Source organism: Lycium barbarum, chromosome 4 (genome assembly GCF_019175385.1).
Source record: "Lycium barbarum isolate Lr01 chromosome 4, ASM1917538v2, whole genome shotgun sequence".
Classification (NCBI taxonomy): Eukaryota; Viridiplantae; Streptophyta; class Magnoliopsida; order Solanales; family Solanaceae; genus Lycium; species Lycium barbarum.
In genome coordinates this window covers 130504794-130648972 of record NC_083340.1, presented here as the reverse complement: position 1 = coordinate 130648972, position 144179 = coordinate 130504794, and the positions used below count along the sequence as shown (strand labels likewise).

Sequence of the window (144179 nt, the reverse complement as noted above, 5' to 3'; positions counted from 1 at the left end):
CCCCCCGCCCCCCCTTTCTATATTATCATTCCCTATATATGGATATCTATGGATCTTGTGTATTCCTTAGGTATTAGTGGCTTGGAGAAAAAAAAGGAAATCCCAGGGAAGAAAAATGGATTGTATGCTGATGTCCCAAAACGTGAATGTACAGGTGTCGTTGTGTGTGTGCCCCTTTTCATTTTTTTTTTAATTGTGTGAGCCCCATCCCCAACAATAATATTCCCCCAATTCACGTGAACCTCCTCCCCTTTTGTGATAAGGTTTGTTACCAAACTTTGTCATTTTTTAGTGAGGTAGTATAATTCTATTTGCTCATTTTTTTAATATAAAAACAAAAAATATTTAATAACTATTTTTAGATAACTGAAAAAACAATAATCTTAAAATAAATTACTGGCTAAGCAAAATTAAAACCTATAAAGCATATTTTTGTAATTTTCTTTCTTTAAAACACAAAACTTGTACTCTAAAAATAGCAAATATTTTTGTTCTTTTTTTTCATTTTCGCAAATAAGCCTACTAAATAAAAAATAGAATAAAATCGACACGTCAAAAATTAAAATTAAAAGAAATATTTAAGCACTATACGGTGAAACACGCGGGGAGGGTCAAAATTACGTGTCTACAGCCTGTCCCTCTTTGGTTGGGGACGCGAAGCGTTCTCAGACAAAGACGTAGACAACGAGACAAATTTGGACCCGACCTTTATTTGAAAGAAGAGAAAAGAATGGAACAAAATGTGACAGAGCCCTGGTCTTGGGCATCCTACATATCTCGGGTTATAAGAGAATCAGGTCTCGTGTAGTTCAAGAGGTAAGATGGGTGATGAAACATACTGAGTTGGGGAGTCGATTGAGGTCCTGTCGAGGTTCCGGTCCGCGGCTTCTGTTATTACATTAAAATAAAAAATAAAAGTTAAAAAGAAAATACAAGTACAAGACCCTATCTATGCGGCTTCTCTTGAATCTTGACTTGAATCATCATGCTTGTTTCTAAACTTTAAAATTTAAAGTCATCTCTATTCTCCAGGCGGGGCTCCTGCCACTTCTGACTGAACTTGAAACCAACTCAAAGTACACCCCATTCTTCAGGCGGGTTCCTAAGCTTGAAATTGAAAAGCAGTTGAATGTTGACCCTATTATTCAGGCGGGCTCCTGCTACTTCTAACTGAAAGTACACCCTATTCTTCAGGCGGGCTCCTATACTTGAAATTGAAAGATGTCCCTATTATCCAGGCGGGTTCCTGAACTTAAAATTGAAAGGTGGCTCTATTCTCCAGGCGTGTTCCTGATCAGCCCATTCTTCAGGCGGGTCCTGACTTTCTTCCCATTCTTCAGGCGGGTCCTGACTTCTTCCCATTCTTCAGGAGGGTCTTGACTTGCTTCCCATTCTCTAGACGGGTCCTAACTTCTTCCCATTCTTCAGGCGGGTCCTGACTTCTTCCCATTCTTCAGGCGGGTCCTGACTTGCTGCCCATTCTTCAGACGGGTCCTGACTTGCTTCCCATTCTTCAGGTGGGTCCTGACTTTCTTCCCATTCTTCAGGCGGGTCCTGACTTGTTCCCATTCTTCAGGCGGGTCCTGACTTGCTTCCCATTCTTCAGGCCGGTCCTGACTTCTTCCCATTCTTCAGGCGGGTCCTGACTTGCTGTCCATTCTTCAGGCGGGTCCTGACTTGCTGCCCATTCTTCAGACGGGTCCTGACTTGCTTCCCATTCTTCAGGTGGGTCCTGACTTTCTTCCCATTCTTTAGTCGGGTCCTGACTTTCTTCCCATTCTTCAGTCGGGTCCTGACTTTCTTCCCATTCTTCAGGCGGGTCCTGACTTGTTTCTCATTCTTCAGGAGGGTCTTGACTTTCTTCTCATTCTTCAGGTGGGTCCTGACTTGTTTCCCATTCTTCAGGCGGGTCCTGACTTGTTTCCCATTCTTCAGGCGGGTCCTGACTTGCTTCCCAATCTTCAGGCGGGTCCTGACTTGCTTCCCATTCTTCAGGCGGGTCCTGACTTGCTTCCCATTCTTCAGGCGGGTCCTGACCTCATCCCATTCTTCAGGCGGGTCCTGACTTCTTCCCATTCTTCAGGCGGGTCTTGACTTGCTTCCCATTTTTCAGGCGGGTCCTGACTTGCTTCTCATTCTTCAGGCGGGTCCTGACTTTCTTCCCATTCTTCAGGCGGGTCCTGACTTGTTTCCCATTCTTCAGGCGGGTCCTGACTTTCTTCTCATTCTTCAGGTGGGTCCTGACTTTCTTCCCATTCTTCAGCGCGGGTCCTGCAAATCATTAAAGACAAACAACACGAACAAAATTTTCTGCCCCAGTTTTGCTCTAGGAAATTTTTTGTGAGTGTTAGCAAAATCATAAACTCTTTGTAAGATAATTCAATGATGTAAGTAAAATCAAACGCTCTAACTAGGAAGTGCGTCTCCTAGAGGTAAAACCAAAATTCTAACTAGGAAGTGCGTCTCCTAGGAGTAATGGTTCAATTTAGGAAGTGCATCTCCTAAAAGAAAAACCTGAAAGACCCAAACTAAGAAGTGCGTCTCTTAGGGGTTAAAAATTGAAAGACTCTGACTAGGAAGTGTGTCTCTTAGGAGTAAAGGTTCAAATTAGGAAGTGCGTCTCCTAACAGTAAAAATGTGAAAGACCCAGTCTAGGAAGTACGTCCCCTAGGGGTTACAATATAAATAATTAAAAAATTGATTAATTTTTGTTGCTTGCAAACCTATGTTGTGCCATTGCCTTTGGTGTTGGCAATTTGAGGAAATGCGCCCTTCGAATATTCGGGCTCTGAAGCCTCTGATTTGAAAATAACACCCATTCCTGTTTCAAACAAAGAAAATTTGTGAGTTTAAAAGCATGGTGGTTGGTTTGTGGCCTTGGCTTTGAAAGCAACTGCTTTTGCACTCATCTTGTTTGGCTCCGCTTTTAGACAGTTATCGCATCCTGTTGACCCACGGTATTACTGACTCAAACATGGTTGCCAAAATGTCTTAGAAGTAACTTCAACACCAGACCATACATCTCTTGTTTCATAATGTCTGTTAACTCAAAATTTATTAAACCTTGTATTTCACTGAATCCAGAACCTATTAATGGTCGACAGCTGGTTGAGTACCTTACGCCGACTGAATTATGTTGCCTTCATGTGCTAGCCAAGATGTTTTGCTTCGCAATTGGGAAAACTGGTAGCAAATTTTGTGATCCTTTCTTACTTATCTCGCAACATAATGACTCAAAAGAAAAAGCATGAAATCCAAATGACGAAAGAAAAATAAAAGATAAAGATGAAAATAGGTCAACAAAGGATGTCCCCTCCGAAAAAGAAAAGAACGGGGAAAACTTATCTGAATGTTGTAGCCAGCTCCAATGATATGACATGCATTTTGGCTTAATCAGTCTGATTTGTCCATCCTAATTATTCATAAACTCTTACTAACCTTTTGACTTTGAAACCGAATGTCTACACCCAACAACTGCGTCAAAACCAAGGCCTTCATGCAACTAGTGGCGCCCGAAGATTTTTTTTACCAACAAGTCTCACTCATTTTCAATTCTCTCAAATCACCATCGCCTTACGGTGCCCGTGAGGGTTTTCACCAATAAGACTCTCTCATTTTCAATTCTCTCACCTCACCATCACCTTACGGTGCCCATGAGGGTTTTCACCCATAAGACTCTCTCATTTTCATTTTTTCTTCCATTTCCCTTATGCTGATGCCAATGATGCAAACGCCTTATACTAATAGCTTGCTCAGCCTTGACATTCTTAATGATTGATCTGAAGGTCTTTTATTTGGTTGTAACGTGGCTTTTGGATAGGGTTGGAAATAAAGGATGGCATGGAGGCTCAAAGACAATACAAAAGTAATAAGGGATGAGACTTACAACGTTTGGAATCGACTCAAAAGAAAACAATAACTTCTGTCCCAGTTTCTTCGAAACGGAAAATTTTGGATTTTCTTTGGTTGGACCGAACCCAGAATAGGGCTACCTACGTATCCTGCCGAGACAAGAATCAGGTCAAACGTAGTTCAGGAAGCTCATTTCTTGTGTGTTTCTCTTCGTTTTTTTTTTCTTTCGTGTTTTTTTTTTTTTTGTGTTTTGTTTTTGCTTTTTTGCCTTTTTTTTCTTTCAACTCTTTTCTCTTCATTTTGATTTTCTCCTTACCTTTTCACTTTTTCTCTTCCGACTCTTTTTTTGTACTATACTTTGATTCCAAAAGAGGGATATGAAAGAAAATAAAACTAAGGCTCAAAAGGGCTAGCAAAGGGTGACACATTGTTCAGATAGCAGAATGAAATGCCTTCGTCATACCAATCATTTAAAATATCAAGTACAAAGCATGCGATTTGAGAATGAGAAGTGAAAATCATATGGTATCTCTTTATAATGGATGACTCAAGTTAATAGGAGTGAACTTGCTTTTTGACCTCTCTTGATATTGGCCCACTTCAAATAACTTGGGATCAACATTTTGTTATACACTAGTGTCATTCTCATGATTCCCAAAGTGATCGTATTAGTTTCATTCAAGCCAGACTTCAACTTACTCTCAAAATGTTTCGGCACTCTAATATTTGCTCACATGTTTTTCTTCACCATTTTCAATCTTTTGGGTGCATTTCTTTAGTAATTAAATTGGCCTTCAAGAACTGGCGAAAAATATCCGCATGCATGTCATGTCACTAGAATCAGCCTGAAAAGAACTGTACAAAAGAAAAACTAAAGAAGACATACTAGGAAATGACAAAACAAAAACTCTTTTTTTTTAATTATTAAACAAAATGATAGAAGGGTTTTGGCATTAAAACAAGCAAATAAACTTTGGATTACAACCTAAAATAACCTAGATAACAGAAAGACATCAAAACAAACTACCAAGACTCCTTCCTAGAGGGGAGGGGAGCGACTTCCCAATTGCAAAGCTGTCATCTTAGCCACTAAGTTTCACATAAGCATTACTTGAACCATTATCATTTTCAATCAAATTATTCTCAGCAAACCAGTTCTGGGTCCCTTTAACCAATTCATCCTTATCAACTTCTGGAACTGAGACTGATAGCCCAGGAAGTTTTCCAGAGGCCTCCCTTCTCTGTTGCCTCTCTTTCTTGTATTCCGGCCTAGGTCGAAAGTTGGAGCTGGTACGAGGTCGATATGCTTGTGGGGGGTAAGAACCCTGTGGAGCTGGTGCACACCATTGTTGGTAAGGATATGGTTGATCATATGGCTGTGCAGCACAGGCAAAATACTGGAGAGGTGACATGGAATATTGGGGATCGTATGGAGGAAAGTAATGTTGAGGCTGAGCGTATGGAGTTTGGGAATAGACTTAAGGTTCTGGCTGGGTATATGAGCGAGATGGACCGCTCACACCTCGTCGCGCTTCTGGTATAATCATGGCTACATCATCATTTTCCCTCATGTCGCTCAGGCTTCCTAAAATAATTTTGAGTTACTTTAGCATTTAATTTCATGTCAGCAAAACTCATGATACGTCCTGTTTTGATTCCATCTTCTATTATTTCCCCCATCTTAATAACCTCAATGAACGGTTTGCCCAGTGTTGGGAGCATGTGTTGATAGTATTCTTCAGTTTGGGCTTGGAGAAAAGTATCCACCACCTCACCTTCTGCCATTGGAGGCTTTACTCTAGCAGTCTGCTCTCTCCACCTAATGGAGAATTCCCTAAAACTTTCTGTAGATTTCTTCTGCACCTTGGTCATGAACATTTTATCTAGAGTAATGTCTATATTATACTAAAATTGTCGCACAAACTCTTGAGCCATGTCATCCCAAATATGCCACTTAATGACGTCCTGATCAGTGAACCAATCCGAGGCTATTCCTGTTAAGCTGTCACTAAAGTAGGCCATAAGCATTTCGTCCTTACCTCCAGCTCCTCTCAATTGATTACAATACCTCTTCAAATGGGCCACAGGATTACCATTCCCATCATACTTGTCAAACTTTGGAGTCTTAAAACCGGAGGGCAAGTGAACATTAGGAAACATGCACAAGTCTTTGTATGAAACACTCTTATGACCTTCATGACCTTGCAAGTATCTTATGGATTGCTCCAAGCTTTTCATCTTTCTAGTCATTTCCTCATCATCCACGGTCTTATCAAGTTTTTCACTGTTAACGGGAGGCTCAAGGTGAGGGTTATAACCATATGGGTTAGAGACATTTAAAGTCAGTTCTGGAGTATAGGGTTGAGCATCAGGGATTTTGAACAAGGGCCCACTGTTAGATAGATCACCAGGCACAGTGAGTGGAGCTCGGGTTGAGGTCGGCATATTAGGGGAAATGTCAAGGAAGCCCGGTGGCGGTGGAGGTGGTGCCTGACCAGTCATCCAAGCCCGATACATGTTTGCCATGTGTTGTTTTAACATTCTCACTTCTTCGGCTAACCTCGAGTTTTGGTCAACCAACGGAGTTTGAGCGTTAGAGTCAACCAACCCAGTGTCCTCGTTGGTCGCCATTGCCTTTTTGGTTTTCGACCTTGTGTTGTAAGGATGAGCCACCAATTTTAAAACCACAAACCAACCACCTTCTAAAATCAAACATTATGAATAAAAAACGATTGAGTTAGGGAACCGCGTGCAAGTCACATATCCACGATTATTAGTTCTAGAATGATTCTAAGGGTAACAATGTCATTTTGGCATCATCCCCATTTTCGCTCAATTTGGCCTTCCTCTCTTTCATTTTTTACTTTCCACACCTCTCGGTTCACTCATCTTTCTTTTTCCTTTCTTTCACTACTCTTTTTTCCTTTCTCTCCACTCTTTCACTACTCTTTTTGGATTTTTTTGAAAATAATTCGATCGAACCCGACTTGGGTTGCCTACGTATCATGCTGGGACATGAATCAAATCTTTGCGTAGATCGGGAAGTTTCGGCAAAAATTAATCAACAAAATTGTTTAGAATTTGCTCTTCTCTCTCTTTTTTTTTTTTTTTTTTTTTGAAATTTAGGAAGAGAAAAAAACTACATAAACTTGTTTTTTTTTTTTTTTGTATTTTGATTGTAAAAATTTCCTCCAAAGAAACCCCGCTAAAAGTATTACTCGAAGTAAAACCGTTTTGCGTTTTCCTTTTTCTTTTGGATAGGGCGTTAAAAAGAAATCTCCCCCCTTTTATTATTATCTTTTTTTTTATAAAACTATCTCCTTTGTTTTTCGGATTTTCTAATACAAAATAAAAATACTTTTTTTTTAATTAATTTTTTTTGTATAAGGATCACCGAACCCGATATGGGCTGCCTACGTATCGTCGCCCCGAGGGACGGGAATCAGGTGTGCGTAGTTCGTCCAGACTGGACTGTTGAGTTTTCTTTAAAAATAAATAAATAAATAAACTCGTCTCAAGTTGAACTCTTCTTTTCTTATTTTTAGCAAGAGCCAGACATATTAGAAGTTTAAGAAAAATAGGTGCGTAAACGTCAGACGAATGCTTCTCTCTCGTCTGTCTCACTAGTTAGCATAGCCAAGCCTTCCAAATAATATTACAAATAGCACATAAGATGCATATATTGGTCAGATAAAAGGGTCACCTGTCCTAGACAGCCCAACCCCTGTGCCGAGTCTAACTAAGCGGAGCCTACTAGGGATAATCATGTCTGCGTTTCAGTTCTGCTAGGTTTAAAACCTAATGGAAAAGGTGTCTAGACTGGCTCACTCGAGCGGACAACTCGAGCCAGGGAGAGGCAACACTATCGGTAGCAGTGCTATTCCGACTTCATTGCTTATCCAACCCTCCCTAACATTTGTGACTAAAATCCTTCACCGGGCACCAAAATGCTCCGGCTTTATCTTGACAGAAGTAGGATGCATAACTGCATTCCTGTGACTGTGTGTGAAGTGTTTTCAGAGATTCAGAGGGGGTGTGCGAGAAGACGGTTTATAATACAGTTCAACAATATTAAAGCGGTAAATGAGCGGCAATTAACACATTAGGCTCAACAACACATAATAAATCCAAATAATAATAATAATAAAAGTCAAATATAAGGCAATATCACAAAGCTCGAATTCTGGTTACTCCCCAGCAGAGTCGCCAGAGCTGTCACACCCCTTTTATTTTGCTCCCCACGCGTAGAACGCGCAAGTTTTTATTATTAAAGGGATTTTCCATTTGAAGTGACGATTTTGAAAAGGGATTATTTTATTTACAGAGTCGCCACTTGGAATTGAGCTTTGGTGTTCCAAGCCACCTTATGAATCCCTAATCAAAAGAAAATGACTCTTTTATTATGGGCCGCGAAAACAGAAGACCGGGTAAGGAATTCTGTTGACCGGGAAGAAGGTGTTAGGCATTCCCCGAGTCCCGTGGTTCTAGCACGGTCGCTTTATCGACTTATACTTAGCTTAAATTAATCATTGAATATATTATGTATTTGAGCCTTGATTTTCCCATACGTTTATTGTTGAACATTTATTGATCTTAAACCGGATGCGTAACCGCATTCCGAATCTTTTAAGCGTCTCAAAGTAAGATGCATAACTGCATTCTTATTCGAAACAAAATTCATTATTAAAACGAGCTAGGCCAAGGTGCGTGACCGCATCCTTGAGTTTAAAAAACAAAAACGTTTCGAAATAAGATGCGTAACCGCATTCTTAATCGAAACAAACGTCTTGAAATGTGCCTAAAGCTCATCTAGCGTTAAAGACAATTATTTGTCTCTAAAATCCGAGACTTATTATTATTTGGTTATTATTAATTTTCACTCTTTTGACAACGGGTTTTGAATAAATTCGCAACCCATCTCGCTCCCTTAAAACTTGGTTTTTCCGCTCTTTTCTTTTCCTTTGACAACCAGATTTGAAATAATTCGCATCTCGTCTCGCTCATCTCACAATTAATTAATAAGTATGGCCTTAACCGTTAGACTTGGCCTGATTCTTTTGTTTAAGAAATATATTGAGCAAATATACGACCGAATAATTAAATTAACAAGACCTCCATTAATTACAACAAAGCAGAATATCCAAACAGAGAAGAGTATAAAGAAAACGACATTACCCCTAATTTTATCACTGTAACCAAGACCTTCATTTTTTACATTTTTTGTTTTCTTCCGGGACATCCCACCCGGGAATGAATATACAATATTGAAAGCAAGTAAAAGAAAAATACACAAACAATTTAAACGAACCTAACGTTTGCCTACCCGATCCAATCTATATAATAAAAATACAAAATGACATAAGCACAAACTCTTTAAATTTTAGCCTAACCGTCCGTTAATTGTCAAAATGAATCAAAATCCACCCCATATTTCTTTAATTCTCATTAACTTTAATTAAACCCTCCTTAATCAATTTCGTTAAAATAATAAACAAACGTCGGCAATCATCCATCAATCAATAGGATTAAGCACGAGATTCATCAACACAAAATCATGTCACCATAAAATAGCATATTAACTAGAAAGAAATGAACGAACAAAGGAAGAATTGGACCTCACCTAGCTTTAATTCCACAAAATTATTCGTCAGGACCCGAACCGAAGCTTTGAACCGAACTCGAACGGAACCTCAAACCGAAACCCCGACTCCTCTGTTTAGATCTGTTATGCTATTGGGTTTATGGTTAATGGGTGTTTGATTGGGCACTGTTTTTGTCGCTGTTTTGAAGATGTTTCGATGTGTTTCAGTTGGGTTTTTTAAGTTGTTTTGATGGTGAAGAAATGGTGGGTTACCAGTGGTGTTCGACGGTTTAAAGGCCTGTTTGGTGACCGGTTCGTTTCGTTTTTCCGGTGGGGGTGGCGGCGAGATGGTGGAGATAGGTTGTTAGCAAGGTGGGTTTATGGTGTTGGGGTTTTCCGATGGTTTGGCGGTGTTGGTTGTTTCCGGTGAAGCCAGTGGTGAAGCTGATTTCCACGTGATGGATAAAGAGCTACAGCTGCTAGAATCTTGCGCGTGTAGCTACTGAGAAGTTTCTGCTAATAGGTCTCATTCTCCTCTAGCTCTAAGTTGGTGGTTCAATGGGTTTAGGAGGAGATGATAGTTTACTGTAAAAAGAATAAAAAACAGAGAAGATGAAGATTATGATGGCTACCTTTTTTTTATTCAATCCCCCCCCCCCCCCCCCCCCCCCTCTCTATATTATCATTCCCTATATATGGATATCTGTGGATCTTGTGTATTCCTTAGGTATTAGTGGCTTGGAGAAAAAAAAAGGAAATCCCAGGGAAGAAAAATGGATTGTATGCTGATGTCCCAAAACGTGAATGTGCAGGTGTCGTTGTGTGTGCGCCCCTTTTCCTTTTTTTTTTAAATGTGTGAGCCCCACCCCCAACAATAATATTCCCTCAATTCACGTGAACCTCCTCCCCTTTTGTGATAAGGTTTGTTACCAAACTTTGTTCTTTTTTATTTCGCAAATAAGCCTACTAAATAAAAAATAGAATAAAATCGACACGTCAAAAATTAAAATTAAAAGAAATATTTAAGCACTATACAGTGAAACGCGCGGGGAGGGTCAAAATTACGTGTCTACAATATCCACTGTAGGACTACCGCATCAAGACGATCATAGAGTTCAGGATCAGCTGCCCGTAAGACATCAATTTTGGCCTTAGCCGCGGCCTCTATAGGAGGGATAATGTGATGCATCAGGTTATGCACTCGGGCTTGCACCTTAAATAACGCCACCCATGAATGATATGGACCATTTTCAATGTGCAATGTGAAAGAATCGAGAGATTTGACATTGGTTATGGAGAGGGCAGAGTGAAACTTTGCGCCTGTGTCAGTCATGGTGGCTTTGAACACGAAATGAGGGAAAATAAGTGAGGAAGAAGAGGAACGAAGGGGAGAGAGGAGGTGCGGCCGGCTAGGGTTAGGGTGGCGGCTAGGTTGTGATGGAGAAGGAAAACCTAGTCTGATACCATGTAAAGAAATGGATCATGGGCCTAACTCAACCCCAAAAACTAGCTTATGAGGGGAGAATTGCCCAAGTCCATATAAGGAGACCACCCATCTCATTAACTACTGATGAGGGACTTTTTTTCATTCTTCAACACCCCACCTCACGCCCAGGGCTGGACATCTGGAGCGTGGGCAATTTAATTTGGGGCCTAACATCGGGTGAGATGAGTCCTGCTCTGATACCATGTAGGAAGTCAATTCCTTGATTAATTATGATGTTCTGTCATCAATATATACAAAAGACTTACCTTATTCTAGGAGATATTCTAGTTGTACATAATATTCTAGGAAATATTCTAGCTGTACATAATAATGACTAATATTCTAGCTGTACATAATAATGACAAAATACAACGGTTATCAAGAGCAGATTAGGTGAAGCACTTTTATTGCTTCCTTGTACCTTTTTGTCTTTGTCCGTTTGATGTTACAGCATAAGGTCTTATTTTGTCAATTTATTTTTCCCTTGTTTTCTCTCCGTGCGTCATTGTTTAACTTCATCATCTAAATGTCTTATTTCTCTCGATAGATTTTATTAGTGTGAATGAAGACAGGCGGAACCTAAACGAACACAAAGATAAACAAATTTTACAAATAGTAAAAAAGGAAAACATAATTGGTAGACCTGTCCTAATGTACATGCTACTGTTTTCGCTGAGTCAGATTTCGTTGTACTCAAGTTCATATTTCGCGGTATTCAAGTTCAGATTTCACTGTATTCAAGTCAGATGTATTCAACTGAGTTGTATTCAAGTCAGATGTATTCAACTCAAATGTATTCATTGTAGCTACTTTACACTGTATTCACTTTATTATGTTTAAAACGGTGGTATACAAAAAAAAAATCCTTCAAAATACACCCTCAAACACTGAAATTTGCACTTAAAGAATTAACGAACACACTCAAATACTGAATAAAAGAAAAAACATTCACTGTATTCATTTGTATGCACTTCAAATTCACCGTATTCATTTGTATACAGAAAGATCTTCTTCGAAATACGCAAAAAACATTGTATACACTGTATGTACGCCCAAATTTGGAAAAAACACTTCCGGTCAGATCTGAAAAAGTTCGATCAGATCTTTGTATAAATCAATCTGTTTCAAGCGTAACGTCGGTATTTTCCGATCAGATCTGAGAAGAAGAAGACGCCAGCCGGAAAACAACCAGATCTGAGCCGGAGAAGATGACCTGGGGCGGAGGAAACTAGCTAAGCTTCTTCGGCGGCGGAGGATGTTAGCTTCTGCGGCGGTGGTCGTGACAGAAACCAGAGAAGAAGACGCCGAGAAGAAAGGGAAAAGGGGAAGGGGATGGCAGTGGCGGTGGTGTGGTGGTGAAGGGGCACGGCTGCCCCAGGGTTCACCGGAGCTAGAGCTCCGCACCGGAGCAGTGGGGGGAAGAGGGGAGAGAGATAAATGGGAGGGCTGGGTTGGCAGTGAATAATATGATGATGAGTATTCTACTTTAATTAAATATATATGTAGCTATTAATTGTATTTAATATATTACTTTTAGCTATAAGATGTAATTAATCTAAACTATAGCTACTAAATCTAAATATGTACTAGAGTTAATTATGCCATGTAGTAATCCCATTATTATTTGGTTCATCTTCTCTATCCTTTGACAAGTCTCGTAGAACACTACAAAATATGCCTCTCTATGTCAAAAACTTTGTGGCAAGTTTCTCATCTAATAGATTTCAAAGATACTGATGGTTTTCATAGACTTGTCTGCTGAGCTACAATTCAAGCTAGTTCTCTGAGTATTGAAAAGGGGTTTATTTTTAGTCTCATGTAACAGAAACCGCTTATCAATTATTACCAACAGAATCTGACTAGATGATCCCGTTAGTATCCTGTGTTCAAAACATTAAATCAAAATATACGAAATAATCCGAAAAACAATTAAACCAGAAAATCAGAAACGTTAATTAAATATCCGAGCCCACAGAATTCACTGTGTGTCCTTAAGTAATTTAATCCCCTCAGTGTACTAGAGATTTTGGATTATTTCCTCTCAAGATAGAACAGATATACCTGAGTAGCAATACCTCAAACGCCAACTTTGTCGAACACAACAAACGGAGCAAATCACACGCAGTACGATATTTTTGTTCTTGGAAAAACAATGCAAAGAAGAGGGGAGAAATTTCAGTCTAAACAATCTGATGGAAATGGCTAAGTATTTGTAGCCAACAATGTCAAGGAGTAAAGAGGTGTGAAGCCTTTTCCATGAAAAGGTGCAATAGTCCATTTCCCATTCACACCCATTCATAAAACCTAGGGCTGGGCATAAATACCGAAAAATCGAACCGAACCGAACCGAAACTTCAACAAACCGAACTAGTTTGGTTCGGTGTTTGGTGTCCACCGTAAAAAAACCGAAACCAAAATAACTGAACCGAAGTTTGATAAAACCGAACCGAAAAAACGAACGCGCACCGAAATTTAATACATTACCCAAAAAAAATTAAAATAGTCCAGGCCCATTAAGTTTAAAGCAAAAAAAAACCAATTGTAATAAGTCCTCTTTTGCATTTGTATCCCTAATTTTCCACTTCAATTGAGAAAATCAAATATCCTTAACAAAGAAAGGTAACTAGGATGTGTCTTTAGGATTAATGTATGTCCTTTATGTATTTTCTTAATTATTCTTACGGTATGTATGTAACACCTAGTAATCCTATATCATGATTATAGTTTTCTGTTATTGTGTATCGTGTTTGTTTGATTTTGATTTCAATTTATCAATTTTATGTTTTATTGCTTTTGAGAATATGAATTAGTGTCAACGGAATCGCTTCTAATATTATATCAAAAATCCGAATTGAAAAAACCGAAACCGAACCGAACTTTAAAAAACCGAAACCAAAAGAACCGAACCGAACTAGTTTGGTTCGGTGTTCGGTGTCCACCTTCAAAAAACCGAACCCGAAATAGCCAAACCGAAGTTTGATAAAACCGAACACCCACCCCTAATAAAACCCCAATAGATCCATCCATATCAATAGCCTGTCTAACTGAGCTTTGTTTTGACAGAGAATGCAAGATCTCCCCTTTCTCCTCCGGAGATTACCGCGAGATACTCTCCGGTTGAAAAGCTTCGGGGCAACTGCCGGAATTGTTGTATAATGCTAGAGGTGGCAAAATTAACCCATGAAAGCATAACTCCCCAAACCGTTCAAGTTTGAATGGGTAATTGACCCTCCCATTTATTAGCTCAGTCCATTTCAGCCCAAGTCATTTCAACCTATCAAAAATTTGGTTGATATGTAGCCAAATTGATTCATGAGAAATTTTGTCAAAAGATTTTTTTTTTTTTTTTTATTTGATATGTTATATATAGCCTAATAAAAAAATTATAACGTACTAAAAATTATATAAGAGGAAACAAAGCAATTAAAACTGGGCAATTTGCAGGACTGCACTTCGCGGGGGTGGTCTTTAATTTTCGCCCCTCAAATCGGTGGTCTTTAATTTTGCCCTTCGCTACAAGCCTCTTGGTTCTAGGTTCGAATCCCCGCTCAGTCAAAAATTAAAAAAAAAAAAAAAAATCGCAAGGCAAAAGTTGGGATTCGCAGGACATAAGTTGGAGATTGTCTTAAAAGTTCTTAATTTTCAGGTACTTTTAAGTAGTAAATAGTAATGTCTATCGTGTTGTTCAGTCTATGACGGCTCTTCTTTCTCTTTTTGCAGGGTTTTTGGGTATTCTAGGTTTACTATATGATCTGATTATCATAATTCATATTCATCTCTTTCATGCATGTTGCTGCTCTGTATATATCGGTCCTTAAACGCTTGCATCACACGACAACTGCAAAAAGTGAAGAAGAGAGAAAGCATGCCAGATTCCGTTAGTAATAAACAGTTTCTGTTAGTGGGGCGGATCTAGGTGAGAGAAAGGGGGTTGGGGCCTGAATATTACCTGCATATATAAAGTCAAATTTGATTTTTATATCTCTTTGAAGCATAATTAAACAAATAAGAATATTATATCTCTAACAACTTAAATTTTTAGATGAAATAGTCACACGCTTCAACAGTTTACAGTTGTTGAACCATTTTCTAAGACTCCATCTTTATATGAATCAAACCTAGAGTCTTTGTGGAAATTGACTTACAGACTTAAGGTCATCGTCCACTAGTTACGTTAAAGCACTCCATTTTCTTTTCTCAGGTCTTTTTTTTTTTTTTTCGCTTAAGTTTATGGCAGATGGTCCTATGAAATTAATTCATATCATTGTCTTGGAAATTTGATTCATATAATTGTTTTGGAAATTTGTTCGAAGGAGGTGTGCACAGGGGCGTAGCCTGTAAGGGCCAAGGGGTTCATCCGAACCCTTTCGGCAAAAAATTACCTTGTATATACAAGGTGAAAATGATTTTGTATGTATATATAGTAGATGTTGATCCCCTTTGGCTTCTTCGTTTGTCTACTTCTTTATATTTTTGGACCTCCTTAATTAAAATCCTGACTCTTTCACTGGGAAAATCTGATCCTTCAAAGTCTAATAACTTTGGCCCCATGAAGTTTTTTAAATCTTTTTTCTACTGTAACTAGTTGGAATATTGATGGAATTCCCTCATTAATAGTGTGAAAAGTTTTGTAGAAAACAACAGAATGTACCTAACAACTTGGAAGATAGCAGAAAAGACCAGCTAATCACTATCTCGGAAATATATTAATGCTCAGAATTTTTCTGCATTTTGTCCTAAGCATGGTGCAATCTTCAACATTGATATTGACTAAGTCAGTCTCTCCGGTGAAATTATATACAATATTGACGTTTTGAAGTCTTGATACACGACTAATCATTGGTCAAAGTATGGAAAAAACACTAAGTTTTATCAAACAAAACTTACTTCGTGCACCTTTTCAACCCCTAAAATGACGATCCGAACGTCTACGTATCCTTGATGTATTGGGCCTACATTATTGTACGCAGAAAAAAATATCAGGTTCTATATAAAATATTGACGTTTCGGAGTCTTGACACACGACTAATCATTGATCAAAGTATGGAAAAAACACTAAGTTTTTTCAAACAAAACTTACTCCGGGCACCTTTTCAACCCCTAAAATGACGATCCGAACGTGTACGTATCCTTGATGTATTGGGCCTACATTATTGTACGCAGAAAAAAAATATCAGGTTCTATATCAAATATTGACGTTTCGGAGTCTTGACACACGACTAATCATTGGTCAAAGTATGGAAAGTTTTTTCAAACAAAACTTACTTCGGGCACCTTTTCAACCCCTAAAATGACGATCCGAACGTCTACGTATCCTTGATGTATTGGGCCTACATTATTGTACGCAGAAAACAAATATCAGGTTCTATATAAAATATTGACGTTTCGGAGTCTTGACACACGACTAATCATTGGTCAAAGTATGGAAAGTTTTTTCAAACAAAACTTACTTCGGGCACCTTTTCAACCCCTAAAATGACGATCCGAACGTCTACGTATCCTTGATGTATTGGGCCTACATTATTGTACGCAGAAACAAATATCAGGTTCTATATAAAATATTGACGTTTTGGAGTCTTGACACACGACTAATCATTAGTCAAATTATGGAAAAAACTGTTTTTTCAAACAAAACTTACTTCGGGCACCTTTTCAACCCCTATAATGACGATCCGAACGTCTACCTATCCTTGATGTATTGGGCCTACATTATTGTACGCAGAAAAAAATATCAGGTTCTATATAAAATATTGACGTTTCGGAGTCTTGACACACGACTAATCATTGGTCAAAGTATGGAAAAAACACTAAGTTTTTTCAAACAAAACTTACTTCGGGCACCTTTTCAACCCCTAAAATGACGATCCGAACGTCTACGTATCCTTGATGTATTTGGCCTACATTATTGTATGCAGAAAAAAAATATCAGGTTCTATCTAAAATATTGACGTTTCGGAGTCTTGACACACGACTAATCATTGGTCAAAGTATGGAAAAAACACTATGTTTTTTCAAACAAAACTTACTTCAGGCACCTTTTCAACCCCTAAAATGACGATCCGAACGTCTACGTATCCTTGATGTATTGGGCCTACATTATTGTACGCAGAAAAAAATATCAGGTTCTATATAAAATATTGACGTTTCGGAGTCTTGACACACGACTAATCATTGGTCAAAGTATGGAAAAAACACTAAGTTTTTTCAAACAAAATTTACTTCGGGCACCTTTTCAACCCCTAAAATGACGATCCGAACTTCTACGTATCATTGATATATTGGACCTACATTATTGTACGCAGAAAAAAATATTAGGTTTTATATAAAATATTGACGTTTCGGTGTCTTGACACACGACTAATCATTGGTCAAAGTATGGAAAAAACACTAAGTTTTTTCAAACAAAACTTACTTCGGGCACCTTTTCAACCCCTATAATGACGATCCGAACGTCTACCTATCCTTGATGTATTGGGCCTACATTATTGTACGTAGAAAAAAATATCAGGTTCTATATAAAATATTGACGTTTCGGAGTCTTGACACACGACTAATCATTGGTCAAAGTATGGAAAAAACACTAAGTTTTTTCAAACAAAACTTACTTCGGGCACCTTTTCAACCCCTAAAATGACGATCCGAACGTCTACGTATCCTTGATGTATTGGGCCTACATTATTGTACGCAGAAAAAAATATCAGGTTCTATATAAAATATTGACGTTTCGGAGTCTTGACACACGACTAATCATTGGTCAAAGTATGGAAAAAACACTAAGTTTTTTCAAACAAAACTTACTTCGGGCACCTTTTCAACCCCTAAAATGACGATCCGAACTGTCTACGTATCCTTGATGTATTCGGCCTACATTATTGTACGCAGAATAAATTATCAGGTTCTATATAAAATATTGACGTTTCGGAGTCTTGACACACGACTAATCATTGGTCAAAGTATGGAAAAAACACTAAGTTTTTTCAAACAAAACTTACTTCGGGCACCTTTTCAACCCCTAAAATGACGATCCGAACTTCTACGTATCATTGATATATTGGACCTACATTATTGTACGCAGAAAAAAATATCAGGTTCTATATAAAATATTGACGTTTCGGATGTCTTGACACACGACTAATCATTGGTCAAAGTATGGAAAAAACACTAAGTTTTTTCAAACAAAACTTACTTCGGGCACCTTTTCAACCCCTATAATGACGATCCGAACGTCTACCTATCCTTGATGTATTGGGCCTACATTATTGTACGCAGAAAAAAATATCAGGTTCTATATAAAATATTGACGTTTCGGAGTCTTGACACACGACTAATCATTGGTCAAAGTATGGAAAAAACACTAAGTTTTTTCAAACAAAACTTACTTCGGGCACCTTTTCAACCCCTAAAATGACGATCCGAACGTCTACGTATCCTTGATGTATTGGGCCTACATTATTGTACGCAGAAAAAAATATCAGGTTCTATATAAAATATTGACGTTTCGGAGTCTTGACACACGACTAATCATTGGTCAAAGTATGGAAAAAACACTAAGTTTTTTCAAACAAAACTTACTTCGGGCACCTTTTCAACCCCTAAAATGACGATCCGAACGTCTACGTATCCTTGATGTATTGGGCCTACATTATTGTACGCAGAAAAAAATATCAGGTTCTATATAAAATATTGACGTTTCGGAGTCTTGACACACGACTAATCATTGGTCAAAGTATGGAAAAAACACTAAGTTTTTTCAAACAAAACTTACTTCGGGCACCTTTTCAACCCCTAAAATGACGATCCGAACTGTCTACGTATCCTTGATGTATTGGCCTACATTATTGTACGCAGAAAAAAATATCAGGTTCTATATAAAATATTGACGTTTCGGAGTCTTGACACACGACTAATCATTGGTCAAAGTATGGAAAAAACACTAAGTTTTTTCAAACAAAACTTACTTCGGGCACCTTTTCAACCCCTAAAATGACGATCCGAACGTCTACGTATCCTTGATGTATTGGGCCTACATTATTGTACGCAGAAAAAAATATCAGGTTCTATATAAAATATTGACGTTTCGGAGTCTTGACACACGACTAATCATTGGTCAAAGTATGGAAAAAACACTAAGTTTTTTCAAACAAAACTTACTTCGGGCACCTTTTCAACCCCTAAAATGACGATCCGAACGTCTACGTATCCTTGATGTATTCGGCCTACATTATTGTACGCAGAAAAAAATATCAGGTTCTATATAAAATATTGACGTTTCGGAGTCTTGACACACGACTAATCATTGGTCAAAGTATGGAAAAAACACTAAGTTTTTTCAAACAAAACTTACTTCGGGCACCTTTTCAACCCCTAAAATGACGATCCGAACGTCTACGTATCCTTGATGTATTGGGCCTACATTATTGTACGCAGAAAAAAATATCAGGTTCTATATAAAATATTGACGTTTCGGAGTCTTGACACACGACTAATCATTGGTCAAAGTATGGAAAAAACACTAAGTTTTTTCAAACAAAACTTACTTCGGGCACCTTTTCAACCCCTAAAATGACGATCCGAACGTCTACGTATCCTTGATGTATTGGGCCTACATTATTGTACGCAGAAAAAAATATCAGGTTCTATATAAAATATTGACGTTTCGGAGTCTTGACACACGACTAATCATTGGTCAAAGTATGGAAAAAACACTAAGTTTTTTCAAACAAAACTTACTTCGGGCACCTTTTCAACCCCTAAAATGACGATCCGAACGTCTACGTATCCTTGATGTATTGGGCCTACATTATTGTACGCAGAAAAAAATATCAGGTTCTATATAAAATATTGACGTTTCGGAGTCTTGACACACGACTAATCATTGGTCAAAGTATGGAAAAAACACTAAGTTTTTTCAAACAAAACTTACTTCGGGCACCTTTTCAACCCCTAAAATGACGATCCGAACGTCTACGTATCCTTGATGTATTGGGCCTACATTATTGTACGCAGAAAAAAATATCAGGTTCTATATAAAATATTGACGTTTCGGAGTCTTGACACACGACTAATCATTGGTCAAAGTATGGAAAAAACACTAAGTTTTTTCAAACAAAACTTACTTCGGGCACCTTTTCAACCCCTAAAATGACGATCCGAACGTCTACGTATCCTTGATGTATTGGGCCTACATTATTGTACGCAGAAAAAAATATCAGGTTCTATATAAAATATTGACGTTTCGGAGTCTTGACACACGACTAATCATTGGTCAAAGTATGGAAAAAACACTAAGTTTTTTCAAACAAAACTTACTTCGGGCACCTTTTCAACCCCTAAAATGACGATCCGAACGTCTACGTATCCTTGATGTATTGGGCCTACATTATTGTACGCAGAAAAAAATATCAGGTTCTATATAAAATATTGACGTTTCGGAGTCTTGACACACGACTAATCATTGGTCAAAGTATGGAAAAAACACTAAGTTTTTTCAAACAAAACTTACTTCGGGCACCTTTTCAACCCCTAAAATGACGATCCGAACGTCTACGTATCCTTGATGTATTGGGCCTACATTATTGTACGCAGAAAAAAATATCAGGTTCTATATAAAATATTGACGTTTCGGAGTCTTGACACACGACTAATCATTGGTCAAAGTATGGAAAAAACACTAAGTTTTTTCAAACAAAACTTACTTCGGGCACCTTTTCAACCCCTAAAATGACGATCCGAACGTCTACGTATCCTTGATGTATTGGGCCTACATTATTGTACGCAGAAAAAAATATCAGGTTCTATATAAAATATTGACGTTTCGGAGTCTTGACACACGACTAATCATTGGTCAAAGTATGGAAAAAACACTAAGTTTTTTCAAACAAAACTTACTTCGGGCACCTTTTCAACCCCTAAAATGACGATCCGAACGTCTACGTATCCTTGATGTATTCGGGCCTACATTATTGTACGCAGAAAAAAATTATCAGGTTCTATATAAAATATTGACGTTTCGGAGTCTTGACACACGACTAATCATTGGTCAAAGTATGGAAAAAACACTAAGTTTTTTCAAACAAAACTTACTTCGGGCACCTTTTCAACCCCTAAAATGACGATCCGAACGTCTACGTATCCTTGATGTATTGGGCCTACATTATTGTACGCAGAAAAAAATATCAGGTTCTATATAAAATATTGACGTTTCGGAGTCTTGACACACGACTAATCATTGGTCAAAGTATGGAAAAAACACTAAGTTTTTTCAAACAAAACTTACTTCGGGCACCTTTTCAACCCCTAAAATGACGATCCGAACGTCTACGTATCCTTGATGTATTGGGCCTACATTATTGTACGCAGAAAAAAATATCAGGTTCTATATAAAATATTGACGTTTCGGAGTCTTGACACACGACTAATCATTGGTCAAAGTATGGAAAAAACACTAAGTTTTTTCAAACAAAACTTACTTCGGGCACCTTTTCAACCCCTAAAATGACGATCCGAACGTCTACGTATCCTTGATGTATTGGGCCTACATTATTGTACGCAGAAAAAAATATCAGGTTCTATATAAAATATTGACGTTTCGGAGTCTTGACACACGACTAATCATTGGTCAAAGTATGGAAAAAACACTAAGTTTTTTCAAACAAAACTTACTTCGGGCACCTTTTCAACCCCTAAAATGACGATCCGAACTGTCTACGTATCCTTGATGTATTGGCCTACATTATTGTACGCAGAAAAAAATATCAGGTTCTATATAAAATATTGACGTTTCGGAGTCTTGACACACGACTAATCATTGGTCAAAGTATGGAAAAAACACTAAGTTTTTTCAAACAAAACTTACTTCGGGCACCTTTTCAACCCCTAAAATGACGATCCGAACGTCTACGTATCCTTGATGTATTGGCCTACATTATTGTACGCAGAAAAAAATATCAGGTTCTATATAAAATATTGACGTTTCGGAGTCTTGACACACGACTAATCATTGGTCAAAGTATGGAAAAAACACTAAGTTTTTTCAAACAAAACTTACTTCGGGCACCTTTTCAACCCCTAAAATGACGATCCGAACGTCTACGTATCCTTGATGTATTGGGCCTACATTATTGTACGCAGAAAAAAAATATCAGGTTCTATATAAAATATTGGCGTTTCGGAGTCTTGACACATGACTAATCATTGGTCAAAGTATGGAAAAAACACTAAGTTTTTTCAAACAAAACTTACTTCGGGCACCTTTTCAACCCCTAAAATGACGATCCGAACGTCTACGTATCCTTGATGTATTCGGGCCTACATTATTGTACGCAGAAAAAAATATCAGGTTCTATATAAAATATTGACGTTTCGGAGTCTTGACACACGACTAATCATTGGTCAAAGTATGGAAAAAACACTAAGTTTTTTCAAACAAAACTTACTTCGGGCACCTTTTCAACCCCTAAAATGACGATCCGAACTTCTACGTATCCTTGATGTATTGGGCCTACATTATTGTACGCAGAAAAAAATATCAGGTTCTATATAAAATATTGACGTTTCGGAGTCTTGACACACGAATAATCATTGGTCAAAGTATGGAAAAAACACTAAGTTTTTTCAAACAAAACTTACTTCGGCCACCTTTTCAACCCCTAAAATGACGATCCGAACGTCTACGTATCCTTGATGTATTGGGCCTACATTATTGTACGCAGAAAAAAATATCAGGTTCTATATAAAATATTGACGTTTCGGAGTCTTGACACACGACTAATCATTGGTCAAAGTATGGAAAAAACACTAAGTTTTTTCAAACAAAACTTACTTCGGGCACCTTTTCAACCCCTAAAATGACGATCCGAACGTCTACGTATCCTTGATGTATTGGGCCTACATTATTGTACGCAGAAAAAAATATCAGGTTCTATATAAAATATTGACGTTTCGGAGTCTTGACACACGACTAATCATTGGTCAAAGTATGGAAAAAACACTAAGTTTTTTCAAACAAAACTTACTTCGGGCACCTTTTCAACCCCTAAAATGACGATCCGAACGTCTACGTATCCTTGATGTATTGGGCCTACATTATTGTACGCAGAAAAAAATATCAGGTTCTATATAAAATATTGACGTTTCGGAGTCTTGACACACGACTAATCATTGGTCAAAGTATGGAAAAAACACTAAGTTTTTTCAAACAAAACTTACTTCGGGCACCTTTTCAACCCCTAAAATGACGATCCGAACGTCTACGTATCCTTGATGTATTGGGCCTACATTATTGTACGCAGAAAAAAATATCAGGTTCTATATAAAATATTGACGTTTCGGAGTCTTGACACACGACTAATCATTGGTCAAAGTATGGAAAAAACACTAAGTTTTTTCAAACAAAACTTACTTCGGGCACCTTTTCAACCCCTAAAATGACGATCCGAACGTCTACGTATCCTTGATGTATTGGGCCTACATTATTGTACGCAGAAAAAAATATCAGGTTCTATATAAAATATTGACGTTTCGGAGTCTTGACACACGACTAATCATTGGTCAAAGTATGGAAAAAACACTAAGTTTTTTCAAACAAAACTTACTTCGGGCACCTTTTCAACCCCTAAAATGACGATCCGAACGTCTACGTATCCTTGATGTATTGGGCCTACATTATTGTACGCAGAAAAAAATATCAGGTTCTATATAAAATATTGACGTTTCGGAGTCTTGACACACGACTAATCATTGGTCAAAGTATGGAAAAAACACTAAGTTTTTTCAAACAAAACTTACTTCGGCCACCTTTTCAACCCCTAAAATGACGATCCGAACTTCTACGTATCCTTGATATATTGGACCTACATTATTGTACGCAGAAAAAAATATTAGGTTCTATATAAAATATTGACGTTTCGGAGTCTTGACACACGACTAATCATTGGTCAAAGTATGGAAAAAACACTAAGTTTTTTCAAACAAAACTTACTTCGGGCACCTTTTCAACCCCTATAATGACGATCCGAACGTCTACCTATCCTTGATGTATTGGGCCTACATTATTGTACGCAGAAAAAAATATCAGGTTCTATATAAAATATTGACGTTTCGGAGTCTTGACACACGACTAATCATTGGTCAAAGTATGGAAAAAACACTAAGTTTTTTCAAACAAAACTTACTTCGGGCACCTTTTCAACCCCTAAAATGACGATCCGAACGTCTACGTATCCTTGATGTATTGGGCCTACATTATTGTACGCAGAAAAAAATATCAGGTTCTATATAAAATATTGACGTTTCGGAGTCTTGACACACGACTAATCATTGGTCAAAGTATGGAAAAAACACTAAGTTTTTTCAAACAAAACTTACTTCGGGCACCTTTTCAACCCCTAAAATGACGATCCGAACGTCTACGTATCCTTGATGTATTGGGCCTACATTATTGTACGCAGAAAAAAATATCAGGTTCTATATAAAATATTGACGTTTCGGAGTCTTGACACACGACTAATCATTGGTCAAAGTATGGAAAAAACACTAAGTTTTTTCAAACAAAACTTACTTCGGGCACCTTTTCAACCCCTAAAATGACGATCCGAACGTCTACGTATCCTTGATGTATTGGGCCTACATTATTGTACGCAGAAAAAAATATCAGGTTCTATATAAAATATTGACGTTTCGGAGTCTTGACACACGACTAATCATTGGTCAAAGTATGGAAAAAACACTAAGTTTTTTCAAACAAAACTTACTTCGGGCACCTTTTCAACCCCTAAAATGACGATCCGAACGTCTACGTATCCTTGATGTATTGGCCTACATTATTGTACGCAGAAAAAAATATCAGGTTCTATATAAAATATTGACGTTTCGGAGTCTTGACACACGACTAATCATTGGTCAAAGTATGGAAAAAACACTAAGTTTTTTCAAACAAAACTTACTTCGGGCACCTTTTCAACCCCTAAAATGACGATCCGAACGTCTACGTATCCTTGATGTATTGGCCTACATTATTGTACGCAGAAAAAAATATCAGGTTCTATATAAAATATTGACGTTTCGGAGTCTTGACACACGACTAATCATTGGTCAAAGTATGGAAAAAACACTAAGTTTTTTCAAACAAAACTTACTTCGGGCACCTTTTCAACCCCTAAAATGACGATCCGAACGTCTACGTATCCTTGATGTATTGGGCCTACATTATTGTACGCAGAAAAAAATATCAGGTTCTATATAAAATATTGACGTTTCGGAGTCTTGACACACGACTAATCATTGGTCAAAGTATGGAAAAAACACTAAGTTTTTTCAAACAAAACTTACTTCGGGCACCTTTTCAACCCCTAAAATGACGATCCGAACGTCTACGTATCCTTGATGTATTGGGCCTACATTATTGTACGCAGAAAAAAATATCAGGTTCTATATAAAATATTGACGTTTCGGAGTCTTGACACACGACTAATCATTGGTCAAAGTATGGAAAAAACACTAAGTTTTTTCAAACAAAACTTACTTCGGGCACCTTTTCAACCCCTAAAATGACGATCCGAACGTCTACGTATCCTTGATGTATTGGGCCTACATTATTGTACGCAGAAAAAAATATCAGGTTCTATATAAAATATTGACGTTTCGGAGTCTTGACACACGACTAATCATTGGTCAAAGTATGGAAAAAACACTAAGTTTTTTCAAACAAAACTTACTTCGGGCACCTTTTCAACCCCTAAAATGACGATCCGAACGTCTACGTATCCTTGATGTATTGGGCCTACATTATTGTACGCAGAAAAAAATATCAGGTTCTATATAAAATATTGACGTTTCGGAGTCTTGACACACGACTAATCATTGGTCAAAGTATGGAAAAAACACTAAGTTTTTTCAAACAAAACTTACTTCGGGCACCTTTTCAACCCCTAAAATGACGATCCGAACTGTCTACGTATCCTTGATGTATTCGGTCCTACATTATTGTACGCAGAATAAAATATCAGGTTCTATATAAAATATTGACTGTTTCGGAGTCTTGACACACGAATAATCATTGGTCAAAGTATGGAAAAAACACTAAGTTTTTTCAAACAAAACTTACTTCGGGCACCTTTTCAACCCCTAAAATGACGATCCGAACTTCTACGTATCCTTGATATATTGGACCTACATTATTGTACGCAGAAACAAATATTAGGTTCTATATAAAATATTGACGTTTCGGAGTCTTGACACACGACTAATCATTGGTCAAAGTATGGAAAAAACACTAAGTTTTTTCAAACAAAACTTACTTCGGGCACCTTTTCAACCCCTAAAATGACGATCCGAACTGTCTACGTATCCTTGATGTATTGGGCCTACATTATTGTACGCAGAAAAAATATCAGGTTCTATATAAAATATTGACGTTTCGGAGTCTTGACACACGACTAATCATTGGTCAAAGTATGGAAAAAACACTAAGTTTTTTCAAACAAAACTTACTTCGGGCACCTTTTCAACCCCTAAAATGACGATCCGAACGTCTACGTATCCTTGATGTATTGGGCCTACATTATTGTACGCAGAAAAAAATATCAGGTTCTATATAAAATATTGACGTTTCGGAGTCTTGACACACGACTAATCATTGGTCAAAGTATGGAAAAAACACTAAGTTTTTTCAAACAAAACTTACTTCGGGCACCTTTTCAACCCCTAAAATGACGATCCGAACGTCTACGTATCCTTGATGTATTGGGCCTACATTATTGTACGCAGAAAAAAAATATCAGGTTCTATATAAAATATTGACGTTTCGGAGTCTTGACACACGACTAATCATTGGTCAAAGTATGGAAAAAACACTAAGTTTTTTCAAACAAAACTTACTTCGGCCACCTTTTCAACCCCTAAAATGACGATCCGAACTGTCTACGTATCCTTGATGTATTCGGCCTACATTATTGTACGCAGAATAAATTATCAGGTTCTATATAAAATATTGACTGTTTCGGAGTCTTGACACACGACTAATCATTGGTCAAAGTAAGGAAAAAACACTAAGTTTTTTCAAACAAAACTTACTTCGGGCACCTTTTCAACCCCTAAAATGACGATCCGAACGTCTACGTATCCTTGATGTATTGGGCCTACATTATTGTACGCAGAAAAAAATATCAGGTTCTATATAAAATATTGACGTTTCGGAGTCTTGACACACGACTAATCATTGGTCAAAGTATGGAAAAAACACTAAGTTTTTTCAAACAAAACTTACTTCGGGTACCTTTTCAACCCCTAAAATGACGATCCGAACTTCTACGTATCCTTGATGTATTGGGCCTACATTATTGTACGCAGAAAAAAATATCAGGTTCTATATAAAATATTGACGTTTCGGAGTCTTGACACACGACTAATCATTGGTCAAAGTATGGAAAAAACACTAAGTTTTTTCAAACAAAACTTACTTCGGGCACCTTTTCAACCCCTATAATGACGATCCGAACGTCTACGTATCCTTGATGTATTGGGCCTACATTATTGTACGCAGAAAAAAATATCAGGTTCTATATAAAATATTGACGTTTCGGAGTCTTGACACACGACTAATCATTGGTCAAAGTATGGAAAAAACACTAAGGTTTTTCAAACAAAACTTACTTCGGGCACCTTTTCAACCCCTAAAATGACGATCCGAACGTCTACGTATCCTTGATGTATTGGGCCTACATTAGTGTACGCAGAAAAAAATATCAGGTTCTATATAAAATATTGACGTTTCGGAGTCTTGACACATGACTAATCATTGGTCAAAGTATGGAAAAAACACTAAGTTTTTTCAAACAAAACTTACTTCGGGCACCTTTTCAACCCCTAAAATGACGATCCGAATGTCTACGTATCCTTGATGTATTCGGTCTACATTATTGTACGCAGAATAAAATATCAGGTTCTATATAAAATATTGATGTTTCGGAGTCTTGACACACGACTAATCATTGGTCAAAGTAAGGAAAAAACACTAAGTTTTTTCAAACAAAACTTACTTCGGGCACCTTTTCAACCCCTAAAATGACGATCCGAACGTCTACGTATCCTTGATGTATTGGGCCTACATTATTGTACGCAGAAAAAAAATATCAGGTTCTATATAAAATATTGACGTTTCGGAGTCTTGACACACGACTAATCATTGTTCAAAGTAGGGAAAAAACACTAAGTTTTTTCTGAAAAAACACTAAGTTTTTTCGGAAAAAACACTAAGTTTTTTCAAACAAAACTTACTTCGGGCATCTTTTCAACCCCTAAAATGACGATCCGAACGTCTACGTATCCTTGATGTATTGGGCCTACATTATTGTACGCAGAAAAAAATATCAGGTTCTATATAAAATATTGACGTTTCGGAGTCTTGACACACGACGAATCATTGGTCAAAGTATGGAAAAAAGTTTTTTCAAACAAAACTTACTTCGGGCACCTTTTCAACCCCTAAAATGACGATCCGAACTTCTACGTATCCTTGATATATTGGACCTACATTATTGTACGCAGAAACAAATATTAGGTTCTATATAAAATATTGACGTTTCGGAGTCTTGACACACGACTAATCATTGGTCAAAGTATGGAAAAAACACTAAGTTTTTTCAAACAAAACTTACTTCGGGCACCTTTTCAACCCCTAAAATGACGATCCGAACTTCTACGTATCCTTGATATATTGGACCTACATTATTGTACGCAGAAACAAATATTAGGTTCTATATAAAATATTGACGTTTCGGAGTCTTGACACATGACTAATCATTGGTCAAAGTATGGAAAAAACACTAAGTTTTTTCAAACAAAACTTACTTCGGGCACCTTTTCAACCCCTAAAATGACGATCCGAATGTCTACGTATCCTTGATGTATTCGGTCTACATTATTGTACGCAGAATAAAATATCAGGTTCTATATAAAATATTGATGTTTCGGAGTCTTGACACACGACTAATCATTGGTCAAAGTAAGGAAAAAATACTAAGTTTTTTCAAACAAAACTTACTTCGGGCACCTTTTCAACCCCTAAAATGACGATCCGAACGTCTACGTATCCTTGATGTATTGGGCCTACATTATTGTACGCAGAAAAAAATATCTGGTTCTATATAAAATATTGACGTTTCGGAGTCTTGACACACGACTAATCATTGGTCAAAGTAGGGAAAAAACACTAAGTTTTTCAAACAAAACTTATTTCGGGCACCTTTTCAACCCCTAAAATGACGATCTGAACTTCTACGTATCCTTGATGTATTGGGCCTACATTATTGTACGCAGAAAAAAAAAATCAGGTTCTATATAAAATATTGACGTTTCGTTGTCTAGACACACGACTAATCATTGGTCAAAGTATGGAAAAAACACAAGTTTTTACAAACAAAACTTACTTCGGGCATCTTTTCAACCCCTAAAATGACGATCCGAACGTCTACGTATCCTTGATGTATTGGGCCTACATTATTGTACGCAGAAAAAAATATCAGGTTCTATATAAAATATTGACGTTTCGGAGTCTTGACACACGACTAATCATTGGTCAAAGTATGGAAAAAACACTAAGTTTTTTCAAACAAAATTTACTTCGGGCACCTTTTCAACCCCTAAAATGACGATCCGAACTTCTACGTATCTTTGATATATTGGACCTACATTATTGTACGCAGAAACAAATATTAGGTTTATATAAAATATTGACATTTCGGAGTCTTGACACACGACTAATCATTGGTCAAAGTATGGAAAAAACACTAAGTTTTTTCAAACAAAACTTACTTCGGGCACCTTTTCAACCCCTATAATGACGATCCGAACGTTTACCTATCCTTGATGTATTGGTCCTACATTATTGTACGCAGAAAAAAATATCAGGTTCTATATAAAATATTGACGTTTCGGAGTCTTGACACACGACTAATCATTGGTCAAAGTATGGAAAAAACACTAAGGTTTTTCAAACAAAACTTACTTCGGGCACCTTTTCAACCCCTAAAATGACGATCCGAACGTCTACGTATCCTTGATGTATTGGGCCTACATTAGTGTACGCAGAAAAAAATATCAGGTTCTATATAAAATATTGACGTTTCGGAGTCTTGACACATGACTAATCATTGGTCAAAGTATGGAAAAAACACTAAGTTTTTTCAAACAAAACTTACTTCGGGCACCTTTTCAACCCCTAAAATGACGATCCGAATGTCTACGTATCCTTGATGTATTCGGTCTACATTATTGTACGCAGAATAAAATATCAGGTTCTATATAAAATATTGATGTTTCGGAGTCTTGACACACGACTAATCATTGGTCAAAGTAAGGAAAAAACACTAAGTTTTTTCAAACAAAACTTACTTCGGGCACCTTTTCAACCCCTAAAATGACGATCCGAACGTCTACGTATCCTTGATGTATTGGGCCTACATTATTGTACGCAGAAAAAAAATATCAGGTTCTATATAAAATATTGACGTTTCGGAGTCTTGACACACGACTAATCATTGTTCAAAGTAGGGAAAAAACACTAAGTTTTTTCTGAAAAAACAATTTCGGAAAAAACACTAAGTTTTTTCAAACAAAACTTACTTCGGGCATCTTTTCAACCCCTAAAATGACGATCCGAACGTCTACGTATCCTTGATGTATTGGGCCTACATTATTGTACGCAGAAAAAAATATCAGGTTCTATATAAAATATTGACGTTTCGGAGTCTTGACACACGACGAATCATTGGTCAAAGTATGGAAAAAAGTTTTTTCAAACAAAACTTACTTCGGGCACCTTTTCAACCCCTAAAATGACGATCCGAACTTCTACGTATCCTTGATATATTGGACCTACATTATTGTACGCAGAAACAAATATTAGGTTCTATATAAAATATTGACGTTTCGGAGTCTTGACACACGACTAATCATTGGTCAAAGTATGGAAAAAACACTAAGTTTTTTCAAACAAAACTTACTTCGGGCACCTTTTCAACCCCTAAAATGACGATCCGAACTTCTACGTATCCTTGATATATTGGACCTACATTATTGTACGCAGAAACAAATATTAGGTTCTATATAAAATATTGACGTTTCGGAGTCTTGACACACGACTAATCATTGGTCAAAGTATGGAAAAAACACTAAGTTTTTTCAAACAAAACTTACTTCGGGCACCTTTTCAACCCCTATAATGACGATCCGAACGTCTACCTATCCTTGATGTATTGGGCCTACATTATTGTACGCAGAAAAAAATATCAGGTTCTATATAAAATATTGACGTTTCGGAGTCTTGACACACGACTAATCATTGGTCAAAGTATGGAAAAAACACTAAGTTTTTTCAAACAAAACTTACTTCAGGCACCTTTTCAACCCCTAAAATGACGATCCGAACGTCTACGTATCCTTGATGTATTCGGCCTACATTATTGTACGCAGAAAAAAATATCTGGTTCTATATAAAATATTGACGTTTCGGAGTCTTGACACACGACTAATCATTGGTCAAAGTAGGGAAAAAACACTAAGTTTTTCAAACAAAACTTATTTCGGGCACCTTTTCAACCCCTAAAATGACGATCTGAACTTCTACGTATCCTTGATGTATTGGGCCTACATTATTGTACGCAGAAAAAAAAAATCAGGTTCTATATAAAATATTGACGTTTCGTTGTCTAGACACACGACTAATCATTGGTCAAAGTATGGAAAAAACACAAGTTTTTTCAAACAAAACTTACTTCGGGCACCTTTTCAACCCCTAAAATGACGATCCGAACTTCTACGTATCCTTGATGTATTGGGCCTACATTATTGTACGCAGAAAAAAATATCAGGTTCTATATAAAATATTGACGTTTCAGAGTCTTGACACACGACTAATCATTGATCAAAGTATGGAAAAAACACTAAGTTTTTTCAAACAAAACTTACTTCGGACACCTTTTCAACCCCTAAAATGACGATCCGAACGTCTACGTATCCTTGATGTATTGGGCCTACATTATTGTACGCAGAAAAAAAATATCAGGTTCTATATAAAATATTGACGTTTCGGAGTCTTGACGCACGACTAATCATTGGTCATAGTATGGAAAAAACACTAAGTTTTTTCAAACAAAACTTACTTCGGGCACCTTTTCAACCCCTAAAATGACGATCTGAACATCTACGTATCCTTAATGTATTGGGCCTACATTATTGTACGCAGAAAAAAATATCAGGTTCTATATAAAATATTGACGTTTCGGAATCTTGACACATTACTAATTATTTGTCAAAGTATGGAAAATAACACTAAGTGTTGCAAAAAATAAAGTTGGCCAATTTTTTTTTTGTACTGTTTATATAACGCAGTATTTTACTGCGTTATACAAAAAAATAAATTGGTACTTCTATAAGGCTGTATTTTACTGCATTATAGAAAGAAAAAAAAAATTTGATTCTTCTATAACGCAGTATTTTACTGCGTTATAGAAGTACCAAAAAAAATAATTTTTTTCTATAACGCAGTAAAATACTGCGCTATAGCACTTAACGGCTCCGTCTCCGTTAGTGCTATTGCGCAGTATCTTACTGCGCTATGGGTACTTTGGTAACTTTTTTTTTCTTGGGTATTTTGGTTCAAAATGTTTTTTTAGGGGACAGGACATCTCTTTTTCTTTTATTCGTTTCTCTGTTTTGTGTTGCTAAGCCAAAGCTTTTCTACTTCCCTTGTGCATCATCTTTGCTCTCCCAGTGAAGCGTTTTATTTGCTTCAGTTCAAGCAATCCTTTGAAATACACAACTACGCCATTCCAAAAACAATGTCTTGGGACGAGAGTACAGATTGCTGCACTTGGGATGGAGTCACTTTTGACATGTTAACGGGCTATGTTATTGGCCTGGACCTTAGTTATGGTGGGCTTGGTGGAACAATTCATCCCAACAGTAGCCTTTTCCAACTCCATCATCTTCAGATGTTTGTTACATCCCGTATTTTTGAACGTCGAATTATTTGTAAGCTGAGGTGGGGCCCACACGTCAAGATTTTTTTTTTTGGGACATGTGACAAATTATATGAATCACATATGTGAAGTTAAACACAACTCAAGAAGGACCCTTGGGCCAAATCAAAGTGGAAGTCCTCCAAACGAATATTTTTAAGAAAACGTTTTCGGGTGACCTGACTTTGGGGGGCAAAAACGGTATTATATGTTTGGAATTTGGAAAAATACCAAGAATTAGAAGTTGTAGATAATTGAATTATCTTTCCAACCATAGGTCGTGGGTTCCCAGGTGACGTCGGTACAAGGAGATATGGACGTTTTAAGGTCGAAAGGTCAGTGGGCTAGGCCCAACTCGGGACCAACCGAGTTGGCCCAAAAAAATGAAAAGAAAAATTTAGGCCCAAGGTGAGAGGGTGGCCGGCCATACCTGGTCCAAGCCCACCAAATTAATTAATTTCCATGTGGCAAATTAATTATAAAGGGATCATTATCCCTTAGATGATTCAAGAAACTTAGAAGGAGAAAGAACAAACAAAACAAGAGCAAAAAAAAGGGCCATTTCGGGTTTGGCCATAGAAAATTCACCCCTCCAAATCTTCCTCCAAAAATTATTTTCTTGTGGTATTCCTACTAATTTAAGGGTCCTTTACAACTTGGTGTAATTGTTTTGGAAGAAGGAGCACTTATTTCTTCAAGTTGACAACTTGTTCAAGTGAAGGAGTTGTAGAAAAAGGTAAGAATCAATTTCTTTTTCTTATGTTATGAAGGTTTGTTTATGTTGTGGTATGTGGAAATGAGTAGAAATTATGGAAATAAGGAAGTTTGCAAAGTGGGTATGTATATATATATGTAGCCATGAGTGTATATATGTTGTATACATATATGAGTTGAATTTTATGTTGTATTCTAGTTGTGGTTATGGTGAAAATTATATTGGGAATGAAAGTTGAATGAATTTTGGTTGAAGTTGGAATGTAGAAGATTATGTCACTTTAGAATGATTTTGTGATATTATGGAAATGAAGTTGTTAAGATGTGAATTATAATTATGGTTGATGAAATTGGAAGATGGAAATATGTTATGAATATGTAGGTTGAAGATTTGAAGTTTTGGGTGAATTATGTTTTGGTGGAAAGTTTGTATATTTTGTATATCTTGTGAATATTTCGTAGAAATGATATGAAATATTTCCAAATTATATTGTGATGATCTAGATTAATGATGAATGTGAAACCATTGAGATTAGTTTGGAAATTGAAGTTGAAATGAAGGTTATGACATTATGTTGGAAAGATAGCTAGTTAAGTTATATTGTGTTTATAGTGATTGTTGTTGTTGTTGATGTTGTTGTTGGGTTGTTGTTGATTGTTTTGGCCGAGTTAAATTCTCGGGGATGCTATATGTATAGGGGAGATGCTGCCCAAATTTCTGTAGGCAATTATGAATAAAGATTGAATACTTAAAGATTGGAAATTGAGAATTGGTAAATGTGACCAATTGCAGATTTTGGGCGAAACGGGAATTGAATTTGGAAAGGCGTAAAGAGCATATAAGGTATGTAAAGCTATCCCGATTCTTCTCTTGGCATGTCCTAGATGTACTAGGCTTGGATTTACGCCTCGGGGAATATTCTGTCCATCGGAATCCGCGTTTGAAATCGTCGCTTTTTCATTCAATAGAATTGAATTCCTTAAGTATGCTTTGATGAAAAATTACGAAATTTTTTCCCAAATTGCTTACGAAGTTATGGAATGTCCTAGAACCTTTGTAGGTGACCCCATAAGCTTAAAAATACGTAATTTGAGCCCACCGCTTCATTGGTCCCGAGGTGGGCCCACTATTTCCAATTTTACCCTTTATGTGTCTATGACTTGTCTTCGAGCGTTTTCGTTAGAGATACTCTAACTACTCCTTTATCTACTAAATAAAAACTATTTTAAATATTTCATTAAGTCTTATAAATTGTTTTGAATCTTGAAAACGATCTCGGATAGATTATGCCTCCGTAACCCGTTATGACATCTAAATTTACTTACTATGTTTCCGTCCGATTTCATTGATTTGATTTGACATTCGATATGCCTCATTGAGTCTCTGGAAATATATATATGGTATTTTTAGTGCATTTAGTTTCTCACTACTCCGTTCGTGGATGCCTCAATGTTTCCCCCACTGAGCCCGGGCCAGGATATGTTGTCAAGCGTGATCCTTTGCATTGTTCGCCGTGCCTCGATGTGAGGGGGCAGGTATACGCGTACATGGGTTTGTGGAGTATGCTGTGCCATGTACGCTTGTTCTGATATGATTTGCTATGGCCATCTGATATGACATATTATGTTACAGGGTTATGCCCCTGTTCTGATTCTTCTGTGTTGTGGCACCAGCGTCGGGAGGGTGGCCACGTTCTGTCTGCCGAGTCCCTTGGCAGGGGCCGGATTTCATGTGACATATGTTTCTGTACACACTCTGCATGTTTTGAAAATATGTATCTGATACTTTGGGTTTTCTATTTACTTTTTGTACGTTCTGTACCAGTTATGATTTTGTTTCTGTAATTCAGGCTTTGCATATTCAGTACATATTTCGTACTGACCCCCTTTCTTCGGGGGCTGCGTTTTCATGCCGCGCAGGTACCGACGACAGGTTTGCTGATCCGTCCGCTTAGGATCTTATTCTGCTATTTTGGAGCGCTCCTTTATCCGGAGCCTATATTTTGGTACAATCTTCTGCTATTGTATATATGTACGCTATTCAGGGGTACGACGGGGCCCTGTCCCATCTTATGATTCTGTTATGTTCTGTAGAGGTCTGTAGACAGACTTGTGTGGGTTCTGTATATGTTTTGGGTTGTTATGATCGGTGATGGCCTTATCGGCCTCTACGTGCAAAATCTGTTCATCTGTGATATTTAGTAGCGCCAACTAACCTTTATATTAATATATTTTGATAATATGTTGGTTTGGGTTATTGGGTACGTTTGGGTGTCCAGCACGGACACTAGTCGCGGCCTACGGGGTTGGGTCGTGACAATGTTAAACCTTGATAACAATTACTTCAATTATTCTTCAATCCCAAATGAGATTGGCCGCTTGAGGAATTTTAGGCATCTCAACCTTTCTCACTCTACATTTCATGGTAAACTCCCAATACAAATTTCATACCTTTCCAATTTGGTTTCACTTGATATTTCTGGCGAATTCACACTTGACCAGAAAACATTTGAGACACTGCTCCAAAACTTCACAAATTTGGAGGTAGTTTCTCTCTCTTTTGTCAATATCTCATCTCCACTACCTATGAATATGTCGTCTTCTTTAAGGTATGTGGATCTTGTATTTACTAATTTGCGAGGTGACCTCACAGAGAGCTTTTTTCTTCTACCAAACTTGGAACAACTAAAATTGAGTGGGAATAATCTTCTCAAAGGAGTTTTACCAAATATCCACTTGAGTAACACTCTGTTAGAGTTGGATATCGCAAACACAGGCATCTTTGGTGAGCTGCCTGATTCAATTGGCACCTTGATATCCTTGAATTACTTAAACCTCGCAGGATGTGACTTCTCTGGTCGCATTCCTGATTCCATTGGCAATCTTACACAAATTAGGGAGTTGATTTTTTCGGCAAATCATTTCGCCGGCCATATTCCTCGAACAATCTCTAATTTGAAGCAGCTCACACATCTAGATTTTTCATCTAACTCCCTTGGAGGTGAAATTCCAGATGTTTTCTCTAACCTTCAAGAGCTAATTAAGTTGTCACTTACTAAAAACAGCTTCATTGGTCCGTTTCCTTCTTCAATTCTAAGCTTGAGACGTCTTCAAAGCTTAGACTTAAGTGAAAATTCCCTATCTGGTCCACTGCCTTGCAACATGAGCATGATTCAAAAGCTAACTGACCTGCATTTGTCTCACAACTCACTGAGTGGCATAATACCATCTTGGGTATTTAGCATCCCTTCCTTACATGAGCTGCAGCTCATTCATAATCGATTTAACGGAGTAGTGACGAGCTTAAACAAAACCCAACATTAGAGGTTTTGGATTTAAGTCATAATCAACTCAGTGGTCCTGTTCCTCGATCGCTTGCAAATCTCATAAGCCTAGCCGAACTTGACCTTTCAACAAATAACATCAGTGACAATGCGGGAATAGAAGCCCTTGCGACTCTGCAAAGACTTGCAAAAATTAATCTTTCATACAATCCGCTATCATTGAGGACGAGCATCAATGGTAGCAAAGTCACTTTTCCTGACCTAAGAATTTTGCTCTTATCATCTTGTGAACTGAAAGATTTTCCACGCTTGAGAAATTTGAAGACACTTCAGGTCTTGGATCTTTCTAATAGTAAGATTCACGGTCCAATCCCAAAGTGGTTTAGCAGCATCAGATGGGACTCATTGCAGTACCTAAACCTTTCGTATAATTCACTTACAGGCCAGCTTGAACAACTTCATTTCAACAGTCTAGTTTATCTTGATCTCAAATTCAACTTCCTTCAGGGTGCACTACCTTCATCCATTTGTAACATGAGCCGCATTAGGTTTCTAGATTTATCATGCAACAACTTCAGTGACTCGATTCCAAGTTGCTTGGGTAGCATGGCTAAGCTAACGGTGCTAGACTTCAGAAGGAATAATTTCAGCGGGAGTCTTCCATCGTTATGTACTCAAAGCATTTCATTGACGACCATTGTCTTGAATGATAATCAATTCGAAGGACTGGTTCCTATGTCTTTACTTAATTGTCATGGATTAGAAGTCCTCGATGTGGGGAATAACGCTGTAAATGACACCTTTCCAGCCTGGCTAGGAACTCTCGAAAAGCTACAGGTCCTTATATTAAAGTCAAACAAGTTCTGTGGACCTATAAGTACTTGGCATGCTAAGTTTTGCTTTCCCAAGTTGCGTGTTTTCGATATTTCTCATAACGAATTCAATGGCTCATTGCCTGCAAAACTATTCGAAAAATTCACAGCAATGATCAAATTGGATGACGCACACAAAGGCACAATTGAGTATATGAAAGCACATCTATCCTTGTTTAACATAATGTATGAGGATTCGGTGAGCTTGGTGATCAAAGGTCAGAATATTCAGCTAGAAAGAATCACTACTATTCTTACAGCCATGGATTTATCAAGCAACCATTTTGAAGGTGTGGTTCCGGAAGCTATAAAAGATCTTGGCTCACTTTGGCTACTCAATTTATCCCATAACAATCTCAGAGGAAATATTCCAATGGAACTGGGCCAATTGACTATTCTTGAAGTGTTAGATCTCTCTTGGAATCGGCTTGCTGGAAAAATTCCGCAAGAATTGACGAGGCTAACATTTCTGGCAGTCTTAAACCTCTCTCAGAATCTTCTTGCTGGACTGATTCCTCAAGGTTCACAATTTGATACATTCTCAAGTGACTCATACAGTGGCAACCTTGACTTATGCGGTCCTCCTTTATCAAAGCAATGTGGAACGAGTGATCCATCGCATGTTCCTCAACCATCGGAGGAAGAAGAAGAAGACGAGTCATATTTTTTAAGTGGATTTACCTGGGAATCAGTAGTCATAGGCTACAGTTGTGGACTCGTTGTTGGAACTGTAGTGTGGAGCCTCATATTTAAAGCTGGTAAGCCAAAATGGTTTGTGGAATTTTTTGAAGGCATTTTTCCCAAGAAAATGAGAAGGTCAATAAAGAGAAGTCGGAGACGACGGACTTAATTGAAGATCGAAAGAGCCAACTTGTCCTTGTTTGCAACTATCCTATGATTATTATGCTTTAGTCTGTGTTTAGTTTGTTGTATGACTGAACTTTTCTGTTTCTCTTTTTCTCTTTTTAATTTTCAGTGAACTTTTCTGTTTCTGTTTTTCTCCTTTTTAATGTCTGTTTATTGTTTTTATATGTTAAATAGCAACTTAATTGTATGTTTTTGTTTCTCTCCAACTTAATTGGACATGAAAGCAACTTTTAGATGTAAGTAAGCAAAAAGTTAAGCACGATTGATATTCGAGCAATAAGTTAGACGAGAAGATTCTTGCCACAATCACTTTGATATGTTTGATTGGATACGTACATAGCTGCTACCTAGTTGTTGACAGAAGTGATCCACACAGACATTCATTACTACAATAAAACAGGAAAAAGCATCTGCTTCAAAATTGCCTGCATAGAGAAAAAAACAAAAAAACAAATGTTGATTGTCCTCACAAAAATGTAGCTATAGAGTGACGGAAAGGAGCAATGATATTTTCAGAGATAGCATCATTTTCTTGCTCTGACAGTGAAGGGAAAGGTTTCGATGTGTTAACATCTCCATGTTCTGCGTAGGTACATGTATAATTGCACGATTGCAGTAACACAAATGCCGGAGTTTTCATCTTAAACAGTTGATAGTGCTGGTTTTTCAAGTAAACATAAAAAACTGGAATTCTCAGTTTCAAATATTTCATAAATTTACATCACATATTGTACTTATTCTAAATGGATGATCCTCTTTAGAAATGTTGTAGCTTTCAATAGGCAATAGGCTCATTAACGTAGCTGCTAGAATCGTTTCCAAGATCCAGAATTAAGTCATAAACACTCACACTTTATATGCATTCATAATGAACAGTACGACAAATTCATTATCTAAGACCTTGGGTTACAAGGTTGTGGCAGTGACGTTAGAGGTAAAACTAAAGTAGAAAAGGACTAATTTTACTACTATTTTCTACTGGTGAGATGTTTCTTTATTTGTTTCCCTGAACTCGTGTCTCAAATACATACTAAAGAATTGAAATAACTAGGTGGGCAGTAATTCATATTCCTTTACTTCAATGGCATATGTTCAACAAAAAGAATAGGTAATTCCAATTAAGTGGTTTTCTGATCCGAGATTATGCAATCTCCACACTTTTGAAGATCATTTCCTGCAATTAAATGTACTTCTTTTATCTAATAATAGGTGCTTGGATGTCAAAAAGGCCTGTTTGACTTATTCTAGATTGGAAGGTGCCTTTGTGAATTTCCTCTGAAATAAACATGTTGTTTCTAACAAGCAAGATAAATTTACCGGAGCTGCAAGCTGACAAAGATTCATGTGTGAACCTTCTTTAAGTCTTTGTGGAAATTGACTTAAAGACTTTGAGGTCATCGTCCGCTAGTTACTGTAAAGTGCCCCATTTTCTTTTTTCTGATCTTTTTCTCTTGTTGTATAATTAATATCATACAGTCCTATGAGATTTAATTCCATCGTTATCTTGGAAATTCGTTACAAGCAGGTGTAAATGCAGAGTTGATGGGGGCCAAGAATAGCAAAGTGCAAACTAGCTGTAAAGAACTGGTCCTTGAAAGTAAAGTGTTGGCCCCATTAAGTTTTTTAAACCCATTTTTCTACTGTAACTAGCTGGAAAGATGATGGAAGCCAAGAATAGCAAAGTGTAAATGCAGAGTTGATGGGGGCCAAGAATAGCACAGTGCAAACTAGCTGTAAAGAACTGGTCCTTGAAAGTAAAGTGTTGGCCCCATTAAGTTTTTTAAACCCATTTGTGGGGTCCAGTCCCCTATTCCATATTTTAAGAAAGGAAGATTTTTCTTCCTTTGACAAATTATACATTGGCAACAATTGTGGACTTGGCTAGCAAGCCAATTTCTTTGTTCACATTTTCATGATGTAAGCGCTTACCTCATCATAATCGTGATGTAAGCGCTTACCTCACCATAGGAAATTCATTCCTATAAATAGGCAGCTTATGGTTCATTTGTAACACACCAAAATCTCAGACAATACATCTGAGTGAGAGCAAAAGTGAGGTATTCCATAGACTGTAAGAAAATAGTCTGTGAAGAAAAATAGAGTGTGAGTGATATTGTAGTGAGGTGAGAAAATCAAAAGAGTGTTATTTCTTTTGAGGGTGTAGTGGTCTTAGGAGTATTTGTACTCGTTACTACACAGTGTAAAATTCCTCTATAGTGATATCAGCTGCTCCTCTTGGCCGTGGTTTTTCCCTTATTCAGAAGGGTTTCCACATAAAATCTTGGTGTCATTATTGCTGCATTTTATTCTTGCTGATTTAACCATAAGTTAGTGTTCCGCGTTTATCACTAATACCGTGAATATTATTTTTGCGGGTCTATTTAATTCCCAACAAGTGGTATCAGAGCCAAGGTTCTGTCTGAGTATGCTTTGTGGTTGCAGCACAGTCTGAACTTCCACATCAGAAAAGAATTACTTTGGTCTTCGAATAAAATAGTATTTGTATTTGTGATAAACAATGGAAGCCAACACTAGTAGAATGGTTACTTTGAGTGGCGTAAATTATGCCATTTGGAAGGGCAAAATGGAAGATTTGCTCTATGTCAAGAATTTTCATCAACCTGTCTTTGGAAATAAAAAGCCTGATAATAAATCAGATGAAGAGTGGAATTTGTTGCATCGGCAGGTTTGCGGCTTTATTAGACAGTGGGTTGACGATAATGTGTTGAACCATATTTCTGGAGAGACACATGCTCGGACCCTATGGCAGCATCTTGAAAGTTTGTATGCTCAAAAAACTGGTAACAACAAGATGTTTCTGATAAAGCAAATGCTGAGTTTAAAATACCACGATGGTTCCGCAATGACAGATCATCTGAATATTTTTCAGGGGATCATGAACCAGTTATCTGCTATAGGCATTAATTTTGATGAAGAAATTCAAAGCTTGTTTCTACTTGGTTCCCTACCAGATTCTTGGGAAATTATTAGAACTTCATTATCAAATTCTGCTCCGGATGGTGTGATCTCTGTGGATCTTGCCAAGAGCAGTCTTTTAAATGAAGAGATGAGAAGAAAATCTCAAGCTTCCTCCTCATCAGATGTCTTGGTGACTGACACTAGGGGGAGAGGCAAGAATCGTGGTTCTCAAAATAGAGAACATCATAGAAGCAAATCCAGAAGCAGACTTAAAGATATTGATTGCTATCATTGCGGGAAAAAAGGGCACACAAAGAAGTTCTGCCGGATTTTGAAAAAGGAAAATAGAGATAAGGAGGAAAAGAAAGAAGATGGCAATCGTGTTGCCGCTGTCACTACAGAAGATCTTGTTACTGTCCTTGATGCGGATCTGATAAACATTGCTTGTGATGAGTCAAGCTGGGTTGTGGACAGTGGTGCCGCATCTCATGTGACATCAAGGAAGAAATTTTTCTCATCCTATACTCCGGGTGACTTTGGAACTTTGAGTATGGGTAATGAGACTATATCTAGGGTGGCTGGTGTTGGAACGATTTGTTTGAAAACTAGTACTGGAACTAAACTAGTTTTAAACAATGTAAAGCATGCACCTGATGTTCGTTTGCACTTGATCTCTGTTGGTGTTTTGGATGATGAGGGATATGTCAGTACCAATGGTGCTGGAAAGTGGAAGCTTACTAAAGGTTCCATAATTGTGGCTCGTGGCGAAAAGCATCGTGGTCTATACTGGACTACGGCCTCTACCTGTGTTGATATGGTGAATGCAGTTGAGAGCAATAGCTCTTCAACGTTATGGCATAAGAGGCTTAGCCACATTAGCGAGAAAGGACTAAATGTTCTGGCCAAAAAGAAATTATTGTCAAATTTCGAAAGTGCTAAATTAGAAAAGTGTGAGCACTGCTTGGCTGGAAAACAAAATAGAGTTTCTTTCAAGGCTCATCCTCCTTCAAGAAAGACAGAGTTGCTTGAGTTGGTGCATTCAGATTTATGTGGTCCAATGAAGACAAGGACTTTGGGTGGTGCACTTTATTTTGCTACCTTTATTGATGATTGCTCAAGGAAACTTTGGGTCTACGTCTTAAAGACTAAAGACCAAGTGTTGGGTGTCTTTAAGCAGTTTCAGGCCTCAGTTGAAAGAGAAACTGGAAAGAAGCTGAAGTGTATTCGTACTGATAACGGTGGTGAATATTGTGGACCGTTTGACGAATACTGCAAGCAACAGGGTATCAGACACCAGAAGACTCCTCCTAAGACTCCTCAGCTTAATGGTTTAGCAGAGAGGATGAACAGGACCTTGATGGAAAGAGTCAGATGTTTGCTTTCTGAAGCAAAGTTGCCGAATTCCTTTTGGGATGAGGCATTGTTGACCGCCGCACATGTTATTAATCTATCCCCTGCGATTGCTTTGCAAAGTGATGTTCCAAACAGAGTCTGGTATGGCAAGGATGTTTCCTATTACCACTTGAAAGTGTTTGGTTGTAAAGCTTTTGTACATGTGCCTAAAGATGAAAGGTCGAAATTAACTGCCAAGACAAGGCAGTGCATCTTCATTGGTTATGGCCTTGATGAGTTTGGTTACAGGCTATATGATCCAATTGAGAAGAAGGTTGTGAGAAGCTGTGATGTTATCTTCATGGAGGATCAAACCATTGAAGATATTAACAAAGCGGAGAAGATAAAATCTTCAAGTTCTGAAGGTTTAGTTAATCTTGATCAAGTTCCTCATACAAATGCTGATGAAGTTGGTGGGCTCGATGACGATGGTGATGCCCAGAATCATGTTCCAGATCAGCATGTTGATGATGATAACGATGCTGCTATTGATGAAGTAGATGCTCCTACTCATGAAGTCGTGGATGAGTCAGATATTCCACTTAGAAGGTCTACTAGACAGCATGTTCCTTCTTCCCGTTATTCACCTAATGAGTATGTATTACTCACTGATGGGGGAGAACCTGAATGTTATGAGGAGGCCATGGAAGATGAGCACAAGGATCAATGGATTGAAGCCATGCAAGATGAGATGAAATCTCTGCGTGAGAACCATACTTATGAGTTGGTGAACTTGCCTAAGGGCATGAGAGCTTTGAAGAACAAGTGGGTGTTCAAAGTTAAAGCCGAAGAACACAGCTTGAAGCCCAAATACAAAGCTAGATTGGTTGTTAAGGGATTTGGTCAAAGGAAAGGTATTGACTTTGACGAAATATTTTCTCCTGTCGTGAAAATGTCCTCCATTCGGACAGTTCTTGGTTTGACTGTTAGTCTTGATTTGGAGATTGAGCAGATGGATGTGAAGACTGCTTTTCTTCACGGTGACTTAGAAGAGGAGATTTATATGGAACAACCTGAAGGCTTCAAGGAAAAAGGTAAAGAAAATCTTGTATGCAAACTCAAGAAGAGTCTCTATGGATTGAAGCAAGCTCCCAGACAGTGGTACAAGAAGTTTGAGTCTGTTATGGGGGAGCAAGGCTACAAGAAGACTTCTTCAGATCACTGTGTGTTTGTACAAAGATTTTCTGATGGTGACTTTATCATCCTTCTGCTATATGTGGATGATATGTTGATTGTAGGCAAAAATGCTTCCAGGATTGACGAGTTGAAGAAACAGTTGAGTAAGTCTTTTGCAATGAAAGACTTGGGTCATGCTAAGCAGATTTTGGGCATGAGAATTACTCGTTCGAGAGATGAAAAGAAGCTTTATTTGTCGCAGAAAAAGTACATAGAACGTGTACTAGAGCGCTTCAATATGAAGAGTGCTAAGTGGGTTAGCACACCTCTTCCTGGTCATCTGAAATTGAGCAAAAAGATGTGTCCTACAACAACAGAGGAAAAACAGAGAATGGCCAAGATTCCTTATTCCTCTGCCGTCGGAAGTTTAATGTATGCAATGGTATGCACTCGACCAGATATTGCTCATGCAGTCGGTGTTGTTAGCAGATTTCTCGAAAATCCAGGGAAAGAGCATTGGGAAGCTGTGAAGTGGATACTCAGGTATCTAAGAGGAAGATCAGATGAATGCTTCTGTTTTGGAGGATCAAATCCAATTTTGAAGGGCTATACAGATTCTGATATGGCAGGTGACCTTGATAACAGAAAATCCACTACTGGATATTTGTTTACTTTTTCAGGGGGAGCTATATCATGGCAGTCGAAGTTGCAGAAGTGTGTCGCACTGTCTACAACGGAAGCGGAGTATATTGCGGCTACTGAAGCTGGCAAAGAGATGATATGGCTCAAGAGATTCCTTCAAGAACTCGGATTGCAGCAAATGGAGTATGTTGTCTATTGTGACAGTCAGAGTGCAATAGACTTGAGCAAGAACTTCATGTACCATGCGAGAACAAAACACATCGATGTCAGATATCACTGGATTCATGAGCAATTGGAAAGCGAATTGTTCCAAGTCAAGAAGATTCACACGAATGAAAATCCTGCAGATATGCTGACCAAGGCGGTACCGAGAGACAAGTTTGAATCGTGCAAAGAACTTGTCGGCATGCACTCAAATTAGAAGCCAGTGTACCCTCCTTCAGGTGAATGGGACTGGAGGGGGAGATTTGTGGGGTCCAGTCCCCTATCCCATATTTTAAGAAAGGAAGATTTTTCTTCCTTTGACAAATTATACATTGGCAACAATTGTGGACTTGGCTAGCAAGCCAATTTCTTTGTTCACATTTTCATGATGTAAGCGCTTACCTCATCATAATCGTGATGTGAGCGCTTACCTCACCATAGGAAATTCATTCCTATAAATAGGCAGCTTATGGTTCATTTGTAACACACCAAAATCTCAGACAATACATCTGAGTGAGAGCAAAAGTGAGGTATTCCATAGACTGTAAGAAAATAGTCTGTGAAGAAAAATAGAGTGTGAGTGATATTGTAGTGAGGTGGGAAAATCAAAAGAGTGTTATTTCTTTTGAGGGTGTAGTGGTCTTAGGAGTATTTGTACTCGTTACTACACAGTGTAAAATTCCTCTATAGTGATATCAGCTGCTCCTCTTGGCCGTGGTTTTTTCCTTATTCAGAAGGGTTTCCACATAAAATTTTGGTGTCATTATTGCTGCATTTTATTCTTGCTGATTTAACCATAAGTTAGTGTTCCGCGTTTATCACTAATACCGTGAATATTATTTTTGCGGGTCTATTTAATTCCCAACAGATGGGGGCCAAGAATAGCAAAGTGCAAACTAGCTGTAAAGAACTGGTCCTTGAAAGTAAAGTGTTGGCCCCATTAAGTTTTTTAAACCCATTTTTCTACTGTAACTAGCTGGAAAGATGATGGAAGCTACCTCACTAATTGAATGTGAGAAGTCTTGCAGAAAACTACAGAATGTACATAACAAGTTGGAAAATAGCAGAAAAGACTAACTATTCACTATTTTTGAAAGTTTGACCAAATCAATTTTTTAAATAGATTTTTGTGGTATATAAAAATGTATGATCTGTCTTTTCATATAAAATTGTAGTCTAAGGCCTATAATTGACTTTGACTGAAGTATACTTTGATCGGGGAAAACCAACTTTTGGTTAAATGAGACGTCTCTTTACTCTCTTAAGATCATACCGGTGTTTCTTAAGTCCTTTTGTCACATCTCTTATTCAAAGTTGCACAACATAATTATTAAAAGATTCATGTAGCAATAGCCAAGAATTAACTCTACAATATTTGTACAAATTTAGTTGAGACTTGGCAGTCATCATTCACAAATTAATTAGTGCTAGATGGGGTAAAGTACGGCATTTTCCTTACTGGATACATATATTTTATTTCTTATTCAACACCCGACTAGCATGAGATTAACTATGATTTTTGACTTATTCCGCAAATGTGACTCAAATCTGAAATCCCAACCTTTGCATCATGTTCTTGAACTCTCTAGATGAAGACATATAGTCATAAATTACCATTGTTTTTAAGATAAAAGCAAGACTGGGTTTTCTTACATACTAGAAAGTAGATGTAAGAGGAAATGGAGGAGTTAAATTATGTCTTGATTGTACATTTTTTTTATCTCACTTGACTTAGTCAAGCAATAGCTTCTCCCACTGAAAAGTTGTGAAAAACTTGAAAAATATGAGTTGGAAGACAGCAGACATCAACTTGCTGTAAACAACTCCATGAAAGTATAACTTTGGCCTCATTAAGATTTTTAACCCCCTTTTCTGCGTAAGTTAGTCTTTCCTTGTCTCAAATTGTTAATACACCATTGCATACTTGTCGAAATCTAATTGATAGGGAGCTTAAAGTAAACGTTTCTTTATTTGTTTTTGTAATCATCTAATTAGATAATTGAATGATCAGAGTGGAAATTTGATGGAATCTCCCTTGTTTAATATGAAAACTCTTGTGGAAGACAATAGAAGAGACAGCCAATCACTATCTCAGAAATTTGTTGGAAGTTACGGCTCTGAAAATTTGTTTACATCGTGCGTTATGACGTCTGCAACATTAAATATTGACGAAGTCAAGTCGCTCTGGTGGTGGAATTAGATTTTGATGATCTAAATCAGGAGTTCAACTAACTATATATATATATGGAATATGATGATTGATTTTGTAAGACAATTCTGCTACTTGCTGTATACGGGGAAAGAAAAAAAAAAAGGGGGGGCGTCCTTTTCTTTTATTGAATTCTCTGCTTTGCCTTCCTAAGTGAAAGCTTTTCTTCTTCCTTTGTGCACAATCTTTGCTCTCCCAGTGAATCCTTTATTTTATTTCAGTTCAAGCAACCCTTTGAAGTATCCGACAAGTACTCTAGTTTTTGGTGTGATACTTCTTTCCCAAAAATAATGTCCTAGAATGAGAGTAGAGATTGCTGCACTTGGGATGGAGTCACCTGTGACATGTTAATGGGATACGTTATCGGCCTAAATCTTAGTTGCAGTCAACTTGGTGGAAGTATTCATCCCAACAGCAGCCTCTTTCAACTTCACCATCTTCCGACCCTCAACCTTGCTTACAATCACTTCAATTATTCTTCAATTCCAAATGGCATTGGCCGATTAACGAATTTGAGGGATCTCAAAATTTCCGAGTCTTTTGTTCATGGTAAAATCCCAACAGAAATCTCATACCTTTCCAATTCGATTTCCAATGTAAACCAGTTGGAAATCTACTTTCAGTGGCAATGACTATTGGGAGCGGGGGTCAGCCACTTCCATAGCTTTGATGTCTAAATAGCACACACAAAGGTGACAAATTCTTTTCGTATATCTGATTTCGTCAAGCAGCCTATCTCATTTGGAATTAAAGAAGGATATATAATAGTCACTGGAAGCAAGTTTTAGTGTCTGAAGATGATGAAGTTGAAAGAGGCAGTTGTTGGAATGAATACTTCCACCAAGCTGACTGCAACTAAGATACAGGCTGATAACATATCCCGTTAACATGTCGCAAGTGACTCCATCCCAACTGTAGCAATTCCTACTCTCATTCTAGGATATTGTTTTTGGGAAAGTATCACACCAAAAACTAGAGTACCTGCCGAATACTTCAAGAGGTTGCTTGAATTGATCAAGCAAAGCAAAGGCTTCAGTGGGAGAGCAAAGATGATGCACAAAAGAAGAAGCAAAGACAAAGTAGAGAAATGAATAAAAGAAAAAGAGGCTTCCCATTTTTCATTTCAGGAAGTAACAGAATGTTACAAAATGAATTATCATTATCCACATATATATAGCTAGTTCAACTCTTGTTCATGTAATCCTTGTACAGCTGGTTCTAACAAACTTCCCAGCTGATTTATGAATATGGCCATTTGGTACTTGGGCCTTTAAAAACAGCATAACCTACAAATTGTACAGCCAATTAAAGGCTACAGTTTCCTGTCAAATCTCTTTAAAGTAAGTGAGTTGTCACTGCACAAAATTTTCTCAAATCCAGAACTTTGACAGATGTGGCAAAGTTTCTCATCTAATAAATTTCAAAGACAGTGATGGTTTTCATAGTCTCTTCTGCTGTCTTGCACCTTGATAGGCATATTTTCTAGTGTCCCGCAAGACTTTTCAAAGGGTAAAGACAACGAACCAGATAATAATAGTCTTGTGGAACCTTGAATAAGTGATGTAATAGGAGAACTTGAGAATCACTGCTACAGCCTTGACAGAGTAAAGAAAGTAAAGAAAGGTCTCATTTAACGGAACGTGAATTTCGTGGATCAAAGTATACTTTGGTCACTGCTACAGCCTTGACAGAGTAAAGAAAGGCCTCATTTAACGGAATGTGAATTTCGTGGATCAAATTATACTTTGGTCTAAGTCAATACAACCAGACGAGGCACTATAATCAAGAAAAATCAAGTTGGAGTAATGCAATAAATTTTAGAGAGTTTCTCCATGGAATCTAAAATCATATAAAGGCCAAGATGTGTCGAGTTGCTTAAATTAATAACGCCGTGTGGAAAATTAATAACACTGTATGACAATTGCAGAAAATATTTACCCGGATTAGCCCATGTATATTTTTTTTTACATGCGTTAGCAGGTGGTCTCCTTCATCCTAGGTCGCCGCTCTTGCTACGCCGGCACCGGATCTTGCTATAGCGGGTCGTCTCCTTCATCCTAGGTCGCCGATCTTGCTACGTTAACGTCGGATCTACACCAGATCTCTGCCGGAGAGGTTCGTCTTCTTCATCTACCACCAGATCTACACCGGATATCCACCGGATATCCATTATTATACAATTTTATACAATGTAGGAGTGTATATAAACACCTCTTATGTATAAACACCTCTTGTATAGGTTTGCATAATATTGTATACCAGCATAAACGTATGTATAAACACCTCTTATACGTTTTTATGCACTTTTATACAAGGTTGATACATTGTCTACAATAGGTGTATAAAGTTGTATATTTCTGTATATTGTTGTATACCGTGAAAAAGTAGCTATGCGAATGTAATTTAAAAATATGACTACGTAAATGTAATTTCTTATGCTGGATTGTGCATTATTGAAATTTCCCCTAAAGTTTATGCCATTGAAAAAGAAATTTGAAAAGAACAAAATCTTTTTCTGAATTGTTTTTTGAGTATATATTTCAGTCAAATTGTCGTGTTTGAGTTTTCTTTGTTTAGAGCACAAAACTCTTTTTTCATCTTGTGCATGATCTTTACGTTTTTTTGGTTGCGCTTCTTACTTATCGTATAATTAATTTTAATAATGTACATTCCCTTTACAGATTAGCTATACAACAATGTGGATCATAGTTGAAAAAAAAAAAAAAAATCTCAAATGAAATTTGTTAAAGCAAAAGGGAAATGTGAAAATTGAAAAACAAAATACAAGGTTTAAAGTTATAAAAGGAACGCGTAAGATCAAAAATGGCATACAGTTACCACATTTGAAGGAAAATAATTCAAATACTCTCTCTTGGACACACGTGCAACGCACGTATTCAGAAACTAGTTACCTGTAAATTATGACGTGTTCTTCTACTTTGAGTTGATGCAATGTGTTATCATTCTCTCTTTTGCGTTTTATCTCTAGCTGATCTAACTTCTTAACAAAAGGACCCACCCAATTAATAGCATAACTTTTATGTGTCAGTTTTGCAACTCATGTATGATGATACTTTCCCACTATGTATACAGGAAAATTGACTTAAAGGTCAGATTTCTGAAGACTAGATCAACGTTTAATGAAGTACAGTGTTAAATATGAAGGTTGAAGTGCCCGTACCTAAGGCGGCAACTTGTTGATGGTGAAACTAACAATCAGCAACTTGCCTCTTTCTGTATGCATTTGGAAGTCAACCAAAAGATAGCTAGAACTTGGATATATGATGCTGAAATTAACCAAAACACTGCTGGACTGGGAATCTTTTTAATTTGAGGACACATAAGAAATTTGTCCACAATTGTGAGCCTCCCCTCCGCCGCCAATGCTGGAGACAGGATTTTCATCAAGACGTGTCGAAATTTAAAGGAGTAACCGAGTAAACCCATGAAGAAGACACGAGGAGTCAAAATATAGTATATATATATATATATATATATATGAAAGACTACCTACACAATGAAATTTACCAATGAAGGGGTGTCAATTGACACCCTTGAATACATGTGGCCACCGTGATTCCGTAATAGTCCTTAGCATTAAATACAATTACAGGCATTCCATTATGGACTGTTATTCGAGCTATGACTGATTCGTGAGGATGGTGATTTGAGGTTGCCGCTTTCTTCACGGGTCCTGCCAGAGTGCTCGCATAGGAGGGATAAGCTGGAATTCCTATGACAGAGGGTGATCGCCTCAGCTAAGGGTTCTCGTGGTTAGCTAGACACGCCATCTGGACACCGTCCGGTGGCTCCATAGGCTGGACATGCATTGAGACGCATGGATTTAGTAAGACAGTTACCATTGTACTTTTCACTTGAAGAGAGTCTAAATTTTTAAGCATAATTAGTGACTGTACTGATTTAGTTAACTAATTAACAGGTAAATTATGAACCCTCGGGCTAATAGGTACCTACTATCTCCCACCTATCATCGGGTAACTCTGCTACTAAAGTTGAGCCACATAGAAAGATGTCACCTAGTGTTATCTTTATTAGGATTCGAGCTTTAATCATATTGTACTAAAAGTGGAAAACTCTTATCTGCAAAGTTAGTTTATCATTTTGCCCCTACACTAAATCAAAATCTAATTAAATTTCTAAAAGAAAATCTAATAAAAGTACTTCTATGTGGATAATTAAAAAAAAGTTCAATAAAAAATCTATATATAATATAAAGTTAGGCATAGAAAATGTGATGCGGCACCTTTCTATGGCCTCCATTAGTATTTATCTTTTTTTTTCCCATTTTTGACATTTTTTCTATCATTCTCCTCATTGCCTATATTTAAAGTCCATGTAAAGACAAAAATAATAAAGAATTATAGTAAATAAATGGGGGAAAAAATGAAGAGTCATAGTATGGGCAGCAGTTACCCACGAAATAGATAATTAGTGAAGGTAATAATGACATGTAGTAAATGATAATGAGTAGTCTAGCATATATTCATCTTGCAACAAGTAATTCTTTTCCTATAATCTCCTTTCTTCCTTCTATGTCTTTCGTAATTTCTTTCAAAAATTTCAGCATTCTTAATATGCGATTTATTTTTTCTTTTCTACTTTCTTAATTATTGATAGATTTTGTATTTTAGATTTGTTATTATGTTTTTGAGAGCATACACAACATAGCATGAAATGTTGTTGTCTTTTTATAAATATAAAAAGAGAGAAAATTTACCGGTAACATTTTTATGTCAAAATCGATATTGATTTTTTCATTTTTTGTGAAAAATGGTTTAAGCTTATTTGTATATCTGATTTCAGGATAATATTGCAGGGACTGTTTTGGAGCAAATTAAGCTTATGGAGAAGGGATGGAGAGGGTGTGGCACCTACAAAGAACCAAAATTCACTGGTAATTATATATTAAATCTGTCGCTTTTCTCTCTCAAAGTTGTGCTTACAAAATGTTTGTATTTGTGCATATTTAGTGAAACCTTTTTTCGTTAAATTTGTGGAACTTTTAGTAAAGTTTAACATCTTGATGTACTTATATTATTAGTTTTAGTCTTGATAGATTTTATTAGTTTTTTTTGGTAGAATCAAATAATTTAAGTTATAGTTTTTTTTTCTTATCAACAACAAGAAAATTCATTTATACCGTAAAGTTACATTTCTATGTTTGTAAGAAAAAATATCTTACACGGTTATTCTTAATCTTTTTTACTCTTGTCTTATTTCAGTGTTTTTCATCTATTTTCTTGCTTCCATAGTAGAACGTAACTTTTGCGACAATTAATGTTACATGAGTGGCCAAGGTTGAAGCCTTTTTAAACTTATATAGAGGTAAGAAGAATTGACAAGTGAGAGAAGATAATTTCAGGAATTTTACAGAAAATTGAGAGGACGATTAGATGAAATTGATGGGAGGAAAGAAAGAAACAAACAAGCAGAAAACGGAAAGATAAAGGGAGAATCACATTTTTCTTCTTCTTCTTCTTCTTCTTTTCCTGGACCCCCGGCCCTATGTTTTGTGTTTTATCTCAGTCATTTCTTTTGCTGTTTCGTTTTTTTTTTCTTCTATTTATTTCAAGTATTTATTGGAGTGAAATTGGAAACAAAGTCTACCTTATTATTAACAAAAGACAATTCTTACTAAGACAACAATACTAAGAGAAAGACCGAATCAGAAGAAGAAAAAATTGAACGATATTTTAGATGTGCATCTTCCGGATTTTTACACTACAATTAATGTCTTTTTTCGTTATCTTTTACTTTTTGTTCTACTTATTCAAGTTCACCTATAATTTTAAATGAGTTATTTTATATTTAATTTGATTTTTTTTCCTCAGACTTTTATTTCAAATAAGTTTATATAGGATGTTAAAAGTTTATAAAACGATGTAGATTCGTAATTATTAATTTTCTTTATTAAAATCATGATATTAATATTTAACTGTATTTTTACAACCGCGCGAAGCACGGATGGGTGTACTAGTATATAACTAAAATCAAGACAACGTGGGAGCCATTGATGGCCACAAATGGGAAATCTATTCACATACCAGCTACATTAATAAGGCCAGTTTGGCTTTTAATTTTCTTGTGAAAGATGTGTTTATCATTAAATTCATTAGTACATCATAAAATACGCGCCTTTTTACATCCCAAAGAATGAAACGTAATCAATACAGTGAACAGTTACTACTTCATCCGTTGCAGAAAATCATGAGATGGGTAATTAAATTTTGATTAGTGCTCAGAGAAAACGTAATAAATATAAGTAAACTCTGAAAACAATAATATTTATATGTATTACCATTAGAAAGCTTATATTCTTTCAATATCACTTTATCCCACAATTCAGATCAGTCAGTAAAGGAAACACTGCTATGTTGTTATATTGGAACTTCTCTGGAAAACAATAATAGAAGAATTCACTTTGAAGTCTGCAGTTTTAATAGGTAAGATCATTCTCTTCTTCTTTATTACTTTCTTAGATATTTATCAATTTGTATAATGAATTTATTCAAGTTTTAATTAAGAGACATTCCATATCTTTAGGAATGAAATTATGCCTTTTTGGTTTTGCTTCTTTAGTAATCATACCGATTTTTGTAACAGTAATGTAAGACTTAAGCAGCGAGTAGGCTACAATTTCTTTAAAATTTAAAACAATTTTTTTTGGCATAAGGTATACGCAACCATAACCGACGTTTTTCATAGAAATATAAATAGTATGTTATTGAAATATCAAAAGATAAGAAAATTACCAAGTTGAATATTTGATGTCTTAGAAGACTGCATAATTAAAACCCTTGAAAACATTACTTTGATATTATTGTCAAAAGTGATATGAAAAAAGAAAAAAAAGAAAGGAAAAAAAAAAGCGCACGTCCAATGGTAAATCCAAATTTGAATTATAAATTCTAATGGTGACCAAAATAGAAGAATATACTACTTAAAAAAGGTTTCTCTTTCCCTAAAATTTAACTTTGACCGCCTGAAGGAGATTTTCACATTCATAATTTGAAAGCAAATTTTGATACGTTTGAGCTTTCTAGTGGCAATAAATATAAAAATATAGATCGAAATAGTCTCACCATTTATCAATTTGAGCTTGCATTTTTTCCCTTCAAATCTTGTGTGCCATGTACACATTCTAATATTATTTATAGCATGTTAAAATGTTTGTATTGATTAGCATAGGACACACATGCAACGCACGTGTCCAAGAACTAGTTTATAAAATTTCTACCCCTACTGGTTGATCCTACATCATCTCCTTGGCAAAATTTTGCACATGATGCAATAAGATAGGCCAAAAGTGTCAATGCATATGAGAACAATAGTATTCTACAACTAGTTATGAAAACCTCGAGCTCGCCATTTTTATTGGGAATAATTAAAATGTATGTTAAGTAGGGTAACAATGCTACAAAAATTAACTCAACTTTTAAAATCTTACAAAAAATGGTCCACTCCCTCCCCCTCCCCCTCCCCCGCTCTATCTGCACCCACTCCCTCTCTTCCTCTCTCTTCTTCGCCCAACGATGTCGTCGCTGCAGTCAGCGGTCGGCACCACCAGAAAGGTCAGAGAGAGAATTCGCCGGTCGATCTGGTGGTGGTGTGGCTAGTGGTTTTAGCAGGAAATTTCTCTCTATCGCTCTCGCTCTCTCTTTGTCTCAGATCTGGTGATGGTGTTGGAGTTCGTCGGAGAACGAAACTCCGGCGATGGCTGGAGGCTACTGCTGCTTCATCGTTGGTGGCGATAGAGTTGTTTTGTATAATAGTGTATGATATTGTATAATAGTAGTATATGGGTGTATACACACCTCTTATACACAATTATACATTTTTATACACCTATATACATAATGTATCTGTCTTGTATAAAAGTGAAATTCTTATTCAAAATCAATCCAGATTTATGTTTATACATACTTATACAATATTGTATAATTGTTTATAAATATGTATAAGTGCGCATTTTTGTATATAATATTATATAATTTCATTTTTTTAGTGTATATACCTACACATTATACACCTTCAAACACCTATATACATAATGTACCTGTCTTTTGTATATAAGTGTATAACACTATATAAAAGTGTTTTTGGGCCAAAGCTTTGCAATGTAAATTTTGGGCTTTTTTTGGAAATACTTATCATAGCTAACTCTAAGAGTTATTTACAGACAATAACTACCTTTTAATTTAATTACTTGTCAGAGCTACAATGAATTTTCAATTTACCTATCATACCTATACTAAATACATAGAGTTATTCCACTGTATCAATCTTCTCTCACTTCTCCCTCACCTCTATCTCTTTTTTCCCTCGCTATGGCTATAGCCGCCTATCTCCCTCCTTTCTCCGTCTCCAGGGAAACCCAAACCACCGGCCAGCCACCAATGCGAACACCCGCTCCATGACCTCAGTGCCACCTTCCCTCTCTCTCTCTCTCTCTCTCTCTCTCTCTCTCTCTCTCTCTATATATATATATATATATATATATATATCGTTGTCGCTCTCTCTCTTTATATCAACAGAACAAATCCGCACCAATGAATTCTCCATCGCCGATCTCCGAGCATTCAATCGGTTAGGCGTATACGAAATCGAAGAAGTATTATTCTTCATATACTTATGCATACTACACCTAAACATGAGATCTCAGATCTTTGACATACATAACCATATGAACAATATGAAATCTTTGAGTAACAAACATGAGATCTCAGAACTGAGCGTATTCATCATTTTTTAGTATATTTCTTTTGTATTTACCGGAGATTTGACCGGAATTCATGGCTTCCATTGTTGAAGTTCTGTAGAAGTTTTTCTTCTTTTGCTAATGCCTATGATTACTTATTGATGCTTTTTGGATCTAGTTGTGCTTGTATACACGGTGATATTTTGTGTATTTCTTCAATTTTTTTGAGTGTAAATACAGTGGTATTTTGTATTTCGCCAGAAATTCGACTAGTTTTGATTGTATTCTTCCTATTCACGCCGAAAATGGAAGCGAGAATCCTGGCCACCATGGCCAGATCTGGTATTTTAATAGGATTTGAATGTATTTTTCATTTTTTTTAATACTGTAGTATTTGTATTTCACCAAAGATCCGATTGGTGTTATTGTATTCTTCCTTTTTAAATACAGTGTATTTTGTATTTCATCGGAGATCCGACCGGTGTTATTGTATTCTTCCTTTTTTAAATACAGTATATTTTGTATTTGCCGGAGTTATGACCAGATTTGACTGTATTCTTCATTTTCGTCATTTTTTGAGTGTAAATACATAATACAGTCGAATACATTCAACTGATGCGATGTCAGGCGACGACTTTACTGATCTGAACTTGAATACATTTAAATATAGACAAGACAAAAGGATTATCAGTATATAAATACAATGAAATACACAACTCCTTCATGTATTTAAAGGATTTACTCCACTCTGTTTTTATGATACATGTATTTCGCTGTATTTAAAAATACGAAAATACAGCCGAAACTCCTTCGTGTATTTAAAGGAATTACTCCACTCTGTTTTTATGATACATGTATTTTGTTGTATTTAAAAATACAAAAATACAGCCGAAACCACATAAAAGGTAGCTACGTTTTGTAAATTGCAAACTTGTAGCTATATATTGTTAGGAGCTTATAAAAGGTAGTTGTTTTTGTAAGTTTCCCCTATTTGTTTGCGATGTAAGTAAGCAAATTGTATATTTCTAAAATTTTCCCTTTTTATTGCCCTTCAACTAACTTGCAGTATGCTTAACAACAACAACAAAAAAAAGGGTAATCCAAGGCACTAAGGTCCCGCTATGTGTGGGATCTGGGGAGGGGCCAGACTACAAGGGTCTATTTTACGCAACATTACCCTGCATTTCTGCAAGAGGCTATTTCCACAGCACGAACCTGTTGCGCCCAGGTTGTTTCCATAGCAGCTACTTTACCAGTTAAACCTGTAAAGATATGGCACCTAGGCCTAACTCAAACCCAAAAGCTAGCTCATGAGGGGAGGATTGCTCAAGTCTATATAAGCAAACCACTAGTCCATTCCCAACCAATGCGCAACTCTAACTCATTCTAACAACGCCAAAGCTGCCCTTCACTTGCAGCATGCTTAACAAAACCATGTATTGCTTCTGAAAATTTATTGTATTCGTCCCACTTGGTTCTTGATTAACGAAGTGCGTCCTCTTGTCATATTGATTCATGAGTATCTACAACTCGAATAAAAACTTTCATAATATTACTTTGAAATACAATCGATGTAGAGGAACGAGAGAATAACACTTTTTTGACTCTCCAATATCATTTTAATTAGATTAAGAACCACTATCTTTTTTTCTCATAAATAACTTTCCTACTACGCGGAGTGTCTGTTATCATGAAAGTTGCTTTAATGTAGGAAGAAAGAGTTTGGAATTTTCATTTTTTGTTTTAGAGGGAGAGTTAAAAGAAACAAAATAGAAATGAGAAACTTTACCACATTTATCAATGTTTTGGAGGGCAAGAAAATTTTGTGAAATGAGGAGTTCTCATTTACTTCAGAATAGCTTTTAAAGCGATTTGACAAGAAACGTACTGTAGCCTTTAATTTCGTGTACAATTTGTAGGAGAGGATGTTTTAAAAGCCCCAACTACCAAATGGCCATAGTTTTAACTATCAGCTTGGATGTTTGTACAAGGGAAGTAAGTCAGGAATGAAATTAACTATATATAGATATGGATTATGATAACTGATTTTGTAAGAACATTCTTATATTTGCTGAAAATAAACAAAAGAAAATGGGACGTCTATTTTTCTTTTATTCACTTCTCTGTTTTGTCTTTCTACGTCGTCAAAGATTTTCTTCTTCCCTTATGCATCATCTTTGCTCTCCCAGTGAAGCTTCTTCCTTGCTTCGGTTCAAGCAACCCTTTGAAATCTCTTCCGATGACTACTCTAGTTTGTGGTGTTTTCTTCTTTACAAAAAAATATCTCTTGGAATGAGAGTACATATTGCTGCACGTGGGATGGAGTCACTTGTGACATGTTAACTGGTAATGTTATCGGCTTGGACCTTAGTTGTAGTGCGCTTCATGGAAGTATTCATCCCAACAGCAGCCTCTTCCAACTTCATCATCTTCAAACACTTAACCTTGCTAGCAATTACTTCAGTTCTTCTTCAATTCCAAATAGCATTGGCCTCTTGAGGAATTTGAGGCATCTCGACCATTCTCAGTCTTACCCTGATGGTAAAGTCCCAACGAAAAATTCATACCTTTCAAAGTTGGTTTCATTTGATCTTTCTTATTCAAGGCTTGAACTCGATTGGAAGACATTTGAAACACTGCTTCAAAACTTCACAAATTTGAAGGTAGTTTCTCTCTCCTATGTTAACATCTCATCTCTATTACCTATGAACTTGTTTTCCTCCTTAAGGTACGTGGATCTTGAAGCAACTAATTTGCAAGGTGCTCTTACAGAGAGTTTTTTCCTTCTACCAAACTTGAAAAAGCTCATTTTGCATAAAATTGATCTTCTCAGAGGAGTTTTAACAATGATCCACCTAAGCAACACTCTGTTGGAATTGGATATTGTAAGCACATGCATTTCTGGTGAGCTTTCTGATTCAATTGGCACCTTGACGTCCTTGAATCACTTAACCTCCAAGCATGTCACTTCTCTGATTTCATTCCCGATTCCATTAGCAACCTAACACAAATTAGGGTGCTGAATTTTGCTAATAATCATTTGACCGGCCATATTCCCGAAGTTTGCTTTGGCCACCAAGACCTAGTTGACATGTATCTTTCTAAGAACAACTTCATTGGTCTGTTTCCCTCTTCAATTTTAAGCTTGAGAAGTCTTGAAAACATAGACTTGTCCAATAATTCTCTATCTGGTCCACTGCCTTGCAATGCGGGCATGCTTCAAAAGCTTGTAACGACCCGCCCGGTCGTTATTTAATACTTCACAAATATGTACCTAATCTAGGCCTAAGATCTTATATGGTAGACCTATGAGGTATCTAAAATGAATAATAGTGGGGAAAAATCAATTTCGAAAAGAGTTAAATATCATGGGCCCGGGTAAGATTTTGTATGCCGCAGCGGACATCACGGACCAGTGAGTGCGTTTTTCCATACTTAGTTTTATATTTCGCCATCCTTTTTAATAAAAGACCCTTCAAGGCTACTATTAGATTTTACATAAAGAAAAACCCTTGACACCAAGAAAAGAGGCTCCTCCCACATTCTTCACATCTTCCCCTTCAACTATCATCTCTCGTGGATTTCGGATAAAGGCTAGGAGGTTGGATACTTCATGGAATTTCGAATAGCTACTCGTCATTAAGGTAGGTTACGGTTTACTTGAGTTAGACTTTTATTAGTGAGTAGTACATACGTATAGAATTGACGGGAGAAAGCATGGTTAGGTCTTCGAACACGGAGTTCGGATGGATATTTTCAAAATTTAATGGAAGTTTATGTATATATAGTAACTAGGGTAAAAACGAATGTATAAATGGGCACTAAATTCTACAATTGTTGAGATCTATGTGCTACTGATAGGAAGTGATCACCTGTCACTGTTAAAGAGGGTTACCCCGCAAGGTAGCATAATTATTCCGAGGTATATCTAATTTCCGCAATAAATTGTTGAGTTATTTGTAATATTCATACGACTGATTATTCTTGTCAATAAAAAGGGTTGCATTGGGTAAGTTGAAGTGATGGCATAATAGTGTTACGCCCGTCAAGGGCATATTTCATAACATTGATTTCACTCATTAGCATCATTGCATAAATTTGCGTATGGTTATGGAATAATACATGGAGCGGAAATTCTAAGTAAGTATCAGTTGTGCTATCCAGTTTTATGGCTGAGTTGGGTTGAATATGAGGTACTACTTAATAATCGATCATTGGAAGTGATGTGAAGATAAATATATTTATATATATGAAAAGGCACATTTGATCGGGAGTGAGGATGTGGCCTAGTTGTGAGCTCGTGATTTGAGGTTCGTTTCGGAACAAATGGTACATGGATACCATGGGTCCCCTGCAGGTCATGACTATTGGGAAAAGACACTAATAAGCATATATACACAGCTGTGTAGTTGGTCATTGCACCGCATTTCATTGCATTGCATTCACATACCTTTATATTCTCATATTTATGTTACACCTCAGAAAATCTTCCGTTGGAACGCAAGTGAATGAGCTAGTGATGCATGCAAATGGATGTGGATGATTAAAATGAGAAGTCTAAGAAATATGAAAAGTTGCAGATTTGAAATCTGTCCAGTGGTCGTAAAGTACAAAATACGGACCGTAAATTGGTATACGGTCCGTAAACTGGCAGTCGTAAATTACCATGCAAGAATTCAACTTTCTGCCTAGTCGAGAAATGGTAAAATACGACCAGGAGGACGGACCGTAAAGTGATTTACGGCCCGTAAACCATGGTCGTAAATCACCATGCATGCAGCCAAAGTTTCTGGTTCTGGAAATGGTTAAAGACGACCACGAGGGATGGTCCGTAAAGTGGGATACGGACCGTAAACCTCCATGGACGACCACTGTTCACCCAGCTCAGATTTTTGCAAGTCATTAAATAAAGGGACCAACACTTGTTTTATTTCATTACAACATTACACCACTTCTCTCTAAAACCTCTCTCTACATTTATTATACAAGTTTTCAAGGATATTTAAGGATCAACAACATAAAACAAGGTGAATCAAGAGTAAGAACATCATCAAAGATCATCTAGGTCAAGAAATCCAAATGGAGAAAAAAAACTAGGGTTTTGCTCAAAGTGGAGTATTATTAACCAAAGCTTGTTCCTACAACTTCTAAGGTAAGATTCATGATTTTTATATGATGTTTAAGATATTGGAGAGTTGAAATGCATGGATTGTAGAAAATATGGTCAACTAGGTCATGAATGATGAATAGTGACATTTTGAGGAATAGTTTGAGTTGAATCACGAATGTTGTTGTGTTGTCATATGAATGTATTATAAATGGTCTTAAAATCATGAACTAGCCACTCTAGACGAATGGACGAAGTTGGATGATATGACCATGAATGTGGGTGAATTAGAGGCAAATTAAGGAATCTAGATAATGTGGATAATGTGAATGACTAATGACCATTGTTATGATATTAATGAAGGTATAGACGCTAGCATTGGAAGGAATCGTGCAAGTGTAGAATAGTCCGACGAAAAGGTATGTAAGGCTAACTCTTCTTTCTTAAGGCATGGTTCCTTGGCCAAACTCTTAAATCCTCTATATGAGTATGTTGTATTCAAATGATTGACACTCCGAGCTCATAAGCTCACGATCCTCGATATGTGCTACGATTGTACTACGCACCCCATATGACGAATAAGCATAAGATGTAGACGTAGCGAAAATGATGATGATAGTGATGACGATGATAATAATAATGATGATAAAGGTGCCTACGGGCTATTATACTTACATGTGCCTATGAAGGGCTATAATGACACCCCGGGCGTATAACGCCGGGTAGGATATATGTATATGAATATGTATAAAGTATGTATACGATTACGAAACGCGTGCATACCTCTGCAGATGGTACGGATAACCCTGAAGCCTTGGTAGGGCCAGGTATGAGTAATTTTGAGCCTTGGTTGGCCAAATATGTATGAAACACCGATCCTATGAGGTCGGGTATGCTATGTAAATGCTATGTATATGAAATGACTATGTATATAATATGAATATGAATATGAATGTAATAAGACTATGTATAAGAATACGAATAAGGACATGTATACGAATATGAGCACAAGAATGGTACGAGTACTATTATGGAATACGGATGATGACGTAGGTGTACAAATATGTATGAAAAATGGGAAGTCCTACGAAAGGCAGGTAAGTGCTATGACGATGATATTATTGTATCCCCCTCCTATGCTATTTCATATGTTGTTCATGATGCTTATTTATTGATGTTGCTCATGCTTTACATACTCAGTACAATCTTTGTACTGACGTCCTTTTGTTTGTGGACACTGCGTCATGCCCGCAGGTGCACAGGGAGACAGACTTGATCCATAGCTGCCTATTCGGAGATTACATAGAGAGCTCCATTTCCTTCGGAGCCATATCTTTTGGGTACTCATTCTTTTGTGTATATAATTATGGGCATAGCGGGGTCCTGTCCCGCTAATGTGATATGTTATACTCTTAGAGGCTCGTAGACATGTGTGTGCGTGGGTAGATGTGTTTGGCCTTGTCGGCCTATGTTTTGTATATCATTTTGTCGGCCACGTTGGCCCATGTACATTGATGTGGCATAGATGCCTATGATGATATAAATGTGTTGTTGTCTAAATGGGACTAGTTGACGAATGAATGGAAATACATGTATAATTATGTGACTCACCTAGATGTAAGCATGCAAGTAAGCTAAGAGAGTGCCCGGGTGGGCTACCACTGGGTGCTCGTCGCGGCCCCGAGTCGGGTCGTGACAAAAGTGGTATCAGAGCAGTTCAGTCATAGGGTCTACGAGCCGTGTTTAGTAGAGTCTTGGTTATGGGTGTGTTGCGCGCCACACTTATAAACAAGAAGCTGCGGACATTTTAGGAATAAATGACCTTCTTTATTCATAAGAATCGTGCGATAGAGCTATGATGTAGGAAATTCTTGCTCCTAAATCGTGTGTTGTGTATTTCAGAGATGCCTAAAAAGGGAAAGACTACGGTAGCCCAAAAGGGCAAGACGGTGGCAGAGAAGCGGGCTATGAAAGCACCGCCACCGGTAGTAGAGGAAAGTGAGTCCCAGGGTGCGGCTCAATCTCAGTCCTCCCAGACAGTGCCCGTCTCTGAGGAGCGTGAGGGAGCCTCAGCCCCAGCTCCAGCACCTCCAGCTCCTCCACCGAATGCTTCAGGCCAAGAGGTAAAAGAGGCCATTACTTTGTTGACTCAGTTGGTTGCGGCCCAGGCTCAGAGGCACAGTTCAGGGTACGGCGATAGGGTTGTTAGTGCAAGAGCCGGTGATTTCATTACTTTGAACCCTCCGGAATTCTTTGGGTCAAAATCGGAGGAGGATCCCCAGGACTTTATTGATGGTATGCTAAGGACGCTCCGGTTGATACATGCTTCGGACACCGAGTTAGTGGAGTTAGCGTCATATAGATTGAGGGATATCTCGATTCAGTGGTATACGGTATGGATGGCTTCACGGGGAGCAAATGCACCTCCCCCGGTATGGCAAGAGTTTGTTGATGCTTTTCTCCGTCATTATATGCCCCCAGAAGTTCGGCGAGCTAGGGCCGATAAATTCTTAAATTTGAGGCAAGGCAGTATGAGTGCCCTAGAGTATAGCCTCCGTTTTAACTCCTTAGCCAGGTATGCTTCGACCATGGTAGCAGATATGGGCGACAGGGTACATCGGTTCGTAAAGGGCCTAGGGCCACATTTGATGGACAAATGCTTGACTGCGTCCCTTCAGGACGGTATGGATATTGCACGCATTCAGGCACATGCTCAGAACTTAGAGGAAAGCCTACAACAGCGGAGAAGTGAACGTGAACAGAATAGGGGACATAGCAAGAGGGCCAGATCTTCGGGCCCAATAAGTGAGTCCAGAGGCGGACACAGGCAACAGTTCCCTAGACATTCGGGTTATTCTATGAACCAGTGACCTTCCCTTTGTTCCATATTTTCCCAGCTTGTTCATACATCAACAAAATTCAAAGAAAAGCCAAATTTCAAAGCATAACCTACATAGAAACATCTGTCCAACTAAGGAAATTATCTTACGAGTGTCCTTAAACCGGGACACCGCACCTAAAACAAAAAGAAATTATCCAGACATCCAAAACAAACCAAAGCAGTAATTTTCTTAAAACAATCCCTACAAGGGAAAATGGGAATCAAGCTGATATAAAAAAAAAGGGGGGGGGGGGGGGGGGGGTCTCTAAGTCACTCCTTTGTTGGTCGCCTCATCACCTCTGGCATCTGAGTCACTGGATTCTTCACCGCCAAGCCTGGACGCACTCAGGAAGGAGAACTGCGGGACATCTCGAGTGGTCACTTTGGGGTGCTTCTTCTTTGGGACTAGGGTCTTCAGAAGGCTCTTGACACCCTTCCACATCCTCACAAATAGCTTATCCCTAGCCTATTTCTTCTTCTTCTCTCGGTCCAATTTCTCCTAAAGATCCACGTGGGCCTGGGCCAGAGATCCAAAAGCACCCTGCAAGGCATCCACAATGTCCTCCATTTTGGTCTAAGTCTCCAGATAACCCTTCATCTCATCCGGGGTGAAATAACCAGCAGCAGCACCAGACGACCCGACTTCCATGGAAGGCCGTGTAAACCCCATAATGGCCTCCTTCAATGCTGCCATATCTACCTCCATGAGCTCTAACGTACCCGGGGCCTATTAAGCACCACTCATATCGCCACCTCCCTCTTGGCCCTCGCTGGCCTCATCATCGTCCGAGTCGGTCCTTCTTCTCTTACCCCTGCCCTGTGACCCCTTCACCTTCAAAGGGTTGAAAGGGACATCACACTCAAACATATCGGTCGCCAGGCTCCACAAGCACACCCGCCCTTTCGCATAAGTGGGTAATCAGGGAGAGAAACATCAAGCTCGAGCCAGCCTTAACCATGAAACTCCACCACTCCTCAATCACTTGCATCCCCACATTCACTCGCACACCATTTAGAAAACAAGTAACCATAAGGGCCCGGGAGTAAGTGACATCAGTAATGTTACTCGAAGGGCGAACCCTTCGGGCAACAAGATTCAGCCACTTCCGAGCCTCTGGAGTAAAGTGACGGCTCTTGATGGCAGACCGGGTGATGCCCCAAGTGGTCTTCCTCCTCTTGGACTCTTGTACCAACACCCTCACCAACCAAGGACCGTTCTCCTCATGGTCCTTGGCCCTCAACTCAGCCTGCGAAGGGTTGGGAAAACCATGAACAACATTTATCGCCTCCACACCCACCTTTATATTGACCCCTCTAATAGTGATCTCAGGTTCCGGAGTAGTCCAATCAACAGTAGGGAGCATGATATAGAAATCCCTAACCCAGTTACAGTTAATATCTCCCGGCTCCTCGACTAATGGACCCCAACCAATTTGATGTAGGAGTTGATAGAATTCCGGGGCCAGCTCTTCCACCTGATCCATGAAAAAGGCCCTCTCATGAAGTAGATCCTTGGTCTGCTGCTCCATGTAGCTTCTCTTGCATGAATGCGAAGAAAACCTAACATAGGCGGGGGCAGCAGGTGCTTGTTATTGTTATTGTTGTTATTGTGGACTTGCTATAGCAAGGTGAGATAGCTAGCCTGTAAAGGGAAAATCGAGTTAGAATAATGTGGCACAAAGATTAGGCAGTGATAAGACGTGCGTAATTAAGTTAAAACCCGGACTATATTGGTTTATAAGGTTCTACCTCAGGCAGCTTCGCCGCGGTGGTTGTAGGATGACCGCTGCGGCGAAGCCGCCATAGCTTTAAAGGGGCCTGCCACAGTGACGATTTTCTGCCATAGCGATGTTGTCGCCGCTGTAGCCGGCTCACCGTAGCAAGCAAGTGTCCGCTACAGCAGACATCTCCCAGATTTACTCAATCCTCGCCTGCAATACCACGAGCGTCGTAGCGCCACCGCTATAGTGAAAAAGGATCTGCTATTTTCTCCAATGAGCAACCCTTAAACCCAAATTCTAGAATTCCAAATATTTCACCATAGTTTTCACCTTTTTTGCAAGGATCAAGTACTATGATAGCATACATGAATTTTACAACCTATAGCACCTCATTTCAACCACAATGAGCACCAAATTTTAAGTAAACTCATCAAAAATTGCACCTCTACCAAACACCCCCACCCCAACATGAACTACCCTATTTTAAGCAGATATTTAGTAGTAAGTAATGATTGGGACAGTGTGAACGACGAAATAACCCACCATGACCCAAGAACTTCATACCCCAAGAAATCAAAAACCCTTGTTCCAAAGGACCCACTTTTGCTCTAACCTAGCAACTTAGACATGGAAAATTTGAAATAAAAGGCTATAATCAAGTTATAGGACAATGAGAGGGAGTACATACCTTGAAATAGTTAGAGATCTATAAGCTTTTGCTCGAGAAGTGTCCCTTGGGCTACAAAGAAATTCTTCCTCTTCCTTGAGTTATGTGAGTAGTATAATGAGTAATGAAGGGGGTAGGGTGTTTAAATAGGAAGTGAGGAGGGAGATAAGAGGCCTGGAGAGATGAATACGGGGAAAAAATTTCGTGGGTAGTGGGTGAGTTTCGGTTATTGAGAAATGAGGGGTGAACTAAATCACCCCACTTTTAAAACTGCTCGCGTTCCCCTGCAGCGGTAGAGTGACCGCTGCGGCGGTACCGCTATAGCGGTCCATTAACCGTTGTAGCGGACTGCGCCCGTCCGACCACTTTGTAATTTTTCCCTTTTCGCGACGATAACTCGAAATCCTGCCTCCTAGGGTGTAGGGGCTGGGAGCGTGACAATTTCCCCATCCCACGTCATTCGGGGATGAATGGTGATTTAATTGGTATCTGATATAACGACCCGCCCGGTCGTACCCGTGCCCAATATAGGCCTAAGATCTTATATGGTAGCCTTATGGGGTATCTAAAATGAATAACAGTGAGAAAAATCAAGTTCAGAAAGAGTTAAAAATTATGGGCCCGGGCAAGATTTGGTCCGCCGGAGCGGACATCATGGACCAGTGAGCGCGTTTTTCCATACTTAGTTTTATATTTTACCCTTCTTTTTAATAAAATACCCTTCAATGCTGCTATTAGATTTTACATGAAGAAAAACCCTTGACACCAAGAAAGGAGGCTCCTCCAACATTCTTCACATCTTCCCCTTCAACTATCACCGCTCGCGGATTTCGGATAAAGACTAAGAAGGTGGATATTTCATGGAAGTTTAAATAGTTGCTTGTCATCAAGGTAGGTGACGGTTTACTTGAGTTAGAATTTGATTAGTGAGTCGTATATACGTATAGAATTCATGGGAGAAAGCATGGTTAGGTCTTCAGACACGGAGTTTGGATAGATATGTTCATAATTTAATGGAAGTTTTTGTATATATAGTAACTAGGGTAACAACGAATGTATAAATGGGTACTAAGTTCTACAATTATTGAGGTCTATGTGCTACTGATATGAAGTGATCACCTGTCGCTGTTAAAGAGGGTTACCCCATAGGTTAGCATAATTATTCTAAGGTATATCTAATTTCCGCAATAAATTATTGAGTTATGTGTAATATTCATACGGCCGATTATTCTTGTCAATAAAAAGGGTTGCATTGGGTGAGTTGAAGCGAAGGCATAATAGTATTACGCCCGTCAAGGGAATATTTCATAACATTGATTTCATTCATTAGCATCATTGCATACATTTGCATGTGGTTATGGAATAATGCATGGAGCGGAAAGTCTGAGTAAGTATCAGTTGTGCTATCTGATTTTATGGCTAAGTTGGGTTGAATATGAGGTACTACTTAATAATCTATCATTGGAAGTGATGTGAAGATAAATATATTTAAATATATGAAAAGGCACATTTAACCGGGGGTGAGGATGTGGCCTAGTTGTGAGCTCGTGGTTTGAGGTTCGTTCCGGAACAAGTGGTACATGGATACCATGGGTCCCCTGTAGGTCATGGCTATTGGGAAAAGACACTAATTAGCATGTATGTACTGCTGTGTATTTGGTCATTGCACCGCATTGCATTCACATATCTTTATATTCTCATATTTACATGCTGTCATTCTACTACATCTGCATTATACATCTCTGATAATGGCGTTGAATTGTCTGAAGAGTTCTGATCATGATTGAAGGTGTTGGCATGAGAATGAATTGTTAAGTTTCAGAATTTCTGAGTTAAATCCGATGGATTTAGAGAGTCACAGTGTTTGGTGAAAATGTGTTGAGTACGTTCCGTGGATGCATCATACCCTAGTGAGTGAACCGGATATAAAACCCTAGTAAATTAATGAGATAAGAATTAATTACTTGGCCCTAAGGGAAATACGAAGTAGGACTACACTTGACTAGTCTAATAGCTGACAATACTGTGGGAACAAGGGAACCGGAATAACCAGGAGTTAGAGAGGTGAGTTCGTATCGGTGTAGTTATCTATGTTGGGAGTCGTGGGGCGTACATTGACTTATCTGTTTATCTTATTGATTTTATATTGTGTTGAGTGAACTAATCTTAGTCGACCTATGATGCTTACCAGTACGTGTGGTGTACTAATACTACTCTTGCTACATCCTTTTTAGGTGTAGATGTGTTGCAGGTCATTACTTAAAGTTTCTCTTAGTGGATTATCGGACATCTTCCTACAGCCTTGCTCATCTCATTCCAGGCAGAGGATGTGTCATTTATTTTAGTTTATCCCTGTGTAATAGGAGCTCTTGTACCTGTCTAGACTAGATCCCGGGAATTTTTCAATTTTTCTTGTATTGGTAACAGAGTCATTATGAATATTTACTTTTAAATTGTGATCATTAAATATATTACTGGTGATAAAAAACTTGTTAGAATATTGGGTTGGTTGGCAAGGGTTCGCCTACTAGGAAGTAATATGGTAGGTGCCCACACGACCCGTAATTTGGGTCATGACAAAGCTATTTAGTCTAGATTTGTCTAGCTACTCACTGAATGGCACAATACCATCTTGGGTGTTTAGCCTCCCTAACTTTGAGTTGAATCTCACTTATAATCGATTTAGTTGACTAGCGAATGAGCTCAAAACAAACCCAACATTAGAGCTTTTGCGTTTAAGTCATAATCAATCATGCGATCCTGTTCTTCGCTCACTTGAAAATCTCACTAACCTACACTACCTTGACCTTTCATCAAATAACATCACTGATGATACGGTAATAAGTATCACTTTTCGTAACCTGACAACTTTGCACCTATCATCTTGCGAATTGAAGGATTTTCCACACTTATTGAGAAGTTAGAAATGCTTGAGTTCTTGGATATTTCTAATAATAAGATTCATGGTCAAATCTTTAACTGGTTTAGTAGTATAAGGTGGAACTTATTGTGGTACCTAAACCTTTCACAAAATTTATTAACAGGCCACCTACAACAATTCTATAACTATAAACTAGAGTATCTTGATCTTAAATTTAACTCCCTTGTGGGTCCACTACCTTCTTTTATATGTAACTTGAGCATGCTCAGATTACTGGATTTATCACATAACCACTTCAATGAATCAGTTCCACATTGCTTGGGAATCATGACTGAACAATTTGTTCTCAACTTGAGAAAGAATAATATCAGTGGGAGTCTTCCACCGTTATATGCTCGGAGCACTTCATTGACGACCATTGTCTTGAACGGTAATCACTTTCAAGAAACTATCCCTGTATCGTTGTACTGTTGTCGTCAATTTGAAGCCTTTGATGCGGGAAATATTGCTATAAATGACACATTTCTAGCTAGGATAAGAACTCTTCCAGCGCTGCAGGTCCTTATATTAAAGTCCAATGTGTTCCATGGACCTATAAGTACTTGTCAGAATAACTTTTGCTTTCCCAAGTTGCGGAATTTCGATCTTTCTCATAACAAATTCAGTGGCTCTGAAGGATTTCAAAGAATCTGATAATGAAAAACTCATATGGGAAATTTTCTCTTGTTATGAACAATGTATACAAAGCTATGACTATTTATACAGTTATGCTAAGGACGGAAAATAATATCAATAACTAATCAAGGACTAAATGTTAATATCTAAAAATATGTAACAACCAAAAAAACAAATTTGTACAGCTCATGAAATTCTAGAAGCATGTAAAAGAATATTATGCAGAGTAGAGTACCATTTATATTGTGTGGTCTTGTGTATACTCACTGTGATGAGGATGAGTGTATTTGGGCTGTGTTGGAAATATTTTGTCTGATTGAATTCGAACCCAACTTATCAGAAATAGGCCCAAACAAAATCTGAGGCCCAAAATCATTTTTATTCCTTAAGGGAAGACCTGGTCATTACGAAATATATCTGATGTGTTTGTGTTGGTGAAGTCAACAAACTCATCTTTTTCCAAGACATCAAACTCATCTTCTTCCTTGAGAGATAACATAGAAATTAGGGTTCCATCATCCCCCCTCAAGTTGGCGTCCGGTGATCGGATACCTAACTTGCCCAAAAAAATAATGATGCAAAGGCCCAGCCAAGGCTTTAAGTGAATAAATCTGCTAGTTGGGAGGTTGAAGGAACAAAGGACAGAGAAATGAGTCCATCGAGAAGTTTTTCACGAATGAAATGGCAAACAAGTTTGATGTGCTTGGTTCATTCGTGAAAAACTGGATTTTTTGCAATGTGAATGGCGGATTGGTTGTCACAATGCAAAGAAACCAGAAGAGAAGGGGATGCTCTAAGATCAAAGAAAAGAAAAATAATCCATGATATCTCTGCGACAAGACGCCTTATTGAAACAACGAGATGTTTCTTGGATTTCCAAGATATCGGTGAACCACCAAGAATTATGTAAAAGCCACTCACGGAATGGCGAGTAGAAGGGCAAGAGGCCCAATCGGCGTTGCGATATCCAAGAATTTGAAGAGACAGTGAAGAATTCATGAAAAGACCCAAACTTGGGTCACGTCTCAAATACCGGAGAGCGTGAAAAGTTGCTTGAAGATGAGCAGATCTTGGGGAGTGCATATATTGACTGAGAGTTTGAAAGGCATAAGAGAGGTTCGGTCGTGTGTGTGTCAAAAATTTGAGTTGTCCTAAGAGTCTCCGATAGATGGTAGAATTAGATAATAACTTACCTGAGTCCATGGTGAGCTTAAGAGTCGGGTCCATGGGAGTCGAAGCCAAATGGGTAGAAAGATCTGGGTGTTCCAACAAAAGATCCTTGGCAAATTTACGTTGGGTTACAATCAAACCCTTTTTAGTGTAAAATCTCCATTCCCAGAAAGTAATTTGCGAGCCCCAAGTCTTTTATTTTGAATTCTGTGTCCAGAAACTCCTTTAACTCAGTGATTTCTTATTGGTTGTTGCCTGTTAGGAAGATGGCATCGACATAGACAGGTAAGACTGTAACAAGACTGCCAGAGGACTTGTAAAACAACGAGTAATCATTCAAAGATGAAATGAATCCATGAGTCCCTAGAGCTATAGACAATCTGGCGTACCACTAGCGTAAAGCTTGTTTGAGCCAATAAAGGGACTTCCTCAAATGACAAACATGAGAGGGAGAAGGTGGTGTCAATCGCGAAGGAAATTTCATGAAGACCTCCTCATCCAAATCACCATGTAAGAAGCCGTTATCTACATCCAGTTGAAACAAAGGCCAACTGTTCTTGACTGCAATAGCAAGAATGGATCTAATAGTAGTCATCTTCACGACTGGTGAGGGCAATTCCTGGTATTTTTTTAGGTTACCCTAGAAATAATTTAGACATAGGAACTGAGTGTGCAAAAAGGAATAAAGACTCATAAAACTTGACATTTCTGCTTATAATGACCTGTTTATTTAGTAGATTTATCACCTTGTAACCCTTTTTACCAAAAGGGTAACCTAAAAAAATACCAGGAATTGCCCTCGGTGAAAGTTTATCTCTGTTGTGAGACAATGTGGAAACAAAACATAAGCAACCAAAAGACTTAAGATGAGCGTAAGAGGGAGGTTTCTGGAAAAGTTTATCATAAGATGAACTGTGTTGAAGAACTTTGGAAGGAAGAAGACTAATGATATGAGTTGTTGTCAACAATGCTCCCCCCCTCCCCCTCCCAGTATCATGGTTGTAAATGAGACTAATACATAAGAGCTCTACACACCTCTAATAAATGTTTGTGTTTTCTTTCAGCTGCCCCATTTTGTTGAGGGGTAGCAATATAGGATGTTTGATGCATAATTCCTTGGGAAGAAAAAAATTCAGTTGTAAGATTCCCAGACTCTAGTTCATAGGCATTATCTGACCTTATCACTTTCACTTTCTTGGAAAATTATCTCTCAACATAAGCTAGGAAAGATTTCAGAATGGGGAAGGCATTGGATTTAGTGGATAAAAGATAAGTCCAAGTTGTTCTAGAGAAATCATACACAATAGTTAGGAAATATTTTTCGCCTTTATATGTTTGAGTCTTGTAGGGTCCCCAAGTGTCTATATGGTCCCCAAGTGTCTATATGTATCATGTCAAAATACTCATGTGTAGAAATGTTACTTTTGGAAAATGATAATTTAGATTGTCTGGCCACGGGGCAAATATCACAAGGAAACTGCGATGTCTTAGAATGAGAGGCTGAAATTCCAGTAATTTTCTTCATACTATGATAAGGTAAATGTCCCAATCTATAATGCCAAAGCTTGAAGGAATCAAAATTTTCAGAAACTGTGCTCATTTCATTAATAGGAAATTCAGTACAAACATCAGGACTGCTCATAGACACTGGTAAAGAAGACAAATGAGTCCACATTAGACACAACAGGACTCTTAGGAGAAAATAAACGAGATTAATAACTAACGATTGACTAGGCTTTGTTTTAATAGGCTTGGATGTGGATATGTTATTGTTCAGCAGATACAGATCTCCAACATCTTCACCAAAAATCTGCTTCTTCAACATTGAATGGTCTTGTATATGAAACAACCATTTTTTTGTAATAAGAACTCCTAGATCAGTTTTATCAACAAATTAGCTGACTGAAACAAAATTTCGTTTGAAAGAAGGAACATAGTAGACATTTAGTAAGACAATATGAGTGGTTAGAACCACATCACCCATATTCCTAACAGTGACCTTAAAAGAGTTAGGCAAAGTGACAGAAACAGGGTTAGGAAGTAATTTGAAATTGTGAAACAAAGATTTGTCAAAAGTCATATGATGAGAGGCCCTTAAATCTATTATCCAGGGGGTTAGATTAAAAAATGAAATACAAGATGTGCAATCTTTTAAAATGTTATAGATACTAGCCACGTTTGCACTGTGTTGTTCTTCTGTTCCAGTCCTAGATTTGAGTGCTTGAAACATTTCAATCAATTGTTGGCACTGGCACGTTGTAAAAGCTTCAATGTTGAATATGGAAGACTTGTTGTTTCTAACAATCCTATTTGCTGGAAAAGTGTTCATCATGCTAGATTGCTCATCATTTCCTAAAGTAGCACCATTACCCATACTCTCTCCTGTATTTGCAACATTTGCTCTTGCATTGTTAAAAGGCTTCTTAGATTTGTTTATGAATTTAAAATCTGGTGGAAAACCTATTAACCTATAGCATTTCTGCCTAGTATGGTTTGTCCTCTTACAAAAAGTGCAATACAAATTGTTAATTTGGTGGTTCATAATTCTGAACATTTCTGGGAGTGAAGCTTTGTGTGTTTCCTTTGTTTGCAGCAAAATTCCTTTGCTCATTCCACTTTACTGCATTAAAAGCTGAAGATTATGTTGTCACTAAGTTCCCAAAATGTATCTCCTTTTGTGATTCCTCATGGAGGATGATTGAATAAGCCTTGATTACTAGAGGGTAGTGGTTTCATCATAAGAATGTTCCCTCTACATGTTGGGAAAGCTTCATTAAGTCCCATTAGGAACTGTACTAGCTTCATATCTTCATTCATCTTATGATTATGTTCCTTAACACCACACTTGCATTCACAGCTACACACCATAAATGTATTGAGCACTTTCAGTTGATCCCACAGTTTCTTCAGTTTATTGAAATAACTTGCAACATCAATTGTTCCTTGGGTGATATTATTGAGATCTCTTTGTAATTGAAAAAGTTTTGAACCATCAAGCTGACCATACCTCTCTTGGAGCTCATTCCATAGATCTGAAGCTGTTTGTGAATAAATCACACTCTCTGAAATATCCTTTCTTAGAGAGTTCAAAAGCCAAGCAATGACCATGTCATTGCACCTTCTCCACTGCTCAAACGGAGATGAGGTTTCATCTAGTACTTGTGCCTTTTCATTGATAAAGCGTAACTTGGTTTTGGCTAAGAGAGAAATCAGAACTCCTCTCTTCCAATTTCCAAAACTGGCTCCATCAAAATTAACATTTATCAAATTCATTCCAGGTGAATCTGAGGCATTCAAGTAGTAAGGATGAGATGGTGGAAGGAGATTTGCTTCTCCTTTCTCAGTAGAAGCACTGGAAACATTACTAGGAGTCGATTGTGGTGCCATTTTTTTAGCGTTGATTGAGATGTGATTTGAGTTTATAAGATTAAGAAAAAAATGAAGGAAGATTGAAAGAGAATTTCCCTAAACTGCTCTAATACCATGAAGGATTTCAAAGAATCCGATAATGAAAAACTCATATGGGAAACTTTCTCTTGTATTTCTGTATGAACAATGTATACAAAGCTATGACTATTTATACAGTTATGCTAAGGACTGAAAATAATATCTATAACTAATCAGGGACTAAATACTAATATCTAAAAATATGTAACAACCTAAAAAACAAATTTGTACAGCTCATGAAATTCTAGAAGCATGTAAAAGAATCTTGTGCAGAGTGTCATTTATATTGTGTGGTCTTGTGTATACTCCTTGTGCTGAGGATGGGTGTATTTGGGTTGTGTTGGAAATATTTGTTCTGATTGAATTCAAACCCAACTTATTAGAAATAGGCTTAAACAAACTCTGAGGCCCAAAACCATTTTTATTCCTTAAGGGCAGACCTCGGTCATTACGAAATATATCTGATGTGTTTGTGTCGGTAAAGTCAACGAACTCATCTTCTTCCAAGACATCAAATTGTTCTTCTTCCTTGAGAGCTAACATAGAAATTAGGGTTCAATCAGGCTCACTGCCTGCAAAAGTTTTTGAAAACTTCAGAGCAATAACTAGATTAGATGGTGCAGATGAAGGAAAGATCAAATAAATGAGTACAATTTTAGGAGATTCTCTTATATATGAGGATTCTGTTAGGTTGGTGATCAAAAGCCAGGATATTGAGCTTGAAAAGATCACCACAATTTTGACAGCCATAGATCTCTCAAGCAACGATTTTGAAGGTGTGATTCTGAAAGCACTAAAGGATCTTGGCTCACTTTGGATACTCAATTTATCCGATAATAATCTCAGAGGTGATATTCCCATGGAAATGGGGCAATTGAATATGCTTGAAGTGTTAGATCTTTATTGGAATCATCTCACAGGAAAGAGTCCACAGGAACTGACAAAACTAAAGTTCCTGGCAGGCTTAGAGCCCGTTTGGATTGGCTTATAAGTTGCTTATAAGTTGTTTTCAGCTTTTTTGAGTGTTTGGCTGGTCAGCTTAAAGTCATTTTGTGCTTAAAATAAGCTCAAAAAAATAATTGGGCCCATTTGACTTAGCTTATCTGTTACACCCCGGAAAAATTTCGCGTTACCAAAAACTGTAGACGGCTTAGAATGGGCCAAAGGGCCAATACAGCGCGAACGCGCCCCAACGTGGCGCGAACGCGCTGAACAAAAATCTGAAAATCAATTTCAGAATGAAGGTTGTGTTATAAGAAGGTAATAATAGCATATATATGACATTTGGAGACCATATGGTGTAAATTAGTTCATATGTTAATTGACGAAAAGCCCTCGTTGCTGCAAGCTAAGTGGGGCCCACATGTCAAAGTTTTATAAAGGACATATGAAGATACATACGAGTAGTATATGGAAAGTTGAGCAAGTCCTAAGAAGGACCCATAAGCAAAAAATGGGCATAAGCCCTCCAAAAGGACGATTTAAGGAAATGTTTTCGGATGATCTGACTTGAAAGGGCAAAAACGGCATTATAAGTTTGGAATTTGGGAAAACCACCAGAAATAAAAGTTGTATATAATTGAAAGAGCTTTCTAACCATAGGTCGTGGGCCCTCATACGATATCGGGATCAAGAGTTATGACCGTTTTACTGAACGAACATCCAGTCAGAAAATTTAACCCTGCGCGAACGCTCCCAAAGGGGGCGCGAACGCGCATAAGGAGTTTATATAACCCTACGCGATCACGCCAGAAGGCAGCGCGAACGCGCTGAGCATTTTTCCAGTAGTTTCTGGCAGCTTCTAAACGTTATCAAAAGGGGGAAACCCCCCCTCATTTTCAGTTGTAAACACGAAAAACACCCCCAAAAACTCTCCAAAAATCTGGAGAGTTCTCCCCAACTCCCCAAACCAAATTTTTCCCAAACCAGGTATAAAATTCCAAATTTCAGTCCGGGTAGCGTATAATTATTGGTGCAGAATCATATAACAGTGTGTGGTGGCCTAAATTTAGCGTGGAAAAGTGGAGATTAAGCAATATTAAAGGGAGAAAGGTATGAATCTCTTTCTATTTGTGCTATACTGAGTTAATTAGTTATGAAAGTTGGAAAACAGCGTGTGGGCTGTTTTATGAGATATTTTGGAGTTGGAAACATTATATTTGATGTTGGTATTGTTGTTGTTGTTGTTGGCTGCTGAATTAAAAATTTGGGCTAGGCATATAAACAGGGGAGATGCTGCCCGATTTTCGGCAGAATATAAAATAGTATAATTTGAATTATGGCACAAGTGTACGATGAAAAGGCTAACATTAGTGTGAATTATCTTAAATGTAGACTTACAAGCTCGGACACATAAGCGTAGCTAATAGGACGTGGAACAGGTATGTTAAGGCTCGTCCCTTTTCTTTCAAAGGCATGATCCCAATATTGTGAATTTAAAATTGTCTCCATATCTTACTTGTTTTTAAAAGTTAGATGTCTATGAATCTAAGGTATGATTGCTTTCCCGATAACCCGTCAACATTTTTCAAAATGTTCGTATTCTTCCAAAACAAAGGTTTATGGTATTGTAAGCTTTTATGACAAAAATGATGGATATGTATTACAATGACGTCAAATATGAGAAAATATCTATGACAGATATGTTGACGATACGTTCCTACCATTAATATGACATATTAAAATGTTAAGTTATTTCTTGATTTCTCAACTCTATTATGGATAATGACTATTTTAAAGGTTCCAAGTATATGAAACGATGCCTTATAATCCGATTCTATGTTTTCTCATGATGAAACTCTCCATTGATAGTCTCGCCTTATATTAATTGTCCCTTCAAGGTGAGACACGACGCCCACGGCTATTCCATAATATAATCGGAGGTTACCGACCTTATGTCACTCCGACGGATACATGACTTTCTTTGGGCTCTCATGCATGCTGCTATATGATATATATATATGATATGTATATGTACATGTGGGATATATGTGGGGAAGGGAGATATGTTGCGCTATAGACGCATTGCCACCTGGTCAGCTGGCGTGATTTATCATCCCGGACGCGGGATGCCCGGACGCGGGCCATATGTGGGGGAGCCGACGTATTTCGGCGCTATGATATGACGATATGTTCTACTTTCCATGTATATGAAAAGGAATTGTTTTAAGGAAAGATAAGCATGCATGACATTCGTCCAAAAAGGGCACTCATATGTACAGGTTACTCTCTTATCTACTATATGCTCTATGAACTCATTATATTATTATTCATACTGTATGTTCTCGTTATGTTACTATTCATGTCTTACATACTCAGTACATTGCTCGTACTGACCCCCTCTTTCTTCGGGGGCTGCGTTTCATGCCGCGCAGGTACACCCAAATGAGTTGAAGCTAATATAGAAGATATTTTAGCAGAGTTGGCAAGCTCCACTTGATCCTGGAGTGCTACCGAGTCAGAGTACATGTGCTACGATGTCTGATAAATGTTAGAGACTTTGCAGACAGAGTCGTGGGTATAGGATGTCGGTATTGTGAGCGGCTCCACTAGCCTATGTGTCATTTTATGTGATGTTATAAAGTTCATATGACCACAGATTATATTGATTGAGTACGATGAAAAAAAAATTGAAAGCTTTACTATGTTTTCCACTCCTTATTAATGCAAGAGTCTAAGGAAATTAAGTACGTAATAAGAGTCAGCGGGTTCGCTCGGCTCCGAGTATGGGGTCGGGTGCCCATCACACCCTAGTAAAGTCGGGGTGTGACATTATCTAAAGCAGCTTATAAGCTGAAAACAGCTTATAAGCCAAAAAAAATAAGTTAGACTACCCTAACTTATTTTTTTTAGCTTATAAGCTGCAAACAGCTTATAGGCATAAGCCCATCCAAACAGGCTCTTAAACCTCTCTCAAAATCTTCTTGTTGGACACAGTCCTCGAGTTTCACAATTCAACACATTTGAAAATAACTCGTATGGTGGAAACTTTGATTTATGTGGTCCTCCTTTATCAAATCATTGTGGAACGAGTGATCCGTCACATGTTCCTCATCCATTGGAGTCCGAAGAAGAAGATGAGTCATACTTTGCGAGTGGATTTACCTAGGAATCAGAAGTAATAGGCTACAGTTGTGGACTAGTCATTGGAACTGTTGTGTGAAGCGTCATGTTTAAAGCTCGTAAAACAAAATGGTTAGTGATATTTCTTGAAGGCATTTTTCCCAAGAAAATGAGAAGGCCAAAGAAGAGAGCTCAAAGACGATGGACATAATGGAAGATTGAGAGGTTCAATTTGTCCTTGTATAGTAAGTAATGTTGGAATTAGCCCACGAATGTGTTTTTGTTTGTTTATCTAAGTGAACTTTCCCGTTTCTATTTTTCTCTTTTTAATTTTCTGTTTGTTGTTTGTATATGTCTGATATCAACTTAATTGTATGTTTTACTTTAGCATTAATGGTTATTCAGTTAAGTTTCTATCTGTTTCTGTTGCTTTCCAACTGATCTTGAGTGAGTAGCAACTTGCTTGATGGAAAAAATTACAACAAATTTTTAGAAGCATACCTTAGTAACAACTGCATGGCAAAACAGTGTTAAATGTAAAACTGAAGTACAGAGATAGAGGGAAAGGACTAATAAATATCCGAACAACTCATTCAATAATTATGATGTTACTTCCATTGTTTTTTGTTTGCCATTATTAATGAGTTTGCTGATATAAATTGCCTGCTTAAATTACTTTATGATTGGAATGTGCCTTTGTGAATTTCCTCTTAACTAAACAAATGTTGTTTACTTTTGAACATACTTCTTTCCAGGAACATGCATGACTAAAAGTTTCAATAAGCAAAGCAGTAAATATGAAGAGTTGGTTCATGATTAAAATCACTTGATAAAAAGGCTTGTATTTGTGAATACTGCTGTAGAAGAGAACTAAAATAGCAAATTAAGCCTTTCTAGCTCATGTGGACATTATTATTTGGTTTCAAACATTGTTTAGAAGTGACATTTATCGCGTTCTAGCTTTAGCAACCTTTGACAGGAACATTAAATAGTATACTTGCAATAGCTTTTTAAAAGAATAATCGACTTATATAAGATGTGTAGCAGAAAATATTACCAGAATTCTGTAGCACCACAACTGTGGTCGGGGTATATTGCAATAACCATTCAGACTTTAGTACAGTAAAAGTAGGCAATTTCCACAGGAACTCCATCTGTTCCCTTTTTTTTAAAAAAAAAAATAAAGATAATCTTATTACTAATGAAAGGTGCATCATTAATTTCTTTGAAGCTTTCACGCATTGGCAATTACGACGTTCTTGCTTGTTTCAGTCTTAAATCTTTAAAATATCAACGTCAGGTATAATTCCTGTCCTTTAGCTTCGATTTCTTAGCATTGTCTGCTTAAGACACTTTTATATCAAATCTCAATAAAAACATTTCTGGTGATTAAAACACATTCGCGGAAAATGTTTATACTATTGGATCAGGTAATAAACTTCGAAATTAGTGGCTCCCGAACTCCCTCCAAATTAATCCACCTTTTAAATATGCTTCTAGCATTACCAACAAAGATTATAGAAACCACAAATGTACTCTTAAGGCCAAGACAAAGAAAAATCGGAAATCCAAAATCTGGCAAAAACCATTACCTCTTTGATGAACATGAATCTCTACCAAGTAAATGAGTTCCCGGGTGCTTTTGCCTAGTTTGCTCTTCGATCTTTTCAAGATTAAGAAAATGCGCATTTTTTAAATGAATATAGCGGGAAGCTTATTCTGCTTGGACACAAAATGTTGTGTTTACTTCTTGGACACAAAATGTTGCGTTTACTTTTATAAGGAATAGTAAGGTTGAATTATTGATTTTGAGTTTCTTGGCTTGTGTTCTAATAGTAACCACATGAAGAAAGAGGTGAGCATGGTCCCTAGCCTTGTTTTTGCCGAGCCTGAGTGTCTATGGCATGGATTGATTGGATGGAGACAGATAGTTAGAAAGTGTGCATTGAGGGTGCTAGTAATCACTAGGTAGCCTAGATTGGCCCAAGCAATTCCCAAAAGTCCCATGCCTTTCTTGGCCAGACCAAACCAACAGGTAATTTCCGACAAGTCTTTCTGAATTAGAAGCAAGAAGTAGAACTAGAAGAAACTTTCTTTCTCTATAAGGATAACCAAAAGCTTAAATATATCATCGAATTATTGAAAATGGCTCATTTATGTCACTCGTTAATAGTTGGGCTCAATTATGTCATCGTTGTGACCGAATAGCTCATCCATGCCACTTACCTTTAATAACTCAAATAGCTGATTTTATAATATCAAATTTTACACGTGGCCTCCAATTAGCGGTCCACATTAGCAACTTAAACCAGCCCAAATTGAATCCCAAATAAAACTAAAACTCGACCCACCCATAACCCTTTTAACCCAAATCCCTATTCTTATTTCCCACATCCAGGTTACTATTAGTAGTTATAAGAGAGGTCTTGTTATGCTTGATCAATTTGGTTTTGTTTTCTTAATTGTGGATTTTTGGTGATTCTTTTTGATCCCTTCTACTAAGTTGACTACGGTTAAGCAACGAGTACTTTGCTACACTTTTTGCTCCCTTTGGTCCATCTTCATTACGATTTTTCTCATCACAAAAACAGTAGTCTGCACTCACTTCCTCACATGCCTTTCTCATCTTTGAATTGTTCTACTTACCCTCTGTTTGGATGGTTGTTTCCCTTTGGTTCATTAATGTACAGTATGGTATGGTACAGTATGGTATTGTATTGTATTAATGAACACAATGTTTGGATAGATTGTATCGTTTGTTGTGATTTAATAACATTTGTATTGTTTAGTTTGACTGTATGGTACTGTATAATAACTTTTAAGTTTACTAAAATACCCTTAACTCTTAATTAGAAATTAATTTATATATATATTAATAAAACTCAGGTAAAGAATAAAATAGGAATTTTAAAAAATAAGTAGTGGACGGGGGTGGTGGAGGGATGGGTGGTGGATGGTAGGGTGGGGTGAGTGGTTGTGGGGGTGGGGCTGGGTGGTGGTGAGGGGTAGTGGGTGGGGGTGGTGGAGGGGTGGATGGTGTGAGGTGGGTGGTGTGGGATGAGGGTGGGGGTGAGCTGTTGTGGGGTGGGGTTGGGCGGTGGTGAGGGGTAGTGGGTGGTGGTTAGGGTGGTGGGGGTGGGTGGTAAAGGAGTGAGGTAGTTGGGGGTGGGGTGGGTGGTAAGGCGGGGGTGGGGGTGAGTGGTAAGGTGGGGTGGGGTGGATGGTGGAGGGTGGGGTAGGGATGGGGTGGGGGTGAGTGGTAGGGTGGGGGTGGGGTGGGGTGAATGGTGGAGGGTGGGTATAATGGAGAAATGAAATACCTAACTACGGAAAAATCACCAAATCCGTGGTTTCAAAAATGGGGACTTTTCATAGTTATAATACCATGGAATGAACTACGGGTTTACAACACCATACCACATAATTTAAAGAACAATGAAAACAAACATGATTTCATAGAAAATCAAACATTAATGAACCATGGGAAACCACCATCCAAACAGGGGTTAGTATCTGCTCTTGTTCTGCCTAGGTCCTCCATTACTTAAAAATATAAAACACTCAGTATCTTCTCCTCTTATGAAGTTCAATGGAGCTTGAAACACTTCTGTAGGGATATAAGAATGGGGATTTGGGTTAAAAGGGTTCTGGGTGAGTCGGGTCTGGGTCGGGTTTTTAATTTTATTTGGGATTTAATTCGGGCTGGTTTAAGTTGGCGACGTGAACCTCTAATTAGAGGCCACATGTAAAATCTGGAATTTTAAAACTAGCCACTTGAGTTGTTAACGTTAAGTGGCATATATGGATGAGAAATATTGGTCACGGCGATAGCATAAATTAGCCCAACTATTAACAAGTGACATAAATGTGTCATTTCCAATAGTTCGATTGCATATTTGAGTTTTTTTCCTTCAATTTTAAAATATAGTAGGGAGACTTTACCCAAGAAATGGTCAAAAAATGGAAAGATCTGAACATATTGTGAATAGATCTGATACCAATACATACTACCTATTTCAATTGTTGTGCTTTCTGAAATTGCATACCTATACAAGGGTTCAAGTTTCAATCAATATTAGGGAATTTAATTATCCTTCTCGAAAACAAAAATTTGAAGTGATCTACTGTAATTTATTGAGTTTTTAAGCTAGTAGTGTGTATTTTTCATCTAGTGCAAGCTTTAAATGAAAAGGCAGGGACACCTTCAACTCTTTGAATGTCAAATACGTTCCTGTAGCCTTTGGATGTTGATACTTGCCTTAACTGAGACTTCTTATTTGTTTAGAAAGAGCCTTTAATCTTGTTGGCTACCCTATTCGTGATATCAATGAACCAGATTATCTGGTATTTGACTATTTCAACTAATTTACTTTGTGGTCTTTTAATTGAGTTTTCTTTGTATTTTTTAACTTGATTTGGAGGCTATTATATGTTCTTCAGTGGTTAACTAACATTCAACGTATTTTCTCAGATACTATACATTTGTACAATAAATTACTTGACAACTGAACATAATAAATCTCTTTCTTTTAAAGGTCTAACATTGTTACATTAACTTGCTGGTATATCCTATCAAGAGATTCTTTACTACCAATATCGTCTCTCCATTTTAGCTCCGAGTATGTATCATCTTTAAATTATTTGAAAAGCTTCTTGGATGCTCTTTAATCTTTCTAATGTGGCAAATTCTATATATTTGATCGAAATTCAGGTTCTCATCAGTTTAGTGAACTGACTCTAATTGGTATAGAGAATTTCTTAAGTGTGTGTTACGCATGGTGCATTCTTTAAGTGATCAGTCTCTCTAATGAAATGACAAAATGTCTGACTAACTTTTTTCATAATTGGTTCAGTGGCTTCAAAATCCCACACGGTATTATTAACTTAAAGAAGCTTGATACATCTTGACCTTTTATGATTGTATTGATTTCATGAAAAAATTGCACCCAAATTTTATGGCATTTGTCCAACTTGACACATTATGTCTTTATTGTTGATTTCTCTTTTTTCACTTGACTAATTAATTAGTTGAGCAATAATTTCTCTTTTCGCACTAGCAATGAAAATCTAGTCATTTATAACGAGAAGAAATTGTTTTCTAAAGATCATCATCTATCAACAATAGTTGTAACATATTCTTTAGCCTTTTTTTATTACTCATTCATGGTACTATAAACAACTATATGTAGTTGGATTTTTAGTAATCCCATATTTAGCAACCAAGACTTAAGACTAGAGTCTTTCTAGAAAAGTTGACTTAACACTTGGGATAGATTATATTGTTTACAACCACAAATTAGTTAGTGCTAGCTAGTAATTGGGGGAGGTACCTCATTTTCTTAGTCGGATGTTTTCTTTTCTTTCTTTAATTTATGCCCCACGGTCTCATAAGGAGAAGGTAGGGGAAGGGTATTTATGACAGGGGACTCAACCCGACCTCTGTTAGATCGTAAATATCATTTAACTGGACATGAAATTTAAGAAAGAAAGATCTTTAAAATTTGTAGTCTAAAATAAGTCATAAATATTTATGTTGCTATAAATCATCTCATTGGGGTAAAATGAAAAAGTTTAAAGTTTAATTACTTTTAAATATAAAAAGGTATCACATTATTTTTTTTTATTTTTTTTTGGACACACTAAAAAGGAACGTTCAGTGTAAATTGGACTGACGGAGTATTAATGGTGAAGTGCCTCAACCTCGAGGGAGGCAGCAACTTGGTCACAATAATTTTTTCTTCCGTGATTTTGAACATCAAAGAATAAGAAAGTAGATCACTGCTAGATTTACATAAGAAAAAAGAACAGAAGTTTAAAAAAAACTTCAGTAAATTTTTTAAACTTTAGTAAGAGAATTTCTCTTTTCTGCTCTATTTTGAGTTTTTTTTACGAAGAACGAAAGTTATTACTCCAAACCTCTCATAAAATTATTCTTGTGGTATATGAAAATTATGATCCTTCTATAAGAGGTCATTTTTATGTTATTTGTTTTAATACTTATCACATAAAATGGTAATCTAAGGCCTCAAAGTATACTTTGATGGAATTTTTACTCATTATAGCTTTCTTTAAGACCTAATTATTAATATTAACTACCCTTTTATTTAATTATATTTAATAGTTAATTAACTTTTCTAAATTACAAATGGTAGCTATATAAAAAATACATACCCAAACACATATATCTTTCTTTTTTCCCAATCACTACTCATTTCAGGTTTGTTTCATTTCCCAAAACCCTAAAAAATCTCTCTACCCTTCTCTCAACCACCACCACCATGGCCACGCCGCCCCTCTTCTCTTCTCCCTCTCCCTCTGTGCTCACCCCTCTCTCTTTTCACTCTATCCGACGAGGCGATGGCACAGATCTGGCCGTGTGTATTGTTGGTGGTGGTGGCGGCGGAGAAGATGACATGGAGGTGGAGAGATTAGGATTTTGTTGGTGGTGGAAAGGTTAGGGTTTTTTGGTGGTGGTGGTGTCTCAAATTTGAATTTTTGGTGGTGGTGGTGTCTCAGATTAGGATTTTTGTGGTGGTGGAGAGATTAGGGTTTTGATGGTGGTAGTGTTTCAGATCTGGCCGTGTGTATTTGTTAAAAGACAAATACAAATACATTCAAAAATCTACATCTCACAAATACACTATTTTTTAATGTATTCGTCTTTGTATTTTTTGAGTGTATTTCTTAGTGTATTTTGTTAACTTTTGTCTTTGTATCTGAATGTATTTGTTGAAATCCATTCAAATACACGAAAATTTGAATATATTTGACTTCATATTTAGTTGGAATGTACACAATGTATTTGAAATACATAAAAAAAAATCATTGAAAAAAATCACTGAAATACATAAAAAAAAAAAAATACACGGAAATACATTATAACAAAAAAAATCACTGAAATACATCAAAGCAAACAAAAAAAATCACTAAAATACATCAAAAAAATATATTAATATCTAATTTAATAGCTCTACCGTTAAAGGCTAAAATCAAGGATCCTGGTTTTTTTTTACCGTATTCTCATGTATTTGTTGGCAACAAATACACGCGAAAACATACACTATTTTGCTAAAATGTAGCTACAAATGGTAATATTTAAAAGGATAGCTACAAATGGTAGAAAGTTATAATAAGGTAGTCATTTGAGTAAGTTTGGCTACTTTGATCTGTGAAACATATGTTGTGGGCTGGCTAATGAAACTGTTTCGCTATGCTATCAAAGATTATACGAGTGCCTTTGAAAACGTGAGGAAATTGGTTAAAGAAAGTCCTCCTATTAGAATTGTTAATTGAAGTTGCATCGTCATCTTTCTCTTTTGAAAAGTCCTGTGCCTATAAAATTAATATGTCTAACAAGTTGGAAGATCACTGAAAAGACAAAGGAAAATCATCTCTATTTTGGTATTTTGTTACATGTTACTGCTCATCTATGGACCACAAGTTTTGTAGTTATGATGTAGCTTATTTTTTGTCAATTTTAATGAAACATACAAGAGTTTAGTACTGCTGAGTGCTGACTTGCTCTAAAGGGGATTACCTTTTTGTGTCATTTTTAGAATATTCCAATGTATGATAACAATATTTTTCCTATGTTTAAACAGAAAATTCGGCTTAAAGGTTAATTCGTTGAAGACTTAAGTCATATTTCCTTGTAAAGCATATTAGATATGTATGTTGAAGTGTCTAGACCTTGAGGAAGGTGACATCTTGGTGACTAACTCCTTTCTTCCATGATTTTAATTTGAACACTAAAAGAATGAGAAATTAGATCATTGTTAGATTTACGGAAGAAAAAGAGAAGAAGACACATATTTTGGTGAAAAGTTGTTTCTTTTTTGTGCCAATTTTGTCTCTAGTCCTCTTTTGTCTTACGTTGAATTGAGAGCAGCAAAATTTCAATCGAATAAATTTTTGTGGTATATAAAAAGGGCAAAGGGTAAAAATACCCCTCTATTTTGAAAAAAAGGTTAAAAATATCCTCCGAACTTATTTTGGGTCAAACATACCCCTCTCATCCTTAAAGTTTTCAAATATACCCCTTCCTTGACGAAAATTATCCCCCCAAATAACCCGAAATCCTTTTTTAAACCCGACCCAACTGAAATAATAACCCATAAGATCCTCTTATTCCCCCAATAAGGGGATCTTATGGGTTATTATTTAGTTGGGTCGGGTTTAAATGATGGAGCGGGTTTAAAAAATGATTTTGGGTTATTTTGGGCGATAATTTTTGTCAAGACAGGGGTATATTTATTTGAAAACTTTAAAGACGGGTGAGGTATTTTTTATCCAAAATAAGTTTGGAGGATATTTTTAGCCCTTTTTTCAAAATAGCGGGATAGTTTTGACCCTTTTCCCGTATAAAAAATGTATGGCCCGTATATTCATACAAAATTGTAATTGAATGCCTAAAATTGACTTTGACTGAAAGTGTATATATATTAATCCGTTGAACCCACATTGTGTTAAATGAGACATATATTTCTTTACTTATCAAGATTTGTATCAGTACTTCTTTAAGTCCTTTTATTACAGCGCTCTCTTATGTAAAGTTGGGGACAATTATGATAGGGTTCAAGTACCCTAGTCTTTCTACAAATTGACTTGAATTTTGGGAGTCATCGTCCACAAATTAGTTAGTGGTAGTTCGGGCAAAGTACCCCGTTTTCTTCATCGTATCATTTTATTTTTCATTCAATACCCAGCTATCCTATGAGATTAACCATGATTTTCTGTGTGTTCCCCAAGTCTGACTCAAATCTCAACCTTTGCATCATGTCCTTGCAACTCTGTAGATGAAGGCATATATTCATAAACTACGTTGTTTTTCTAGAAATAAGTAAGATTGAGTTTTCTTACATACTCTTAAGTAAATGGAGAAGGAAATGGAGTTATATCATACGTTTTTATTGTTCATTTCTCTTTCTCACTTAACTTAGTCAAGCAATAATTTCTCTCTTTGAAAAGTCACGTGGAAAAATAAAAAATAATGACTAACAAGTTCGAAGACAAAAGAAGAGATGTTGATGGGCCAAGAATAGCAGAGTTCAATTAGCTGTAATCAACTCCATGGAAGTATAATTGTCAGCCCCATTTAAATTTTTTGGCCCCATTTAAAGTTTTTAACCCCTTTTGCTACATAAGTTAGTCCTTTCTAGTCTCAAATTCTTACTCCACAGCTATCATGTTCAATATAATGTCGTTTAACTTGACATGAAATTTTAGCCAAAAAAGAACAAAAATTGAAACTTGTGATCTAAAACAAGCCAATTTTAGTTTCTTGTTGATTTCTTTATTATATAAATTATAACATTATTCATTTAATCATATTTTGTTCGCAAAGCGCGAACAAATTCGCTACTTCAATAACAAACTCAATTCACACATTTCAACCAAAATTTCATTCCTTGTCGTATTCACGAAACTTCTTATTCACACACACTATTTATAGTATATTCACTTAATCGACAATACAACTCACATCTAGAGATTTGATAATGATGAAGGAACCTCGAGTTTTCAATTAGAAATAAGAAATTTGTTGAGGGCAACAGCTTTGCCCCTAACCCTCCTGGTAGTCAAAAGAAGGTGTCTCAGTTCAGCCCATGTAAAAAGCACATATTTTTTTGGATTAGAAATTGGATCAATTAGTTGAGGTGGACATTCAATAGTTGCATTACTTGTTGGACTCATGAAATAGGCTATTGATAGCCTTTGCTTCTCCTTATTCACCACTGCCCTGTGTATTACACTCTTTAACCTTTCCATTTGTCCAAGCCTGCAAGAAATACAAAGGTTTCATAACTACTTAAACATATAAAAATATGTGTGTTTAGTGTGATAGAAGACGTGTTTGGTTGGTGAGTTAAAGTAATGCCCATAAAAACTATATATTAAAATTAATAATAATATTAGCAAATCAGATGGATTGAAGTAATTTTGAGTCTTAAAGATTATTGATAATGTCTAATAATTAATTGGACCATTTAAGAAAATAAAAATTAAGATTGTTATAAGAAAACAAAAAATTATCCATAAATGAGGGAATTCGACAGTATTTGGTACGATAGAAGTCATTTTCATTTTCCTGAAAGATGTGTATTCGCAATGTTTGGTTGGTGACTTAAGATAATTTCCAGAATAAAGATCAATAATAATATCAGGCAGCAATCAGATAGTGTTTTAAAGATATTTTGAATACTAAAGACTAATAATAATATCTAAATATTAGTTGGAGCAAGAGATGTGAAATTAAAGTTAAGATAGCGCGGTACATAGGAAAAAAGATTTCTTTCATATGTTACGGAAGTCATTTTTCCCCTTTTAATACCGTAAAAAACATTTTCCTTAATCATGGTAACCAAAAATGTTATGTTATTTATGAAAAGTATCTTTCTAAGAAATGATTTCAGTCATACTAAACCTGCCTAGATTAAGACAAGGGTAGCCTCATCATGTGGGAATGATATTTTCTTTTATTTTTAGATCTGGTGTGTGTGTGAGTGAAGTACTACAAAAGAACAAATTGAAATTAGCTACGAACATGTCACTGATTCGTCGCTAAATTGCTCGTATCTAACAGATTTTTTGATAATTTATCGCTAATTTATCGATAAATAGGATTAGCGACGGATTTTACTGTTTATTTTTAATTCATGCTTTTTAGTAGTGAATGTGAGAGACAGAATTTGACCTCAAGGGTGTCACCAATATTGATGACGAATGAATTAGAAAGTGGCCTAACTCCAACCCATTGCTTATCATCCTTGAGTACTTGAAGACCACCAACTTGATCTTGATGCAATATGGTTAATGTTTGTGGGTCTGAATGAATCCCAATTCCCACAATCTTCTCAGGCAGGGGACAAGGAGGATATCTACTTATCCTAAAATAAGTTGACTCCTTTTCTTCAAAGTTCTTGCTGAAAAAATCATCTTCAAGTCCTAATCCATGTGCCAACATCTCAAATATAATCATTCCTAGCTTGTCCATTTCTTTCATGTACCCTATCATTGCGTTGCTGCTTTATCAGAAGTCAAAAAATCAGCATCTTTGGCAGAAGAATATATAGTGCATTCAGGCTTCAGCCAATCAGGAGCGAAGCCAACCTTAAAGTTAGAACAGAACTCGGCAATTTTGGCTCAAATATTATATTTGTATTAAAAAATAATATTTTAATATGTATAAGTAATCTATCTAGAATCCAAGAAATAAAAAGGATTGTGACTCAAAACCCGAAAACTAAAAATTATGGCTCCACCTCTGATCCAATACATAAATCTTGATTAATGTTGAGCCAATTATTAGCTCTAGAGAAACAGATAGGATTTTATTTGAGCTAAATATTTAACTAAAAACTTATGCAAGGACTTGGTATGCTGACCTAGGATAAGGAAGAGGGTTTAATAAGATTTTATGTCAGCGTAAATGTTGAAGATATAATTGAGTACAATTTATGATTAGATGTAGTACGGTCAATCAGGCTCACAAGTGAAGGGACTTATTCAATCTATAATTAAATAAATAAAAGTGTACTTTATCAAACATCTTATTCTTTTCAATGAAATGATCCCACAATTCAACATCAAGTACGTACCATGCGGGATAAGTTGACATGAAATAAAATCACCTATATATGTAATCAAACATGCCTTTTCATGTATTGTGCTGCAAGGCGAAGCAGCACGAAGGCTGCAATAAGTGTTGTGTGTGTACAAACTTAAATGTGTGATATTGATCACCATAGACCTTTTTCGCGAATTCTACAACCATTTCTGGCGATTGAAGCAGCTGCAAGACTTCAGCCCAAGGCAAGTTTTGCCCATACTCGGGATTTGAGGCATAATACCCCAATGGCAAACCTGTTGTCTTGCCACCTTTGAGCTTTTGTTCCATTGGAAGATCAAAAAACTCGTGCAATTGAGTAGTATAATTCTCAACAATCTCATTAGGCACCCCATGATCCACAAGCTTAAAGAATCCCCATTTTTCACTTGCTTTCACCATAACTTGGCAAAGATTGTCATAAAGTTGTTTATCATCATTGTCACGAATACGATTGTTTAGACTAATCACTGGAATATCACCTTCAATGTCTCCGAAATCATCGTGTTTTAGTGTAGGCCATTCTTCCTCGGACCATATGAAGTTTTTAACTTGCATTTTGTTGCTGCCATTCATTGAAAGTGTCTCAACATGCCTCTCTTCAATTCTAGGTGCCATAATCTGTAAGTACTTAATGAGGCTATAGAGATTATTTGTGACTTAAACGTTTTTTGTGTCTCTGAATATACAATCCCTTTTGGTGTGCATCTACTTATATATACACAAATTTGAGGTGTCTAAAAGAAGAAAATTGGAATCTTGCATTGTTCGAGACCTGTGTTATTTTGTGCATGGGGAAAACCCCATTTGTGGTGCGTTGTTGCCACCAATGTACCGAACAAAAGAACTCTAGGATTCTTCGTCACCAAGGCATCCTCTTAACATGACCAAGTTTTCTTTTCTTCATTAATCACACGTGTAAAAATCATGTTTAAGCCATGCATTTCTACGAATCTCAACAAAAAGAATGAAACGGAAGAAAACAGTTAAGAGCATATATCATAGGTCTAGAAACTTGTTATTTTAATGAACAATATACGATCCAAGAGGGCTGACTTGAGTAATCTCAAATAGTGGCGGAGTCATTTTCACCAAGGAAAGTCAAAATATATAAAAGTAATCACACGAAGAATCTAAGGAGATTCTATATATAAAATATATACACGAAAGTAATTTTTTAACATATTTACAAAGTGTAATTTTCAGGCCTTCTTTTGGGGTGGTCTTTAAATTTTACCCCTCATATTTGCGGTCTTTAAATTTTACCCCTCATATTTGTGGTCTTTAAGTTTTGCCCTTAGCTTGGATACCTGAGGTTCTGGGTTCGAACCCCCGCTCAGGCATAAAATAAAAACATAATTTCGCAAGGCATGACTGGAGGGAGTGTATGCCGGATCCGGCATAAAATCCTTAAGGAAAAACTAAAGTTATGCCGGAGGGGGCATAACTTTTCCTCGAGGCATAGTTTAGTTATGCTTTATGGGGCAAAACTTTTCCTTAAGGAACTATGCCTTATGGAGCAGACTTTTAATTAAGGCATAACCAAAAGTATCTTCATAAGGCAGAACTAATCCTCAAGGCAAACTTTTAGTTATGCCTTAAGGAAAAGTTCCGCCTTATGGGGCATACTTTTAGTTATATTTTATGCGGCACACTTTTAGTTAAGGCATAACTAAAAGTATACCTCATAAGGCGGAACTTTTCCTTAAGGCATAATTAAAAGTTGCCTTGAAAAGTAAACAATATATATATATATATACATATGTCTCAAGGCAAAGTCTGCCCCCTCCGGCATAACTTTAGTTTTTCCTTAAGGATTGTATGCCGGATCCGGCATACACTCCCCCCAGCCCTGCCTTGCGAAATTATTTTTTAATTTTATGCCTGAGCGGGGGTTCGAACCCAGAACCTCAGGTATCCAAGCGAACGGCAAAACTTAAAGAACACAAAATGAAGGGCAAAATTTAAAGACCACCCCAAAAGAAGGGCAATCCGTGCAAAAAAATGTAATTTTCCAGCAAAGGAGTATCAATTGACAGCTTTTTGACAAGGGTACCACTGGGTCTTCCACTTGTACCAAAGTTTGGCAAAACTCCTATAATTTGCCTAACTTGCGTCTTGCACGAACTTGATTCTTATATATGTTTCTTGTTAAACCAACTAGAAATTGTAAAGTACGAAAGAATAAGGAACACCTGATTTTTACGAGGAAAATCACTCAGCTCAAAGGTATAAAAACCACGAATTACTGGTAGGATTTAACTTCAAACTCCACCGGAACAAATGAGCTTCATTCGAATTACAATACTTGCAACCCAAGATTAATCCTAAGCGTTGCCCAACAATCACTTGATCGTGCATCCCCTTCAAATCTACTCTGACGTAAAAGCAAATTGTTTTCTAAAAAGCAATTGTAACCTACAACAGCTTCTAGGTAAGCAGTAATGGTTAAAACTCAATAGCTTACTATAATTTGAACTGAAACTGGACTTAACGAAATACAACAATAGAAAGGACCAACTTTCCACCCTAGTCCGTTACACACTTGAAAAATAGTGTTGAACTCTCTAAACAAAGAATTGCATAAATGCTCTCAATTGCTATAGTATCTTTATGGTGCCTAAGTGTATATATTTAACCTATAAAACCACGTAACCGAGACCATGTTTGCCTATATGCGCATTTCCCCCTTGAAAATGCTGGGGTAGATTTGAATCAATCAAACGGTTTTTTTTTAAACCCCTCCCCCCAGGAACTCTCCCTTTTTGCTCCCTAGGTGACTCGAACCCACAATTCAGATTGGAGGTGAAGGGTGCCTTGCATCAGCACAACCCCTTCTTGTCTCAAACGCATTGAATCAACAATCAGTCGAGACTTATTCTTTTAGAAGTTTACTTGGATCAGAACTGATTAAACAACTAGTAACATCTGGAGAAATAAAATAAGTAATGAACTAACCCATCAAATTTATTTTTTGAAAAGGTTTAACAGGTAGTAACTTTTTATAGGTCAACCCTTTTTTTTTCCTGAACTTTACGTGCTTAGTATACATTTCTGGTCCTTGTGAGTAGGAAGACTCTCGCGGTCAAAAGTGCTTAATCATGGTCTATCATGGAATTGATGGTATCATTTTGGACTAATTTTCAGGCATACACCAAACCATACATACCGCTTTCTCATTCAGAACGAGAGGGAGACCACTGACAGTTTGCTCAGCTCTGCTTCCCCTGTTTTTTTTTTTTTATGCATTTTATTTTAGAACTTGCAAGAGTCCTAATTATTGAAACAATTCCCTAACCCTTAAAAATATTTATGATAAGAGAAGCTATGACCTCCCTCTATAAGATGATTAATTAGTTTAATTCTTTTTTTTATCAGAAGTAAAGAAATCAAAAGAATCCGTTTGTCCCATACATCTATCTAACTATCGACTTTAAAAATGAGTTCAGAACTGTTTATCTTTCTCCTTTTTTCTCTTAAGATAACAATTTCATGAACCCACATTTTTCCTCACCATATTACAGCAATCCCCCGGCAGAAAACTTCCCCACTCCATTTCCCTTGACCCGCCCATTTATTAACACATCCTATTTTGATCTGCTCAAATTCAACTAAACCAGGCCATTTGACACCCTAGTTACTACCAACAACAACAACAACGAGCCCAGTATAATCCCGCCATGTGGGGTCTGGGGAGGGTAGAGTGTACGCAGACCTAACCCCCACCTTGAAAGGTAGGGCGGCTGTTTCCGAAAGACCCTCAGCTCAAGAGAGGAGAACAAGAGAGGAAAAACAAGACAAAAGGTTAGATAGGACCAAGCATATCGAAAACAATATGAAAGCAAGGAATAACAAAAGCGAGCAAGTCATGGTAAAACAGTCCGGAAAGAAAGGAGCATTAACTACTATAGATAACTAAAGTACAACGGCCCAACAAATATAAACAGCAATCAAATGGCAATAAACAAATGAGCAAAACTACAACTACTATGGTGAAAGGATTAGCCACCTAGCCTTCTATCCTAATTTGAGTCCTCCACAACCTCCTATCTAAGGTCATGTCCTCGGTGAGCTGAAACTGTGTCATATCCTGTCTATAAAATACCCTAGTTACTACCATGTTTATAAAATAAATACGAAATGAATGTTATTATTAGTGCTAAGACTACTTGGAAGAAGCAAACCCACAGAATTTGCACAAGAAAATAGAAAGCATGATCTGAGGTGCCGGGTAAGGAGGAATCGACATCAGTCTTAATGCAAGGTAAATTTGGCACTATAGCATTATGGTGGAGCACAGAGTAAAAAGGATGGAGTGCGGATAATATCATAATATTACACAACAATACATGAACCAGATTTTAACTAATCTAGCGTAGTAGTAGCTAGTAATATAGAAGCGCAGACTTGCATATGAATCTGCAATCATATTTGCTCAAATAAATGCACCTAAGGTAGTCAGTTGTAGCCAAGACCAAAATTTTGCAGGACCTCATCTACATAGGGAGATCGGGGTCCAAACGCCTCTGAATAGCAGCTGCAGCCTATCGGGACAGCAGAAAATAAGATCAATGACTGGAAAAAAAATATTGTATAATCAATTAGAGTATCATGAAATGTCAGGATAATTCTCACCTCAAAGTTGCCAAGCTTGTATTGATAAGCCATCTCTTCTCTTAATTGAGCTTGTTCTTTCATTGCTTGCGCCTTAGAGATTCAAATTTACAACCAAAAAAAAGTAGTTTGTCACATTATGTACTTTTTCACCTGTTGTATGGAGAAGGCTAAAGGTAGTAGAATATATACCATTCCACTCTGCATCTCGCGCTTCAATGCTTCCACCTGTTCTTCCTTGTGCTTCTCACGTTCTCGCATCAATTCTTGCCTAAGATAACATAATGGGTAACAATTCAAGAACCAGCCTATAAAAAATTTAGTACAAACATGAAATCCCCTCTCTTTTGCCCCTTCCAATGACAAAAGCTATGCCCTATAATTTGTCTTCAAAAAAATACTCTAGTATATCTAACTATATGTACTTGCTACCCTGGGATTCTATAGCTTCCAGGATGCAAGAATTATATTTATAGTGACTCTGTTCAAAGAGTTTCCAAGAGAGCGAGACCACATTAGAAATTTGGGAGTTCCTAACTGACTTCAAAGTTATTTTCCTTTTACTATGAAATCCATTATTTTCAGCTTCGAAACTCAAAATTCTGTAGATAATAGGTGTGTCCTACTATCCTTCTCCACTTAAACACCAAACTTGGTACCCTATCAAGACTTGAGTTCACGACATGCCCTTAACTGACTTCCTACTAGTCAACATAAAAAACGATTTTCTACAACGCAATAGTGACTGTCTCTGGCCAGTAAGTAGCATGAATAGGAATAAATGGAAGTTGGACCAGATGATTCAATGAAGTAGGCCTTCCAAAATCAGCATATAAACAAACTAATGACATCAACGCGGAAGTTCATAACAATGAACGTGAAGCAGCACATAACTAACTTACCTGCGTATTTCTTCATCATTGAAGACAGTACGTTCATTGTCCACAACCTTCTTGACACCTCTTTTCATTTCCTTCTCCATTTTACGTTTGTAATAGGCGTCAAGGTTATAATATCTGCAAAAATGAAGAATAACAGAAGTACTGTTAGATGACATTGCTATTGCTAACACTCAAATATCAAGCATCTGTATACTTACCTGTAGAAGCCTCACACCAACTATGTTGCTCGGACTCTTTAGAAATGTCGACAAGTGCGGGTGGGATTCTCCAAAGTAGTGCGTTTTGAAGAATCCAACACGGGTGCGACTACAATTTTGGGGAGTCCGAGCAACATAGCACACCAAAACAGCCCAACTCAATATATTTATTATCAATATAGAAAGAACCCCAACCCCACCCCCAAAAAAAATGGATTGATATAGTGCAGTAGCCTTACTTTTTAGAAGGGAAGGTTGCGGTGTTATGATCTTCCATGAATCTGCACAATAGCTGACTGTCAAAAGTGGAAGTTCCTTGCATATATTGCTTAAACAGAGGTACAGAAAAGGGAAAGTCAGGTGCTAATAAAAACCAGCTTTTCCCCAGCTTGATTTACTTACTGCTTGAATAATTGCTTCTCTTCCCAATTTGGCAGACTTTCCAGATTCATCTATAAATCAAAAAAGCAATGAAAACCTCCACAACTAGACCTAATATCTTATACAGAGTTCTATTATGCAACGGTAGTTTTTTTAATGAGGCATTTCGAAATGCACGATGGTGCACTAACAGGACAATGCTTGACCTAACCAAAAGAATTTATCAAAACAATTGACATAACCTGCAACAAGTCCCGCGTGGATGATCAACATGCATAAGCTTAAAGAGCCACTATGTACCTTCTTTATTTCCGCTAACCATGCGGTAAACTCTGGTCGTTTGTTCCTACAATAACAAAATAGATAAAGTTGAAATTTTTATAGACGAACAATCTAATCATTCAAATCATACACTTCTCCCCTTTTGAATCAAAAAATATCGTACACTAGAGCAAAGAGAAAAAATTCCTGCAACCTTTTGAAATATAACCATAACTCATGAGAAGGTGACGAGAACTCATAGTAATTAGTTCAAGCATCAATGTATTATCACCGCAATGACGCATGAATTTAGAAATTTCCACTCCCCTTTATATCACTATAAAAGGTACATCTGCACTGATGAATGAGGAGGATGGTGCGAAAAGGTATGAGAAAAGGTATCTCATTATCTACAGCAATGTGACTGGCTTCTTTCTGGACCATATAGGAAGTCGATAGCATGTCTCACTACTCCAAACGCCGCATCCTCTTAAGGATTATGCCAGAAATTGATCCAAAAGTAAGGCTCTGTCTGGAAATCAAATGTTCTTACCAGTATAATGGAACAGAGGATGGATTGAATAATTATTCAGAGCATTCAAGTTACATTAAAGAGTAAAGCCTGAAATTTGTAGAATAATTACTCGCCTGTGTGAGCTTGCTCATGTTTCCAGTCTCAAACCCAAATAAAGGAGGAAGGTTGTTGTAGGCTAGCAGCTAGAATAAAACTTGTCAATTCATGAGGAATCCTATGCAGACTTAGCAAAACATAGGGCATAATGGAAGAAAAAGATCCATATGGGTGATAATTTACTAGTTGGTAAAAGGTTTTAGTCATGTCAGAACGTTGATTTGAACCTGTTGCTTTTCTAGGAGTATGTTTTACCTCATCATAGATTATATGCCTGGAAAACAACAACAACAACATACCCAGTGAAATCCCACAATGTGGGGTCAGGGGAGGGTAAAGTGTACGCAGACCTTACCTCTACCTTGGAAGGTAGAGAGGCGGTTTGCGAAAGACCCTCGGCTCAAGAGAAAGCCTGACAAAAAAGGTTAGATAAGGACAAGCAAATCAAAGCAGTATGAAAATGAAAATAACGAGAGCGTTTTATGAGCCTGTAAAATATAGAGAATTATTATTAATATTGTTATTACTATTATTATTATTATTACAATTATTATTTATATATATTCAAATTATTTTTCACTTCTATTTTTTATTTGGTATGATGACGATACGAGTTAAGCTTAAATTGAGAAACATGGTCAGGGAGGATTCATATATCAAACTCCAACCTCAATTATTTTGAGGCCAAGGCGTACTTCTTGTTATAGAAATGATGTCTATAAGAGGTGATAGAATCATCACAAGCAAAGATGTGTAGTGCGGGAGCGTGAGGACAGCATTGTCTACAATGAAACTATTTGGCAATGCTATCTACATGATGAGTGAGTAGGGAAGCATGGACGACTTCTGGCTGCACCTCTTTAAGAGTATTGATAAAGATAATCTGAACACTGCAACTGCTTATTCAAAAAAAAAAAAAAAAAAAAAAAAACCTGAACACTGCAACTGCCTGAAGCAGGGAGGACCCTAAGAGGATCTGGATTATTTTGTGTTGTTTTTACGTCGGGAGAGGGGCTTCTGTTCAGCCCTGATGATGAATCACTCCGGAGGTTGGAGTGCGGTAACTAGGATAGCATACATTGCATGGGCCAGCAAATGGATGACAAACCCAAGGCTGATAAATCAATTTTCAAAGATGAGATACAAATGCCTTATTTGTCTTTCTTTGTTTGTTCTCCTGAAGGATAAGATCTCCACAATGGAGTAAAATGTACACAGCCTAAGCCAAATGCATAATAGTTTGGTTTATCTACCAAAGTTTTGTCCGGCAATAGTTTGACTGATCATTGGCTGGTGTGTGTTCAATATGAAACTGAAAAGCTACCTGCTTGCATCAACTTTAGTATCTATCACTTGATTTTATTTACTTAGAAGAGGAACGGAATAGCAATCTGTTCTGCTTCTATCAAATAAGAAACAGCATATTAAAATCCATGTAAGACGTGGTAGCCAAACATATGCTAATTTTTTTTTTTATAACAGTGGTGTTCGTATCAGCTGGCCCGCACCTCGACTATTCCATCGAATACATATTACCTCCTACAAGCACAGGTTCTGGGTAACCTTGGCAACCAACGATTAGGCAAATGGGAAGAAATCACCAAGTATTATTTTAATCCCTGTTGGGGTTTGAGCCTTGGTCTCCAAGGTTTACACCCACTTCATTGACCACTAGACCGACTAATTCATAAGAAAAACATGTACATCTTTGCACCTTAAAAAGGTAAAGATCCATAACTATCAATCCTATTCCACTAATCTGTAACTCCTTTTCATCAGCTTATTTGAGCAAGCCCCTTGAGCCTTTTCCGGACGCTGACATTTTAAGCATGAAGCAATATTAGTGCTACCCCCCCCCCCCCCCCCACACACACACACCTCTTCCAAACTACATTTCACAAACACAACCAGGAGAGAGCGAGACTGACTTACCCGAGAGAACGCAAGAGTGAATTCCCGCTTTCACAACAAGGCCGGAAGGAAAGTCTTAAGGTAAATTAGGAGTTCTCTAAAACCAATGGTCCTAAATCTCACACTTATTCTTGCCTAGGCCTAAAGCTCAAAGGTCACTAGACTTGGTACACTTCATACTTACAAGAAATCCATCCGCCTCATTCTTTTTTTTTTTTTGATGAAGTAAGTTGTTGTATTAAAAAGGCATCAAGAAGATGCGTGAATGATTACAAATCATATGGTTATAACTCCAAAATCCATCCGCCTCATTCTAAGCTTGAACAAACGATTAGGATTTGGGGCATATATTTTTTTCTATAATAAAAATGACCATCTTCACTTTAAGGACAATGACATTGACAAAAGAAAATTAATCGTGCGTCTTATTTTTGGATATGTTGATGCTCAAACAAATAGGGACAAAAATTCTATGCATAGTGCAGAAAATATTTACAGAACCGGCTTGCTTACAATCAAGTATTTAGTCTTTCGGAAAATGCTTTTGGGATGATAAGTGATTGTCTAGTGTTCGGCTATCAGAAAATATTATCCAAAGAAAATATTTTCACCAAAAGAGAAGTCATCTTCTTTTACTAGTATACTTCAAATCACTATCTCCAACCAACATTTAAGCATTAATCAATATACTCAAAAGTTTCACTAAAACATTATCCAATCTTCTAACATCATTGTCAATCTTCAATAAACTTTGTTTTCCTAATAATTTTCACTCACCAGCCAAACATTGGAAAGCATTTTCCAGGAATATTATCTAAAATGACGTATTTTGTGGAAAACACTTTCCAAACGGGACAGCTTAAAAGATAATTACAAGTAACTCTTTACAAATTGACTGTACTACGAAACATAAGTAATACTAGTATGCTCTCATGAAGTAACACTTAGGGGTCGTTTGGATGTTGGTTAGAGTTATGCATGTATTAGAAAGGTAGGGATTAGTTATGCAAGGTTTAGTTACTCCATTTTCTTACCCGTCATAAAATAATACGTGAATTGACTCATAACTTAGACCTCCGTACTTGGTGTGCTGAATTTTATACAAAACAACTAAAAAGCTACCAAACATGACATTAGCCATGCTAGTTTTAACACATGAATAACTCCCTTCCTAACCAGCAACCAAACGACCCCTTAAATTAAAAGATGAAGCTAGGAAAGGAGAAAAGTAGCTCACCACATATCAGTTACTAGTATACTTCAAATCACTTCTCCAACCAACATTTAAGCATTTATCAATTCATAATACTCAAAAGTTTCACTAAAACACTATCCAATCCTCTAACATCATTGTCAATCTTCAGTAAACTTTTTTTAGGAAATATTATTTCAAAAGATACTTATTTTATGGAAAACATTTTCCAAATGGAACACACTCAAAAGATAATTACAAGTAACTCCTTACAATTTGACTGTAATATGAAAGAGAAGTAACACTTGGGAGTCGCTTGGTAGCTGATTTGGGAGGTGAGTTATGCAGGTATTAAATCCGACATAAGTAATACCATGTTTGGTAGCTAGTTAGGCGGTAAGTTATTCATATATAAATTTACTACTGTGTTTGGTTTGCACTTTAGAAAAAAACATAACTAATAGTACATGTACAAGTTTTGAAGAGTCTATGTAGTATTATTTAATGCAGGATAGAAGATGGAATAACTAACTACATGAATAATTAAACCCTGCATAAAATAATATATAGATTCCCTCATAACTAATGCTTATATTACTAATACCTCCATAACTCTAAGGGGTCATTTGGTGCTGGTTAGGAAGGGAGTTATTCATGTATTAAAACTAGCATAGCTAATACCATGTTTGGTAGCTTTTTATTTGTTTTGTATAAAATTCAGCACACCAAGTATTCACGCATTATTTTTATGCGGGTAGAAAATGGAATAACTAAACCCTACCCCTTAAAATTAAAAGAAAAGAGAAGTAATTACAAGCTCACCACATATCAGTTTCTTTGATAATTCCATATTTACCCCAAGAGTTAGTAACAGCACCAGTTTTTCCCTTCTCTTTCTTTTTCTTCTTCCTCTCCTTCTTCTCCTTCTCCTTCTTCCTCCTTTTCTTCTCCTTGTCTTTCCTCAGCTTCCTTTGCTCCTCTCTTCTCTTCCTCTCTCTCCTCTTTCTACGCCTCCTTTCCTCTTCCGACTCCGTCTCCGAATACTCCGAACTACTACCCGAATCTGAGTCCGTGTAATCATCTCGTGATTTTCTCCGAGAACTTCCACTTCGACTTTGGCTTCGGCTTCGGCTTCTCTTTCTCCTGTGTTTTCTCACGTCTCCTTCCGGTTCGGATTCGGATTCTGTTTCGGACTCGGATTCATTCTTTCTTTTGGATTTTGATTTGTGTTGTCGCTTTGATGGAGCTCCGTTTTCGTTTTCTGGAGTTTTTGATCGCTCTTTTGCCATTTTTGGGGTTTAGGTTCCAAAGCAAGTGCAGTCGAGGAGTTCGCGAAACATCAAGTGCTTGGGTTACTCTTTAAAGGAAAAGGGTCAAAAACACTACTCAGCTCTTTTTTTTCAAACGCTAAAAATATTCTCCATTTTAAATTTAAGTCAAAAATATCTCTTTCGTCACTAAAATTTTAAATATATCCCCATTTTAATAAAAATCATCACTATAATCTAATTTTATTTTTAAATCAGGCTCAATTAAATAAAAAAACTTATATGAATTACCCATTTCTGTGCCTAGTGACTTCAGATGTAGTACTCAGGAACAAGTTGGTCGCATATGAACTTGTATGTATTTGGGTAGGGTTTAAATGGAGCGAATTTAAAAATAAAATCGAATCATGTTAGAGATTTCCGTTGAGATAGGAGTATATTTGAAAACTTTAATGACATGAGGGATATTTTTTACTCAAATTTATAATGAGAACATTTTTAGTCCTTTCCCAAAATAAAGGGGTATTTTTGACCCTTAAACGGAAAGGGTCATATTCGCCCCTCTATTATAAAAGAAGAAAAAAAAGTAAACCAGATATACCCGGCACTTACATTTTAAAGTTATATATAATCTCTCACCCGTTAAAACTACCTATATTTATCTTTATCGTTAAAATTTTATTTTTTATTTTTAAAAAGTCATGTGTCGTGCTCTTATTGGGCGAAGATACCTACCCCATTTAGTATCTACATAAATATGATTTTCTATTTTGAAATGATAAAATGTTCCAAAACTGGCCTTTGTGGCATTAACGGTGAAGGGGGTTTAGGTTCACTGCAAGTGTAGAGAGGAGTAAGCGAAATGTTGTTAGTGTTCGGGCTATTGTTTAAGACTAGTAAAGGAATTGGTCACTTATGACCCCTTAAGTTTAGGGATTGATTTATTTGTTCCTTTTATATGACATTGAACGAATAAAATCCTTAACATTTACAAAATAGGACACTTTTGGTCCAATCCAAGATGAACCTTGTTGGATTTGAGAAAATGACAAAAATAGTCTCTTATCTTTGGTAGTAAAGTTCAAAATAGTCTCTTAAATATCACTTTAGTAGTTTTAGTTCTTTAAGTTCGCCAAAAGCGAGCAATTTTGGTCTCCATCGAATATTTATGGAACTCTAATTATTAATTGAATCGGAACTGTGAAAATTGAAAATGTTTAACTGGAACTCAATGTTGAATTTTTGATCTATTTCAAGAGCCTCGTGTAACTATTTTTAGGTGCATTTTTTATTATTTTTGGTCTATTTTTTGTGCCTGCTATAGTTTTTTATGTTGCATTCTGAAATTTTAACGGAGACTTCTGGTATTTCTAGTTAAAAAAAAATTGCGCATTTCCAGTTAAATTTAACAATCTGAGTTTGGTATGACAGGGACCAAAAGCGCTCAGTTTTTTCACTTCTCTAGTTCAAATTCCGAATTTTCCTTTATTTTGGATTTTGATTTGTGTTGTGGCTTAGATGGAGCTCCGTTTTTGTTTTGGTTTTTGTTCGATCTTTTGCTATTGTAGGGGTTTAGGTTCCAAAGCAAGTGCAGAGAGAAGTAAAATGTTGTTCCAGAGTGTTTGGGCTATTCTTTAAAACTAGTAAGAGAATTTGTTGCTTATGACCCCTTAAGTTTAGGGATTTATTTATTCGTCCTTCTTATACGACACTGAAGAAATAAAACCTTTTAAACGTACAAAATGGGACACCTTTGGTCCAAGATAATTAACCCCGAGTCGTCGACGAGTTTAACCAAAGTTAGGAAGCAGGTCATTTAGAGAGGGTGATGGGATGAATAAAATTTGAAATACTTCCACCCTTAAATAGGTGGTCTCAAATTCAAACCCTAAAAATGAAAAAACTCTAGTAGGGAGTGTTATTGGTCATATGCGACTCAAATTCAAATTAGTTGAGTCAGTAAGCTCTAATTTCAAATAGATAAATTTCAAAAAAAGGAAAAAGAAAAGGAGGTGAAGAGTTAGTTTTTCATGAGAAATGATAAAAATGATCTCTTATATTTGGGTATGTTTAAAATAATTCCTTAAACATACTCCTGATTAGTATTGGCCCTTTAAATTTCGCAAAAGTGAGCATTTTTTATTTTTGTCAAATATTTAACAAACTTTACTCGTTAGATTTAAGCTAAACTGTGCAAGAAAATAGTACCTATAATCACATGAAAGCCAATTGCTAAGAAAAAGGTAGAACCATAAATACTATCCGAAATAGTGAAGGGTGCTTGATAATATTCCATTCCTTGAAAGCCTGTGAATACTAGAGCCAGTACAACGGTAGCTACTAAAGAGTAAACTGCTCGTTTTTCCTTCCTCGCGAGTATAGCATGATGAGCCCAAGTTACGGCAACTAATAAATTTTAAGATGAACTCATATTCAAAGTAAACTTTATGCAGTTTTTGTTATTTTTAGCCCATTTTGAATGAATTTTGGACATGCTAACTCACAATGTTGTGAAGCTTGAGTTCATTGTTGGACATGCACTTAGAATGTACCAGCATCAGATTGAGTACTCAGGAGCACAGAACAAAGGTTGGGCCAAGACAAGCAAAATGATCATCATTTGTGATGGCAACTAGATTTCTGATGGCAAGTAATAAACCAATTACAGTAGATGAACGCATAACAATGCTACAACCTAAAGGTTATAGGTAGCAGATGAAGTTATTCTCTGTCAAATCTGAACCTTTTACTTGTTTTAAAACACATATCTAACTTTGCATATAATTCATGCAAGTCAATGCTGAAGTGAGTACAATAGTAAACCAACTGAATACTAGCGCCATTTTGTAGATGGGTTTGAACTAGCCTTCTGTCGCAGGCAGTGAACAATGTTCCATTGATTAAGCCAAAATACGATTCGAACCTACAATCTTAAGGTCATGAGCTAACTGAGCTACCTGAACCATTTAATATGAACTATAATGCCAAAGAACTTGCAATTCTTGGATTATCCTTTAAGCGAAAAGGATCAAATAAACATAAAACAAATAGCCTAATTAGTAATTCATACATGAAAGAAATTCCTTTCAGTGATTTACTCATCAATTCTACATGAGATTCATGGTGGTTTTGGGAATGTGTTCTCTTTGGTCATGCAGATATTGTTTTTATTTTTCTGAACAACCTCTAAAGAAGTAAAGCCGCGCCTATTAGGGCCAGCAAGCAGAGACACCACGGGCTCCTGCATTGAGTCTCCTTCAAAAATCGAACCATTGTCAAATTCCATGCATGAAATAATTCAACAATCAATTAGTGCAAATGACATGGGCCAAAATGTTCACCAAGGCATTTAGCATGTATCATTGGTGTTGCCACTTTCTAAAAAAACAATACTGTTTTGCCAAAAGAGAAGGAAATGAACCAACCTTTGGAGGGTGTATAAAGCTATCTGCTAAATCTCTTACTAGTCTATACTTTTCTACTATGAACTACTGACTGACTGTTGTAAGCACAGACGCATATTTCTACAAATGTATCATAGAAGAGAAGAGAAACATTACATGACCCTCAAAACAGGAGTAGGCACAGGATGAAGCAGCAGAAAAGAAAGATGGACAATCTGTTAAGAAATTTGTCCACCTGCACTTCTTCCCTTCTCATCCTAGGACCAACACCACTTCCTCGGATTAGATAAGAGCTCGGATGAGGATAAGCTATTACACGTGTGCCTGTGCTTCCAAACATTCTTGCAGAGATCATTTCTCCAAAGCTAGATGGAGCCATAGCTGCAAAGCTGCCAAAGGCTTGGGGGATGTATTGCCGGTGATGTTGAAATGTGGAACGAAGTCGCTGATGCAAGTGAGAAATTGGAGACGGTGAATTACGCGGAGTGGTTGTTCCAATCGCTCGAGGCCTATGAGGTATTTCCACATCTTCTTGAGACTTCTTGGGTTCGGACTCCAGTGATGATATCCCACGACCATAGAGAGGGACCAATGAGGAGTTTGAAATGCGAGCTTTACAGACTGGACATTTAGATGATCCTGCTGGTCCAGAGCTCTCAACCTGGAGCCACTTGTAAATGCAAGGCCAGCAGTAGAGGTGACCGCAGAGGGTGACTACAGGATCATGTGCTGAGTCAAGGCAAATGTTGCAATCGAAACAGGAAGCTACATTATCCGAGGTTGTTGTTGGAAAAGGAACTGAATTTTGCTTCTCAACAGAAACATCGTCATCAGGCCCAACACGGGTAATTACCATGACATCTGTTAAAGATGAAATTCACAAATAAATCAGTCACCTCAAAAAAGTGCACCATAGAAATGAAACATCTATGTTTATCAAGAAAACTACATAATATGTACAAATGGGACTAATCAACTTCTGATGAATAATAATTAGTATGGTCACAGTGAATTGATCATTTATGAGTGCAAAATCCAAAATACAATCAGGAAAGCATCTTATTTATTCTCTTTTTTCCTTTCTCTTTGAGCTTCAAGTAGGAGTGAGAGATACGAAAGCAAGCAGGATGGATTGGATACCAAAACTTATTCCCATTTTAAAGACACTCTATTCCAGCACCAAACAATGCCCTAAGAAAACTCCATTTCTTTTAGCTTGTTTTCTCCTCTAAACCATTCAGTCAAAATTTAACTTAGTAGTCCAAGTTATATAAAAAGGGAAAAGAATAACTAGTGATTGCTTCCCAAAATTTAAACAATTAAACCCTAGATCACTAAATTGGCTCAACCACTCGGAACCCTCCATTTGGATCCATGGATTTAAAATGTGAAATGTGTTCCCTGTCATTTTCTGTATTCTTTTTTAGTCCTACATTAATAATGAACGGTATCAGATGGAAATATAACACCAGCAACAACAGCAACAGCAACAGCAACAACATACCCAGAGTAATCCCACAAGAGAGGTCTGGGGAGGGTAGAGAGTACGCAAACCTTACCCCTACCTCAGGAGGTAGAGAGGCTGTGACCTTCGGCTAGAAATACAACACTAGATAACATAAAAACGTCTACCCCCACCCCAAGCTCGACAACCAAGTACCAAAGTACCAATTATGTTTTCATTTCTATGTTGTCTAAATACACAAGGGTATACCACTTAAACACCATAAATGAAGCTTCTAGAATGATGGTTTTAGAATAGAACATTTACAAGAACTACTACTACGCCTCAATCCCAAGCTAGTTGCGGTTGACAGGCTGGAACTAAGATATACTTGTTATATGTTTAAAATGAAAACCAATCATAAATCAGTCTGTTGCACACACAGGAAAAGTCCACTGCATCTAAATTTGGTTTCATAAAAAGACAGGACCACCAGTTAGTTCTCCCAAGTGACAAACAAAGAACTTTGAATAGTAACACATCAAAATCTTAAACAACATTTTCAAATGTAAACCAAAATAACAGGGCAACGACTCAATAATGAGAGACAACAACAATAACAACATATCCAATGTAGTCCCACAAAGTGGGATCTGGGAGCAGTAGCGGAGCCGGGATAAATACACGAAGATGTCAAAGGGGGTTCAACATCTACTATATATACATAAAAAATAATTTTAACCATGTATAAACAGTGTAATTTGTCGCCGAAGGAGGTTCAGTGAACCCCCTCAGCCCTTCTTGGCTCCGCCCTTGCAGGGGAGGGTAGAGTGTACACGGACCTAGGTAGACAGGCTGTTCCGATAAACTACTCGATAATGAGAGAGTCATGATTAATATCTTATTTAGCCAAAAGGGTTTAGTGGGCAACAAATGATACCCAATAATTTTTTCCTATTAAAGTAAAAAGGACCAAACTTTATTCCATACAAGAAAGAATATCAAATACCCAAATTTCAGTTTTTCATAATTCTGCAAAAAAAAACTTTAAAATTTTGTTTCTTCAAGTTTTTTCCTCATTTCCCATCCCTTTTTATGTTGAAATGGAATAATGATCAAATTGCAATTCCACATTTTCTATTTCTTGAATGCAAAAAACTTGAAGGAAACATAAAAGGGGGTATTACCGTAAAAAGTAGAATTAGTTGATCAAGAATACTAAAACCCTTTTCATTGAAATTAAAACCTATAATCAATCTCAAGCATAAAATTAAAAAAAAAAAAAAAAAAACACATTTGACGAGACCAAAAGAAATTGAATGATACAGAAAATACATTTGCAAATAAAAAATCATACCGACAAAGGAACCGCTATAGAGGAAAATGGATAGTGATGGAAGGAATGAAAGATAAATGAAATGAGACCAAAATTGCTGAACCAGACGGGGGTGTGATTTATTGCGTGAACCCAAAAACCTTTTGAAGGGCCAGAAAAAACAAAACCAACATGTTTTAATAGTTTTCAATTTTAATTCAGGGAAACAAGTTATAGGGGTCAAGTGGTTATTTGACCCTTACAAAAGCTCTTTTAGCTTTGTGGAACTCTAAAAAAAAAAAAAAAAAAAAATTTATGACCCTTGTGGGATCTACATATTAAAAAGAAATGGCCAACTCAGCATTTGTGATTCCCTTGCAAAATAGAAGGGCCTTATTGCAATTAAAAGATTGTTAAAACAAGTATTGAAAAAAGGAGCACATATTTGGAACCAGCTGGTTCTTTTCCTTTCATCTGATCAAAGCTTCTCAAATAAGATGGTGTGAAAAATAGTGCCTTGCAAAATATTCTTGTTTTAGTTTGATAGATTTCTGGGTAAGTATTATATTCTTTCAAATTTTGTTTTGTGATTATATCAAGCGTCTCAAACTCTCATGGTGTCAAAAAAATAGATATCTTGCAAAAGATTCTTGTTTTGAATTGATAGATTTCTGGGTAAGTGATGTATTCTTTGAAGTTTATTTTTGTGTTTATTTTGTGGGTGAAATTCAAAAAATGGAGGAACCATAAAAGTAGAAGATACACCAGAAAAGAGATTTGATAGTTGATGTAGGAGATTTATGTATTAAAACATAGGAGATATTAGTAGAAGCAGAGGAGATTTGTGTATTTTAGTAGTAGATAAACAAGATAAGAGATTTGATTATTAAAGCAGGAGATTTGTGTAATAACATAGGAGATCTGAGGTCAAAACACAAGAGATTTGGGTGTTAAAGTTGAAGTTGAAGATGAACAAGAAAAGAGATCTAATGACTTAAGCAAGAGATTTATATCAACACTTAGAGCTTTTTTATAAGATGCAAGATATTGGTATTAATTAAAAAAAAAAATTGTTTTGCAGGTGATCATCTATAAGTAACAATGGCAAATCTGATTATTTACATTGAGCTTGAACTCAAGGAGGAAAAATATTTTAGGGTGATTAATTGTTGTCAAAGAATACGTTATAATGAGTTGGTAGAAGTAATATGTCAACGATGAAAGATAACATGTGATCCGGGCAACATTAGTTTGAGTTACAAGCCAATGATTTTGGATAAAACTTGGCGAGAGACACCATATGTTCCATGAGAGGATGATTTTGACTTAAAATCTTATTTTATGATTGTTGATGAACGAGGTGCTAGACCCACACTGAAAGTGTGTTTACTTGAAGATGGGAAGAGAATAGAAAAGAAAAGTGCAGTAAGTTGTGAAAGTGGTGAAATACAGGTTCTTGTGGGAAGTAATGGGTGTAACGTGATCCAAGAGCATTATAGTCCTATATTTGTGGAAGAAGAACAACCAGTTGATAAGTTTGCTGAACTTCACTTGGAGCAGAATGTGATTCAAGAGCATTATAGTGCAAATTTTGTGGAAGAAGAAGAATAACCAATTGATAAGTTTACCGAACGTCAACTGGAGCAGAATGCGATCCAAGAGCATTATAGTCCTATTTTTGTGGAAGAAGAACAACCGCTTGATATGTTTGTCGAACGTCAATTGGAGCAGAATGTAACCTCCGATTATCAAGTTGGTGATGATGAAACAATGTATACGGAAGGGGGCTATCCTATGGCAGATGTGGCTTGGGAGGAAAACTTTACAACCATGCCGAGCGACGAGTGTCGCAATGAAGGTAAATTTAGTGATCTTTTCGACCTTCATTTTGGGCAAATATTTGAAGACAAAAAGACAATTTTGAGGAAGTTAAGAAAAATTGCTCTTACTGCTAAGTTTCAAATGAAGACAAAGAAGTCTAATCCTAAGTTGGTTTTTGTAAAATGCATTGTTGAAAAGTGCACTTGGCGCGTACGTGTTATAAAGTTGGCAAATTCGATGTGCTTTGTTGTCAAAAGGTATTGTTGTGAACATAATTGTGGCATCAAAAGTGCGCCAAAATACCATAAACAAGCTACATCTGACTTGATTGCAAACATGATGCACAAAAATTTTGATACATCAGGACACAGGCCAACACCAAAAGAGATAAAAACTTTGATACATAATGAAATCGGATGTGAAGTAAGTTACTGGAAAGCTTGGAAAGCAAGACAAAAAGCCTTGGATATCATAATAAGTACCCCAGAAGAAGGTTATTCATTGTAATCGGGTTACTTGCATATATTGGAGCAAACAAATTTGGGTTCGAGGACAGACTTAAAGTTAGATGAGGATAACAACTTCAAATATTGCTTTCTTGCTTATGGAACAGCTATAGTAGGATTTTCTCATATGAGGAAAGTAATTTATGTAGATGGGACATTCTTGACTGGAAGATATGATGGTGTACTTATCTCAGCATGTGCACAAGATGGTAATCATCATATTTTTCCAATTGCATTTGCTATTGTTGACTCGGAGAATGATAACTCATGGATGTATTTTTTCACGAAGCTTGCTGAATGTATTCTTGATAGTGATGATTTGTGCATTTTATCAGACAGACATGTAAGCGTAAAGAATGTTATTGCTGATGTGTACAAGCTTGCACATCACGGATTTTGCATGTATCATATTACTATGAATTTGCGGTCCAAGTATGGTGATTGTGACATTCATTATAATTTTCAAGAAGCTGCAAAAGCATACACATTGGATGAGTTCTCTGTTTATTTTGATGCAATAATGGAATCAAATGTGGAAGTTGGTTGGTATATTGAAAATGATATTGGGTTTGAGAAATGGGCGAGAGCCCATTTTCCTGGAAATAGATACAATTTGATGACAACAAATATTTCAGAATCACTCAACGCAGTTTTAAAGGTTCAAAGAAGCTGGCCTATTGTTTCTGTACTCAAAGCTGTCCAAGATAATATGACCAAGTGGTACGTTGAACGCAACGGCAGAGATCAAAATAACATTCATTTCTTAACCCCTAAAACTGAGGGGTTGGTTCGGGATCATTATGTTGTCTCTTGTTTGCTAGATCCTACCCGTTTAAACGAACATGCGTTTCATATACGTGGTGATATAGATTGTTTGGTTAATCTGGAGCATAAAACATGTACGTGCAAGGTTTTTCAGATGGATAAACTCCCGTGTGAGCACGCTGTTGACACCCAATTTTGTCCCGCCTCTCCTCCAAAATATCTGTTTATGCTTATCATTATTATTATTATTATTATTATTATTTGCATTATAATCATTTCAGCGTTTTTACCACCATATGCACACACATCGCATTTATTTTCGCGCTGTTAAATAATATCTTTTATTCACTGTTGAACTTTAAAAAATATTTTGCACGACTATTACAATCTCATAAAATTTTATTATCTGAGCACTAATAATTACATATTAGGTAATATTTTAGCACACGATAGTACAGAGTTAATTAAAGGGTCTCTTATTTAAAAGCCCACTTTTTATCCACCCAGCCCGCTATTCATTTACCCAACCCAGCCCACGTCTATTACCCATCCGACCCGGCCCACTACTCTTTCACCCGGCCCACTACTCTTTCACCCGACCCGAGTCAATACACAAAAGAACCACTAGGGTTCCCTTTCATCAGGTCGCGCCTCCCTCTCCCTTCTTCCTCTCTCTCCTTCCTCCATTTCTGGCTAAATCTCACCCTCACTTTAGCCGTGCACAGTTGTGTCACTCCATTTCCACGCAAGAATCATCACTACGCCTGTTTCGCCTGTATATTTTGTTGTTGAAAAGAAAAGGTCTTCCCATTTTCACTTCAAAACACCCGAAGATCCTCAAAGATCAGAGTGGTCGAACCATTTCGGGTAATGCTCAAGTCCAACCACGTGAAGATCTGCTCGAAAAACCCTTTCAATGTTCAGATTAGCGCGGGCCTTTGACTGGATTTCGAATCCATATTTCAAATCCCCGCCAATGAAACCCTAGCGGTTCTACCCCCCTATAAATAATCGTTTTGGAGTCGTGTAGAAGTAGAGGTTTTAGCCGCGGAAAATTCCCTAAAAATACAAGGTTTTTTTTTAATCGTCTTGAATACCTTGAAAATACAAATATTTAGCCGTTTAAACTACTCTTCGAAAACATTAATTTTTAAGCTGCTTTACATTGCCTCAAGACACTAATTCCATTCTCTGTTTCATCCGTGGGTATTTGTTCGGGTTCGGATCTATAAAACTCGGAGAGTGGTGTTCGAGCAGATATCGATACCTTGGTCTCACTTCGCTGCACCCGAAGAAGGTCAGTGAACCCTCTTCCTTTTATTTATTTTTGGTATTTTGCGGTTTTAGTTTAACTTGTGTTTGTGTGTTAGTGAATATATGTGTCGGTGTTTGTTCAGTTTAGTTCGAACTTAGTCTTAATTAATATAGCATAGCATCAATTAATCATGTAGTTAGTTTAAGAATCACACATGTTAGATTTGTTCATTTATTAACTTGTTCTATGTGTTAGTCTAGTTTAGACTATTATTTGCTTGAGTACTGGTTCTGTTAGTCTATTATTATGGTGGACGTAACGCTATGATTGGTCTGATGAAGTTTAGAGGTTGATGTTTATTATGGTTTAATGTGTTCTTAATCCAAATTGTCCTTTATATTTCGAATAAGTCTATTGTCATCCAAATATGTATCCGCATACATGTCATCCCTTAGGTTTGCTAAAGTTGAGCAGATCTGGTCCATCCCCTTATGTATTGTTGGTTTTAGTTCCTATGCAATCATGAGTAATTTGTTATGTGTTTAGTTATTTGGGTTGCTTAGTATTGTAGTTGGTATGAACGGTGTTTAATTATTTAGTTTGTTTTGCTTAGTGTCGCAGTTGGTAGGGAACTGTGTTTAGTCAGTTAGTTTATTTGCCTGGTGTTGTAGTTGGCATGAAACCATGTTTAGTCATTGAGTTTGTTCTGCCTAGTATTGTAATTTATAAAATTACACTCAAGGTGGCCTAACTTGTTTGCTCAATTTGAGAATTGTGTGATGTGTTTTAAGGTTAAGATATTGTGTCATACATATATATGCTTGGAAATATGATTAAGTTATCTAGACCCTATTGTTTTCCAAATCACAATTTGTTTGAATAAGCTACACCATGTTAAAACCTGAAACTGTTACCTTCTACTAAATCTGAAGCTATTCTTCGTTCTTGCATATAGTTGTTATCCTTAAAGTGTCACATGAACATGCCTAATGCGTATTTTCCTCCAGATGTCCTGTCCAAAACTAAAACTTTGGTATTTGTTAGTCTATTATTTGAAATCACCTCTCTTTGCTTCCGTGTGAGAAATGCTATTTTCCATTTTACTTGATTTCTGGTAGAATAAAGAAGCAGAACTGGTGGATATATCTTCTCCAGTCCAAAGTTGTTATTACTGTTGATAAGAAATGCATGAGACTAAAAATTGTTGAATGTACGATAGTTGAAGATCACTACTAGTAGTTAAAACTAATCAAATATTGTAATCATTGTTTATTTTTTTGCGTATTCTGATGTTTTAATGAGTTTAGGGAGATTCGGTCAGTTTTAGTGTTGTTTGAATTTGATAACTGTTGTCCTACTTCAGTTTAGTTTTTTCATTTCAATTTAGTTGTGTTTATTTCTGAATGCTCGTGGATCAGTTCTGTTACAAGGCCGTTTCTGCTCCCATATACGATCCTCTTGTTCTTGTTACTCATTTTCTTCATTCTCCTCAAGTCTAAGTACGGTAAACAGCACACAGTTTGATTCTGCCTATGTTTTGATTGTTGCCCTGTTAAATGTGAATCAAATCTGTTTGTTTGTCTGCAGAATGTTGTTCCTCTTTTTTCTTTTTTTGAGTGCTTTTTTGTATGTCTCGAAATGATATCTTAAGTATGTCAATAAGTTGAAACTTGCTGCTGTTTGAATACTCTATGTCATCATAGATAGGGTATTACTAAATAGTTTCTTAAGTCTAAAATATAGGTTTGGTTGAAATTAGTATATCTAGTTTAATGGCGGTCTCTTTGCTTTGTTATCGTAACTGATCCTGCTGTCCTGGCTTTGGGTTTCTTCATGGCCGGTTGTTATGTCCAATTCCTTTCCTTTGTTGACTAAGTTTAGCGCGTTTAATGTGGGTGCTTGGTATCACTGTTTTTCCTTGTTTAAGATTCCCATGACTAGGCAGTGTCTAATTCTCCTCATTTCGGGCATGTCATAAGACGTAAAGATCCTTAGTTAGTTTGCTTGAATTTATATGTTACATGTTTACTTTTATTCATTGATTAGATACTAATTCTTTTCCTTTTATTTTATGCATGACCTTCGCATACGAGTCCGAGGGACTCGTCTTCCGCATTCGATGTTGGGCCAGGGCCCAACGAAATATCATTCCCCCGTCTGTCCAGTTCTATCCGCAGCCTATATTCAAAAGAAAGAAACGAGTTTTGGGCCAAAGCCCAATAGCATGATTAATTCGCAACAGTTGGGCCTTGAATAATGGGTCAGATCCATTTAATTTTCTTCCCCTCTCCTTTATTTTATTGTTGTGTATTTTTGATTTGTTTTGTATGACTAACACCTTATCTTATTTCATTTTCTTAACTTAGACGAATTCTAGTGAAACTAGTGGTTTAGTTTTAGTATAGAGGGTAGTTAATGCAAAGGAAACTAGTAATTAATCCCATCAGCTTCATTTTCTTCTTTTATATTAAAGTTATTTATAGTATCCATAATATTTACTTCTAGAATAATTGATAGTATAAATTCATCTTTTCGAATTAAAGGAGTCGTATTCTTATTATCTTAATTTCAAAACAGCACTAATACGCAAATATAAATTCAAGCATATTTTATAAATAACTCTTCAAGTTTTTGAATCAATCATGCATATTTTTAGCTAAGCATAGTTAATGATAAACAACAAAAGGATAAAGAAACTCACATTAGTTTTTTATTATTATTATTTAGTTTATACTCCTAAACCATAAAAGAATCAATTAATATCTCGCCATTTGAGTTACTTCAAGTATTTATAAAAACGTGGCATAAACTGGCATTTTCTTTACTTATGTGCAAATTATCGTACTTTACGCAAGTATTATTTTAAATAGCGCTTGTATTTAAAGTCTTAACCACATTTATAAATCTTATTTTTGAAAAGCATCTAAAGTTTTCCTCTGTGTTAAATTACTATATTTTCTACAAGTTGGTTTAAATAGCATATTTATACTTTCCTTTAAAACCTCAGCAATATTTATAAGTCATTTTCTTAAAATTTAAGCATTATCTTTAACCTTAATTAATTAACCTAAGTTTGGCCGGTAAACCGTAGTTAACGGATTCTAGAGGATGCCTAACCCCTTCCCTTTAGGATAATTAGAACCCTACCTAGAATCACACTGATAAAGCAGACTATTAACGGAGGTCAGTTAGCTTTAAATAATTAGGTGCCCTAATTCACCTTAAAATCAATTAGGTGGCGACTCCTAAAAATAAAGAAAAATAGAAATCTCTAATATGTTGTACTCAATTTAACCCGTTTTAAATGGGGTATAACACACGCGATAGCAGTTTTGAAACTAACCTCATGTGTAGGACTTTGATTAAGACGATCCTCTTCATTCAACACCAACTTCTTTGTTAACCACATGCATTTGTTCAATCTCATGTTGTTGGTCATGTCCTTGTTGCTACTGCTACTGTTGCTGCTCATCTATGCCATCAAGAGGACCTAAAACATCTATTTTATCCAGCTCGCTTACTAACTCATTAATAGTTTCATCCTTCTCATCCACCAATTCTTCGAAGAGCTTCACCCATTTACTTTTAGCTTTCTTCTTAGATGGTTTCATTATTGGTATACAATGCATCTGTAAGACAACAACACGTATTATTAATACTAGTAATAAAGTATCTTTTCGCCAACTTATTAATACCAGTAATAACTTATCAATAACAAAGTCATACCTCGTTTTCACTTATCATACCAATCATAACGCAAGTGTTGTGGAGTTTTTTCTGAATGCCATCAAAGTATTCGGGGTATTGCATTATTCAAAATCAAAGATTTCTTTCCAAGATTGGCTCCAAACACATGTATCGCTTCATAAGCCCATACCTATTCAGGGAAACAAATGTATACATTTCATTTAACTATACAATGTTATAAAAAAATATTAGCTAATAATTAAACTTACCAGAAAAGCATCAGTGAATCCTCCTATGGTGTATGATTGTGGTTTCTTCTTCTCTGTTGTTTCTAACGTTTGCTTCCATTTGTTTTCCTTTTCGTGAAGGTCCTTCCTTAAACTATTAAGTGTGAAATCAAAGCACACTCGACCCCAAGGATATGCCGCAAAGAATGTTGGATTTGTCACCCACGCTAGGTATTCTTCAGACACTTGCTTAGTATCCTCTGTAGCTAATAAGACTGAATGAATTATGTATAAGGCAATAATACCATTTTTCCCGTCTCTTTTGAATAACCTTGTTCTCACATTCAAAATCTGAAATATATCTTCACCCACCAAACTGTTCTTTTTATCATGGTCGTCCCCCTTTAATGAAAAACAATATTCCTTCACTCTACTCACAAAACTCAATCCACACTGATATACTTGATAGCACTCGCTTTCACTTGGAAAAGGACCACAATTCAATCCAGTAACAAGACAAAATTCTTTCATTCCAAAGCGGACAGGCTTGTTGCAAATCAAAAACCACATTTCATTTTTTTTCTTTGTCTTGATTTCCCTCAGCAACAAATAATGACACAAGAGACCGTGAAAGCTATTTTTCCAACAATCAACATTTATGTCAAGGAATTGATCTAGGCAGGCCTTACGCAAAAAGGGACGAACTACTTCGTCGGGTTCTATCCTTTCAAGTGAATTTCTCAAATTTTCTATAGCCAATCCCATTCTACACCTAACTGTCACTCTACCGAGAAAATAGCCGGTTTCACCTTGAACCGTTTTAAAAATGAATTTCAACTTCATAGGTGTGGGGGGTGGATCGTCATGGAAGTTTTCCTGTATATTTATGCACACATCAGTAAAGACTTTTAACTAGTATTGTACAAACTGTATAGTAAATACAATTGTAAGAACTTCAACTAGTTATACAAGAGATCTTAAAACACAACATAAGAGATAAACTTTAAACACAAGAGATAATAAAACAAAACATAAGAGATCACCTATTTAAACACAATGACCATTAATTGAATTACTAGTTTTCCTGCATATTCGATCACACTGATACAGTAAAGACTATTAACTAGTTATGGTACAAACTATAGACTAGATACAATAGCAAGACCTTCAACTAGTTATACAAGAGATTGCAAAACAAAACATAAGATATTTAATTTTAAACACAAGAGATAATCAGACAAATATAACAGATATTTGAACAATACAAGAGAGATATTACTTTAAACACAAGAGATCATCAGACAAACATAAGAAATCTTTGAACAATACAGGAGAGATATTACTTTAAACACAGGAGATCATCAAACAAACATAAGAGATCTTTGAACAATACAGGAGAGATATTACTTTAAACACAGGAGATCATCAGACAAACATAAGAGATCTTTGAACAATACAGGAGAGCTATTACTTTAAACACAAGAGATAATCAGACAGACATAAGAGATACTTGAACAATACAAGAGAGATATTACTTTAAACACAAGAGATTATATAACAAAACATAAGAGATGACTGATTTAAACATAAAGTTAACTGAATTATAAATTTAAAAATATTGTAAACAAAAGATTATTAACTTTAAAAATTGTAAGAGATTGTTAACTTCAAAGATATTGTAAACAGAAGATTATTAACTACAAAAATTGCAAAAATTATAAATTAATTAGAAGTTAGAAAATACATGTTTTTTTTTTTTTTTGCACTGGAACTAATTCGTAAAAGATGATCATAATAGTCACATATCAATTCCTCATAAAAGTAAACAACACCACCTATGAAAATACCAAGGCTCTTGAACCCACAAAGTATTGACTAATTCATTGAAAAAATTATGGAAATGACAATTTTCCTCCATTATCATGGGAGAGCCGAACAACAAAATAGAATTACCTCGTTTTCCCCAACTTCGACATTCTCTCCATGTTGAGTAGAAGATTCATCGTCACTCTCTTCCTGAGCAGTAGATTCATCCTTCTTTGACTCATTCCCATCACTTTCTTCTATTGTTTTCTCCTCATAATTGCTTGCTCTTCGTCTCTCTCCTTCTCGTTTGTTTCATTGAAAACTTCTTCTAATTTAACGTCATTTCCATGGGACTCCGACCCAATAGATTTAGATGAAGGATCTTTTTTGGTCATCTCTTAAAGATCAAATGCAATGAAAAAGTGAAAAGAGCAACACTTGGAGAGTAGAAGCTAACAGAACAATTTACATCCAATACAAGGGAACAATTTGTTGCCCAATAAAATTGAAGAAAATAAATGGAGATTGAAGAACTTTACTTTGATAATCAATGGAGAATGTAGCTCAATTTGTAGCTAATTGAAAATCAATGGAGAAACTCATTTTTGATGTTAAGAGGATTTAAGAAACTTTGCTTTAGGGTTTGAGGAAAACACGGCCCAAATGTTTTGCACAGAATGGCATTTGTATTGCTTTGATATTAATACAAATTTTTATTATTTTGCAGAGATACCCTTTTTAAATTCAGTTTTACAAAAACATACCCTTTTTTTGCCATGTAAAATGCCATGTAGGAAAATGTATAGAAAAATAATTTTTAAAAAATGCTAAAATTAAGAGGGTCATTTACCCAATATGAAATTGTAAGTGGCCATTTCATCCCATTTCCTCCAAGTTATATAGGGCAGTACATATTTACACTCTATTTGGGTGGTTGTTACGTATTGTTTCATAATATATTGTATTATATTGCTGTGAGTATTGAAATTTTAATGGATTTGATTTCGTGAATTAATTTGGGCTATAATAAATTCAAAATATACTAGCCCAAATAAATAAGTGGGCTGGTATAATTGAATTGATTATTTAAGTCCATCTAATTGGGCCATGGATGATGAGCTCACTGTGTCAAGCCCAAGTTGTCATCTTATTCTAGAGGTCCAAATTGGTGACACGTGTCAAATGACGTCATGACGTGGCACAACAAGTCAAATGAAGAGACAATAGGTTTACGCCATGTGTCAAATGGTGTGGCAATCCAAGTCAAGCTAACGAGCCAATGTAATCATGCCAAATGTACAGATGACATGCTTCGGCCAATCAAATTGTAGCTTGTCACCAGATGGTTGTGATTTGTCAGTTCAAACCGACCAATCAAATTGCACGGCTACACCACTCCTACAATCATAAATACGGGTTCGCATGACTCATAAAGGAGAAGGAATTAAGCACAAGAAGCTAGAAGAGAGCTCGTGGATGAAATATCATTATTTCTCTATAAGGTACAAGTTCAAGAGTTTCAAGTTCAAGTTGAATATTAAGAACAAAGACAAATATCAAGGCGTTCAAGATCATGTTACTTGTTCGTGGTAAATAATCAAATCCAAATCCAAATTCAAAGATGAAGATTCAAGATCAAGCTACTCAGGCCCTTGAATCTAAATCAAATTCAAGTTCAATATAGTTTATGTTATTGTTGGGGAATTAGAGATTGTAACACTTAGCATACTTGAAATTAAATACTACATTTTAGTACTCAATTTTCCTGTCTTGATTATTATTTTTCTAGACTTGAATTTTGTTGTTTACAATTGCATTTTGTTGTATTCTATCATACTGCATCGTTTTGATGAATACAATGTTTGGCTAGATTGTATTTTCCGTCGTTACATAATGTCACATATCAAATTTGAAGGATAAACCTATAAGAAAAGTAGGGTAGGGGTAGAGCTACTATAAAAAGGTAGGATAAAGGATAAAATAGGATTATTAGATAATAAGTAAAGACAAAATGAGAAACATAAATAAGGTAACAACGCGATAACACCAAATCAGTCGTTACACATAATGAGACTTATCATTGTTACGTAACGATGGATCTAACGATACGACACAATAAAATTTAAGTAACAGACAAAACAAACATTGTGTTTAAAGTAACAACACAATACAATAGGTAACAACCATCCAAACAAGTTGTTAGAGCATGTTTGACAATTCTACCAACAAAAAAAAAAAGAAAAAGAAAAAGAAGCATGTTTGACAACACTTTTTAGAAAAAATATTTTGAGAAGCATTTTTATCATAATAGCTATCTGAAGAAGTATTTTTTGAGAGAAACAAATTGTGTTTGACAATTCATTTGATCTTTTTTTATTAGTTGAAAAAGAAATTGTGTTTTACCAATATATTCAAAAAGGTGGTCTTATTATTTTACAAGGAAATAAAGAGATTTGTGTTTAAATCATAAAAAAATAAAATTAAAAATAGGATAGGGTGCAAGTCACAAAAAAGAGCATACATATAGGTGCAAAACACGATGCACTCAGAGATTTAAGAGTATCTCAGAATATTTATTTGAATGCACATTTTAAGTCATTCATTATATATATGTTGAGAGTTGGACGACACTTAGCTATTGCACTAGGATAACGATAAAAATCTCTCTGAAAATAGCACCTTTCATAGCGTGTCTTGCAGGGGTGGACCCATCATCAAGGGGAGTCAGTGGAACCCGCTTCATGGAAAAAATCAATTATTTTTACCTTTGAATTTCAACATAAAAACTAAAAATAGAGTATACTTAATTAATTGAACCTGCTCGGAAAAGAAAAAATGTTTTTCCTGCATAGACTAAAAGAAGCTTAATTCACGCATTCTATCATTATGAGGGACCCAAACTGATTTGGCCTAAATCTAATCAATGACTCTGTTTGCAGGCTGAAGTGAGTGAAGGCGGTCAAAAATGGTACATGGATATGGCTTCTCAAAGCATATGACTGGAAGAATGGATGATTTCCTCTCACTCAAGGCCTTAGAAGGTGGGAGTGTATCTTTTGGAAATGACAAGAAAGGATATATTCTTGGTGTTGGCAAAATTGGCAAGACACTCTCTCATGAAAATATGTACTATGTGAACGGGTTGAAGTACAGCCTGTTGAGTGTGTCTCAAATATGTGATAAAGGAAATGAAGTCAAGTTCTTGTCCTGCTCTTGCACTGTCACCAACCTCAAATCTGGTGAAGTGGTGTTGATAGCAAAAAGGTTCAAGAACATCTATGTAACAGACTTTGAGTCATTAAATGGTGGCGATCTAACATGTCTTGGTGCTATGGATGATGATGCTGAGCTATGGCACAGACGTCTAGGACACGCAAGTTTCTCTCTGCTGAACAAGCTTGTTATGAAGGACCTAGTCTGTGGGCTACCAAATGCAAAGTTCAAAGATCACAAGGCGTGTGACGCGTGTATAAAAGGAAAGCAGGTCATATCCTCATTCAAACTAAATGAAGAAGTGAGTACTCCAAGGCCACTTGATCTTCTTCACATGGATCTTTGTGGGCCAATGAGGACTCAAAACATAGGAGGAAAGAAATATATCTTTATGATTGTGGATGACTATTCCAGATTCACTTGGACTCTGTTTCTAAGAACCAAGGATGAAACATTCCCTGTGTTTGTTGCATTTGTGAAACAAATTCTGGTGAAAATAGGAAATCAAGTTGTACGTATTAGATTTGATCATGGCACTGAGTTTGAAAATGCCAAGTTTGATGAATTCTTTGCTGAAAATTGTATAAGTCACAATTTTTCTGCTCTTAGAACACCTCAACAAAATGGAGTTGTGGAGAGGAAAAATAGAACACTTGAAGATATGGCTAGGACAACGTTGATAGCAAGTGGTGTGACTAAAAGTTTTTGGGCTTAGACAGTCAACACTGCTTGTCATTTGATTAACAGGTGCATGATCAGGTCCTTGCTTGAGAAGAATCCTTACGAGTTGCTAAATGGGAGAAAGCCCAAGCTAACTTACCTAAGAGCTTATGGATGTAAATGCTTTATTCTCAACAATGGTAAGGAGGCTGGGAAAAAGTGATAAAGGAGTCAAAAAGTGATGAAGGAATCTTTCTTGGTTACTCTTCTCATAGCAAGGCATACAAGGTCTTTAACAAAAGAACACAATGTGTAGAAGAAAGTGTGCATGTGATCTTTGATGAATCATTTGATTTGGATAGAAAACGACCTCAAATTGATGAAGCTGAAGATGGAGAATTTACAAAAGTCCCTGATGAATCCATAGAAATCTCAAATGGGAAGACTGAACTGATGAGTCAAGTCAAATAGAGTGATGAAAAAGATGCAACCGAATCTCCAGAAGGCGCAGAGGAACCTGATTCCCTAATTACTCCACTCGAAGCTGAATATCGGGTAGTTGATACTGTATCAAGTACACCTGAGGGTGGACAAGGAGGTGGAAGTCATGCCTCTGTCAATGTAAATGATAAATCTAATAGGGAGGAACTTGGTCCTCCAATCCTGAAGTTCAAGTATCCAACTGGAAGCACAAAAGCTCTCATCCACTTCAAAATCTCATTACTCCCTTAGAATATGGTATTCAGACTAGGTCAAGGGTAAGAAACATGATTACCTTTTTAGCCTTCCTATCTCAAATTGAACCCAAGAATATCAAGGAAGCTTTGAAAGGTGCTGACTGGATAGTTGCTATGCAAGAAGAGCTTCATTAATTTGAGATAAACAAGGTGTGGCACCTGGTCCCTAGGCCTTCAGACAGAACAGTGCTTGGGACTAGGTGGGTGTTCCAAAATAAGCTTGATGAATTTGGAAACACTACAAGAAACAAGGTAAGACTGGTAGTTCAAGGTTACAATCAAGAAGAGGGAATAAATTACGATGAGACTTTTGCTCCTGTTGCAAGAATGGAAGCAATCAGGATTCTTATTGCTTTTGCATCTCATATGGAATTCAAATTATTCCAAATGGATGTCAAGAGTGCCTTCCTTAATGGATATCTGAAGGAGGAAGTCTTTGTCAAGAAACCTCCTGGGTTTGAAAGTCATGAGCATCCTGAGCATGTGTTCAAGCTTGACAAGCCTCTATATGGCTTAAAGCAAGCTCCTCGGGCATAGTATGAGAGATTATCAAAGTTTCTTCTTGAAAATGGCTTTACAAGAGGAAAAAATGGTAACACCTTATTTTTGAAGAAAATAGGGAGAACTTTTTTTATTATGCAAGTTTATATTGATGATATCATTTTTGGTGTTACCAATGATGTCCTTTTGTGAAGAATTTGCCAAAATATTGGGAAGTGAATTTGAGATGAGCAAGATGGGTGAGTTAAATTTCTTCCTAAGGCTCCAAGTAAAGCAAGCCTCAAGAGACACCATGATCAGTCAACAAAAATACATCAAGGAGCTGATTAAGAGATTTGAGATGGAAAATGTCAAGCCTATTGATACACCTATAGCCACTGCTAATTAGTTAGACATGGATGAACCTGGTTCTCCTATGAATGAAACCATGTATAGGGTACCATTGGGTCCACACTAGACCTAACTACTAGCATACTTGACATTGTCTTTAGTGTTGGGTTGTGTGCAAGGTTCTAATCAAGTCCGAAGGAATCACATTTGAAGGATGTAAAAAGAATTTTGAGGTATCTCAAAGGAACCTCGGACCTGGTCTTCTTCTATCCCTCAGGAGATAATTTTGACTTGGTTGGATATGCTGATGCTGATTATGCAGGATATCTGGTGGATAGAAAGAGCACATCAGGAATGGAACATTTTCTGGGGTCATGCTTGATCTCATGGGGTACAAAGAAATAAAATTATGTGGCTCTTGCTACCGCTGAAGCTGAGTATGTGGCTGCTGGCTCTTGTTGTGCTCAACTATTGTGGATCAAACAACTGTTTGAGGATTTTGGTGTGCCTACTTATTGTGTGCCCTTGTTCTGTGCCAATACAAGTGCACTTAATATGGCAAAAAATCCAGTGCAACACAAAAGGACCAAGCACATTTATGTTAGGCACGATTTCCTAAGGGATAATGTCGAAAAGGGTTTGATATGTATGAAGTTCTGCAAGACAGAGGACCAGGTCGCAGACATCTTTATCAAGGCACTGAGCAGGGAGCACTTTAAAAGAAATCATTTTGAGTTTGGCTTGATCAAGATCATCTAGTTTCCCTCTTAAATGAGTGGCTATGTTAAGAGGTAAGGTACAGTGCTAAAAAGTGTTTTTTGGTCAGAGTTTTTGCTTGCCTTTTCAAAACCGTCAAAGAACCTGGTTCCTGTGACTCAGGTTAGTAGTCTCTTGAATACTTATATGCTTTTTAAATCACTTAAAGTGCCATGTCATTAACTCCACCACATCCAATCACCAACGGTTCCTTCTCTTCCTTTCAACCCAACTTCTTTTATCTCTCTCTTCACTTATACTCCCAAGTGCTTCACCTCACTCTCTTTCACTATATTCTCCCTTCTTTGTGTCTTCTTGCTTCCAAATTGATCATGTCTCAACGCAATTTTTCTTCTTCCATCGTACCAGAAATAAATCCCACTCTCTCACCATCCAAACGCCCAACTTCATCAGAATCAAAATTGCAAGAATCATCCCCAAAAACCCATTCTCCACAGACCAAAACTCCTATGTCACAACAACTAAGCCAACCATTCATGGTCCCTCTAGGACTCACAAACACCAATCCCCAAAGAAATTTGTGTCCTCAACCCCTGGCTCTACTGAAAAGCTCGCCTCAGAAGAGAGAGGTCACAATGTGTCAATATCTAAATCCTTCAGACCACTGAGGAAATCAAACAAAAAAAATGAGGATATCGAGGTTTCCAGTCAATCTACGGTGGCTAAGGGTGTGGGTACAGAGGATCAAGGTGGTATTGCTGAAAAATTGACTTTTGATGACATGCATGAGAATGCTAGTATTGGTACTACAGAGGACACAAACTCGACCAACGCATGTAATCCCATCCCTCTTAGTAGTGAGAAAGGAGTAAACGAGTCTTCAATAGAATTTGATGGGTCTTTGTCTATAAAGAAACTAGCTAGGTCCAAAATCCTAGATAGTGAGGTCAAGATTTTTGCTAGTTTTGTTGATGCCTTGCAAGCTGAGGGAGGTAGGCCAGGGTTTCAGGGGTGTTATACCCCATTTAAACGGGTCAAATTAGAGTACAACATATTGGTGATTCCTATTTTTGTTTTGTTTTAAGGAGTCACCACCTAATTAATTTTAAAGGTGAATTAGGGCACCTAATTATTAACTAAGGTAAAGCTAACTAAACCTCCATTAATGGTCTGCTTAATTTATGATTCTAGGTAAGGGTTCTAATTATCCTAAAGGGAAGGGGTTAGACATCATTTAGAATCCGTTAATTACGGTTATCCGGCCAAACTTAGGTTAATTAATTAAGGCTAAATATAGTGCTTAAATCTTAAGAAAATAACTTGTAAATATTATTAAGGTTTTAAAGGAAAATATAATAATGCTATTTAAACTAACTTGTAGAAAAAAAAAACATAGTAGTCCGCATAAAGGAAAACTTTAAATGCTTTTAAAAATAAGACTTATAAATGTTGTTAAGACTTTAAATGAAAGTATAACAATGCTATTTAAAATAATACTTGTAGAAAATATAATAATTTGCGTAAAAGAAGATTTTAAATGCTAAATAGAACTTAAAGATATTGCTAAGGCCTTAAATGAAAAATATAGTAATGCTATTCAAAAATAAGATTTGTAGAAAATAGAATGATTTGCCTATGAATAATAGCTTTTTAAGAGAAGACTTAACAAATGTTATCTTTAGATAAAAATTATATTATATGAATATGGTGATGTAGAAAAGCCTAGGCTTATATTTTTTAATATGATGAAAAGGGCATGAGTTTCTTTCTCTTTTTATCACTTTTATTTGGATATATTTGGCTAAGAAAAATACGTACAATTGGATGAATCTTAAGAAAAATGTTCATAGAATATACTTGAGTTTATATTTGCGTATTAGCGTCGTTTTCAAGTTTCTAAGATAGCAAGAATAAATTATGATTCCCTTTAGCTTAAATATATAATTATGCTATTTTGAAAATTGTAAAAATAAATATTATAGATTCTATCAATAATTTTAGTATATAAAAAAAAAGAAAATGAATCCTATGGAATTGTTGATTTCTCTCTTAAATTAACTACCCATTATACTAAACTAAGTTCCATGCTAATCCCCTTATAATTTATCTAAGCTAAGTAAGAACAAAAAATAAGATAAAGTGTTAGTCAACAATATAAGATTAAATGCACAAAATAAAGTAGAGGAGCAAATGTAGTTAAATGGACTCAGCCCATTTTTAAGACTGCTGCGATAGGATCTGGCATATGGGCCTCGGCCCAGAAAATTTCTCATATTTTGCTGCGGACAAGGGATGATGGGGATGACCCGAGAAGATTGTGTTGGGATTTTATCCTAACACCGAATGCGGAAGAAGAGCGAGTCCCTCAGACTCATATGCGGTGGTCCTGCATAAAATGAAAGGAAAAGGATTAGTACCTAATCAATGAATAAGTTTAAACATGTGAAATATAAATTCAAAACAGATCAATAGATTATGTATATACTATGTATATTTAAGTATACCTCATGTATACACATTCATGAGGATGTGTAGAAGGTTAATATTGGAAAGCTTTTGCCCCCGTTTTTCCGATGTTGCACAAGTTCCAAGGGATTTCACGAATCCCAGGCATGGCTAACACCGGGGAGGGTTCAAGCTTGATTCATAATGACCAATCTAACCTCCCCACTAACGTGCTTCAGCAAAAGTATACTATTGATATACATAAATATATACTTAATCAAACATGGTATATTTCCAAGAACACTCAAGCAGCATGCAGATTTCCATTTGTTGGACATACTTAATGTCATTATTTTAAGATATATAAAAGGGCACTCCACAAAAGGGACATAACATTCAGCAGACGAAAAACAGATTTGCACACTGGATTCACATTTAACAGGGCATGTACCAGAGGTTTGGAAACAGAAGAACACATCAGTTAAGATATGCATATTTTCGTATTGCATGACATAATAGTTATGTATTTGATTCAAACTCAAAGGTCAATATGCAGAGTTCATAGATATCAAGCAGTGAATTTCAAATTCAAGTCAACTAACACAACTTAGGCATCAATAAAGACAAAGTGCATTTTTTATAAGACCGATTATAAACCAAATGACAGCACCTAACCCACCCAAAGTTGACAAGTAGTTTTACTCTTCTCCACTTCCATGGCAGATACATACTTGTTCTATTTTAGACTAAAACTAAATATTGAATGAGTTTAATCCTACACAGTTACAACATGATAATCCTTTAACCATTTTAAACAGAAGTTATACTTACTCAGAGGTCTTACATATCTACAGGGGATTAAATTAAGTTCATCTCCTCATTAACCCCATTTGGACTTATCAGGAAACTATTTGAAGATTACTTAGCTAAGTGGATCAGACAAGCTCATGCTAATGCTAAACACTTATCAAAATTAACTCATAGAACAAACAGGGACTTTAGTGACATCATGTTAGGCAAGAAATGGACAAACTTTGTTATTTTAAGTTAGTGATCCTGCCATTTTGTTCAACTAAATCATATTTAGGTATGAACTCATATCCAGGGGTTTCAAACAATACAAAAACAAAGGTTGGCATTTCTAGTATAGATAGATGAGATTTAGAATATAGGTTTATGACTTAGTCCAACATGTTAAACTCATTTTCTTAATTACCAGCTGACCTTAACAACATATTCTAGTCAAATAAGGAAGGCAATTGCCATATTTTTAAGTTAGGTTACCATGACACGAATGACAAACAAGGCTCAAGTCAAACTGAGACCAACAACTAAAGAGGCACAAAAAGGTAAATATGCTTACGCTAAGCTAATATGAAAGAGACATCAAACTAAAACAACATTCAATTTTATATTAAACTACTAAAACATCTAAATAAGCATACATAATTGTATCAACAGGATTTCTGCTAAACTAGTACGTGGAATCATAATAGACCTAAACTAACATGTGATATCACATAAAGGCATAGTCAGGCAAAACCACAGGTTAACTGATGCACAACTAGTCAAAGTTGGACATGTATGGCACAACTTAGCAGCTACAGACCTGAACTAATCTGTGACCAATAATTATTGAGCATACAAACTATACTTAAGCTGCTATAAGCTAAATAACATATGGCTAACCAAAACAAGACATAAAATGAACCACTGCAGTAACAACTAAAAGGTAAGCACATGCACATAATTAGCAAACTACAAACTAATATATAGAACTAATCAAATGAAGAATAAATAAGCAATGTAGACCTAACTAGCACATGATTAACCCAAATTGATACAGAACATAGAATTGAACAACTACAAAACTAGAAACAGGATTAATCTAAGCTTAATCATGCATAATGCAACTGAAACCACTACAAACAGGAACTAAAACATAACTAACCAAACAAATCACATAAGTAGTTAAAGCACTCAAACAATTACAAAAAAATTAACTAAAGGAAGGTGAATTACCTTCTTCGGGTGCAGCGAAGTAGGTGCGGGGTTTCCTATCTACCTCGAAACACTTCAAATTCTCCGAGTTAGTATCCACTCGGATCCGAAGCAACGAAAAGAGAATAAAAACGTTTAGTATTTTCAAATCAATATTAAACTATATTGTGACTGCTAAAATATTTCGTAGGGATTTTTGGGGCGGCTACCAGAACCTGTGTTTTTTAGGGAATTTTGGACGGCTAAAAGAACTCTAATTTTAGGGATTCGATGGCGGCTAAAGTTTATATTTTCCGAAGATTCAAGGAGGCTAAAAGGACTCTCTTTTTTTAGGGGGGGGGGGGGGGGGGATTTTGTGCAGCTGAACCTCCTCCCAACTACTCAATCTAGAAATTATTTTGTTACGCCCCAAAACCCACCCTAGACGTGACCGGCATCCGACGTCATGAACAACATCGGAAGAAACTAAACGATACAATAATGACACTTGAACCCGCCAGGTTCAACATTCGCCTCCAACAGTTTATAAAGTAAATGTAACAAATCATGGATATATAAATTAAATCAGCGGAAGTCTTTATTCACCAAATACTTAGTCAAACGTAATAACGTGCCCGAGAGTTAATCAATAACTCAACAACTACCCACAAGATCGTATACTATGGAGCTTCTAAGATAATGAGCAATGTCTAAATCATCAGGACGCAGCCCGAAACTAAAAGACGAAAAGTAAAGATAGAATGGTGCGCCACGAACAATCATGTGGGCTCACCGAATAGTCTCGAAAGCAGCAAGTTCTCTTAAATCGTAGGCGTATCACGAACCTGCTCCTCAATGATACCTACCATACCATCAAAAACAACAATGGTATGCCTGAGTACTGGGTACTCAGTGAGTGTCTAAGGGGCAATAGTTAACAAAACAAGATATAGTGAATAAAATCAGTAAAATGATATCAATGAAAATAACAGTTCAAACCCAGGAATAAAGTGAGTCAGCAACATTAAAGAGTCATCAAAGAACCCAACAATGACAGACACATTAACTTAACTCCTTACCATTTACCAGGCCAAGTATTTCACTTACGAATTCAATATCACCACAAGCCACTCACTGGCAACAGGATACGAAACAAGCCACTCATAGGCAAACTAATCAATCAATCGATGCTCCGGGTTAGGAAACCACGGAGGCTAATCGTCTTCTGGACTAGCACAACCATAGATACTCCGGTCTAGGAAGATACGGAGGCTAATCTGGACTAGCACAGCAATAGATACTCCGGTCTAGGATGATACGGAGGCTAATCGTCCTCTAGACTAACACAGCATTAGATACTCCGCGCTAGGAAGCAACGGAGGTCAATCATCCTCTGGACTGACCCAACAATATTCGTATCGATACGTTAGGATCCATAACGGCTAATCATCCTCTGGATTAGCACAGCTTGCCCATACAGGCCCAAACACCAACAAAATACAAATCATGGCATATTACCGAATCATCAATCATAGCTTAGAGATGAATCTCACTTCTCAAGTCATCATCTCAAAATGGAGGCATTTCAAGTCATAACCGATTTAGAATCTTATTCAAATCTCTTATTCAATTTCAAGTTCAAGAAACCCATTCAACAACAAAATAAGTTTAAGGTCCATCCTTTAGAAGATTAAGTTCAATCATCCAATAATAGGAAAAGCGAGTTTCACAATGTAGTATAGTTCGTATAAGGTTCGATGTGGGCTTGACCCTACACACGCATGACCTTGTCTAAAATAAATCATCTTTAATTCCAAAATAAATTCCACCAAACAAGAGTTATAACTTATACAAACAATCAAGGAAGGATTCTCAAATACCATTCATGCTTTCACAACATAAGCGTACTTCACAAGTAGACATAGTTGAAAAGATGATTTTTGGAATATAGACATACTTCAAGGAAGATTTTTGGGAAAATCGACATACTTCAAGGAAGATTTTTGGGAAAATCTAGACATACATGAAAAGACTAATTTTGAAATATAGATATACAAAGCACCTTCATAGTCAAAAGGATTTTCTTTAAAAGAGACATACAGATTACCTTTATATAAAAAAAAAAAGATTTTAAAAGAGCCATACATTAGGGTTTTGTATGAGAAGTTCACCCTTTTTATTCAATAAAGAACTTTCGAGAAAAAGACATATATCCATAATAAGGTTTTTAAAATAGAGACATACATCCAAAATAAGGTTTTAAAAAGGGAGACATACAAATCATCCTTATAGCCAAAATATGATTTTTAAAAGAGACATACAAACCACAACCAAAAAGTTCGTAAAAACCGATAGAAAGAGTATGTTCAAAAGAGACATACCTTAATTTGTTAAACAAGGTTTAACAAATCACTTTTCTAATGAAGAACACCCAAACCCTAGCTTGAATCACTTTCGGAAGAATTATGTTGTAAACCTTAGGTTTTGGTCATAAAATCATGTTAGAAAGGGATTAGGAACTTGAATTCAACCTAGAATCATGATAACACTTACCTTGTATGGTTCTTGAGGCTTGGGACTTGTTCTTATTGACTTTAGGGTAATTTTTCGTGAATGGGGTGCTGGGGAAATAAACCCCAAACCTTAAATATAACTTAAAACGCGTAAACCCGACTTTTTGACCCAAACCCGACCCGTTACGCGATGGGTCCGCGATTCGAGGCCATCGCACGATGTTCTGCAGCTCAATACTCAGACCTGTACGATCGTCCCGCGATGCGGGTCCATCGCACGCGCCCCCACGCGCCTGAAAAAGCGACGTGTGTCAGTTCTGCACAGTGTTCGGTAAAATGGACATAACTTCTTGTACGTAACTTTTCCTGGGTTGGGCGACCTACCGTTGGAAAGATATTTCAAAGATCTACAACTTTAATCCAGGAAGTTTTTCCAAATTCGCAACATAAATTTATGAAAATCGCTCAGAAGACAGACCTACCAAAACTTAGGCGAATTTAAGAACCCTTAAGAACTTCACTAGTTGGTTTGACTTCAAAACGACCATCTTCCACCCGAATTCATCAAGAATGGTTTCATATAGATATAATATCATCTTAACACTAGAGTTTTACAAATTCACACCTAGTTCAAGTTTACGGGGTGTTACATATTTATAGGGGAACTGCTAGGGTTTTGGGTTTGAAATATCTGGGCGGGATTTGAAAACCAAGATTCAAAGTCGAGTCAAAGCTCGTGCTAAATCTGAACGATGGAGAGCTTTTTGTCATCGATCCGAAAAAGGAGTATGAGACAAAATCCATTTAAAATTGCTCAGATCAACAACTGATACAAGACTAACTCCATCGAGCTTCATGAAGATGGAGTCTTTGAAGATCATGGGAGGTCCACATAGGATGGCCTTCAAGATATGGGAGATAACTTGGATGGAAGGTGATACAAGACTAACTCCATCAAGCTTCATGAAGATGGAGTCTTTGAAGATCATGGGAGGTCCACATAGGATGACCTTCAAGATATGGGAGATAGCTTGGATAGAAGGCTTCAAAAACGTCACATTCAAGATATGGAAGATAGCATGCAAAAGGAGCTAGCACTTAAATGCAAGCCTTTTCAAGTTTCACTTCCATGGAAGACATCCAAACAAGGCCCTTACTTCATTAAGGGTATAATTGTAATAATGTAGTGTCTTCTATTAGTTAGTTAGTATAAATACATTGTCTTTCATTTCATTGGGGGACTTTTGACATTTGGAAGAAAAGATGAGTGATTTTTGAGAGAATTGTCTTTAGAGAGAGAAACTTGTAGAGAGGTCATGGATGGCTCTTGTTGAACCTTTGATTGTGAGAGGATTGGTTGCTTGGGAATTCAATTCCCTTGAGGTCATCCTAAGAGGTTGGTGCTTGTTTATGCTAATTAATTGAGGTCTTTAGGTTTAATATACCTTTAGGTTGCTTTTAATTCCATTTTCTTGTGTCAATCTATCTATCATTTACTTTCCTTGTTATTTTATTGCTTCCGCGTATCCGTTATTGTATCAATTGGTATCAGAGCTTAGTTTAGGTCTGTTCCACCAAATCTAATCTTGGGTTTTGATTCAACAAAAAAAAATGAATTTCTTGTTGATTTTGTTGAATCTAGTGTTAGATTAGAGTTTCCTAGTGTTTCTAGAGTCTAAATCTTCAATTTCAAGTCAATTTGGAGTTAGGGTTTGTGTTCCACCATTGTTGAGCTTCAAAGCTTCAAGAACTTGAAAGTGGGTCTTGTTGAAGAAGGTGAAATTAAAGGTTGAACCCTATTGGGCTTTGTTCTCTACATTAAAGAGAACTTAAATTCGAAATTTGAACTAATTTGGAGTTGATTTGGTCCTAGATTGCATTTGGGTGTTCTTGGTGTTCATAAGGACATTCATATCTTCATATTGGAGAAGAAGACCAAAGAGGGCATTTGATCCAAAAGTTATCAAATAAAGTTGTGAAAACGTGTTTGTGAGTCCAACCAAAAATAAAATATCAGAAATACTTAGTCTAAATTTCTGATTTTTCAAAAAAAAAAAAAAAAAAAACTGAAATTCGAAAATTCAAACTCGTGTTTGATTTTTCCTTGTTTGTTGTTTTTGACACTAGATTTGAGTTCCCTAGTGTTATTTGAGTCTAGATCTTAAGTTTCAAGTTATTTGGAGTCATATTGAGTCATTCACCATTGTTGAGCTTTGAAACTTTGAAAATTCAAAAGTGGGTTTGGTGATTGAGTTGAAATTGGGGTTAATTGATTAGTGGGTTTTGTTCTCCATATCAAAGGGAGCTTGGATCTGAAATTGGAGGAAAAAGGAGTTGATTTGGTCCTAGATTGCATTTGGGTGTTCTTGGTGTTCATAAGGACATTCATATCTTCATATTGGAGAAGAAGACCAAAGAGGGCATTTGATCCAAAAGTTATCAAATAAAGTTGTGAAAACGTGTTTGTCAGTCCAACCAAAAAAAAAAATCAGAAATACTTAGTCTAAATTTTTGATTTTTCAAAAAAAAAAAAAAAAAAAAAAGTACTGTTCATCCGCTTTTGGTCCGCATAGCGGAAGAAAAGCCTGATTATCTGAGAGCATCCGCCTTTCATCCGCGAAGCGGAAGGAAAGCGTGAATCACTGAAGAGTTTTCGAAATTTTTTTCCAAGTGTCAAAATGGTTTGATTCTTTCCTAACTTCTCTTCTTTGATTCTTACAACTAATTAACAACTAGTAATCAACCTTATTAGTTGCTCATTAGTTCTTGAGTCCTTTCTTTCAAGCCTATTCTTTTCGTTCTTTTCTCGTTTTACAACTTCATCGTTAATTTCTTGATTCAAGTGCGTTTGTTTTAATTGAGGACCCCTTTCTTCGAGTCTAACAAGAATCCATTCCGACCTCAAGTAGCAATTGTGCACCTTGCAAGCAACCGAATCCAATCGAGAATCAACATTGGCCAATCCATTTGAGTGGTAAAAGGCAAGAGTGTGTGAGTTCATTTGAGTGGTGCTAGCCGAGCACAAACGAGTGTAAACACGAGTGTGGTGAGGTTTCTTTACTACTAACGTGTTTGCTAAGTGTTCTTTGCAGGTACTTCTCCATGGATTCCGATTCATACGGTGGCGATTATAATTGTTATGATGATGATGGTTGTAGTTACGAAGGGGAGGACTATGGGAGCTATCAAGGGTGCGACGATGGGGAATATGAGGGCTATATGGGGAATGGTGATCATGAGGAAGTTCGAGGAGAGAATTACTATTTTGAAGGAGAATGTGAAGAGAGCGGTTCTCATGTGTCTCATGAGGAAGATGGGGATGAAGAAGAACCTTGTTATGCTTTGTATGACGAAGATAATGAAGGTGAAGAGTCTTGTGCTATACATCGTGATGATGAAGGCGACTCGAAATATGACTCTCCTTCGTATGTGTCTTATGGGTCTTATGGGGAAAATCTTTATACAAATAGGACTCATGGAGGGTATGTCTATGGAGGTAGTGAAAGTGCTAATGTGGATTATGGAAGGACGTCTAGTGGGCATACATATGCTTCTTCTTGTAGTACTTCCTACCCGAAGCAAAGAGGCATGAGTGGGAATGTGAGTATTAGTTGGAGTCGTCCTATGCAAAAGAAGGTGGTTCCAAAGAGGAGATTCATGGAGACCAAGGTAAACCTGTGTGGTAGAGAGGGAACTCTTGTGCTTGATGACGATTGTTACACCAATTTCATCACCCCTCGCGCGGTTGAAGAGTTAAGGCTACCTTGTGTGAATAGGCGAAATCCTTATTATGACGAGGGAGGGTATTGGGTTGATAAGAGAGTGATGGTATCCATTTCACTTGGCGAGTACCAAGAGGAGGTTTGGTGTGATGTGCTTCCAATGGATAGTTGTCATGTATGTTTAGGAGTCCCTTGGTTCCAAAAGCATGGAATCCCACATGAACAAGATTGGCATCGATTTGTAGTGGACAAGAAAGGGAAATTTCTCTTTCCATGCATACTTACTAGGAAGAGTCCAAGTGCAAAAGTGCGAGATACCCATGTGAAATGGCCTACCTTGGCTAGGGAAACTAGTGGAGAAGAATATGAGGAATGGGAGTCCATAATAGATGAAATCTTCGCTAGCTACAACTATTCACAAGAAATGAAGATGGGCTTAGCCGTTCAAACTTTTGACTCAAAGCTTGTCAAATTTTGGGAGTATGTGAAATGTTGTGGGAGACAAGTGAGGAATCCCATCAAGACTTGGGAGGACATGAAAAGGATATTGAGAAGCCAATATCCCAAGCCACATGTGAGAAGAAATGAATCTTTGAGGGGTACCTCTTTTGAGAGAGCCCCATGCTTGAAGGCAAGGACGGCGGCCACAACCATTCTTTCCATTGGTCAAAGGAGTTTGCATGAACACCAAGGTAAGATCACTTATCCTTATACTTCTACATCTTTGTGTGATTTTAATGTCAAGTCAAGCATGAAAGTTGGTTTGCCTTGCGTTACGCCTAATGCTTCTTTGCAGTGTATTAGTAATGCCAGTGTTGAAAGTGTCCCCACACTAGTTGATCCTATTGATGACCGAATTGTTCCTTCTTGTAAGGTCGATTTGTGTCCACCTAGTGTTGACACTTGTGCTTTGAATGATAGTGCATTATCGAATGAAGGTGCTCAAACACTAGTTGATCCTTTAGATGACAAAATTGATTCTTCTTGCAAGATCGATTTGTGTCCACCTAGTGTTGGCACTTATGAATTGATTGGTAGTACAATGTCATGTGGTCATCTTGTTAGTAAGTCTTGCGAGTTTGACATGCTACCAAATTGTGTTGAAACCTGTATTGATCAACTTGCTTGTAATGATAATTCACGACGTGAAGATCTTTGTGATGTGTTTAATGTACCTCTAGTTAGTGATAATGTTGATATAGTTGGTCAATTGAAAGAATGTGACATCTCACCCTTGTTTGTTTCATGTCAAAATGAGTCTCTTGATCGTACTTTAGTGTCACGTGATAAGACTCCAATTTGTAGTGGTGATGTGTATCATGTGGATAGTCATGTGAGCGAAAATGCATTGAAAGATGACATTGGTTCTTTTGAGAGTGAAATGACATGCTTTGACTCCTCATTGTTCATCGATTACTCTCTTGTAAAGGATAATGTTCTATTTGAGGATGACATGACTGTTGAGAGTGAAATACCTAGTGGGATGTTTGGTAATGTTGAACGTTTAGTTTCCTTTGGAGGCTATAATGTGATATGTAACCCATTATGGAATGAAGACACTCTTTCCCATGATGGAGATCTTCCTTTGAGGAATTGTGATCCATTTGTGGGGAAGGAAAGTGTTACAAAGGAAGGTAATTCTTGTCTAGAAATTGCAAATTCTTCCTTTCCTGTTCAACTTCATAGTAGCCCCTTGGATAATCTTGTCCTTGAACCGTATGGTGAGGTTACATTGGGGAGTGATATTGATGAGGAAGTTACTTTACGTGATACCTTTCTTTATTACTTCTTTGCAAATGATGACATTCTTAAGCATATAGGGAGTGCATCTATGTGGGAGAAGGCTCTTATGATCTAGCCGATTGTGTTCTTGACCATGCTAGATGGATGTTCGTCCCATTTGATCCGGGTGCCACCTTGTGTGATTTGAAAACACTATCTTGGGGGAGTCCTTGTTTGAAAAATGAGAGTGTTCTTGTTTGGACATTATGCTACATGTCAAATAGAACCAATGTCGAGTTGCATACTTCGTATTTTGAACCCATTGGTTTTATTACTCCCTTATGTCATGAACCTTGGAGGAATCAACTGCTTGATACCTCATATGTGCAAATGTTAGTCATGATTGTCATAGATGTGTGGTTGTACCACAAGTTTTTTCATCCTTGGCATGAATATGTGATTATTGCATTGTGTTCTAACCCTCAATCCTTGAGGAGTATGTTTTTGTTTGTCTCCCTTATGGTTTTTCAAGGTTTAGATTCGAGGACGAATCCTTTTCAAGAAGGGGAGAATGATACAAGACTAACTCCATCGAGCTTCATGAAGATGGAGTCTTTGAAGATCATGGGAGGTCCACATAGGATGGCCTTCAAGATATGGGAGATAGCTTGGATGGAAGGTGATACAAGACTAACTCCATCGAGCTTCATGAAGATGGAGTCTTTGAAGATCATGGGAGGTCCACATAGGATGACCTTCAAGATATGGGAGATAGCTTGGATGGAAGGCTTCAAGAACGTCACATTCAAGATATGGAAGATAGCATGCAAAAGGAGATAGCACTTAAATGCAAGCCTTTTCAAGTTTCACTTCCATGGAAGACATCCAAACAAGGCCCTTACTTCATTAAGGGTATAATTGTAATAATGTAGTGTCTTCTATTAGTTAGTTAGTATAAATACATTGTCTTTCATTTCATTAGGGGACTTTTGACATTTGGAAGAAAAGATGAGTGATTTTTTAGAGAGTTGTCTCTAGAGAGAGAAACTTGTAGAGAGGTCATGGATGGCTCTTGTTGAACCTTTGATTGTGAGAGGATTGGTTGCTTGGGAATTCAATTCCCTTGAGGTCATCCTAAGAGGTTGGTGCTTGTTTATGCTAATTAATTGAGGTCTTTAGGTTTAATATACCTTTAGGTTGCTTTTAATTCCATTTTCTTGTGTCAATCTATCTATCATTTACTTTCCTTGTTATTTTATTACTTCCGCGTATCCGTTATTGTATCAATAACAACGGACAACGAAGGAAGACGACGAACGTACCATGGTTGAAATCTAACGGGGAAAGGACGAGCATTGATTGCCTTTCCCCGAAATGGCCATGCACCGCCTGGGTTCGCGAAAGGAGCTCTGCGATTTTTCGTTCTTGTTCTTGAAGAGAGACAGAAGGAGGAAGGGAAAGGGCGCGTCAAGTTTTGCACGGGAAAGGGGTGGACAACTCTGTTCATGGCTAAAGGTAGGCTAGGTTTTTGCTGAAAGTGGCGAAGAAGAGAGGGCAAGGGGGTGGTGTGTGCGGCGGATGAAATGAAAAGGGTATAACCCTAGTGTTTCAAATCTGTTGAATAAGGGAATCGAGTCGGGTCATCGGGTAGTGGGCCGGCTGAAACGTGGGCTGGGTGAATAATAAAAAATATATGGGTTGGGTCGATTTAGGCGGGTAATGGGCTGGGCAGATGAATTAACATGTAGGCTGGTCTGAAAATATTGTTGTTGATTGGGCTTGGATTTGGGTTAGATGAATTAAAATATGGCTGAATGAAAGAAATAATTTGGACTTCTAAATTTAAGTAAAAGACCTACTTTAATTAACTATATGCTAACATGTGCCAAAATATTACCTAATATAAAAGTACGTATTTATTAGTGCTCAGATAAAAATAAAATTATATGACGTCGTGAATAGCCGTGCGATAATATTTTAAAAATTCAACAATAAATAAACGCTATTATTAAATTGCGCAAAATAAATGCGATGCGTGTGCATAGGATGGTAAAAATGTTGAAATGATTATAATGCAAATTATAACAATACCGGTAACAACGATAATAATAATAATAATAATAATAATAATAATAATAATAATAATAATAATAATAATAATAATAATAATAATAATAATAATAATAATCATGATAGCTAGTGACTACAATAGGGTAGTGAAACGCGGATATTAATAAAAGCTAATAATCGTAGTAAAATATAACTAATTATTTCTTGAATTGCCAAAATATTAGGAGCGTAAATAAATATTTGGAGGAAGGCGGGACAAAATTGGGTGTCAACAAGGGGGAAATGAAAAATAGGCGGGAAAGGGGGGCATTGAATGAGAATGAGGAACCTGGTCGGTCAACCCATGGAGAGTCTGAGTTTTCTGCACTCAAGTCGTCTCCTATTTGGGATGAAACACCAGGGTCCTCCAGGGAAAATTTGGATGATGAAGTAAATCTTTTAGCTGTGGCTACCATTGTTGTACCCTTGGGAGATCCTTCTCCTGAACAGGAACCTGGTTCCGACAGTCCTCCTCAGGAAGCTGTTTCCGATGATGACCTTGTCATTAGTTCAGTGTTAGGAACTGATGGTTCTGTGAAATAGAGTGTTGTCAACAAAAGAAAACACACCGCTTTTAGAGAACCCACTACAAGGCAAAAGATAAAGGGTCAACTTGAGTCTGCTCTAAAGGTTGTAAAGAAAAGAGTGTTGTGAAGAAAAAGAGGACGTTAGTGACAGGTAGGCTTGTTGATGAGGATGAAGAAGCAGATATGGAAAAATATCCATGTGGTAGAAAGAATTCAAAAAGGACAAGAGAATAGAAAGGAAAATCAACCATTGACAAGGATGTTGTAGTTGATGCTTGTGAACAGGGTAAAAAGGAGAAGAAAAGAAAGAGCAATATGAGTGAGGAACCGCGTATCTCCAAGAAGCAAAAAATTAAATCCTCTGAGTTGGAGAGGCAAGCAAATCTAAGAGCTCAAAATGTACTTTTAGGAAGAATGTTTGACTCTAACATTGGTGAAAAGCATAGGATGAAAAAACTGCTTGGATTGCTGAATTTCAACATTGGGATCATCTCTTTGTTCCACCAGCCCCTAGTGTGTTTGAAGCAGAGGTGGCAGAGTTCTATACCAACTTGTGCTACACTGATGATCACACTTTGGTTCTGTATGTGAATGCACAGATTTTGAAATGGATGAAGCTAAGCTGGGTGAGATCCTTGGTATCCCAACTGTTGGGATGAAAACAATGAAAGGAAAAGCTTCACAGGCTTTCAAGGAAATGGTCGTCTAAAGGGAAGGAACTATTCCGGGGGCAAGGATATCCAAGAAGGAAATTAAGTCTGAGTATCAGCTCTTGTTTGAGTTGGTCAACAAAGTGCTGCTCCCACGAGCTGAGAGAAGATCAATTGTCTCTGTCACGGACCTAGTTCTCCTTGAAGCACTAGCAACCTTAGATCATATCAGCTTACTGGCTCTCATGATAGAGCATATCATAAAGGTTGTAACTGCAAGAGAAGAAAAGCATGGTCTTCCATATGATTTCCTTCTAACCAGGGTCTTTAAGCACTTTAAGGTCAAAACTGGAAAAGCCACTATAGGAACTCGAAAGCAGATGATCACCATGGGCACCGTAGAGGAATGTGAGTGTGTGCCAAAGAAGGGTAGTGTTGGCAGCAACTCAAATGATTGAAGCAAAAGAGAACACCACTTCTGAGATTCAAAGGCTCCAGGCCGACAATGCTCTCTCGCGAGCCCAACTTGTTGCCAAGTCACAAGGACCTGATCCCAGTGGTGAGATGGAGGCTGTTAATACTGAGTTAAGGGCTGAAAATGCAAAGGCGAGGCAAACAATTGATGAGCTTTGTGATCAAATGGTCCAGGATCAGAGAAATGCCAGTGAAAGGGTTGATCGACTCCTCAAGGCTCTTGCCCTTAGTCCTCTTCTTATCCTGTCCTCAATCCCCAGCCTCTAAAACCTCTCTTTTGCTCCTTGTTAGTTACTGACATTAGTACTTTTGGTCGTTTAATTATCATTACTCTGTGCTGATCAGACTACTGTTTTAATATGATTAATCAATTATGGGCAATTACTCTGTGTCATGCAATGCTTATTTTAACTTGTTATTCCCGTATTTTCTCATGATGTGTTGCCCAAGTGGCCTTGAGTTAATGCTACTGAACTTCTTTTTGCTTATACTGCATGATTACTCTTTTCAATGATGTCAAAGGGGGAATACTTGCTTGTTTGTCCAAAAAAGGAAATGGAAAGCTGAAGTCAAGGAGTAAAAATGGGATGCTGTTGCTGCTAACATGTTGTTTGCTTGAAAAAAAGGCTTGATCCGCAGGGGGGACAAGTGGGAATCTGGTTCTTAGGGGAACATCAATTCTGGGTTTGTCATCACCAAAAAGGGGGAAATTGATAAGATATACTAGTTCATGTTTTGATGATTTGCCAAACCCTGGGGAACCAAATAGGGACCAGGTACTCAATCAGGTCCCCTGCACGTCGTACAATTAACTCTACAGCTATAAAGCTACGGTACTATACTGACTGGCAGAATCACAGCAGCACAGCTGCAGTTTGCTAGAGGCCAAACCAAAGGCTGTGTAATCCCTATCCATTGTCACATGCTCCTCATATATACAACATGTTACAATGCTAACCCTAACACTTGCAAATTTGAAAAATATATTTTTCTCAAGTGCTAGCCGCCACTGCTCTCTAAGTCTTGTCAAGCACAAAGCTGCTACAAACTCAAGGATCAGATCCCCAAACTGAGGATGTCTTGAGTCGTTAGGTTTGTTGAGTCTTTGTCTTTTTGTCCTTTACTTGTAATCCTACTCTATTTTCAAGAAGTATCATTGCAGGACAAATTTCCACTTTTGTTGTTTTGGTTTTTCTTGGCTAGAGTTGGTCAAGAGTTGTAGCTTTGCAATAGAGTTATTGTAAATCGTTTATAATAGAGTTATTGTAAAGGGTGAGGGATTAAGAGTTTATTCCTAGATTGCAAGAGTTATAATCTGAAGTTGCTCTGTTAGTGAAGTTGAAATCCTACTCTGGCGGGTCGTGGTTTTTAATCCCTTGAGTAAGGAGTTTTCCCAAATTTACTTTTTGTCTTTTATCAGAAGGAACGAATAGAGAACCTGGTTCTCTATACTTTGGTGGACTCATAGTTTACATCGAATGTGACACCCCCAACCAAGAAAAGAAACATATCGCGTAGAGCACATCAACTTGCACCATCTCAAAACAGCGGTGCCTATGGTGTCGGTGCTTGACTGGAGCATTCAGCGAGAAGGTATGCAGAGGGAAAAAGGCTCGAGAAAGCATCCATGGAAGGGGGAATATCTAAAGAAGTGTTAGCGAGGAGACCATCTTGTCATAACGGTAGGATATTGCTTCATTCATGGTGAATGAAACAATTATAGAGACAAATATACCACTGAATTTTAAACTTCAGAAACATTGAATTACTAACATAATGCCAAAAAAGGAAATATAGCATATAACACAACTATACAGACGAATCTCAGGTTTATTTAAGTTAATTCCTGCAGCGCCAAAGGCAAATTAAGAAGGAAAAATATAAAAGAAAAGCAGTGGCTAAGTTCCCATAGAACATATCTACATATGTACCATTTTACAAGAATTTTTCTATGGAGGTCGTCAACGTTGATTTGGGGACTGCACCAATGACTGTATCTTTCTTCTCTCCGTCCTTGAAAATCATGACGGTTGGGATACTTCGAATCCCATATTTGCTCGCGATGGTAGGACTTTCATCCGTGTTCACTTTGAAGAATTTAAACTTGCCAGCAAATTCCTGTGATAGTTCATCAATAACGGGGTGAATCATTCGGCATGGACCACACCATGGAGCCCAAAATTCAACCAGAACAGGTACATCGGACCCCATTACGAGAGACTCCCAGGTTTGATCATTAACACCAGGCACTGCATTTTCCAATAACCATGTTAAATAGAGAGAGGAGCTGATAAGATGTTGCTAAAGCAATGGTTTTAGCAGCCTAACACAGTCAAACCTCTCTATAACAACTTTTCACTATAACAACCATGTTTTTTTGTGGAATAACTCTCTCATGTTATGTTATATTATATGTTCTTTGCAACAACATTTCGCTATAGCAGCTAAAAATATTAGGATAAACGATGTCGTTATAGAGAGGTTTAACTGCATGTATTCTGCTTCATGCCAATACCTCAGCAACGGAAAATTAAAACAAGAGACTGATGCATTATAATTGTTTTTACTCCTTGTAATTAATTAGTCAGAGCACTAGAGATGAAGATTTGACAACACAAAATTTCATTTTTCTAACGAGCATGATTCATATTACAAGTGCAACACCAACATTCACACAAAAAAAAACATAAGTCAAGCCATACTGATTCCTAAGAACTGAAAATAGCTACGAAATGTCAAGGAGAAAGCGGAAATTAGAACCTATATGCAGATAATTTCTTTTACAAGAATAGTAATGTAACTCATAGAAGTTCAAATATTTAACAGAAAATGAAGTTCAAAATAGTACTAGCTTGGGTAGGTTTACCAGCCTTTACACTATCCAAACTTATGGTACACATCCACTATAATGGATTTACTTCAATTCTTTCACAAGCATCAAGTAATTCTAGTTGTCTTTGCACTCCTCACTTTGATTTCCACACTGTTTCTAAAAAACTTGATTTACTCTTTAATGTGTAGTTGAATATTCAACTGGAATATCCTGGAACTGATTTTTCATCAAAGATTGTATGACTATCTGGTAAATAAATGACAATCGCTGTTGTATATGACTGTGAATTGTGAACAAGGCCACTCTGCCACATGTATGGATGTAGTGTTAATATTGCCAGTTCATCCAAATTCACCACATAAGTACTTCCTCTATCCTAATTTATGTGAAGTGATTTGGATGACAAGAATCAAAACATTTAATTTTGACTATGAATTCGGGTATAATTTCTTCAAATTTTCAAAAAATAAAATTTACATATTTGAAAACTACACGAAAAATACTATAAACCTATGCTAATAATTCAAAATATTTTTAAGATTTTTAAAAATTGTAGTAAAAAAAAAAAAAAAAAACTTGTCCGACTCACCCAAACAGACACAGTAACACCTTCACACAAAATAGGACAGGGGAAGTATTACTCCCTCTGTCCCAATTTGTTTGAAGGTTGACTAGTTTGGGGAGTCAAACAACTCTTTCCTTGACTGAATTTTACATACAGATTCTTCGAGTACTTCTGTAATAAAATTAAGTCAAAGAAAAACTGTTTGACTCCCCAAACTGGTCAACCTTCAAACAAATAGGGACGAAGGGAGTAATAACAATAAATTTCGGACCTACTAAATCAAATAAACCATGCTAGAATCCCCAACTCGAACTCATATAAAATTCAAATCCTGATTATCTTTGCTGCGTTTTAGCATTTTTTGTCATAATTTAAGCTTAAAAAAGGCCCAAACTTGATCTCAAACTATAAGCAAGTGGTAAGATTAAAAAGGAGGACAAGAAATAAACACCTAGAAGATGAGCTTAGTAACACTGATGAACGAGTCAACTGGATCTTATTAAGGCCTTTGAACACAGAGAATCTAATAGAGAAGAGAGCCTAAGCTTTCATGCATCCTCAATATATGTCTTAAAATTTGTAAAGAAATGGATCTTGGCCTAACTCCAACCCAAAAGCTAGCTCATGAGGGGAGTACTGCCCAAACCATATTAAAGAGACTACCCATCCCGGATGTGGGAATCTTAACATAATTACTTCATTAAATATTTATAAATAATTAATTGTGAAGCAGTTACTATGGTATATTTTGCCTACGCTCTGACACTTGTAATTGTGTAAAGGGCAGCCAGGTGCACTAAGCTCC

The 144179-nt window shown here is 36.9% G+C and overlaps 6 protein-coding genes, 2 long non-coding RNA genes and 1 pseudogene across 10 annotated transcripts in view; 3 read left to right on the top strand and 6 right to left on the bottom strand.

Moving 5' to 3' along the window:
* Positions 1-32914: 32914 nt before the first annotated feature.
* On the top strand, positions 32915-35889 carry LOC132636483 (uncharacterized). Its single transcript, XR_009581288.1, has 2 exons — positions 32915-34493; positions 35570-35889. It is a non-coding gene; the product is annotated as an uncharacterized LOC132636483 (long non-coding RNA).
* Positions 35890-35968: 79 nt separating this feature from the next.
* LOC132637787 (receptor-like protein 7) lies at positions 35969-38846 on the top strand. The gene is made up of 3 exons (XM_060354824.1): positions 35969-36846; positions 36945-38563; positions 38782-38846. Exons 1-3 carry the CDS (start codon positions 35969-35971, stop codon positions 38844-38846), a joined length of 2562 nt encoding a protein of 853 aa, XP_060210807.1.
* A 7769-nt stretch (positions 38847-46615) lies between these two features.
* LOC132636482 (uncharacterized) lies at positions 46616-51420 on the bottom strand. The gene is made up of 3 exons (XR_009581287.1): positions 50683-51420; positions 50336-50540; positions 46616-49296 (listed from the first exon to the last, which is right to left on the bottom strand). It is a non-coding gene; the product is annotated as an uncharacterized LOC132636482 (long non-coding RNA).
* A 22240-nt stretch (positions 51421-73660) lies between these two features.
* Positions 73661-74362, bottom strand: LOC132637786 (uncharacterized). The gene has a single exon (XM_060354823.1). It carries the CDS (start codon positions 74360-74362, stop codon positions 73661-73663), a length of 702 nt encoding a protein of 233 aa, XP_060210806.1.
* Positions 74363-75065: 703 nt separating this feature from the next.
* LOC132637785 (receptor-like protein 33) lies at positions 75066-78530 on the top strand. The gene is made up of 2 exons (XM_060354822.1): positions 75066-75373; positions 78359-78530. The coding sequence occupies exons 1-2, from the start codon at positions 75066-75068 to the stop codon at positions 78528-78530; spliced, it is 480 nt and encodes a 159-aa protein (XP_060210805.1).
* Positions 78531-87918: 9388 nt separating this feature from the next.
* Positions 87919-90845, bottom strand: LOC132638595 (gibberellin 20 oxidase 3-like; annotated as a pseudogene).
* A 3498-nt stretch (positions 90846-94343) lies between these two features.
* LOC132636481 (vicilin-like seed storage protein At2g18540) lies at positions 94344-101551 on the bottom strand. The gene is made up of 8 exons (XM_060353373.1): positions 101001-101551; positions 96484-96529; positions 96205-96254; positions 96042-96083; positions 95606-95719; positions 94896-94974; positions 94725-94796; positions 94344-94633 (listed from the first exon to the last, which is right to left on the bottom strand). The coding sequence occupies exons 1-8, from the start codon at positions 101465-101467 to the stop codon at positions 94586-94588; spliced, it is 918 nt and encodes a 305-aa protein (XP_060209356.1). The 5' UTR covers positions 101468-101551; the 3' UTR covers positions 94344-94585.
* A 3231-nt stretch (positions 101552-104782) lies between these two features.
* LOC132636480 (E3 ubiquitin-protein ligase RMA3-like) lies at positions 104783-118326 on the bottom strand. 3 transcript variants are annotated; one of them, XM_060353372.1, is made up of 5 exons: positions 117824-118304; positions 115913-116746; positions 115683-115833; positions 115300-115585; positions 104783-105711 (listed from the first exon to the last, which is right to left on the bottom strand). In XM_060353372.1, the coding sequence occupies exon 5, from the start codon at positions 105704-105706 to the stop codon at positions 105014-105016; it is 693 nt and encodes a 230-aa protein (XP_060209355.1). In that variant the 5' UTR covers positions 105707-105711; positions 115300-115585; positions 115683-115833; positions 115913-116746; positions 117824-118304; the 3' UTR covers positions 104783-105013. The 3 variants fall into 3 exon arrangements, 2 of the variants coding, with proteins under 2 accessions (XP_060209355.1, XP_060209353.1); XR_009581286.1 differs by lacking the exon at positions 104783-105711 and having other exon boundaries at positions 115306-115585; positions 117824-118326; XM_060353370.1 differs by lacking the exons at positions 115300-115585; positions 115683-115833; positions 115913-116746; positions 117824-118304 and adding an exon at positions 107652-107869.
* A 23427-nt stretch (positions 118327-141753) lies between these two features.
* Positions 141754-144179, bottom strand: part of LOC132636479 (uncharacterized) — a 3824-nt gene continuing 1398 nt past the window's right edge. Inside the window, exon 2 of the mRNA XM_060353369.1 lies at positions 141754-142225. Coding sequence (XP_060209352.1) covers positions 141912-142225 — 314 coding nt within the window. The 3' untranslated portion in view covers positions 141754-141911. The remainder of the gene's footprint in view (positions 142226-144179) is intronic.

Bases quoted from the DNA above. Each gene is read 5' to 3' on its own strand.
- LOC132637786 (XM_060354823.1), bottom strand. From the start codon at position 74,362: ATGGCACCACAATCGACTCCTAGTAATGTTTCCAGTGCTTCTACTGAG.
- LOC132637787 (XM_060354824.1), top strand. From the start codon at position 35,969: ATGTTAAACCTTGATAACAATTACTTCAATTATTCTTCAATCCCAAAT. The intron at 36,847-36,944 runs GTCTCACAACTC...TTAACGGAGTAG, and splicing joins AAGCTAACTGACCTGCATTT to TGACGAGCTTAAACAAAACC. The intron at 38,564-38,781 runs GTAAGCCAAAAT...TTTAATTTTCAG, and splicing joins GAGCCTCATATTTAAAGCTG to TGAACTTTTCTGTTTCTGTT.
- LOC132636481 (XM_060353373.1), bottom strand. From the start codon at position 101,467: ATGGCAAAAGAGCGATCAAAAACTCCAGAAAACGAAAACGGAGCTCCA. The intron at 96,530-101,000 runs GTGAGCTTGTAA...TTGTTATTGTAG, and splicing joins ATCAAAGAAACTGATATGTG to GAACAAACGACCAGAGTTTA. The intron at 96,084-96,204 runs GTAAGTAAATCA...GCTATTGTGCAG, and splicing joins GAGAAGCAATTATTCAAGCA to ATTCATGGAAGATCATAACA.
- LOC132637785 (XM_060354822.1), top strand. From the start codon at position 75,066: ATGAGTACAATTTTAGGAGATTCTCTTATATATGAGGATTCTGTTAGG. The intron at 75,374-78,358 runs GTTCCTGGCAGG...TGTTGGACACAG, and splicing joins CAGGAACTGACAAAACTAAA to TCCTCGAGTTTCACAATTCA.
- LOC132636480 (XM_060353372.1), bottom strand. From the start codon at position 105,706: ATGGTAATTACCCGTGTTGGGCCTGATGACGATGTTTCTGTTGAGAAG.